Source organism: Symphalangus syndactylus, chromosome 3 (genome assembly GCF_028878055.3).
Source record: "Symphalangus syndactylus isolate Jambi chromosome 3, NHGRI_mSymSyn1-v2.1_pri, whole genome shotgun sequence".
Lineage (NCBI taxonomy): Eukaryota > Metazoa > Chordata > Mammalia > Primates > Hylobatidae > Symphalangus > Symphalangus syndactylus.
Genome location: NC_072425.2, coordinates 37,625,575 through 37,769,753, shown reverse-complemented (window position 1 = coordinate 37,769,753; position 144,179 = coordinate 37,625,575). Strand labels below are relative to the sequence as shown.

At 41.0% G+C, this 144,179-nt stretch overlaps 1 protein-coding gene across 2 annotated transcripts; it reads left to right on the top strand.

Moving 5' to 3' along the window:
* Positions 1 to 52,147: 52,147 nt before the first annotated feature.
* On the top strand, positions 52,148 to 99,922 carry RAD23B (RAD23 homolog B, nucleotide excision repair protein). 2 transcript variants are annotated; one of them, XM_055271579.2, is made up of 11 exons: positions 52,148 to 52,421; positions 52,639 to 52,807; positions 69,389 to 69,470; positions 71,285 to 71,364; positions 75,623 to 75,891; positions 80,937 to 80,992; positions 88,258 to 88,385; positions 91,386 to 91,521; positions 93,265 to 93,392; positions 94,230 to 94,400; positions 98,569 to 99,922. In XM_055271579.2, the coding sequence occupies exons 2-11, from the start codon at positions 52,742 to 52,744 to the stop codon at positions 98,680 to 98,682; spliced, it is 1,230 nt and encodes a 409-aa protein (XP_055127554.1). In that variant the 5' UTR covers positions 52,148 to 52,421; positions 52,639 to 52,741; the 3' UTR covers positions 98,683 to 99,922. The 2 variants fall into 2 exon arrangements, with proteins under 2 accessions (XP_055127554.1, XP_063492228.1); XM_063636158.1 differs by having other exon boundaries at positions 52,166 to 52,807.
* The last annotated feature ends 44,257 nt before the right edge of the window (positions 99,923 to 144,179 follow it).

The following is a 144,179-nucleotide window of genomic DNA, read 5'->3' as shown; positions in this document are numbered from 1 at the left end:
CATCCTATCAGACACACCTCATGTATAGTTTTATTTCTGTGACAAAAATTTCCAAAAGAGGGTTTGCTGTATTTTTACTGTATTTGAGTCTGACAGATTACAATTCAAAAATACTGTAACAATGCATACTTCTATCAGCAATGGTGTATGGGAATGCCTATTTTCCCCATACTTTCACAAGGAAAGGAAAGTATCAACTATATGAATTGTAATTCAGTTTCAAGTAATAGGTAACTAACCCAAAGGGGCTTAAATTTAAAAGGGAGGTTATTTGGCCCATATAACTGAACAGTCCAAGAGTAGATGTGTATTCAGATAGGGCTTGGTTCACAATATATGTGAATCAATCCATGGAACAGAAGAATTAATGCAGGACAAGAAAAAAGAAATATATAAATATATATAAATATATATAATATAAAATGTATATAAATATATAAATATATATATGTGTGCGTGTGACACCACTGTTTTAAATTTTTCCCAATATATGAAAAATATGGCATTTTACTAGCATTTTTCTAACCAAAGTTGGTCGAAGTGAGATTTGAATACAAATCAAATGACTCAGAAAGTCTGTTACCAATACCCTGTATTATATCCTTCACATCAGCTCCATTTGAAATCCTGAACTATAGAAAGCCATGAAAGAAATAAAATACTGTCTAGCAGTTCTATGAAGATGACAAAAGATTTAGAAATTCTGCCCGGGAAAACTTAGTGATATGCTAAATTTTTACAGCCTATAAAATAATGTATCTTCTCAAGAACAATTAAGGGTTTAATTGTTGCCTTTTGTTGAGGAAAAATCATGGAAAGATATTGAGTAGCAGGCAGAGGAAAGGAATCAAATTAGATCCAGAAGGCATCAGTTTAATCACAAAAATCCTATTTCTCAACAGAAAAGGTCCCACACAGGGCTGGGTGTAGTCTGTCTGTGTTGCTTGTCTGCCCTGCACCCTCCTCCGGTTCATATGGTCCTGATGGAATTGTGAATGATTACCTCATCATCCTCAACTCAAGAGCCATCATGTGACCCAGGCCAACCAATCAATATGCCCCATCCCTCTGATCATGGTGAATGGTTCTAAGATGGGCATGTGACGTAAGTGGAGCCCATTAGAATCCTCCTCAGGACTTTTCTGCCAGAGTAATTGGAAGAGAATATCTCTTTTCCATTGGGGTTGATAGCCTGTCATCTTCATGAAGCCAGCTGTAGCCCTGAATTTCCAATTCATGTGGTCAATAAATTTCCTATTTTGCCAGGGCTGCTTTGTTCAGTTTTCTGTTTTCCAACAAAATGTTTTTAAGCAATATAGTGGGTCACTCACAAGTCTGTTGTAGCTCCTTCTTCTGAGGCTATTAATATGAGAGAACTTATGTGCAGAAGGAGGGTGGTCAAATGACACCTCTAGAGGTTGGTTGCATCTCATCAGGGATCTGTCTAGTGGTGGATGTAATGGAAATAAAAGAGAATGCAGGGCTGGTGTGATTCTCACTTCAAATTCTCAGAAACGCATTCATTGACCCCACATTCTTTAAATACGATTTCAGAACCCATAGGTGAGAGATTTTTAAGTGATTTACAATACATAATGAAAAAAGCTATAATCTTTTTTCCTTTGAGAAAAAAAAAGAAAAGAAAAGTTGATTCCTATTTACAGTTATTCACACAAACCAGATTCTGGACCAAGTGTCAACTGCTGTGTGATTAGCCAAAAGAGTACTTCTTAAATAGTCCTTTCTAAAATTCAGTTAGTCAAGCCAATGTATCCATCAGGATGTGAGTTGGAAGCCAGGCTATGATAGTTGGAACCATAGCCAAATTAAAGCCTTTCTGAGAGCCTTTGTATCTTGGGGTTTGAAGGGAACAGAAGGAGCTGAATTGAGTTCTAACCCGAAGGTATTTAGATTCTATGGAGAAGGAGAATAACATCAGACTATGATAAGAATGGCCACCATTTGGGGAGCTGCTTCTACAGGCTAGGTACACTGCACGTTTTATCCCATTTAATCCTCACAAATATTTTGTAAAGGAGGCATATTTAACCCATGAGTATTCACATGGGGAAACTGAGGCTCACAGAAATCAAGGTTTGTCCAGAGTTACGTAACTGGTGCATGAAGGATCTAGGAGTCATGATCAGTTCTAGCTTGTCCAAGGTCTGTGCTTTGGGTCTCTTCCCTAAACTCCATGTTTTTCTTACAGTGTTTTGTGGCCATCTACAGCTGAGTTTATGAAGTTTTGACTTAAGGCATTCCTTCCGGAACTAGACTTCTAGCCAAGACCACCGAAGGAATCAGATTGCCTCCACAGTTACTACAGTATTTCTTGGTCTTCTCTTCCAGAAGGGTGTTCTTCTAGAGGAACTGTGTACTGACTTGAAATGCCCCTATAAAATCTCAGTTCAAAGGTTGTGTATCTCCCAGGAAACAAACGGCTTTTTTATTCTTCACCACTAGCTTAACACTGCATTATAGCTGCTCATAACAAGTCATGGTATGCTAATTTATGAGTCACATGACACACTCAATTCACATTATAGACATTGCCCTGATTATATGTCTCCTTAACTGAAATGTTTACATAGTTGTGATGGAATCAATTTTATTAATTTTGCAGCGTTCACAGATTTCTCCTCTTCCCAAGACTGCCAGAGAGATCCTGTAATTACCTGCCCAGTTTTTCTTCTTAGGAGACATGAGAAAAGAATAGAATTCCTCTAATTATTTTCTGCTTGTTTGTGCCTCTGTAAATTTGACTCTTCTCAGAGATGAAACCAGCTGGGACACAGCTTCTTTAGAGTTGCACAGTGACACCTGCAAATAGTTAGCAGTGCACCAGGTACAGAAGCACACACACCTGGTGGCAGGGCAAGGCGGGGTGATTCCTGGAGCCAGATCGTCCCTGATGTGTTCCTTGCAGTGTTATCAGGGGGATTACAGGAAATAATATGCACAAAAAACTGTTTCTTAACTGCAAAGCATTGTGCAAACGTGAGCTGTTAAGCCAGGTGGTGTGTGCAATGGAGATTACCTTTTGCCGGGGGGTAATCATTTCAGTTTATATAACACTTATCACTCCAGGAGCCCCAAGCCCTTGTGAATATTATCCTGAGAAATATCACTTGAAATAAAATGCACATGCATAAACAGAATCTAGCAAATGGAGGCACCAATTATGATGACAATGGCGAAGGTCTTAAATGAGAACATAAACATTTTGACATGTCAGCTCCCAAGGATGTTGCCACTGTAGTCACAACACCTTCTGAGGGAAAATCAATTCTCAACGTTAATGTTTCCCATGAGTGTTGACTGCTCGGGGGACAGGGGAGGAAGAGGGAAACAAAAGTGGAAAAACATTTGAAAATATGAATTTTATTTTCCATAGCAGTATATTAGAAAACTCAAATATAACTCCACAACTCTTTCAAGAGTTTCTTTTTGTTTTCCAATGGTAACAGGAGGGAAAATAAGCTGTCATTATCGGAATGATCAAACACAGAGAGAAAAGAGGCAGAGGTAAGTAAAACACCAATTACAGCGTTGCCAATCTGTGTGAATTGGGATTCTTCCAAACAACAGTGCAAATGGATTTGAGGACGTGGGGAAGGGGATACGGAGGGGGCAGGGAAGAGAGAGCTGCCAAAATACAAGACAGGGAGGCTTAGAGAAATTGCCCCTTGGCGCTCTGGCAGCAGTTTAATCAGCCAGAGCCCTGTACATTCCCATGCACCAATTCCATTGTGTATGTTCACTTGCAGATTTGGCTTCTGGCTTGCTCTCTTTGTTTGGGTAGCTAGGCATGAAAAACAATCATCTGCAACCAGAGCTCAACTTAATTCCCAGTTCCTCTCTGGAAACTATCTGTTGGCATCATGAAATGTTCTGTGTAAAAGGCCATGCTTTGACTGATCAAAAGTGGGATTTCAGACCCTCCATCAGAGTCTTTGTGGATGAAACTAAGCCAATTCTCGGAAAGCGACAGAAGAGGCCTGAACCTCTGGCATAAATTGCATCTCCCCAGCATCTCACTGTTCCTGCCAATGACAAACAGGAACCCCCGACGATTTTTCCTCTCTCTCCTGGCAGTGCAATGATGGCCCAGCTGTTTTCTCACTATAAAAAGGCAGTCACTTCTCTCTATCACTCCAGCCTATAGCAAAAGGTCTACTTACATTACTGATTGAACAACCAAGTATCATATGAAAAACCACAAAAGAAATTCACAGGAGAGGCTTTAAGATTGCTGATCATTTTATCCACATCCCAGCATCTACATCTGAGCATGGTGCTCAGTAGATATTGCACGGATGAAGGACAAGAAATTTGGAAAAATACTGCATTGTCTACTGTTTTCAGAAATATTTGTGCAGGGTAATTTTAATGTCTGCCATTTTCCCTTGGGTCAGGGAAGCCACTGTATGATATTATAATTGCTTTGATTTGTATCGTGTACCTACTAGGTTCAAGACACATTCAGGAGTGTTCTGAAAAACATAATAGAAACTGACAGAAAAAAATGACTAAATAGACTTCCAGTAAATATGAAAGATTGAATACAGAAGTTTGTTTTCCCTTTTCCAAGCCCCTCTAAAATGACAGGAAAATAAAAATAAAACATGGATCCCCCAAAACAAAGGAAACAGAAAGGGAAATGACCACAGATGATAGACAGCCACAAAATTTTGGACATGGCAACCCAAGAAGAGAGAGGGATGAGGTTACGGGAGGAGGAGTCAACCAGAAGAAGCAAACCAATTTGTAGCTCAGAATCCCCAGAAAGTGTCAGGAATTGAGGATGTCAGCTGCCTCTGAAGGCAGATTGAAAACAAGACAATCGATTAAAAATCTTTGTAAGGAGTAGGCAAATTCTGAGGTCTCTTCATCAACCCTTTGTGGCCTGGTAGCCAACTCTCCCTACTCCAGCAGAACACCAAAGATGTCCTCCCTAGAGATGTGAATGAACAGGTATTCCAGACTTGGGAACACCAGACACAGCTGAGGTACCACAATTAAATGGAGAAACTAAGCAAAAAATCACATCATAAACAAAAAGTCTGACCAACTCCACCCCCTTCTTTATGTCAATTCTCGGAAATACTGCATTGTCATTAAAGCTTAAAACTGTAGACAGGAGAGAGAAAACTAGTCATAAATAACTAGAAATAAGAATAGCATCATCTTCTCAATAGCAACAACGGCAGCTTGATCTCAATTTACTCTGATTCAATCCCACCCTCACATACCTCAAAATACTTGGTTCTGTGGCTTTGACTTCATACAGAGACTCCTATAAAATACTGATGTTTGCCTCTTAAAGCATAGCATATCCATCCAGCCCCTGTGACCAAAGAAATGGTCTTGGCTCTCATCCTAAAGAGATATTAAGAAGCAGCCTTAACAAAGGAAAAGACCAGCATGGATTGTGCCCCTAGACCTTCTATTCTTTGGATAGGACTTTACTCTTAATTCCCTGTTCTCCTCTTTTGATTATAACCTAATTGGCAACTGTAGCAGCCAATCTAAGATATGTTCTTGATTTCTGCAATGTAGCCAGAGGTGGATTTCATCACATTCTCCTTTTTTTTTTTTTTTTTTTTTTTTTTTTTTTTTTTTTTTTTTTGCTGGTGATGGAAGGAGCAATTGGGTCATGAGCTTGGTTTGATGATTAAATAAATGGCTTGGTGACATTTGGAGTGGCAGCTTTCCAGATCTGCAATCACCACAAAACTGCAGACACAGACAATGAACCTGGGGTGGAGTTGCTGGGTTCAGAGACCATAGATTGGATATTACCTTACCATTAGAACATCAGTCTTGATTTCCCTTTCTTGGCTGCATTTAGGGACTAGATGCCCGCTCCTCCACAACTATGTAATGGAGACAAGAAGGTGATACAAAGAAAGTCCACCACAGTTTACGGAGCCTGCAGAAGCCAGTGTGCTTGACACACACTGTCATCCTGTCGTTTCAAGTATTCTTTTTATAGTGGAGGAGGAGGACGAAGAGGAGGAGATCAAATTTTAAAAAGAATGATCTCATCTTTTTAGGTGAGAAGATGGAGAAGATGAATACATTTGCTTTCAGCAAACCAATGGAAGTCAATTTGCATGATCTGAAAAGGAAAATGCGAAGCTAATTGTTCTATACAAGGCAGAATTTAAGAAATACAATTCCTAAGGACTCCAATGGATACAGCTCTGGTTCCTGGACTTCGTGTTTTGGCTTGGTCTTTCTGCTTTTTCAATTTTGTCACTGGTAAGACTGGCCCCATTTCACCCACGAGGAGCACATTTCCAAGGTTAAAATGCTGAGTTAATTAGAGAAAGTGGTGTTATTAACTGAATGGTGATAGAGAAGCAGCAGCAATTGAGGGAAAGGAGATGATAAGTTGTTTAGGGGCATGGTGAATTTGAGATATCTTGCAGAACATTCAGATTAAGGTTCTTATGACCCCTGAAGTTGTCACATGTTAACTAGAAAACAGACCTGCCAGGTGCAGTGGTTCACACCTGTAATCCCAGCATGTTGGGAGGTCGAGACGGGCAGATCACTTGAGGCCAGAAGTTCAAGACCAGCCTGGCCAACATGGCGAAACCTTGTCTCTACTAAAAATGCAAAAAATTAGCCTGGTGTGGTGGCAAGTGCCTGGAGTCATCACATAGCCCCACTCAACCACCAAGGAGGCAGGAAATATCATCCAACCATGAGTCTGGAAAGAGGAGTGCTGCCATCAGTGAGCCATGTTAATAACTACCTTAAGGCCCAGGGCAGAATTCGTATAAACATGCTGCTTCAGAGATGTAAGAACTAAGAGTTAGCATAGAAAGAAGTTAATGAAAGAACCATCAGACATAGGAGGAGGACCAAGAAAGCAAGAGTCGAGGAGGACCAAGAAAGCAAGAGTCACGGATGACCAGGAGGAAGAAGAAACAGTGAAGAAAGATGCAAGTGATCAGTGCAGTAGTTTCTGATAGGAAGGTGCACCATGCACAGTTAAGACAGATAGATTTAAGAAGGCCAACCAGCTGTCTCACAAGGAGAGCTTCAAAATGGCACTCATCTCCTTGATGGATTTCTCAGGATCACAATTTCTTCGCCTCAGCCCAACCCTAACACCACATCTAGCCATAGTTGTTATGATGCACACGTGGGGTTGCCTGTTGCCACTGAACATTCTAAATGTCTAATCCCAACTCTCTTGCTCTGGTGTCATTCTTGTTAAGCAAACTACTGCTTATGGTTTGGCTTCCCTTGGATATCTATCTTTGGTAAGAGAAAATGTTAGTCATACAGACTTAGAGCATTTCAGACCACATGACAACTCCACTATTAATTGGGTAAGTTTAAAACTCAGTATTCTGATACTTCATTGTGATGAACGTGGTATATATGAGTCTCCCGCCAAATGGTTCCACCCCTGATATGCAGGCAAATATAAGGCCCATGAGCCTTATGTGTAATATCTGATTTTTCTATGAGCATTTAGCAGTAAAGAAAAAGCCAATAAAGGCAAATTTCCTATTGAAGAGAGACAGAGGGGAGAATAAAAAGGAGAATTCAAGAAGGGGGAGAGCTGGATAACAAGGAATTAGGCAGTAAATGTAATAGGGAAAACAGAGACCATGAGTGGAGACTGCAATTTCAGACATTTAAAGAGCTTGGTGGCCTTTTTGTTTTTGCTGAATTTAAAATGGGACTGCAGGCCTGGTGCAGTTGCTCACCCCTGTAATCCCAGCACTTTGGGAGGCCAAGGCAGGCAGATCACTTGCGGTCAGAGGTTCGAAACCAGCCTGGCCAACATAGTGAAACCCCGTCTCTACTAAAAATGCAAAAATTAGCTGGGCATGGTGGTCGATGCCTGTAATCCCGGTTACTTGGGAGGCTGAGGCAGGAGAATCACTTGAACCTGGGAGGCAGAGGTTGCAGTGAGCCAAGTTTGCACCACTGCACTCCAGCCTGGGCAACAAAGCGAGACTCCATCTCAAAAAATAAATTAATTAATAAAATAAAATAAAATGGGACTGTAATTGTTTACAGACTATGAAGTGAGTATAATTTGGCAAAATAATTAAGGTTATTGATGGTGGGATGAAAATACCAAACCTGATTACATGCCAGAAGACAAATATGTATCAGATTTTTCTATTTATAAAAATAAGCATGCTGTGAATTGCTACATAAATTATATTAGGGCAAGATTATAAACTACAATACTGTATACAATAATAGGCATTATAATATAAATTATAACACATTATAAAATGATACAATACACTTCAGTCATCAAAACTAGATTGTTAGTGATTATTACACGACACAGGAAAAAAAGATGGCTGCTATATAATGTTCAGGGAGTAAAACAGCAGGATTTTTTCAAAGTACTTGCACTATTTTATCAGCTTTGAAAAGTAGAAAAGACTGGAAGATCTTAAGAATGAGTATGGAAGTGATGGTGTGATTATGACTGATTTTTATTTTATTCTTTATACTTTCCTGTGATATTCACATTTCCTATAATGAACTTAGAGTTCTTTTATGATAATGTAAATTATATAGAGAAGCATGCTTCCATTAGCAATTCTGTTTTTCAATTATTTTTGTTAGCTATACTGGAATTAAAAACTCATTCGATACATTAAATGTAACATTCTTAAATGCTGAGGGTATATATACTCCCAACTGCTTTTAAAATGAAGTTGTAATTAGATGGAATAAGAGAACTGAGACTAGTAAAGCTCTCTGAAGGTAATAGCAAAGGCGTAAAATACCCTATTTCAAATATTGTGAAATACTATATGAATGGCAATCTTTGGGATGTATTTTACAAAATACCACACATATAAATTAAAACTTGACTTTAGATCCCCTCATAGGTTTTAATACAAATAAGCAAACCAATAATGAAAATAAGATTATAGAGGCAACAGTGCACCTGCCAAGGAGAATATACTATTTTCTTTTCTTTTTTCAAGACAGGATCTTGCTCTGACACCCAGGCTGGAGTGCAGTGACACAATCACAGCTCACTGCAGCCTTGACCTCCAGAGCTCAAGTGATCCTCCTACCTCAGCCTCCCAAGTATCTGGGGCTGTAGGCACATGCCACCACACCTGGCTAATTTTTTTATTTTTTAGGGGTGGTGTTTCACTATGTTGCCCAGGCTGGTCTCAAACTCCTGGACTCATGTGATCTTCCCACCTTGGCCTCCTGAAGTGCTGGGATTACAGGCTTGAGCCACTACACTGGGCCTATATTATTTTCAAATAGTGGAGACATCCATTACATACTTGTAACATATATGTTAATTAACAATCAATATTCTAAGTATAGTTCCAAGCTCCATTTGGCAATATAGAATAAATGGAGGGTTTGCTCACATCTGATGGATATGACTTTCTCTGTGAAGACTGAAGTAAGATCATCTGAGTGTAAGGAGGCAGTATAAGTTCAGAAATTAAGGAAGGTAGAGATGCTTAAGGTAGCTTTGCAGAGAATAGGAGCGCAAGTCCACCAGACAAATGTTATAGGATTGCCATGGCTTGAAGCTTGAGACCTAGCCGTGGATGATTGAGTTGATTCGTGTATTTAATGATACTAATAGAATGATCCCCGTGAGCAAGCTGGATTCCAGGATGCAAAAAGAAAATAGCTTTATTCTTCACCTCCAACTGCCCATTTGAATTTTCTTTTGGGCCAGTTCTTTTCCCCTCCCCAACTTCAAATTAAATAATAGAAAGGTCTTTGGACTCTCTGATCATCTCAGATAATAAAATGCCCTCTGGTCACTTCAGTTCCAAACCACAACCTCGGTTTATAAATTAACCTGCCCAGAAACTCCCAAATTCACTGTAGGCTTGGCAATGCTTTAGACTAAGGGGCCTATAGTGGGGAATGAGATACCCATCTCTGTGTTCCCTTTAATGCTCCTTCTCCATGACCCTGACCTTCTTTCTCCAGCACTTAGCTACCAATGGGTCTTCCAGGATAGGAAGCAGAAACAGCAGGAAGGGAAGAGGAAGAAAGGTCTTATTTGACCTACATAGATATAAGCTGGTGTAGCTGCCCTCTGGCTCTGGCTGATGTTTCAAGCTGACTTTCATGCTCTTATTTCAGTATCTGTGGCCTCCTCAGACACTCACCTTCTGGACCTGTCCAGCTGGAATTCCTTCACTCAGGTAGTGCCTCTCCTTTAAGCAGCTGTTTACAATCTCCCTCTACTTCTCTGTCCAGTGAAACCTTCAACCTCTTTTTGTCAAGGACACCTCATCCATTCCAGGAAGCCCTCTGGGTTAGAATTCCTTTTAAAACAACTCAGACTCACATTCCTACTATGGATTTTATTTGGTCCTCAGAAAAATAAAACTTTGGCCTGGCATAAGCCAAAAAGTGCTTACTTCCTAAATGCGGCCCTCTGCTGTGCTGACAGAGTTCACTTCAGCCAGCCTCTCACTCAAAGACTTTCTCTTTTGGCATGAGTCAATGCCTGCCTGTGTCTCCATATTTCAAAAGATACATATCAAGATCTCTTTGAAGTTCTTACATGGTAGAGGGTCTGGAGGCGGGGTGGTAAGGAGTGTCAAATAGGAAGAATTCACAGCTGAAGGTAAAGTACAGATCACAAAACCTGTTTTCATGCACGTTCTTTAGAAGTCATTGATAGATGGGCTAATACTTTGCATTGGAATTTGACAGTATTCGGCATCTTTGGTTTTGGGGCCCAGTGAAAACTAGAACAAAGAGTTCTATTTTAACTCTATCTTTCTTCTATGCAATTTCTCCAGTACTGCTCAGCCTCCTAGTAGAAGAGAAAGATGGTTGGTTCTAAATTGTATCAAATAGAAATGATAAAAAATAGAGCAGCAAGGGGCTTTGGGCTCTGGCAAGAGTGATTGAATTGATGCATCATAGAATAAAACTGGAGAAGGAAGAAAGGAAGAAGATTAGTGGCCTAAAGGGCTCAGGAGGTTGGAGAATGTAGAAGAAATAGTTGAGTAAACATTCTGGAAAGATACTTTAACAGCTGATTGTCTAAAGGAAAGGGAGACAATATACAGTGGAATGGTCTTTGGGATTTGGAGCCTTATGGATGAGACAGATTACGGAATCATTCACAGGATTAGAGTACTGGGGAGGAGAACCGGTTTTCAGGGCATAATGATGAACTTCATTTTGAACAAACTGAACAGGAGAGGATAATGAGACATCTAAGTGGCATGGAGGCCTGGAGTTCAGAAGAACCACAGGATTCAAGATATGCCTTTCAGAGTGAAGACCAGGAACATTATCGGGGGTCAGGATTCAGTGACACCTACAAAGGAGAAAATGTGAAGACTGAAATGCAGGGGTTGAGAACCATTTTGTTAAAGGAAAGGGTATAATGAGAACTTGTTAACACAGAAGAAATGGAGTTCTCTGTCATTCAAGGCAAAGAGCTGCATCAGAGTCAAAGTAATCTGCTCTGAATAGTGCTTCATCCAAAAATATCTCCTCTTTTTTTCGCAATCATCTTTATTGTCTCGTTATGCAAGTAAACCTTCTACCTCTTAAGCCTCAGGTTCCACATCCATAAAATGAATACAATATTACTATCTACCTTCCATGGCTGTGATGAGGATATAGTGAGGCAAGGGGTGATATGCCTGGCACAGAGTACAAACCCAACCAACGTGAGCTACCCTTATCATTGTCATTATTATTATTTGTCACATTTGCCTCTGTTTAATCAATAATCATTCCTTTACAAGATGAGTATCCCAAACTTACTTCCAAATACTTTGCCATTTTTTTCACTCCTCACTTAGCCTTTCTGTCTGATTCAAATGGCACGGGGAAGGAGAGAATGATTCAAACATCACAGATTGCTGTTACCCTGGCACAGTTAAGATAAGTATGTTGCCATCAGGATACTGGTTTGACTCTCAAGTCTGATGTTCAGTGGTTACTATTTTCTCTTAGGGACTGTGCTTAAGGTTTAGAGACATCGCCATCATCTAGATGATCGTTGCTCAATTGAAACATTTATTTGCTGTATTAGTTTTCTATTGCTGTGTAACAAACTTAATGCCTTTAAACAACACCCCGTGTATTAGCTCACAGTTCTGTAGGTCTGAAATCTGGGCACCACATGGCTGAAATCAAAGTGTAAATTGTGCTGTGGTTCCCTGGGATGCAAGGCCCTCCTACAAGCTCATAGTTGCTAGAATTCAGTTCTTCGTGGTTGTAGGACTAAGGTTCTGTTTTCTTAAAAGCTGTTGGCTGGGGACCTGTCTCAGTTCCTAGAGGCTGCTCCTCTCCATCAGCAGTTCACTACATAGCTGTATGCTTTCTTTCAGGCCAGCAATTATGTTTCTCTCTGATTTCTTCATCTGCTACCAGTCAGAGAAAATGCTCTGCTCTTAAAGGACTCACCTGATTGGGGCAGCCCACCCAAGACAACCTCCCAATTGCCATATAACATCATAATTAAGAGACTGATACCTCTTCAGATTCCTATCTTCCACCCTCACTCAAAGAGGAGGGGATTACACAAAGGCAAGTGTGGTTGGAGGCCTTCTTAGAATTCTGTCTACCACATTTACTTATGGAACAGCGTTTACTTCCTAGGCATTGCACAAAGCACTGTAGGGACAAAGAGACATTACAGTTGCCTTTGAGATGTTCCTGCTATAGTCCAGCACTATCAAATACAGAAGCCATTAACCACATGTGGCTACTGAGCATTTGACATGTGATTGATCTGAATTGTGCTGTGCTGTAAGTGTCAAATGCACAGAGGATTTCAAAGAATTAGTAGCAAAACAGACTGTAAAATATCTCATTAATATTTGTGTAATGACTACATATTAAAGTGATAACATTTAGGATATGTTGATTTAAATAAAATATAATATTAAAATTAATTTCATCTGTTCTGTTTACTTTTGTAAACTGTCTACCAGGGAACTTCCAATCACATAAGTGCATAAGTGGCTCGCATTATGTTTCTATTGGACAGTGCTGGTCTAGATTAAGAAAAACAATAATCACTTCAGAGTGTACTAGGTGCCATAACAGGAGAAGCCAGCAGTGTTTTGGGGTCACAAGAGGGAGTGGTCAGTTTAGCTGGGGAAGAGAGTGAAAATAGGAAAGACTTCAACTGCTTGGTTTCCCATTCATAGCAGACAAGGTAGAGCCTGATTTTCTATGCAAAAAATCCTTTCCCAAGAGATAGAAATTCTTTATATAAAACTGCAGAGTAACTACTAGAGACTTTTTATTTTAGAAGGCACAATTCAGAGCAAAATTTTAAAACAAATACAAATGCCCAAATGCACATTAGCATTTTTCTGACAAACCTTTAACTGTTCTGCCTCCGCCTGCACCTTTCTTGTCTTTCTCTTGGACACCGGCAGACACAGCTGATTCCCTCTCTCTGAGCTACTTTGTAGGGTCAAAACTTCCAGTTGCTCATCACCGAGAGCAGCCTATCTTCAAAATTCCTCATAAGCAGTGATTCTCTGGCTTTTTATCTCTCCAATAGGGGGCAGCTATTACCAGCTTAATTGGAGTGTAATTACCTTCTCGGCCCTCCCACTTAGTTCAAAGAGTTCTCTTTGGCTTCCTAGCTTACGGCAAATCAGAAAAAGAAAGAAATATTGAAATGTGATCTATAAAACTTTTTTCTGTGGTGGCTTTTTATCCCATTGGGAGTTTATCAGTTTTTGTTTTTGTTTTGGACTAGGCCATACTTCCCATAAGGACCCACGTGAATATTTTGTACTCATTAGACAAATACTTTTACAGGCAAATAGTTAATACTTGTTAAGTACATGCTATGTATTAGATGCCTTGCTAAGTACATCCTCTCATTTAATCTTTTCAGCTCAAAAAGGTAACAATAATAATATAATACTAAAAGTTAGAGTGCTTGCTATATGCCAGGTACTTTTCTAATCTCCTTTTATTTGTGATGAAGTTAATTTAAGGAGTTAAGGCTCAAGTGAGATAAGAGATGGGAAGTGCTAAGAACAGTGTCTAGCACTAAGTATTCAATAAATGTTAATAAATATTTAATCCTTGCAAAGACCCTGTGTCATAAAAAATATTGCTATCATTCCTATTTTACAGATAAATAAACTGAGGCTTAGAGAGCTTAAGGTCCTTGCCCTAGATCAGTTGTTCTCAATCTTTAAATATCCCAAATATCATCTGGAGGGTTTGTGAAAACACAGATTGCTGGGCCCCACCCTGAAATTCTCATGCAGTAGGTCTCCAGCGGGCCTTGGGGATTTGCATTTCTAACAAGTTCCCCAGTGATGCCCATGATGCTGCCCAGAGGAGCTCACTGCTCTAGATCATTGAGTTAATAAAGATTTCACCCCTGGCTGGGCGTGGTGGCTCATGCCTGTAATCCCAGCACATTGGGAGGGCGAGGTGGGTGGATCACCTGATGTCAGGAGTTTGAGACCAGCCTAGTCAATGTGGTGAAACCCCATCTCTACTAAAAATACAAAAATTAGCCGGGCATGTTGGCAGGTGCCTGTAATCCTAGCTACTTGGGAGGCTGAGGTATGAGAATCTCTTGAACCCTGGAGGCAGAGGTTGCAGTGAGCCGAGATTGCGCCACTGCACTCCAGCCTGGGCAACAAGAGCGAAACTCCTACTCAGAAAAAAAAAAAAAGAAAGATTTCACGCCAGCTCTTCATACTCCGCACGAGTATTCAACACTCTCTCTTTGTCATGTTATATTAATGGAGCTTGAAATGTCTAACATTCAAGCTAATGTCAGAACTTAGACAACTTTAAGTAAACCATAAAAGATTTTAAAGAGACAGTAGAAAATGACTGGCTCACATTAGATATTGGAAAGGTCTGAACCAAACAGAGCATCAGCTCTCTTTCTAAGGAGCATGCCATTCATAGATTCTCACGAATAAGGGTATTTTGCTCATTTCCAGCATCTCTATTTTTTAAAGTTTTCTGTTTTAGCAACTCATAGATGAGTTTTAGCTACCCATGTATGCTGGCAAAGCTGAGTATTATCTTTCCTGGATACGTATGTAGATGGACCTTGCCATGTAACTTATGGCTTGTTTGTGTAGAAGGGTGATACACAACACCTTCGTGAGAAGTGTTTTCTGCAGAGAAGAAAGGAGCGCTGTGGGATTGAGAGGAATTTACAATGCTTTTAATTAAAAACCAATGTTTTTGTTCTTAAAAAAATTTTGAAGCAATTCTAGCAAAATGTTGGGATTTGTTAAAACTGACCAGTAAGTACACAGGCATTTATTATACTCTTCTGGATATATTTCTAAATCTTTGAAACGTTTTATAATTACATATTTTTCAAAGGCCCAATGCCTACTATTTACTACAAAAAAAAAAAAAAGACAAAAACACAGGGAGCACAAGCAGATACAGTCCCATCTCCCACAGGAGTTACTGCCCCCTGAAGCAAGGAGCCCATAATCAAATAATCATAGATAGGCACATAGTTACAAACTGCGATCAGTTTTACAAAGCTAAGGGCTAGAGTGCTATGAAAGCTTCTAACTCTGGTAACTGACTAGTACTCCAAGTCAGGGAATGCTTCTCAGAAGAAGTGGAAATTCAGCTATGAGCCAAAGGCTACATAGGTGTTAACTAGGACACATGAGTTAGGGCACAAAAAGAACTATCAAAAGGCCAGGTGAGGCCAGGTGCAGTGGCTCACACCTGTAATCCAGCACTTTGGGAGGCTGAGACAGGGGTATCACTTGAGGTCAGGAGTTCGAGACTAGCCTGGCCAACATGGTGAAACCCCATCTCTGCTAAAAATATAAAAAAAAACTAGCTGGGCATGGTGGTACACACCTGTAATCCCAGCTACTCAGGAGACTGAGGCAGGAGAATCACTTGAATCCAGGAGGTGGGGAAAGAAAAGAAAAGAAGAGAAAGAGAAAGGAAGGAAGGAAGAGAGAGAGAGAAAGGGAGAGAGAGGGAGGGAGAGGAGGAGAGAGAGAGGGAGGGAGAGAAGGAGAGAGGGAGGGAGAGAAGGAGAGAGGGAGGGAGAGAAGGAGAGAGAGAGGGAGGGAGGGAAGGAGGGAAGGAAGGGAAAGAAAGAAAAGAAGAAAGAAAAGAAAAGAAAGAAAGGAAAGAAAGAGAGAAAGAAAGAAAAAGAAGAAATGGGAGGGAGGGAGGAAGGGATGGAGGGAGGGAGGGAAGAAGGGAGGGAGGAAGGAAGGAAGGAAGGAAGGGAAAGAGAGAGAGAGGGAGAAAGAAGGGAGAAAGGGAGAGAGAGCGAGAAGGAAAGAAAGAAAATAGAGTGGAACTACAAATGTTAAACCTTGAGTATTAAGGATCTGTTCTATAACAAGTATCATAATGGCAAACTAGCTCTCCAAAATAGGGGAGAAACATGTAATAAATCAGAAGAAAACTATGATTTCAATTTAACCTTGAGTTTATAAATCTCGTTCATCCTTTGCTTCCTTATGCGTAGAATGAGGAATCCCTTGAAGGGATAAAATCTTCATTATTTTATGAAATGAGGTCTTTTATGATCAAGATTTAACTTATGCTCATTAGTGATTATAGCTTTCTAGTTTCATTGTCGGGATGTGGGGACACAAAACATCTACCATCTGCTTGCTAGTGGTTGCTGACTCGTAAAATGGCATTTTCCCTCTTCTCTTTACATAATCATCACTGAGACTGGTTAAGTGATTTGACTTTGCCTTTTTAACACCTAGTCCTGAGCCTACTGTGAGGAGTCATCTAATAAGTCAAATATCTGTATAACTACTGTAAGCATTTTTTATATCCAAATTTTTTTTCCTCCAGGACCTAAGATTAATTCTACCATTAAAATTTTAAGTACCTGATTTTCTAGAGCCTCGCTAGGTACTGGCTTACTGTATGCAATTGTCTGAGGTCCTCAGGCATTCCTGGCTTTCTAAAGAAGTTTAAAAGAAAAACATAATAATAATCAGGGCTGATGCTATCTCACTAATCCCAGTTTGGTACACCATAGCTGTTTTCAATAGCTTTTATGCTTCAGGTTATACAGAAAGTAGAATTTTCCAATTACAAATTTTTTTTTTTTTTTTAAGACTGCAATGCAAGAGTGGTCCCTTTGACAAAGGGGTATTAGGCAGAATCTCCCAGCGTCGTTGACAATGGGCCACAATAATTTCTCTCCTAAAATATTCCTATATGATTCGTTTATTGCACTAAATAAAAGTGAATGGTGGCACATGCTCACATGGAATATCATTTGAAATCTCTCCAAGGGCTTCTTATTACTTTAAAAACACCCCATTACAGTAATTTATTGTTACATCTTATTCACTCGTGCTTGCTTCAAGGGCTGTAATTAGAACCTGGAGAGCCATCCAGGGGCATATGGCCATAGGTTGGCCATATTGCTCCAAAAGACTTTCTAAATTTTTATTATGGACATGAATTTTCAAACATACCCCAAATTAGAGAGAACAGCAGAATGAACCACCATGTACCCAACACTTAGCTTTGATAATTATCAATTCATGACTTTTCATGGTCTCACTCCCTTTCCATTCACTCAGTCATGTTTTAGATTCCAGAGAGGCTTTCAAAGGAAGCCATGGAAACTTCTGTGGCAATAACAACCATTCACATTCACTCCTGGAGATGCAGACTTTCTTGTGGCCTTACAGTGTGATCACAGCCATCAAAGGAGAAATGAACACGTTTCCCGAGGCACTCTATTTACATACTCAGGGTTTTTCATCAATCATGTAAAAGAGAGTTACATTTTCAGGTCAAAGTGACTCATCAAGCCAGAGGGGTGAGTCATGGAAGACATATGACGCTTTCCAGTTTAACCTGCTGTGTGACTATGAACACCTGTAATAGTCATCTTGCCATAAATCTCTCCCTGACCTTTTTGTGACAAGAGAAACTGCTTACCAAATCCTGAATCCTACCTGTATAGTAAGACATGATTTCAGTTTTTATTGCAGAAATCCTCTATTTAAAGAATTTAAATTTAAATCAAATTCAGAGGCAAATTCATATCTTACTTTAGAAGTAAAGCAAATCATTGGGAAAAGCACTGGGGGAGAGAGATTGAGATAGAGAAAGAGAGATTCTCTTTCAATCAGCGATTCTGTGTCTATTAGTTTTTCTTGAAGAAATAAGTCTTGAAAGGTGTATGTACTGGGTGTTTATTGCAGTAGATTGAATATTAGGAAAATATTGAAAACAATTATCCAAAAATTTAAGACTATGAAACTTAATTATGGAATATTCATACAATGAAATATTATGAAGTCTTGAAGAACGTTAGGAAAATGTGATATATTATTTTAAAAGTTATATCTTCAATAAATAGTGAAAAGAAGAGGACATCAGAAAAACCTACAGATTAAAAGAGACTTATGAAACTTCTTTTTTTTTGATGGGGGAGACAAGTTCTCACTCTGTTGCCCAGGCTGGAGTGCATAGTGTGATCATCGCTTACTGCAGCCTCAACCTCCTGATCTCAAGTGATCCTCCTGCCTCAGCCTCCCAAGCAGCTGGGACTATAGGTGCACACCACATGTCCAGCCAGGAAACATATTAACCAGTTGCAATGTACTGCATTGCCCTCATAAGTCTAAGCATGCACACATACAGAGTATTAAGGAAATGTAAACACTGACCAGTTATTGAATTATACTATGGAATTTTTATAATTATTTTTAAATGTGATAATGGTATTTTCTTTTTGAGTTCTATATTTTAGAGAAAAAATGCTATGCTGATTGGGGAATGTAAGGATATAGATGAAACAAGATTGATGAAGTTTGAAAGTTTACTATACACTTCTCTCTACTTATGTACATGTTGAAAATGATCCATTTGTTAAAAGGTTTTTTTTAAGTTATAAAACAGTGTGTATACTGTGACCCTATTTGTTAATTTATTTTAATATCTTTTTTCTTATTCTTCTATATAAGACATGACAATATTTTGATGTAAACATACTTTTTACTTATTCACGTATTTATTTTTTGAGATAGGGTCTCACTCTGTCACCCAGGCCTGAATGCAGTGGCATGATCTTGGCTCACTGCAGCTTCTGCCTCCCAGGTTCAAGAGATTCTTCTGCCTCAGCCCCTGAGTAACTGGGATTACAGGCATGAGCCACCATGCCTAGCTAATTTTTGTATTTTTAGTAGAGACAGAGTTTCACCATGTTGCCCAGGCTGGTCTTGAACTCCTGACCTCAAGTGATCCACCCGCCTCGGCCTCCCAAAGTTCTGTGATTACAGATATGAGCCACCGCACCTGGCCCAAACATACTTTTCATAATAAATAAGTAATTTGACAACTTGAACTGATTTACGCTAGCCATTAATCTCACAAAATTTGCTGTTTTCCCATTATATCTAATATACTACTGAGTTTACAGTTTGTAAACTATTAAAAATGACAGCATGAGATGGACTCACATGTTGTCTCAAATTAAGATCTTCTATTATCATAAGGCCCATGCATCAGTTGTGAGGTGACTTTTATCCTGTGGCCAGGGAGCCTGATAATTCATGCCTGGGGCAAGCAAGGAGATCAGGACAACTCACGCAAAACCCCGGACTTTCCAGTTTTCATACAAAGCTGGACTTTCATAAACAAAACAAGGAAAGAAACTGAGCATCTTAACAGGTGAATCTAGGGGAAACAAACATCTTTTTTATATAAATTATTTGAGTAATTTAGAAAAATTTTAAGGGCCATTTTGCCTAAATTAATAAGAAAATGTGGTTGCCCCATGTAGCAATTTTGCTCTTTTAAGATGGCCAGGTTTACCTCAGCTCTCAGAAAAAAAAAAAAAAAAATCATCACACCGTAACATTTTCACACTCCTAAAATAAGCTTTAAATTTTATTTATTTATTCATTCATTTGTTTATTTTTGAGACAAGGTCTCTCTCTTTCACTCAAATTGAGTGTAGTGGCATGATCATGGCTCACTGCAGCCTCTAACTCCCGGGCTCAAGTGATCCTCCCAACTCAGCCTCCCAACTAGCTAGGACTACGGGCACGCAACACCACATCTAGCTATTTTTTTTTATTTTTTGTAGAGATGGGGTCCCATTGTGTTGCCAAGGTTGGTCTCAGACTCCTAGATGCAAATGATCCTCCTGCCTCAGCCTCCCAAAGTGCTGGATTACAGTCATGAGCCACCACACCCGGCCAAGTTTTAAGTGGGCCTTCCTGAAAGTGAAAGTGACTGTGTGCATGTACAATGGAATTGGAATAAATTAAATGCAATGAACTTCTCACATCAGCCTCTGTTGATGGGTGGGCTGTGCTATGTACTTGCTCTTGCTTAAAGACCCAACCACACATCCTGTGTGCAGGAAAGACAGCAGTTTGGAAATTGCAGGACTGTGATTCTGCTCGTGCCCTCCAAGGCTCCAAACTGTTTGACTAGAAAATTCTGCTTTGCTTCTGGTGTTGGTCTCCCCTTTCTAGGTCTCTCAACTTCAGGCCCCGAGTCCTATCTCAGGTAACTAAGTTCTGCCCCACTCAACTTCTCAGTCCAAGTTCATCATCTGTCCAGAGTGAGTCTTTGCCACACCAGAATGGGGTGGAGTGGGCCTTGCCGCCCTGCCCTGTAGCCAGATGGGCGCTAGGTCTGGAGGCTTCTCCCCTGACCCCTTGTCATTCACAATAGCACCTCGGGACTTCTGTTTTGGTTTTCTGAATGTTCCCCTGGCCCATACCCAGGGGGAAGCCCAGAGTCTCAGCGCCCTAGAAGTGGCCCGTTTTCTTCCTGTAGTAACCACAGGCTGAGGTCTGACTCCCTTCATAAGGGACCACCTGAAACCACACTGCCCCCTCCTGGATGCCATTCCTCTTGCTATGACATCCATGCAAGCAACTGGCCACCCCCCTCCACTCATGTGGACACCCCAAAATTTTCTTGGGATGGGATTGAACTCTAATTTGCTATACCTGTAAAACATAATTAGGACCGTAGGGTATGCCTCAGTGGTAATACAGAAGCAGGAGCTGACTGATAAATTTTCAGGATTTTTGCAAGTTGGACTGTTAGACACCCCCAGTATTAAAATTTGAGTGATATAAACTTTTAATTAATCTATACTAAAAATAAAGGTCATACTCAAAACTCATCACTTCTTATCTTACAAGATTTTACTACTGTCTATGGTCTGGGTTATTTACATTGACTGTAGTGTTATTTGTATGACTGTAGTGTTATTTGTATGGTGGAAATTACTCCACTTATCAAATCATGGTTGAATTTCAACCATCGGTTGGCTATGGAGATAAAAGTTCAGTAAAAATCAATGAAAGCATTTTGTGAGGGTCAATTAGCCATATGGGACTTAAAATAAAGGGTATTGCATATTTTATTATTATTTATAAATGGCATCTACTCATCCTTTTTTGTATCGACAAATTTTATAAGTTGATGTATTTTATTTTCCAGAGAGCCCATTGTTAAGCATTTCCCAGCACACCACTGTATCCCATCTACCGGACTGTGAGCCCAGTTCTACAGTCTCATCCACTCCTTCGGTTCTGCTCACCTCCCACATTGACTTTGAGACTGTTGGAGAACAGGAGGCTCATACCCAACCCACTCTTAATTTATCTCATCCATGTGTCAGGACATCCATTAGCATAACACACCTGGCTTCGGCTCCCCCACACTCCTCTAGGCAAACTGACTTACCCGGTTGGTGAATTTGGAAGAAAAACTGTGTCATATATAGCTTAGCTTTTTTCCTTTTCTTAGGAGCTACCCACAGGAGGGGCATCTTTCTCCAGATGCAAAGCCTGCCCTGTTTTGATGTTGCCTGAGGCTGATGGGCAAGTTGGTCAAATCCCAAAGTTGAGTTGATAAGAACTGCACTTGCTTGAAGATAGAAGCTATGCTTTCCCAAGTAGCATTGACCAATAAGGAGCTACCCACAGGTAACAGGTGTGTTGGCCTCCATCTGCTGACTACTTGGCTTTATTTCTCAATTGGCTCAAAAATTGAATGGAGAAAAGGAGTGCTCTTTATTGGCCCCCTTAGAAACTCCACAGTGGTCCTCCCCCATCAGCCTTTGCTCCTGAGGTCCCAGAATGCCTTGTGGCCATGCCCATATTTCTTGGCACACATAAGCTCTTTCTTTCTTTCTTTTTTTTTTCTTGAGACAGAGTTTCACTCTCTCGCCGGGCTGGAGTGCAGTGGCACAATCTCAGCTCACTGCAACCTCTGCCTCCCGGGCTCAAGTGGTTCTCCTGCCTCAGCCTCCCAAGTAGCTGGGACTACAGGCGCGCGCCACCACTCCCAGCTAATTTTGGTATTTTTAGTAGAGACAGGGTTTCACCATGTTGGCCAGGATGGTCTCAATCTCTTGACTTGTGATCCATCCACCTCGGCCTCCCAAAGTGCTGGAATTACAGGCATGAGCCACCGTGCTCAGCCATTAGCCCTTTTTTAAAGAAGAAAAACCGATTGGCAAATTTATTTTATTCTAATCCCTTTATTCTCAATATGTACATGTAATAATCATAACATTTACACAATTGAGCCCCTTTTATATGTTAGATATTGTACATAGAAATAGCAAATAGACCTTGGAAAACAAGTGTTATTATCACTTTACAGATGAGGAAATTATATCCTAACGTGTTTAAGTAACTTGCTCGGGGTCACAAAGTGACTGAGCCAGTTGTTGGATGCCAAGGCCCTTGCTCTTTCCATTACAATTTCTCTCCCTTCCCTTTATCTTTCCTCCATCCCCATTCTGCCAATCTTCCCTCCTCTTCTCTCTCTTGCCCTCTCTTCCACCGAGCCCTCTATGACTACCATTCCTCATTGCCACATTTTGTAGCCCTTTAACATGTCAGAAAATTGAAGAAGCATTTGAAACCTCAGATATTTCAGTATATTTAAAAATATCTACAAAATCTTACCCCAGCAGCTGGGCCCCCAAGAAGCCTGGCAGCAAGCAGTAGGAAAACTGTGGCTGTGTTTTTAATATCCTCCTCAGGTTTCTCAGGAGGAATGTCTAGCATCCCATTCGAGGTCCTGGGGGAGAAGGTCACAAAGAAACCAGGACATACAGAGAGAAAGGCCACAGGACTTCATCAAGCTGGGGTCTGCCCAGGCATGACCTGGGAGCTGCGACCTGTGTAAAAAATGCAGCCTTCCCTCAGATGGAATGTGTGTCCGTTACCTCTGAATCAAGGTTTCTTTCCCTGGGGTCAATAGTTGTGTAAATAGCTCAGGGACTGAGCAAACAGTTTAGCAATTACTTGGGGAATGACTGAGAGAAGAAGAAAATATGTACATATTATGCATTCTCAATCAGGTAGTATTGCCCCCAGTGGGGTGAAAATTGGTTCTTGGGAACTCAAAAAAATACAAAGTATATCTATGATATTAAAATTTCATAGAGGGGTTGATTAAGAAAAATATGTCTTAACAGGCTCCTTAGGAGAGCAATGATTCGTTTAACGGTTGAAAAACATAGATGAATATAAAGAACTTAACATAGCATGTGACACATAGTAGGTATTCAATACATGAGAATTGTAGTTGCTATTATAGTCATTAGTTGTTATTATGATTGTCCTACAACCTAATTAGAGAAATCATCCAGACCCATCATAGTTAGGGCAGAGAAGGTTGCGCTGTGCCAAGTTCACAGATGAAGCTAGCTTTTGGCGGATTTTGCCTGAGCTAGAGGTCAGAACTGCCCAGGGTTCTAGAAAATAGAAAGATTCCTGCACACTGCTGGGATGAGCAGAAACATTTGTGTACACAGTGTTAAAATAAAATTTAAAAAGTGGGGCATGGTATGAACGTTTAGGCTGTGTTCAGACTTTCACAGTGTCTGCTATCATCCTCTGGGGAAAGGACATGATTAAGGCACGAATGTAGGGTTGGGGAAAATGCTGGGCAACTTCTCATACATGCTGCATGTGCTCTGCAGGTTTGTAAAAACCTAAATATCCAATGATTTTTTTTTTTTTTTTTTTTTTTTTAGACAGAGTCTTTCTCTGTCACCAGGCTGGAGTGCAGTGGCACAATCTTCACTCACTGCAACCTCCGCCTCCCAGGTTCAAGCGATTCTCCTGCCTCAGCCTCCTGAGTAGTTGGGACTGCAGGCGCCCACCACCACGTCTGGCTAATTTTTTGTATTTTAGTAGAGATGGGGTTTCAGCATGTTGGCAAGGATGGTCTCCATCTCCTGACCTCATGATCCACCCGCCTTGGCCTCCCAAAGTGCTGAGATTACAGGCGTGAGCCACTGCGCCTGGCCCCCAATGATTATTCTTAAAACCTATGTTTGTATGACTCTCAGTGTACAAATGTACACTTATTTAAGTGTAAATTAATTAAATGTAATTAAATAAATTTAAAATGTAAATTAGTTCAACAATTGTGGAAAGCAGTGTAGTGATTCCTCAAAGAACTAAAAACAGAACTACCATTCGACCCAGCAATCCCACTCCTGGGTATATACCCAAAGGAGTATAAATCGTTTTAACTTAAAGACACATGCATGTGTATGTTCATTGCAGCACAATTCACAAGAGCAAAGAATCAACCTAAATGCCCATCAACAGTACTCTGGATAAAGAAAATGTGGTGCATACACACCATGGAATGCTATGCAGCCATAAAAAAGAACGAGATCATGTTCTTTGCAGGAACATAGATGAAACTGGAGGCCACTAGTCTTAGCAAAATAATGAAGGAACAGAAAACCGAATATCACATGTTTTCACTTATGAGTGGGAGCTGAACAATAGGAACACATGGACATGTAGAGGGGAACAGCAGGTACTGGGGTTTACTTGAGGGTAGAGGAGGGGAGAAGGGAGAGGTTCAGGGAAAAAAAATGTTGGGTACTAGGCTTAGTACCTGATTGACAAAGTAATCTGTACACCAAACCCCCGACTCAGGAGTTTACCTATATAACAAACCTGCACATGTACCCCTAAACCTAAAATAAAAGTTAAAATATTTGTTAAAAAGTGGTTTCATATATAATATCTTATGAAATCATCATAATAACCCTGCAAGGTCAGTATTAGATCCCTACCTGAAGGATGAAGAAGCAGAGGCTCAGAGTCCTCTCAGTTATTTGTTCTTTTTAGCTACCCAGTAGTAAGTATCAGAGCAAGCTTCATTTCTACTGTCCTCCACCACCTCTTTAAAATCCCTTTCCCACAGAGGAGGAGGACATAGGAAATGCTAAAGTTATGGAGCAAAAGCCACATATTGGGACTTGGGGACTCCCTGGTAAGGGATACGATAGTGCCTGTAAGTGGACACAACCAAATCATGTAAGAAGTGGGTATTACGTTCACAGAGTATGAATCTAGCATATGGCAGAACCTACTGAGGCTGGTCAAAGTCATCTACTGCCAAGTTATAGGGAAATGAAAACCCATTGAAATAGAATATGGAAGCATCACAAGATGCTGTGAAGCTCAGGATATAAAAGACTTAGGAGCACATTGAGAATAAAAATATAATATGAAAAATCAATGACTAGGTACACGGTGCTAGATTTTATTTTAAGGCCATAGCTTCAAATGTAGGAATGATGGCTATTTGGCTAAGAGTGGAGAGAATTTTTCGAAGACTGAAAAGAATGTGTTTAGTCAGAGACTAACTCATCTGGCCAGAAGGGCTGTAAATGGAAAACAGATGGGAAGGGAGAAAAAAGCACCTAGATAAAACTGAAATGGGTTTCCATGGGTGATATTAAGGAGGGCCTGGGAAGAATTTCAACAGTGAGGGAGGTGCCGCGTAGTTCAATGAGAAAACAGTTGGGAAGGACATCAGAAACAAAACATAGGCAGCAGATGTCCAGATATCATGCACAGAACATGAGCAACGTGGTAACCTTGAGATTACGCACAGGGTGACAAACAAGACCTCATAGATACCACTGAGAGTTGACGGGCTGGAACAGATCCATGGGAACATAGCGATAGAAGGGTGTGCTGTGTACAAAAGACCTGTTGAGAGGAGGAGAAGCTGCACTGTAGGCTGTGATAACAATAGATTCAGAGGAATCCCTGAACGCTTGGATGAAGATGAAAGGACAGAGGAACAGAAGTGATGTTTTTGTGGAAGCACAGCTGAGCCACATGGAGGAAAGCCACAAAATTGGCACAGTACCCACGATTAATGAGGATAAGATTCAGGATACTTCATTCAAATAAAAGCAGAGGTTTTCACGTGCCTCTCTAATAATTTTATGTCCTAGAAGGTAGAGGAAGGAATAAAAACAACCGTGCTCTGACTGATTCCAGTACATAGGAAGACGCCACCTGGCAAAGTGGACAGGATGAGAATTAGAGAATGTGCCTGTCATCTTCAGGGGAGAGCCTGATGGAGCTAGACAAGGGTGGATACAGGACTTCAGGAAGTTAGACTCCAAAATATTTTAAGAAAATATGGCGGCCGGGCGTGGTGGCTCACGCCTGTAATCCTAGTACTTTGGGAGGCTGAGGCGGGTGGATCACAAGTTCAGGAGATCGAGACCATCCTGACTAACACGGTGAAACCCTGTCTCTACTAAAAAAAAAAAGAAAGAAAAAGAAAATATGGCATAATTCCACAAGTTTCTAGAAAAGAAAACAGTATCAACAAGCACTCAAAAGCATGGCTTTGGATAATTCCAATGAGAAGAAAAGAGAGAAGGGGAGACTCTCAAAGAAACTAGTGATGGCACAGAGCCCTTTAAGCAAGGATGTAGAATGGATGTTCAAAAAGACGGAGGTAGGTGATCACTGCATGAGAGTGGCAAAGAACAATAGAAATAGTAGCAGGGATGTTAATATCCTGGAAGGATCAAAGCATGCAAAAATGGGAAGGACCAGAGAGAGTGTTATGGGGCCAATGGGATTACAATAATGATGGTAGAAAGTATGCGCTATTTCTCAAATGATGTCACATTCTTTTAGGCCCTGTCAAGGACTATGATTGTAGGACTGAAAAGGTTGTACAAAAGTGAATATGAGTATGTTGAAATCCAAGTTTGGGGAAATGTTACTGATCCTTTTTGAAATCTAATCTAGAATCAAAGTTTCTGGTCCACAGTCTGGGAATCAAAGAGTATACATTTGCTGATTTTCAAACTTTCTTATTACTAAGTATTATGAATTGCATTTCAGCAAGTTGATCTTCAAATTCATCTTGCAGAAGCTTGGGAGTGAGCTTGGGAGTGTAATTCATTTGGGTGAGAAGAACTGCTTCCATTTTTGGATCATCTGCATATTCTCTTTTATTATCAGAATTTTTCAATTGGATATGTCCAGCTGAAAGCTTAAAACTAGCTAACTAGCTGCAGAAGGAACGTTTCCAAGGTCCTCAGCAGGATGCTGTGTGTATCTCTAGGTAAAGAAATGTTACTTAATTAAGGTATTCTATCTTTAAGAAAGATATTGCAATGTGTTGGAGTTTCTTAAGAACTTTTAGAGTGGCTCTTCATGAAAGAACTAGTAAAAGTGCCTTTTATAATGGTTATGGAATTTTCCTCTAATTAGTACACCATTTCATAAAGTTCAAGAACAGGCAAAACTAATCTGTGAGGATAGAAACCATAATAGTGATTGCCAGGATAGTTGGCAGGGAGTGATAGAATGAAAAGGAACACTAGTGAACTTCCTAGGATAATGGCACACTCTATTTTTCTATTGGGGTACTGGTTATATGGGTATATGCGTTGGTCAAATCTCATTATTGTATGTTAAACTGCCACTGTATGTCATTACACCTCTGTAAAAATACATACAAGTATATAAATCTGGGCAGTGATATGAAAAGAAAAAGAATGACTTTTCTCTCATAACTTGACAGTAAATAAATGAAGTTAATATAAACAGTTAAGGAATCAGATAAAAAGCAGAATCTCTGAGTTTGAAATCAGCAGTGTTCCCTAAGTAGATTTGGGAAAATGTAAATCTTACCAACACCCTCAAGTTGTTAATTTTCTATTGGCAAGGTCTTCCATATGGAGAAAGTGGTGCATTGCTAATTTCTATACTGGTTCCACTGGCACTAGGTACCAGTGATTTCCAAACTTCCATGCACATAAATATCACCTTGGATACTTGTTAAAAATGCAGACTCTGGGGCCATACCTGGAGATTCCTATACAGTAGGTTTGGCTGAGTGTCTAGGACTCGAATTTTAATGATCATCCTTGATGAGATTGATGTAGGTGGTCCATGGACCTACACTTGGAGAAACATTTCATTAGACAATCAGATCATAAAACTACCACCTACTTGCTCTAATTTTAGGCTCTCCAGACAACCTTCTAATAATAAAGCCTTTCTCCATGGCTTCATGGAGAAAATATGTTGCTTATATCAACCTGTATTCCAGCCCATGTGCTAGCATTCTTTCTCATTCTAAATAATAAATAGGCACTGGCTTTGAATCCCAGTCTGAGGAGCTTGCTAAATATTGGTTTGCCCCAATAGACGGATGTGCTTACTATGTGATACTGAAAAATCATGCCTCTGGGCTTGCAAGAGACAAAAATATGATTTGTGCTAAATTTATAGAGATAAAGAATATTTCCAAAATAGGATCTCTTTTTAAAAACTCTATGCCTAACATCATAATGACTATTATATTCTTTTTAAAGTAATTGGACTTAACAATAAACATGTATATATAAATATAATGTTTTCATTTTAAAGAAATCAAATGAATCTTTTAATAATGTATATTGTGGTTTATTTTCATGATTCAAAATAAATGTTTATTATTGAAATTTGGGGAAAATGGAAATGTATTTTTTAAAAATCACCTGTTCTACTACCCTGAGCTAACCATGGTTAACATTTTAACTTTTTTTCCTTCAAGTCATTTTTCTGTGTCTTTATGTGCATGTATTTATTGTAGTGGTGGTGGCAGCGGTGGCTTATTACTTTACAAACCTGGGATTATGCTTATTAAGTATAATTTCCTAACATGATATAATTGTATCACATCTTAACATGATTTGCTCTCCCCTGATCTAATTTTATTTTTCTTCTTAGGGCACTTATCACAAAAGTGATATATTTGTTTGCTTATTTATTTTTTGTCCTTTCCTGCATGTGTGATCCAGAGAACAGGCCTTTAACTATGAAAACCAGCACCTTCAAGGCTGGGCGCGGTGGCTCATGCCTATAATCCCAGCATTTTGGGAGGCCGAGGTGGGTGGATCACCTGAGGTCAGGAGTTCAAGACCAACCTGACCAACATGGTCCACTAAAAATACAAAAATTAGCCCAGCATGGTGGTGGATGCCTGTAATCCCAGGTACTCGGGAGGCTGAGACATGAGAATAGCTTGAACCAGGGAGGCAGAGGTTGCAGTGAGATGAGATCGCACCATTGCACTCCAGCCTGGGCAACAGAGCAAGACTCCATCTCAAAAATAAACAAACAAACAAAACCACCACACAAAACCAGCACCTTCCACAGTGTCTAGCATATGTTAGTCACCAAAACAGGTTTGCTGAATGAACAAATGAATGAATGGCATTTTATGTGTCAGTAAATATGCTTCAAAATCATGATGTATGATGAGTAAGCAACTCTATCAAATAAATATAACAATTTGCTGTGAACACATAATTTGCTGTGTTCTAGTATTGAACAGTTGGACTATTTCCATATTTTAAGTTTTACTATTATGTTTGAGGATGATATATAAATCTTATTTATAAAAAGAATTCATATTTCTGAATATTTCCTTAGGATTAATTCCTAGAAGTAGATTTATTATGTCAAAAACGATGACAGTTCTAAAGACCTTTTACACATATTGCCAAATAACTTTCCAGGAATAATGCCTATTTATATGTCTATAAGCAGCACAAGAAAATCTCCATCTCTTTGTGTCTTTACTTACATTGAGTATTGCCACGTTGATACAAATCCTGGCCAATTAAATAAGTCAAAAACTGTATCCCTTTGATATTTGAACTGATTAGCAAGATAACAAGAGTATTATCTTACTATGTTATATATGAAAGATTATTGCAATTAAAGTAGTTTTTGCTTTGTTTTTTAATAGGTATATTATAGATATTGATGTTATTAAGTCTTTTTTTTTTTCTGAGACAGAGTCTCCCTCTTCTCTCCTAGGCTGGAGTGCAATGGCTCAATCTCAGCTCACTGAAACCTCTGCCTCCCGAGTTCAAGCGATTCACCGGCTAATTTTTTATATTTTAGTACAGACAGGGTTTCATCACCATGTTGGCCAGGCTGGTCTGGAACTCCTGACCTCAGGTGATCCTCCCGCCTGGCCTCCCAAAGTGCTGAGATTATAGGTGTGAGCCGCTGCACCCAGCTTAAGTCTTTTACTTTATAATTTATTCCTTATTTTTGTGCTCAGAATGCCATTCCCTATCTTGAGATAAGGTAAATATTCACCTCTACTTCTTGCTAGTTGTTTAAAGATTTCACTTTTCACACATAAGTCCCTCATCTGTTTGGAATGATTTTAGTCTATGGTATAGGATATAAATACAACTAATTTTTTTTTCATTTAATTAATGGTCCCAATATAATGTAACCGAGTAATCTTCCTTTTCTTTATTTGGTTGACACTTTCATCACATAATCTTTTTCAATATTCAGATTTGTTCCATTTTGTCCCAGCATCACCTTGTTTGGCATTTTCCAACTTCATATGAAGGTTAAATATTTAATAAGGCATATTGCCTCAAATTATTTCCTTGTAAGTTCCATATGTGATAACCAATACATTGTTATCACTCCTGTGGAGTTTGAATACTGGTGAAGTGGAATGCTTTTTTATTTTTTATTTGTCTGTTTATCTATTTGAGATATGATCTCGCTCTGTCACCTAGGCTGGAGTGCAATCAGACGATCATGGCTCACTGCAGCCTCGACCTCCCCGACTTAAGCGATCTTCCAGTCTCAGCCTTGGAGTGCTTTTTCTTTTCTTTTCTTTTTTTCTTTTTCTTTTTTTTTTTTTTTTTTTTTTTGAGGCGGAGTCTTACTCTGTTGCCCAGGCTGCAGTGCATTGGCACGATCTTGGCTCACTGCAACCTCCCCCTCCTGGATTCAAGCGATTCTCCTGCCTCAGCCTCCTGAGTAGGTGGGACTACACATGTGTGCCACCACTCCTGACTAATTTTTGTGTTTTTAGTAGAGATAGGGTTTCACCATGTTGGCCAGCCTGGTCTTGAACTCCTGACGTTAAGTGATCCACCCGCCTCAGCCTCCCAAAGTGCTGGGATTACAGGCGTGAGCCACCGTACCCAGACGGAGTGCTTTTCCAAATGTGTATTTATTGACCGCTTGTATTTTTCGTCTGTTGTCTGTCCATATAATTTGGCAAGTTTAGGGCACTCAATTTTTTTTACTGATTTGTAATCACACTCTATTAATTGAACATAGCACGTGGTTTATCTTTGTCTTTATTTTAATTTTTCTTTATATTTTTATGTATAAAGGTAGCTGGAACATTTGATCCACCTATAACTGGCCGAATTTCTGCATTAGAAACTTGCTATTATTGGAGCATCCATTCTTTTTTTCACTGATTTGAAATGTCACTTCTATCGCCTTGTGTTTATAACTCTAAGATCATGCTGCTGCCATTCATACACCACAAACCTCTTTACCACAGTTTTCTATAAGGTTGTGAGTGAACTGGAACAGTGGCCTTTAACACATGGTAAATGGCATATAAGTGACAGCTCTTATTATTGCACTGGCTAAAAGATCTCTCCCATTGTGGTTTTGTTTGTTTCCACTTCCTCCTTTATTTGGTGAGAACAACAAGCTCAGTAAGGCTCAACCTTTGCTCTTTGAATCGGTTCAGTTACTCACCTCCCTAGAGGCAGTTTAGAAACTCCCTCGAGTAGAATAAATGAAGCTCTCCTAATTCTTTGTTTTGATGTTTCTGCCCACACCCACACTCCCAACACTGTCAAATATTCCAGCCTCTGCCTTTGGGATCCTAAGAGATGCTGTGGGATGTTACTGTGGAGGTGACACACTCAATATATAATGGCAACCTGAAGGGGCGCTGATTCTTCTGAGCTTGGAATTTTCTTCTTTGAACTCATATAGAAAAATTTACGTGTTTTCTTTTTTTCTGTCAATCTATTTCCAGATGCTTTATAGCTTTCAGAACTACAGCCGAGTACAATCTACCAAAAACGTAGTGGTTTAAAATAACAATTTATTATTATCTCATGAGCCTTTGTGTTGACTGAGTTTAGCCGAGCTGTTCTTCTGGTCTCACTTCTGATCTCTCATGCAGTCATAGATAGCAGCTAGGACGGCAGTCCCCTGGAGGCTCTGCTGCATGGAGACATCCAAGATGACTTCTCTCACATGTCTAGCAACTTGATGCTTCTCCACATGGCCTCTCTCCTCATCCTTAGAGGTATCTCATCCTCCAGGGTTTCTACACATGACCTCTTTCTACAGCATGGTAGCTGGATTCATACATTATGGTCTGCTTTCATGAGTGCAAAAAAGGAAGGTGCCAGGACTTTTAAAGGCTTAAATCCAAAATGCTACAGCATCACTGTCACTGCATTTTATTGATTAAAGTCCACCTGTAATATGGGAGGAGACTACACAGAGGAATAACTACCAACAAGCGTGGTTCATTGGGACCGTTTTTGTATAACTATCACATTACTTTGTTTTAGTTTCCAAAGCTGTTGTGTTTTGGGAGGTTTTTTGAAATTACTTCAAAAAGATTTAGAGGAGAAAAAAATGAACTCAGTATTAATTCACCATCTTAAAGTGGGAATCCAGTATTTGTTTTGAAAATGGCTATAGAAATTACGTTTTGGTATTTGTGTTATTCTCTTTTTACTATGTGCATTGTGTAATACAACATATACAATAATCTCATTTTCTAATCCTGTCAACATCACTTAATTGAAAAAATATGGTTTTCTTTGAAAATAAAATCTCTCAGAATAAGAATATATTCAATTCTTTAATTCAGTAAGCATTAAAAAATATTTCTTATATGCTGGGTCCTATAATCAAGGTGCAGAGTGACTAATATTTTCAATCTGATTCAATGATCAGTAATCATAAAGCATTCTTTTTTTTTTAAAGTATGTTAAGCTCTTATTAAATGTATGGAACTATAGGGGTATAAAGGATTATAAGGCAGTGTTGTCCTCAGGGGGCCTTAAAATAGGAAAAGTTATTTAATGTAATAAAAATGAACCCGTTATGTACACACAAAAGACATTCTTGGGCCCTTAACACCACATAAAAAAATTAATTCAATATGGATCAAAGACCTAAAGAGCTAAAACTAAAAAACTTTTAGACAAAAACATAGCATAAAGATTCATGACATTGGCTTTGACAATGATTTCTCAGATATGAACAAAAACCACAGACAACAAAGAAAAAAAATAAATTGGACTTCAAAATTTTTGAAATTTGGACATCAAAGGACTCTGTCACCACAGTAAAAAAGCAACTCAAAGAATGGAATAAAGTATTTGAAAAATCACATATCTGATAATGGAGTAATATTCAAAATATAGGGAAGTTGTAAAACTCAACAACAAAAAAATAAACAATTTAAAAATAAGCTAAGGACTTGAATAGATATTTCTCCAGAGAAAATGTACAGATAACCAATAAGCACCTGAAAAGATGCTCAAAATCACTCATCATTGGGAAAATGCAACCCAAAGCTACAATAAGATACTAACTTAAACCATCAGGCTGGCTATTATTATTATTATTATTATTTTGAGATAAAGTCTCCCTCCGTTGCCCAAGCTGGAGTGCAATGGCACAATCTCAGCTCACTGCAACCTCCGCCTCCCAGATTCAAGCGATTCTCCTGCGTCAGCCTCCCGAGTAGGTGGGATTATAGGTGCCTGCCACCATGCCCAACTAATTTTTGTATTTTTAGTAGAGATGGGGTTTCACCATGCTGGCCAAGCTGGTCTTGAACTCGTGACATCAGGTGATCCGCCACCTTGGCCTCCCAAAGTGCTGGGATAAAATAGAAAACAAGCGTTAGTAAGAATGTGGGGAAATCAGGACCTTTATGCGTTGACAGTGAGAATGTAAAATGGTATAGCCACTATGGTAAACAGTATGGCAGTTGCTCAAAAAATTAAACATAGTATTATTATTTGATCTAGCAATTCTACTTCTGGGTATATACACAAAAAGATTAAAAGTAAAGATTTAAATAGGTATTTGTAGATCCATGTTTACAGCATTGTTATAATCATCTTATCATCATTATTGCTACTTGTGAAACTAAAGAATCTGGTGATTTCGGGGGTTTTTGTTTTTTGTTTTTTTCTTCTAAATACAGGGTCTCACTATGTTGCCCAGGATGGATTCAAACTCCCAGGCTCGAGCAATCCTCCTGCCTCAGCCATACAAGCAGCTAGGACTACAGGCATGCCCTCACTGCTCCTGGCCACAACAGCATTATTCACAGCCAAAAGGTGGAAATAACTCAAATATTCATGAACAGATAAATAGATAAATAAAATCTGGCATATTCTCACAGTGGAATATTAATCTTAAAAGGAATTAAATTCTGATACATGCTACAACATGGATGAAACTTGAAGACATGCTAAATGAAATAAGCCAGACACAAAAAGACAAATACTATATGATTCCATTTCTATGAGGTACCTAAAGTAGTCAAATTCATAGAAAGTAGTACAGTGTTTACCAGGGCTGGGGAGAGGGAGAAATGGGGAGCTATTGTTTACTGGGTAAGTACATTCACACTTACGTGCAACCACCATCCATGTGAATCTCCAGAACTTTTCCTTCTGGAAAAGTTTGTTCCTTCTTCAGAGAAAATTCTGGAGATTCATATGGGTGTTGGTTGCATGTAAGTGGGAATGTTCTTAATTCCACTGAACTGTACATTTTTTAATGATTGAAATGGTAAATTTAATGTAATTTAGATTTTGCTACAATAAAAATACATAAGTGTATGTATTCACACATAGGAGTCAATGTACTTAATTCCACTGAACTATACATTTTTAATTGATTGAAATGATAAATTTAATGTAATTTATATTTTACTACAATAAAAAATAATTTTTAATGAACACAGAAAATAGAAAGTAATAAATACTATAAAACGAGCACAAATAATCTTTTCCAGAGTTTTCTTCAGACAGCCTGTCTAAAATTTCAATTCTATTCCCACCCTGATACTTCTTATCTTCTATATCAGCTTTATTTGTTCCTTATGGTTTATTACTAATATTCTATAAATGTAACTTTATTTTTAGTTTGCTTTCCTCCTTAGAATGTAAGCTCCAAAAAGGTAGAAACTTTTGCCTGGTTTGTTAATTGCCTTATCTTAAGTGAATAGAACACATGGTAAATGCTCAATAAATATTTTTGATTGAGTGGATAAAATGCCAAAGGAAATGAGAGGAAGGAAAAATGACTTCCTGAGCAATCGAAGGAAATCTTTAATGACAATGTAGATTTAGCATTGCCATTTTGTTCATTGTGTTCTAGTTGTTCGGCAGAATCATTGCTCCTTTCTTCTTCTCTTGCTGGCTTTTTAAAAATAATTTAATAACTTTTTGCACTTTGGGAGGCTGAGGGGGAGATCGAGACCATCCTGGCTATCATGGTGAAACCCCATCTCTACTAAAAATACAAAAAATTAGTCGAGCATGGTGGCACATGCCTGTAGTTCCAGCTATTAGGGAGCCTGAGGCAGGAGAATCACTTGAGCTCAGGAGGCAGAGGTTGAAGTGAGCCAAGATCGCACCACTGCACTCCAGCCTGCACTACGGGGCGAGACTTTGTCTCAAATAAAAATAATTTAATAATTTTTAAAATAATGGTATGCTTTGATTCCTTTCTCTTTATCTTTTGCATATATCTACCATAGGTTTTTGGTTTGTAGTTACCATGAAGCTAGTATAACATTGTATAGATATACTAGTCTATTTTAGGATGATAACAACTTAACTTTGATCACAAACAAAAGTTCTGTACTTAACCCCTCATTTTATGTTTCGATATTTCACTTAATGTCTGTTTATATTGTGTATCTGTTAACAAGTTGGTGGAGTTATAGTTATTTTTAACACTTTTGTGTTTCAACCTTTATCCTAGAGTTGAAAGTGATTTACATACCATCATTACAATAGTTGAGTATTTTGATTTTGACTATTATTTGCCTTTACCAGTGAATTTTACATTTTCATATGATTTTGTTACTAATTAGAGTTCTTTCATTTGAGCTTGAAGAACTCTTTAATGTTTCAGATCTAGCAGTGATAAATTCTTCAGCTTGTTTGTCTTGGAAAGTAGTTCACTCTCATTTTTGAAAGAAAGTTTTTGGAATAAAGTATTCTTGGTTGGCAGCATTTCCTCTCAGCACTTTGAATATAACATCCTACTCTTTCTTGGTCTGTAAAATTTCTGCTGTGAAATTCACTGATAGCTTTATTCACATTGCCATGTATGTCATATGCTTCACATAGTACTTTCAAGGATGCATAGAATTTGAATTATTGAGAGGCAAGAGTTATTTGCTCACCAGAGAGGCAAAAAAGAAAATTATAGAACCTATTAAGTATTGGCCAGGGGGCAGGGGAAACTGCTACTTTCAAATAGTGTTGCCAGAAGTGTATATTAATGCAGCAATTTGGATGAAATTTTAGTAGAATATATTACGTTTGAAATATACATTCTCTATGACCTAGATAGCTCACTTCTTTGTGCCTGTCATAGAGAAAATTTTAGACATATGCAGAGAGGAAGAAAACTGAGGCACAAAAAGATTAACTAACTTGATAAGAGTTATTTCATAATTGACATGAGGGTTAAAAGTTAATCTGTAAGACATTTAGAGTAGGCCTTGGCGCATAGTAAGTACTATATAAACATTTGCTCCCCATTTTTATTTATTAGTTAATTGTACTTTATTGATAAATTTTCTGTGTAGTTTTTCTGCTTAGTTGGCTCTTAACACTTTCATTTTCAAGCTGTAGGAGTCTTGTATATTAAAGATGTTAAATTTGTCCTATGTTGAAAATAGTTTTCAGTTGCATGTTTTTTATTTTATAGCTTTTTTTTTTTTTTTTTGAGACTGAGTTTTGCTCTTGTTACCCAGGCTGGAGTGGAATGGCGCGATCTTGGCTCACTGCAACCTCTGTCTCCCAGGTTCAAGTGATTCTCCTCCCTCAACCTCCTGAGTAGCTGAGATTACAGGCACACGCCACCACGCCTGGCTAATTTTTTGTATCTTTAGTAGAGATGGGGTTTCACCATGTTGGCCAGGCTGGTCTTGAACTCCTGATCTTGTGATCCAACCACCTCGGCCTCCCAAAGTGCTGGGATTACAGGCATAAGCCACCATGCCTAGCCTCTTTATGTTTTATTACATAATGAGATATTAAAACTTTTATGAAGTCAATTCCATTGTGAATATTTTTTAAACTAGAATATTTGCTGCCAATCAGAAATTTTGCAAATATTTGCTTATTTCTTCTGTTTTCATAGTCCGACTTTTTACATTTACTAATTTGTCTGTAATATTTATTTATTTATTTATTTATTTTTAAAGAGAGGGTCTTACTCTGTTGCCCAGGAGAAAGTGGAGTGGTGCAATCTTGACTCACTGCAGCCTTGCCCTCCTGGGCTCAGGTGATCCTCCCACCTTAGCCTTCCGGGTAGCTGGGACTATAGGCACACACAACCACACCTGGCTAATTTTTTGTATTTTTTGTGGAGACGGAGTTTCGCAATATTGCCCAGGCTGGTCATCCATCTGGAATTTATGTAAGTGTACATCAATAGGTTTTTATTAGTTTCCTAAGGATGTCATACCAAATTACCACAAACTGGGTGGATTAAAACAAAAGAAATTTATTGAGTTCCAATTCTGGAGATTAGAAGTCTGAATTCAATTGTCAGCAAGGCCATTGGTCTCTCTGAGGAACGACTTCTGGTAGTTGCTAATAATTCTTAGTGTTCCATGGGTTGTAGCAGTATCACTCCAATCTCTGCCTTCATCATCACATGGCATGCTTCTTTGTGTCTGTTTCCAAATTTCTCTCCTTATAAGGATACCAGTTATTGGATTCAGGCCCACCCTAACCCAGTATGACAGTGTCTTAATTTGATAATATCTTTAAGATCCTATTTCCAAATAAAGTCATATTCACCAGTACCAAGGATTAGAATTTGAACACATATTTTGGGGGGACACAATTCAACCTACAACAGTTTTTAAACACCCAACAAATTATTCCAGCCCTGACACTTTTCCCTATTAAAGATTGTTAAATAATGTTTTATTGTGCCATTAGATCACATATTAAATGAATATATACTAGTGTCTCTTTCAGGCTTTTGTTTTTTACTTTGTGATCTATCTATCCATTCTTGTACCACTATGAGAGGGAGATATATCTTTGAGTGGCTTTTAATAATTTTGACAATTAGTTGAATGTGAAGATTTAAAAATGTCATATGATGCAACAACACAACTCAATTATTTCCCTCTGCCAAAAATCCGTACTCTGAGCAGCAGTCTTCTTTGTTTCTGACTTTCTTAAAACCACTGGTTTTGTCATGAAAGTTATGTAGAAGATTTAGAGACACAATTTTTGCTATGATTAGGAGCATGTCCCATTCACAGAGCCCCTATGTTTTTGGTTTTATTTTTAACTAAGTTACCATGTGGGCTACATTGGAACTCCAGTGAGGAAACAAAGAAAGAATGAGGCAGACTGGAAATACAATGGGAACAAGAAACCATAAAATCAATTTCACACAATATTCATATATGCAAGAAAAGATGTATCCAGGCTAGGCGTAGTGGCTCACGCCTGTAATCCCAGCACTTTGGGAGGCCAAGGCGGGTGGATCACCTGAGGCTGGGAGTTCAAGACCAGCCTGACCAACATGGAGAAACCCCGTCTCTACTAAAAATACAAAATTAGCTGGGTGTGGTGGTACATGCCTGTAATCCCAGCTACTCGGGAGGCTGAGGCAGGAGAATTGCTTGAACCTGGGAGGCGGAAGCTGTGGTGAGCTGAGATCGTGCAATTGCACTCCAGCCTGGGCAACAAGAGCGAAATGCCGTCTCAAAAAAAAAAGAAAAAAAGAAAGAAAAGAGGTATCTGTGGGATAACTGATATCTAAACGTTAAACACTTCAGGTCCTGGGGCTCTCCTTAATTATGGTTGACCCTTGAACAACACGGGTTTGAACTGTGAGGGTCCACTTACACATGAATTATCTTCTACCTCTGCCAGCCTGAGACAGCAATACCAACTCCTCCTCTTTCCCCTCCTCCTTAGCCTACTCAACATGAAGATGATGAGGATGAAGACCTTTATAATGATCCACTTTCGCTTACTGAATAGTAAATATATTTTCTCTTCCTTATGATTTTCTTAACATTTCTTGTCCTCTATTCTTTGTTGTGAGAATACAGTATATAATACATTTAACATATTAAATATGTGTTAACCTTTTGTGTTAGCCATAAGGCTTCCAATCAACAGTAGGCTGTTAGTAGTTAAGTTCTGGGGGATTCAAAAGTTATATGCACATTTTTAACAGTGTGGGAGTCAGCAACCTTAACCCCTGTGTTATTTAATAATACACAGGTGGTTTAATTATAAACCCCTGTGTTTATAATACATAGTGTAACAGCTCTGCAAAACATAGGCAAGCTTGTATTGCAAAATTACAAATAATAAACATGGGTCTATAAGAAGGAACCCATTTAAAGTTTTTTTCAAGTACATTTAAAGTTGTTTTTTTGTTTTTTTTTCTGTTTGGTTTTTTTTTTTTGAGAAAGAGTCTCGCTCTGTCACCCAGACTGGAGTGCAGTGGCAGGATCTCGGCTCACTGCAACCTCTGCCTCCCGGGTTCAAGCAATTCTCCTGCCCCAGCTTCCCAAGTAGCTGGGATTACAGACGCTCACCATCATGCCCAGCTAATTTTTGTATTTTTAGTAGAGACAGGGTTTCACCATGTTGGCCAGGCTGGTCACAAACCCACCTGCCTCGGCCTCCCAAAGTGCTGGGATTACAGGCATAAGCCACCGCTCCCAGTCATAAAGTTTTTTTGTTTGTTTGTTTGTTTGTTTTTAATGTAGTGCTCTACATAAAGTTCTTCCAACAAGAAGCCCACATAATTGTATTAATTTACTCAGAATTTATTTTATGAGAAGATACTATTCTAATGCTAATACAATTTTCAGAACATGTATCCAAAACATTTACTAGATAGCCAACTGTAAAAGTAGGATATAGGGAGAGCTGAAAAGACGATGAGTCCCCTGTCCACGTCTCACCCCAGCCAGAGCCTATCAGATCTCACAAGCTTTCTGGAACATTCCTTAGTTCCGGTACATAACACAGGTTTTTATTTGTTCATCTCTCTTGGTAGGGCTCCTGAGGTCAGAGATTCAAAGACTCACCCAACATAGGGTCTGACATGTCACCACATCCCAAGAAACGTTGGAGAATAAATGATAATAAGTTAATTAACAAATAAACACAATTTCAACAAAAGGCAAGCCATGATTTTTAGCTCAAAAGATAAGCCAGGAATACTTGAAATAAATCATGTATTAAAATCAGTTTTAGCTGAAAATAAAAAACAGAATGAGAAAAAGAATGTTGGGGAGAAAAAAACTGTTTAAACATATTGAACTTTAGCAAAAGATCTATTTCACAATTTATTGTGAACAACTTTTCTACTCTCTCTTGCAAAACTACTGAGAAAATCAGTTCAAATGAGAAAAAGGAATGTTAAGTTGCGTAAACGGTGCTGTTTAAACATAAAAATGTGAATGCCAGACTTTTGCCCCAGTAGCTCGCTAACCAATTTTCCAAATCATAGTTAGGTAGCTAAGCTGAGAATCGCTTAGTTTTAGGGGTATTCATGTACAATTGGCAAGATTTTGGTGTGTACAAGAATTAAAATTCTAGAAGTTAAAAACCACCTGTACGGCTAAGTGGCTTTCCAAATGCTTGTAACAAGTGTAAACTCATCAGAAAACTATGAAAACACCACTTCGATCCACTTTTGATATTACTGCAGGTTATTAAGTCTTGATTGTTTAATTTTTGTATATAACAATATCATCTTGTTTTAATTTGCTTTGTTTTGATGGCTAAGTTTTCCTTTCATTATTAATTGAGCTCATTCTCTGCTTCACTTCTGTACTTCACTAAGTACACTTCTTGGTGCTTAAAGAATGTGACAAAGATCTCTATCTTCTAACAGGAGAGGTGACACTATACAATAAATATAATAAATAAATGATATAGTGTGTTAGAAGATAAGTCTAAAGGGAGGGAAAAGAAAAGCAGGCGAAGGGGCATTGGGGAAAGCTGTACTGGGAAGTGTTGGGCATTCTGTTGTATGAAATAAGGGGTCAGGGTAAGGTTCATTGAGAAGCTGGGATGTGAACAAAGATTAGGGCAAGTTAAGGAGAGGGCAGATAACTGCAGGGGGATTTGCATGGTGCAAGTGGCACCCCCATGACAGCTAGGGAAGTGAACTGCTCAGACTGCACTTCCAAAGAAACAAAAAAGCAAAACTTAGCTGTGAGAAACAATTAACTGGCAGCTCTTTCAGGGCAGCCCCTAGCTACTGAGCATGGTGACAGCACCAGAATCTGGCAGTTTTGTCCACTGACTTCTGGGATGGGCAATGTTGACTCCAGAGCTGCCCATTAGGTTGGTTGAAACTGTCTGATCTACATCACAGTCTGACTCTCTCTCTCTGCCCAATTCTGCTTCCTTTCCACTTTCCTTTCACAGGAAATATTATCACCATTGTGGTCTAAAGGCTTTCCTTACCAAATCCTGCTTCCTCCCTTCTATTTTTCACAATTGATAACCATCAAAAAAAAAAAAAAAGGACTAGTATTCCTAACTGTTTTGGTGTCTGCTTCCCAGGTACCTGAACTTACACAGTGACTGAACAACAAATAAGAGATTTACAAGGATGAGAAACTTGAGCTGTAAGCAGCAGGATGGAGGTTGAAGAAGCCCGAAGTCTAAGATAGAAGACAAAGATTATTATAATTATTATTATTATTTTGAGACAGGGTCTCATTCTGTCACCCAAGCTGGAGTGCAATGGCGCGATCACAGTTCACTGCAGCCTCAACTTCCCAGGTTCAAGTGGTATTTCCACCTCAGCCTCCTGAGTAGCTAGGATCACAGGCATGTGCCACCACACGTAGCTAATTTTTTTTTATTTTTTTGTAGAGGTGGAGTCTCCCTATGTTGCTGATGCTGGTCTCAAACTCCTGCTAGATCACTCAAGTGATCCTCCCACCTCAGTCTCCCAAAGTGTTGGGATTACAGGCGTGAGCCATGATGCACAGTCTGACAAAAGATATTTTTAAAGCTCAATTGTTGCAGGCTGAAACTGTTTTTAAGTGTTTAATTGTGGGATGCTGAAATGCTTTCAATAATGAACATTTTTGTTACAATAAGGCACTGTTGTTATACTTAACAAAATATCACCACTCTACAAGCATCTAGAATTTGAAAAGAGGTTCATGAGCATAAAATTTATGTCATAAATCACCAATCTACTTATTAACAATGGGAAAAGGAACAATAGCTCAATGACTAGGCATGTGCTGTGACTTCTATTGTTATGGTTTCTTTCTAATTGGGTCTGAAGCTCTCTCTCGACAATGGCCACAAGCCAAGATAGCCACTCTCTAGAAGAGCCTTGGCTGGGGCAAAGTTAGCTTTGGTGTGTTGGTCAGGGGAGACACAATGAGGAAGTGAAGCCAAAATGCACGAAACAGAATAAATTTATTACTTACAGATCCCAGAGGCATTAGGGGTGCTGAGAAAGTCTGGAGGTGGCAGAGAGCTCAACCAGTGGGTGAAGAGAGACAGAGACAGAGAGGGAAAAGGGGAGAGTGGGAAAGAAGGAGACAGAAGGAGGGAGAAGGGGTGGAGTGGGAGAAAGAAGAGAGGGGGAGAGGAATGGAGGGAGAGAGAGGAACTGTGAGGCTACGCCTTTATTAAGGTCCATGATCATTATCCCTTAGGCTTTCGTGAAGAGGGCTGGGGATTGGCTAGTTTAAAGAAAAAAATGCAAAGGGGGAAACTACTTACTTGCCCCTGGTGTTGACCATTAGGTTTTATCATGGTCAGCATCTGTGGAACCTGCTGGGTTTTGGGCTAGCAAGATGGGGGGCAGAAAGGCTATATCTCAAACAACCACAAGGGGAAGTTTTTGAGGTTTTGTTTTTGTTTGTTTGTTTGTTTTAGAGACGGGATCTCACTCTGTCACCCATGCTGGAGTGCAGTGACATGATCATAGATCACTGACATGATCATAGCCCTCCTGGGCTCAAGTAACCCTCCTGCCTCAGCCTGAGTAGCTGCCACTACAGGCACACACCACCACACTTGGCTAATTTTTAAATTTTTTGTTGAGATGGGGTCTTGCTCTGTTGTCCAAGATAGTCTCAAACTCGGGGCTTCAAGCAATCCTCCCACCTCAGCCTCCCAAAGTGCTGGGATTACAGCCATAAGCCATAGCACCCAGCCAGGGGGGGGATGTTTTAATTAACCCCAAGGTGATAGGGTACAACTGGGTTTCAAACAACTTATGTCAAGCCTAAAAATGGACGCCAAGACTGCAACTATATTAAATAAATTTATGCAGTGTGTGTTCTGCCTACAGAAGGGGTTAAATGAAACACTTATTTTCCTTAACAGGATCCAGAATCAAACTTTGCCTAATATTGTATTTCCGACACAATGCCTGGTACAGAATAGGTGCTCAGAGAATATTTGCTGGAAAGATTGATGTCTGCAGAACACTGTGAGTCAGCGTAGACAGATGTGAGTGAGGAGGATCAGAAAATGCCTAGGAAGTTTCCTAACATGAATGTGCATTCCGTGAGCCTCTTTCTCTCACATACCACATCAACTCTGTCAGCAAAGCCTGTCAGCTCTAGTTTCAATAAATCCAGAACCCAACTGCTTCTTACCACTTGTACGGCTTCCACCCTGATATGAGTCACCACTCTCTTCTGAATTATTGCAATAACCTCCTAACTGGCTTCTTTCCATCCATCCTTGCCTTCCTCCAGGGAATTCTCCATACAGTAATCAGAGCAATTCTTTCAAAACATGAGTCAGATCTTGTCATTTCTCTGTCTTAAACCCTCCAATGACTTTCTATGTTACTCAGAAATAAAGCCGAAGTCTTTACAATGGCTCTCAGCCCACTGTCCCACCTCGCCTTGTCTCTCTCCTCCTTGCTTCCTTGGCTCCTTCACCTCACCTCCTTGCTATTCCTCCGATACACCAAGGATGCTCCTATATCATGGCCTTGCATCTGCCCGTAATAAGTGGTATATGAATATGAACATTTATGGCTATTATTGCTGTTTCCTTTATTCAGTTCTCACTCTCTTTCCCTAGCATTGGCATGACTGGCTTCCTTGCTTCGCACTACTCCAATATCACTCGATTAAGGAGACTTTTCTTCATTAACTGGCACATCAATCTGGGCCTCAGCAGAAACACAGACATCACATTGCTATTTTATGGGGTGAACTGTATTCTCCCAAAGATATGGTGAGAACTGAAACCCCAGCACCTCAGAATGTGACCTTATTTGGAAATGGGGTCATTACAGATACAACTAGTTAGACAAAGTCATACTGGAGTAGAGAGGGACCCTTAATCCAATATGACTGGTGTCCTCATAAGAAGAGACATAGGGATGTGGACACACAAGGGCAGATTATGATGGAGGCAGAGACCAAAGTGCTGTGGCTGCAAGCCACAGAACGCCAAGGATTGTTGGAAAAGCATCAGAAGCTAGAAAGAGATGAGGAAGAATTCTCCCAAATCTCAGAGGGAATACAGCCCTATCAACACCTTGATTTTGAACTTCAAGCCACCAGAAATGTGAAAATGTGAAACAATAATATTTTTTCTGAGACAAAGTTTCACTCTTGTTGCCCAGCCTGGAGTTCAATGGTGCGATCTTGGCTCACTGCTACCTCCACCTCCTGGGTTCAAGCGATTTTCCTGCCTCAGCCTCCCGAGTAGCTGGGATTACAGGCATGTGCTACCATGCCCGGCTAGTTTTGTAGTAGAGATGGGGTTTCTCCATGTTAGGCTGGTCTCGAACTCCTGACCTCGGGTGATCCGCCCGCCTCAGCCTCCCAATGTGCTGGGATTACAGGCATGAGCCACTGCGCCTGGCCAAATTTTGGTTACTTTAAGCCACCCAATTTGTCGTACTTTGTTATGGCAGCCCTAAGAAACTAATAATGGATACACTGAAAACATTCACAAAACAGATGCTTTGCAATGATGTGGGAGAGAGCACAGGGAAACTTCAGGGAGAGTACATTTCCCTGGAGTGAGAAATAAGGGCCCTCTAGGCTTGAGGGGGCAAAGTGAGAAGCAGTTACCAGAATCACCTGGGGAAGAGCCACCCTTCAGAAGCAGTGACCTTGTATCAAGGGCACTGCCAACCTCAAAGAGGAATAAATTCCCTAACTTCACTCTCCTCCCTCAAACCTATCTCCTGCAGAGATGCCCCAGGAAGCCAACTGCGGTAGTCCTACAGATCAGCCTTCTTGGGGCTAATTTCTGGGTGAAGAAAGAGACAAGAAGAATACTGGGGGTGAGGTGGGAATAAAACATAAACGGAACAATCTGTAAAGCAATATTCCTTTTCCAGAGCACTATTCATCCTCTTCATGCAGTTTCTTAAAAAGATGCTTATCATCTGATGTATAATTTTTTATTGTTAGTGTATTATCAGTTTATTATCATTCAAGAATATAAACTCCATGGGTGCAAGGACTTTGTTCTGTTTCCTACTGAATCCTTAAAAATTATTTGTTGGACAAATGAATTGTCTAGTCTGGCATTTTTACCATGGATTTTTTAAGTCAGCAGCTGCTGTATCTCTTCTTGCTCAGCCTCTTCCCTAAAACCATTGATGGATTTCCAAAAATGCAAGCAATGCTTGTTATGAAGCATTTGGAATTTAATCTTGGCCCAATAGCTCTAGAAGGGAGGCTCAAGGCCTATCCTACAATGGCTTGCTGACAAGAGCTTCATCTTGGTGGTTTTTGTGTTTTGGAGTAGGGGTGGAGGTCTTATTATCTAGCATGTCTAGTGTGCAGTTTTTCTAGAAATTCAAAACAAAATTTCATCTTAACATTGTACTTCAGAAAAATGATATTGTGCAAACATTTTAATTAATTGACATCTAAAATCTACTGTTGCCACAACTACAGTCATGTGCCACATGACATTTTAGTCCATGCTGAACCATATTTATGCATGACATTTTGATGGAGCTGAAAAATTCCTATCACCTAGTGATATCTTGGGTGTCACAACGTCGAAGTGCTATGCATTACTCACGTTTGTGGTGATGCTGGTGTAAACGCATCTACTGCACTGCAAGTCATACAAAAGTCTAGCACATAAAATTATGTATTGTATGTAGTACGTGATGATAAATGATTGTTATTGGTTTATGCATTAACATACTATACTTTTAAAATTTTGAGACAAGATCTCACTCTGTCTCCCAGGCTGGAGTGCAGTGGCATGATCACAGCTTACTGAAGCCTCAACCTCCTGGACTCTAGGGATCCTCCCACCTCAGCCTCCAGAGTAACTGGGACCACAGGCATGCACCACCATGCCTGGCTAATTAAAAAAAATTTTTTTTGTAGAGATGAAGTCTTCCTGTGTTGGCCGGGCTGATCTTGAACTCCTGGGCTCAAGCTATCCTTCCATTTCAGCCTTCCAAAGTGTTGAAATTACAGGCATGAGCCACAGTGCCCAGCTTGTACTATACTTTTTTTTTGAGACAGGATCTTGCTCCGTAGCCCAGGCTGGAGTGCAGTGGTGCAATCTTGGCTCACTGCAACCTCTGCCTCCTGTCCTCAGGTGATCCTCCCACCTCAGCCTCCCAAGCAGCAGAGACTATTGGTGCGTGCCACCACACTTGGCAATTTTTATTTTTTGTAGGGAAAGGGTCTCGCCATGTTACCCAGGCTGGTCTCAAACTCGTGGACTCATGCATTCTGCCTGTCTCGGCCTCCCAAAGTGCTGGGATTACAGGCATGAGCCACTGCGCCTGGCCTTGTAGTATATTTTTTATTGTTCTTTTAGAGTGTACTCTTTCCACCTATATAACAAAAGTTAACTGTAATACAGCCTCAGGCAGGTCCTTCAGGAGATATTCCAGAAGAAGGCATTGTTATCATAGGAAATGACAGCTCCATAGGTGTTACAGCCCTTGAGGCCCTTCAGTTTGACAAGATGTGGAGGTACAAAATGGTGATATTGACGATCCTAACCTGGTGTAGGCTTAGGCTAATGTGTGTTTCTTAGTTCTTAACAACAACAAAAAGTTTAAAAAGTAAAAAAAACAAAAAAAGAAAAGAAAAAGAAAAAAAAATGGCCAGAAGCAATGGCTCGTGCTTGTAATCCTAGCATTTTGGGAGGCTAAAGTGGGAGGATCTCTTGAGGTCAGGAGTTCGAGACTGCAGTGAGCTATGATCATGCCACTGCCCTCCACCCTAGGTGACAGAGCAAGATCCTGTCTCAAAAAAAAAAAAAAAAAAAGCTTATAGAATAAGGACATAAAGAAAATATTTTTTATTTTTTATAGCTGTACAATGTTTGTATTATAAGCTATTATTACCAGTCAAAAAGTTAAAAAAAATTAGAAGTTCATAAAGTTACAGCAAGCTAATTTATTATTGAAAAAAGAAACACTTTAAATTTAGTGTAGCCTAGGTGTGCAGTGTTTATAAAGTCTATAGTAGTGACTATAGATGCGTGCCACCACACTTGGCAATTTTTATTTTTTGTAGAGAAAGGGTCTCGCCATGTTGCCCAAGCTGGTCTCAAACTCCTGGACTCATGCATTCTGCCTGTCTCGGCCTCCCAAAGTGCTGGGATTACAGGCATGAGCCACTGCACCTGGCCTTGTGTGTTTCTTAGACTTTCACATTCACACAGCAGTCACTCATTGATTCACCCAGAGCATTTTCCAGTCCTGAAAGCTCCACTCATGATAAACATCCTATACAGGTGTGCCATTTTTAATCTTTTTATACCACTTTTTTAACCATACCTTTTCTATGTTTAGATACACAAGTACTTACCATTGTGTTACAATTATCTACAGTGCTCAGTACAGTAACATGCTGTGCAGGTTTGTAGCCCAGGAGCAATACACTATATCACATAGCCTAGATGTGTAGTAGGCTACACCACCTAGGCTGTATTTCTACATTCTATGATGTTTGCCCAACAACTGAATCGCCTAATGACACACTTCTCAGAACAAATTTCTTCATTAAGTGATGCATGACTGTATTTGCGGAAACATATTCTTTTTTTTTTTTTTTTTTTTGAGACAGAGTCTCACTCTGTCGCCCAGGCTGGAGTGCAGTGGTGCTATCTCAGCTCACTGCAACATCTGCCTCCCAGGTTCAAGCGATTCTTGTGCCTCAGCCTCCCAAGTAGTTGGGACTACAGGCATGCGCCACCATGCCCGGCTAACTTTTGTATTTTTAGTAGAGATGGTGTTTCACCATATTGCCCAGGCTGGTCTCGAACTCCTGAGCTCATGATACGCCCATCTCGGCCTCCCAAACTGCTGGGATTACAGGTGTGAGCCACCACACCCAGCTGCGGAAATATATTCTTTTACGTATCTAGAAAGTTTCTAAGAACTCAAAGCAATGCTTACTTCTAGGGAGGTGGGAGGACTTTTATTTTCAATCAATCCCTCCCTTTCTACATTGGCTTTTTTTTTTCCTTTTGCCACGAGCAAAAAAAAGCCTTTTTTTTTTTTTTTTTTTTTGCATGCACTAATAAATGGAAAGGCATCTCTCTCCTTTTTTTCCTGCAGATAATAATAGTTGTAGCAGGATGCTTTTAACATTATAATAACTGTACAGCATATTTCAGGTTTTTAAATATTTTCACATTTTCTTACAACTATTGTAAATTATAACTAAAATGACCTTACCATGTTTTCAAATAACATGTATAGAGTATCCACATTGTGCTAGCTTCTTCAGATAACACGATGCACAGCACTGACTCAGCCCGTCTCATGGAGTTTACCACTGATTTAGGAGTCATTCAGCATACACTATTGAGCACCTACTGTGTTCTAGGCACTGTTGTAGGTGAAAATAGTCATGAATACGACAGTCAGTGTCGCTCCCTAAAAAGCAAGTGGCTTGCCTAGAAAAAAGGCTTAGGCCAGGCGTGGATGCTCACGCCTGTAATCCCAGCACTTTGGGAGGCCAAGGCGGGCAGATCACAAGGTCAGTAGTTCCAGACCAGCCTGGCCAATATGGTGAAACCCCATCTCAACTAAAAATACAGAATTAGCCAGGCATGGTGGCAGGCGCCTGTAATCCCAGCTACTCGGGAGGCTGAGGCTGGAGAATAGCTTGAACCTGAGAGGCAGAGGTTGCAGTGAGCCGAGATTGCGCCACTGCACTCCAGCCTGGGTGACAGCAGAGCGAGACTCCATCTCAAAAAAAAAAAAAAAAAAAAAAAAAAGGCTTAACACAGGTTTAATATATACTATTAAATTTGTTGAAGAAGTCCTCTCTAAAAAAGTAAAATTTGAATTGGAACCTGAAGATGAAAAGGAGTTAGCCATTCAAAGATCTGGGAAGATAAGTTTCAAGATGAAGGAACCGCAAGTGCAAAGGCCCTGAGGCTAGAACCAGCTTAGCCTGTTTGAGGGCTGAAAGGGAAATGGATGACAGTGAATGAGTGGGTGAGAGAAGGAAAGAGATGAGGTCAGAGAAATTGGCAGGAGTCAGATCATGTGGGCTCTCCAAGGCCACATAAAGAGTTTGACTTTTATTCTAAAATGCAATTAGATATTAAGCATAGATACGACATGCTCTGATTTATGGGTTTAAAAGGCCACTCTGGCTGCTAGGGAGGCTGTTGGGGGTAAAGGGTGGAAGCGGACAGACCAGGTGGGATGCAGGTGAAGGATAATGATGGATTAGCTCAGGGCTGTAGAAGCAGAAATGGTGAAAAAAGGCTGACTTGGGGATATACTTTGGAGAATAAGGTTGACAGGGCTTGATAATGAATTGCATGTGGTGGCTGGGAGTGGGTGAGGGAGGGAAGAGAGTTATCAAAGATGAAGACCAGATTTTTGGTCTGAGCACCTGGGTAGATTGTCAGGCCATAAACTAAGATGGGGGAAAACTGGGAGAGGAGCAGTTTGCAGGGGCGAAGGAGGTCCAGAGAGAAATCAGTTGTTCTCTTTGGCCACATTAAGTTTTAGATGCTTGTTACATATTCAGGTGAAGATATTGCTTAGGCAATTGGCTAACTCTATAGCTAAGGGGAGAGGTCCAGGCTGGAGGTATTTCAAAACAAGGGCCAAGATGAAACCACCTGGTGACTACGAGTAGATACAGGAAGACAGAGGGCAGAAGATTGCATATTTAATTACTATGAAGGGAGTTATGTGTTGTGAAAGGGGAAATATCAGGTTAGCAGAGGGATTAGCTGGTCAAGGAAAGTTTCTTGGAAACATTAAACCCAAGCTCCTTGAAGCCATGAAAACCAAGCAGTGACATTGTATTAGTGAGGATGCTGTCCCAGAGAAGTAATTTGTCATTGGTCATAGAGCTAGTGGCCTGACTAGAACTGTGTTTTATACTTGAACTAAATCAAATGTGCCACAGGCACAGTATAAAACAAAGAAAAGCTGGGCGCGATGCCTCACATATAATCCCAGCACTTTGGGACTCCGAAGCAGGAGGATTACTTGAACCCAGGAGTTCAAGACCAGCCCTGGCAACATAGGGAGAACATATCTGTACAAAAAAATAAAATATCAGCTGGGAAGCAGTGGTGTGTGTCTGTGGTCCCAGCTACTCAAGAGGCTGAGGTGGAAGGATCTCTTGAGCTCGGGAGGTTGAGGCTGCAGTGAGCCGTGTTTGCGTTACTGCGCTGCAGCCTGGATGACAGAGTCAGACCCTTTAAAAAAATAAGAATAATTTTTAAAACAAAAAAGAGGGGAATAGTGGCACACCCTGGGACACAGACTCTGGAGTCATTCTGTCTGAGGTCACATTGTGGATTTGCCATTTACTACTGGCTGGGTGATTCCAGGTGCATTACTCAACATCTCTGTACTTCAGTTTTCTGTCTGTAAACGGACTTTCTACTAATAGCTAACTGCTTACAGACTGTTTATCGTGATTCTGGTACCAAGATTTTACATACAATATTCAACTTCCCCCTCCAATAATCAATGAGTGACATTATTATTCTCATTCTACTGCTGAGGATGCGGAAGCACATTCACCCATTCCACAAACATTTACTGTGCACCTGCAATGTGCTAGGCATGTTCATGGGTGAACACAGCAAAATCTTTGCCTCTGTGCAGCTTCAGTCTGGGGTTTACAGGAAAAGGAGAAAGATGATAAACAAGAGATACGTACATTACACGGTAATTATAAGGGGATACCCGCTATACAAGAAAACAGCAGGATAACAGACATAGGAAGTTGGGATTTTAAGTAAGGCAGCCAGAGCAGACCTCACCAAGAAGGCAATATCTGAGCAAGGATGTTAAGGGAGCCGGGGGCAACCTAGAATCCACCAGCGGGGAGAGTAAGGCGACTCGGAGAAAGGCGAGGGGCTAATGCATCCGTTCTAATAACTCTGACTTTAACTCGGGGCTAGATGGGGAAACACTGGGCAGTTCTACCCCGAGGTGTGACAGAACTTGACATTCGTTTTAAATCGGTCCATCTGTTTAGGCCCAAGGTCCCAAGGCTAGTGAGAAAAAACAATATTTGAACGCGGGCAGTCCGGCTCAGTAGTCTGTGCTGTCGGGATTAAAGAATCAGTCGACACCCCCAGGGCTGAGCCCCGCAGCAAGCGCCCCGCGGCAGCCTGGCCCCAGACTGTGGTTACCGCCATCCTTTCACTTAAACTCCGCCCCGATTACTCCCCCGCTCCAAGGCTCCGCATCCACTCCGCCGAGTCTCCACGTAGCGCTTCCCCGGCTACATATTGCGTAACTTCGGCAGCCGGGCGGAGTCTGGACAGAGGCGGAGCGGCGGCTGGCGGAGAGAACGCCCCAGCAATAGTCGCTAGGAGGAAGCCCCAAGAGCCCTTGCCGCCCACGGAACGCGCCTGCGTAATCCGGGTCCAGGCCGCCGACATTCCAGAGACGCCTTCCGCCCCGCCCCCAATTCCGGGGCGGAGTCCTCCGCCGCGCCGGCGCAAAGCGTCGCCGCACCCCACGCCTGCGCGCTTCGCCCGCCCGGCCCCATCCCCCCCCAGGTTTTTCTCGTGGGGGAGGGGGCACGTCTCGGCGAGTCACGATGATGGCGGCCACCATCCTGTGGTGAGCTAGCGGATTACCTGCTTGTCTCGCCGAGCCCCTCGCGCCTTCTGCAGATTCGGTGGCTGGCGCTCGGCGCGTGAGGAAGCACGGCGGCCCGAGTTTGCGGGGAAGGCCGCAGTCGCGGAGGCAGCGGCGCGGTCCGGGGCACGGGCTGGGGGAGAGGCCGCTCCGCTGGGCGAATGTGACAAGCCCCCACCCCCACCGCCTTCCTCCCCAGAGCGCGAGGAGCGCGGGCGACCCCGGGGCCCCGCCAGGCCACAGACCCCGCCCAGCGGCCAGCACCCGGCGCAGGCCCGGCAGCCGAGTTGCGCGGCGGCACCATGCAGGTCACCCTGAAGACCCTCCAGCAGCAGACCTTCAAGATAGACATCGACCCCGAGGAGACGGTATGCGCGCGGGCCGGGGCAGCCGCGTGCGGGCCGCGGGGAGCGCCAGGAGCTCGTGGGGCTGGGCGGCGCGCTCCAGCGGGGGAAGTCCCGGAGGGCGCGATGAGGGCCCTGGGTCCTGGTGCCGGCCCTGGCCCTGGCGGCGTACAGCGGAGCCGACCCTCCTGTCTTGGCCGTGGGCTTTGTGGCAGGAGAATGGGGAAGCAGTGGCCGGACGCCGAAGGCCTGGTGGCAGATGGCGTGGAGCGCACGCCCGCGGGCCTGGGCCTAGGAGCTCGTGCTTGCGGGGCCGGAGGGGGATGGGGAGGTCCAGGCCGTCTCGGCCGTGGAGCCTGGCTTTCTGGTGTGGGTGCACAGGTGGGGGAGGGAGACGTAGGCGTCGCCACTACCCCTGCGTGGACCTGGTTAGCAGCTTAGTTCCCAGAGTTAGTAACCCGAGAAGATGAGCCTTAAGAAAAAAAAAAAAAGTATCAGGTTCCGTTTGCCGCCGAGTGAGAGGTGAGTGGTGGTTAAAATGAATTTGCCCCTTTCCCCTCAGAATTGTTAACCCTTTTATTTGCAAATGAATCGTTCTGCTGCCTTCCTCCTGCCACCAAACCCACACCCGTGCGTAGATTGCACTTTGAGGCCTCTTTGGTGATGGTTTTAGCTGTTAGAGCTCTTCAAATCCATCCAGGCTCAAACTAAACTTAAGATTTAACGGGTTTTCTGTGTTAGAAATCTTGGAATTGTAGGAGTTGGAACCCTGCAGCCATTCTCCCCCGATCCCCCAAACAGTAGCGGTTCAAGGGGGAGAAAAGAAAAAAAAAACAATAACTTTGAATCCTTTCTGCATTTAAAGCCTTAAACATTTCAGAAGTCCACATTATACATTTTTCTGTATTTGTGACTGCATAAAGAGACACTGTTGAGGTCAGTACAACTTTATGCCAAGATTCTAAAAACGCTGTGAGTGTAAATTTACTGCTTATGTTCGGAAATACACCGCTAAGATTGTCATAATACTAAGTTTAAACCAGCAGCTTTCTGCCCAACTCTATTTTTAAAAGTAGTTGATTCTATTTTGGGTGGAGATCAGGGGCTTTGTTGTTAAGTAGACCTGAGTTCCATTTGTGGTTTTGTAACTTATTTGCTATGACCTTGGGCAAATTACGCTTAGTTTCATCCTCTGTATAATAGGGATAATACCTGCCTTGCAGATATGTGAAGATTAAATGGTATGTGTTTACTTGGTGGTCAGTAAATGGAATCGATTATTTAAACAATGGATTCCTTTGAGTGGAGATACAGTGTTAGGTTTTACTTATCTCATTTAATCTTAAGTTTTGTACATCTTTAATTTTTTTAAGAAACAGCCTTTTTGGGAGTTGGTACAAAATTATTTGATTTCAGAATATTTGTATGTAGGTATATGCTGTGTGATTAACTTCTTAAAAGTACAGGAGATCTCAGTTATACATGAGAAACTTTTCAGTGTCCTCAGAAGTAATTGACAACACCCTGTGGACTGACAGTACTAATAGAATCTAATTTCTCTTGCATATTTCCTTACTGCTTAATGTGCATTAATAAGTTGAAGGGTGAAAGTTAAAATGGAGTTGTTTGATGATTTCAGACAAACTACGTGAAATGCCTATTTGACTTTGGTTCTTTGTGGTAACAAATGTTGGTGCCACAGTAACTTAATCGGCTTATAATACTCAGTTAATTTCAGAATTATTGAAAGCTAAAGAAATATTGTGGCTTTTTGGTAAATATGTGTGGGTGTACTGAAGTTATGCAGTGACTCTTTCAACAGCTCCACTGAAGTATTTATGTTCTGTAAGATTTGTTTTAAGTGTTTTAGGCACTTTACACATACAGTGTTAACTGTGAGTTAGTGCTGTACCTGTGTTTGTATAAATTCTTAACTATTTTTGCTGTTTTCCAGCTTATTTCCAAGGAAAAGTAATATGTTATATGTCTGGAAGTATATTTTTGAAAAGCCCATTGTTAGGGAGCGGCTTCTATGGCTTTTGCTGCTACTTATATAAATATAATTTTGCTATTAGTATAAAAAAACTAATACTGTTAGTCTGGGGCAAGAAATTAAAGCATTTCCCCTGGGATATATGGAACGTTTGCATTGAATGACTTGTCAGTTTTTATTTTAATGACTTTAGGAAATATTTTTCATGACAACTGTTTCAATTCTGTGTTTGTAGTGGGTTTTAATTAATATTTGTTTTTGATACGACACTTTAGAATTCCAGTAAGAAAATAAACAATGAAAATTATGTTTTCTAGGGCAACACTAAGTGTCCTGTTTCTAAGTTGTTGTGAGAACGAGGTAACCAAGGATATTAGAAATAGATCTAAAATAAAGACAAGATAGGATCTTATTGAGACCTGTTTTTGGTCTGCTTACAGATTTGTCCTTGTTTAATTTTTACCTAGAAGGAACCAAGGAAATTAAGTAACTTATATAGCCAGTATAGCAATTCTTGTGAGCTTGAGATGAGCATGAGCAAAAATGGAAGAAGGGACTGTGCGATAAGTGGAATCATGGGAATGATTCATTTGTTGAACAAGTAAATGTTTAGTGAGCTTTGCTGGCAGGACTGGAGGAGTACAGGGACCTGTAGAACGTGGCTGGGGCTTCTGGAAGCCTTATTGACTTAGTCAAAGCTCAGTGACTATAGAGGAGGGGGATATACAAAGTGGAAAAAGCAAGATAATTTGTTTTAAGATGTTTTTGTTTGCCCTAGTTTTAACAAAACTTTCTTAGACTTACTAGGCATTTTGTACCATTTACTTGACTATTACCGTGATACATTACATGACCACTGCCTTTAGTGTTAATCTTTACAAAGATCTTTTTGTTTTTTACAATTGTAATGCAAGCCTTCTTATAAAATATTCAAACAATACAGAAACAAAATGAGAAGGTGGTATGTGTGGGGTAGGGAGACCATTGCTAGGAGATTTTCTTCATTATGTGCTTTTTTTTTTAACTGTAAAAATTGTGGGAGACTTAAGTAGCCTACATATTCAAGCATTTTGAGGCGTCTGATAGAGCACTGCTTCTCTGAAATTCTTAAAAATTCTGAAGTTTAGGCTGGGTGCGGTGGCTCATGCCTGTAAACCCAGCAGTTTGGGAGGCCGAGGTGGGCAGATCACGAGGTCAGGAGATGAGACCATCCTGGCTAACACGGTGAAACCCCGTCTCTACTAAAAAAATACAAAAAATTAGCCGGGCGTGGTGGCATGCGCCTGTAGTCCCAGCTACTCAGGAGGCTGAGGCAGGAGAATCGCTTGAACCCGGGAGGCAGAGGTTGCAGTGAGCTGAGATCACTCCATTGCACTCCAGCCTGGGCGACAGAGCGAGACTCCGTCTCAAAAAAAAAAAAAAAAAAAAAAAATTCTGAAGTTTAATGGTGTGATGGACATTTAGAGGGAAATGGAGTACAGTTTTTAAGCTCAGTTTTACAGTCAATTAGTGTTTTATATTACTGTTGCGTAAATCCATTAAGAAAGGTAGATTTAAGAATAAACCTTTTGAGATAAAATACAGTGCAGTATTTTATTGCATCACTGAAATGGTGACAAGAAAGAGTATGTGATACACAAATTAATCCTGCATTCTAACTCTTGACACTGTTTGCCTTGAACAACTAAAAACAAAACTCGGTAAATTTGAGATGGACTTTAAATGCAAAAGCTGAAATGTGATTGGATTAGTATATAAGTGACATTAAAATTCTACATATACATTGGATGTTTTTGCTAAGATAATTGTAAAGGTATCAATTTTAATATTCTAACTCTTGACACTGTTTGCCTTGAACAACTAAAAACAAAACTCGGTAAATTTGAGATGGACTTTAAATGCAAAAGCTGAAATGTGATTGGATTAGTATATAAGTGACATTAAAATTCTACATATACATTGGATGTTTTTGCTAAGATAATTGTAAAGGTATCAATTTTAATATCTATAAATAGCATATTAGTGTGCTGCGAAGAATTACCTAATTTCGTGGTTTATCTCTATAATGTGATTGTTATAAAATACTGCTTTACCCAGCACTTTGGGAGGCCGAGGCGGGTGGATCACCTGAGGTCAGGAGTTCGAGACCAGCCTGACCAACATGGTGAAACCTGTCCTCTACTAAAAATAGAAAATTAGGTGGGCATGGTGGTGCATGCCTGTAATCCCAGCCACTTAGGAGGCTGAGGCAGGAGAGTCGCTTGAACCTGGGAGGAGGAGGTTGCAGTGAGCTGAGATGGCACCGTTGCACTCCAGCGTGGGTAACGAGTGAAACTCCATCTCAAAAAAAAAAAAAAAGTGTGTGTGTGTATTGCTTTAGTACTTGTTCTGTATTATACAGTATTTGCTAGCCATCATTTATTAGTGAAGTATTCCTGTGGTGGTTTATTGTATTTTCAATATAGTCATGCTAGATACAATTTCATATTATAGAAGCTTCCTAGATTAAGGCAATGAGTAGTAAATGTATTAAAAATACTATATCACAGAGGTGAAATTAAGAGTTCTTGGCATATTGGTAGAACAAGACACAGAAAGAAACTGAGAAATCTGGTACATTTTTGCCAGACTTTTGCTGTTTTGATGGCGTGCACACAGTAGGCATTTAGTAAAGATCTTTGAATGAACTGAATATATTCTTTTGGTGAACTGGCAAGGCAGTGATCCCCCAATGTAGTGTGTTTGCATGTTGATTTATTTATTTAATAAATACTTGCTGTGTACTTACTAGATGTCAGGTCCTGCTGTGATGGTATGTGCATTCTAGTGGGATAAAACCATCAAAAAATAAATTTTAAAAACCAGATAATGGTAAGTGCTATGCAGAAAGTTGAAATAGGATAAAGTACTTGATAGTACTTCACTGGGTGCTACTTTTTTGTTGTTGTTTTGTTTTGTTTTTGAGATGGAGTCTTACTCTGTAGCCCAAGCTGGAGTGCAGTGGCGCCATCTCGGCTCACTGCAACCTTTGCCTCTGGGGCTCAAGCGATTCTCCTGCCTCAGCCTCCCAAGTAGCTGGGACTAGAGGTGTGCCCCACCACACCTGGTTAATTTTTTTGTATTTTTAGTAGAGACAGGGTTTCATCATGTTGCCCTGGGTGGTCTTGAACTCCTGAGCTCAGGAGATCTGGGTGGCTACTTTTAAATTTACTAGTCACTGAAGGCCTTTCTGAATAAGGTGACATTTAAGCTGAGAGCTGAGTAAAAATGAGCACTCAAGATGAAGAGAATGTTTTCTGTAGGGAACTGCTAGAGCAAAGACCTTTAAGAATGTGTTTTGGGAACTAAAAAAAAGCCTGCATTGCTAAGGTGATGGGTAAGAGATAAGAGAGTGAGTTGGGTAAGAGAGAACAGAGTGAGTTAGGCAAGTGGCCAGAGCATTGTAGGCTAGGGGTTTTCATGGTAAAATTGGAAACGTTTACAAGCAGGACAGAAATCTTTGTTTCTTTGTCTCTCTTTCTCTTTTCTCTTTCTTTTTTCCTCCCTTCCTCCCTCCCTTCCTCATTTCCTCCCTTCCCTCTCCTTCCCTCTCCTTGCCTCCTTTCCTCCCTTCCTTCGCCGCTCCCTCCTTTCCCTCCCTTCCTTTTTCGACAAGGTCTTGCTCTGTCACCCAGGCTAGAGTACAGTGGCATGATCATAGCTCACTGCAGCCCCAAACTCCTGGGCTCAAGTGATCCTCCACTCTAAGCCTCCTCAGTAGCTGGGACTGCCGGGGCATGCCACCACGCCCAGCTAATTTTAGTGTTTTTTTTTTTTTTTTGTAGAGATGTGGTCTTGATGTTTTATCCAGGCTGGTCTCCGACTTCTAGCCTCAGGTGATCCTCCTGCCTCAGCCTCCTAAAGTGCTGGGATGACAGGCATGAGCCAGCACACCTAGCCGAGTAATATTTATTGTAGGTTTTTTAAAGGTTACTTTGGTGCTGTGGGGTGGGCAAAAGTGAAAAGCAGAGACATCAGTTAGGGGGCTTGTGCAGTAGTTTTAAGTAATTACAGCTTGAACCAGGGCAGTAGGAGTGGAGATGTAGAGAAGTAGCTGGAATTAGGATATGTTTTGAGAGGTACAGTTGGCTGTATGACTTGCTGTGTGACCTCAGGCAAGTTACTCAGTATGTGCCTTTTGGTCCTCTGCTGTAAAATTAGAATACTAGTATGAAAGTACTAACTTATTGGTATATGAGTTTTGAAATAATATTAACAGTGCTTGGCAATATGGTCCCACTCTCCCTCCATTGTTCTTGCTTAGAAAGCCTCAAATGTGATTAAATTCAACTCAGTGTTTGTACTTGCACCTGAGTGGCCAGAGATGCACCTGTAGCCACATTGACTTCTCTCTTAAATTTATGAACATTAAGGAACTTAAGTTCTTGAGCCTTAAGGAATATTAAGGCACACTAAGGAACGTTAATTGGGTCCTTAGTGTGCAGCACCTGACAGTCTTACAGTTTACTAGTCCAGTCACTCTTCCACTGCCACAGGATGCTTTCATATCATCTACCCTCCTTATTTTCACTTGATGACCCTAGTCTTTATTTGATTGAGAATTTAGAAATAATCGAGACAGAATGTCTACAGGGTCCTACCGTAGCTACCTACCTGCTAGCCTCCTCTTACTGTAGATCGTTCTGAATTGTGGGCGGTGCTGTCTAAGGCAGGTCCTTCCACTTCTCCACTATACCTCATCCTGTCATGTGTGAAGGACATCACTCCATCAGATCTTCTTTTCTCTTCATCACTGATTTTTCCCATTTCTAGGGTATACAAACATTTTTTCCCCATCTTAATGATACGCTCCCTTGTGTCCACATCCCTCTTTAGCTGCTGCCCTATTTCCCTGCTTCTCAAGAAAATTCAGGAGTATCTCTTAATTCTGTTTACTTTTTTCCACATCTTGCTCTTTGCAGATCCACCATACTGTTCCTAAAAGGGAGTCCTCACAACTTTGTACTTGTGCCTTGTCCTTAAGCACAATACTTTTAAAAAAGTCTCTCCTCATTATTAAAATGGGAGTAATAATGAACTGCTTTCCTAACAGTTGTGAAAATCAGGTGAGATCATGGGCATGGAAATATTTAGTGAATTGTGAAATTAGAAATAAATTTTGCAGTTTTTAAACTAATCCTGCTTTCATCAGTTTTTATTTCGATCATTTCACTATCCTTTCTTTAAAAGGTTTGTATGAATGAGATATTCTCATTTTCTTAGATTGACATAATCAGCAATTTTGAACAGTGTAAAATCAATGAACAAGGTCCTGCCATGATAGATGCCGTATAGGATTCCGGTTAATTTCTGAAAGAAATTTGCTAAATTTAACCCTACTGTGGCACAGTGAATCGTGTGAAGGACACTACACCATCTGTTCCCTATAAGTTTAGATAAATAAATGTTTTTTTATAGTGTCACAAAAGCTAATTTTACAACCGAATGAGCTTTATAAAACTTTTAAACATTATATAAACTTATTTCAGCAGAGGAAGTAGACCAGCTACAAATGACTGACAATACATGAACAGATTCTAGAGGCTTAAAACAGGTAGATAAAATTGTTCTCACCCATTATTCCCCACACACTTCTGGTTGAATTAGGTAGGCACCTTGTTTTTGCTAGTGCACTGGAGACATCCATTCTTTGCCTATATAGAAACTTACAGGTATCTTGGGAATTCTGCTTACTCAGTTTTCAAATTCCTGTGTTTCTTTTGGTCTCGTTGAAATCATACTGTTAGGAATATGTTTTATAATAGATTAAATTGGCATGAATTGGTTGGCTTAATTTCTGTTGGACAAATGGGTTTTGGATTTCAAATCATATATTTAAAATAATAGCCTTTTGGATCATAACCCCAATTTGAGGATTGCCTTTGTTATAGTGCCTGCCTCTTCTCACGTAATTGATGTTATGCTATCAGTTATTGTTTCAATTGTAAAAATCTCCTGTACTAAATTATTTTATTCTTTGGGTCCAATGAGGAGATTTTTCCTGTTTGTACTGAAGTCAGCTGACCTTTTAAAAATCAAATTTCTATTTGTAGAATTATCAGGAACCTACCTTGGGACAGAAATTCCCCAGGAAATACTCTGGTGCCTGTACCAATTTCTCAAGTGGAAGGAGAACAACCAAAGAACCAAAAAAGAAAAAGCATTGCCTGTAGTGTAAACATAAGAAATCCTTTAGTAAACATTTGGCTTTGGGAATCTCCTTTATTTTGCTAATTGTTGATTGCCAAAATTTAATTGCTATTATTATTTTTTAATTAGGCCATGTAGTATTAGAACTGCCTTAGACCTTTTTCTTTTAAATGAAATCTCTTTTTTCTCTTTGAAAGTCCAGTTTTCCCTAAATTACTCAAATAATTCAGGCTCATTATAGTAAATAAAGTACAAGAAAATGTGAACGGCTTTTGCCCTTGGTCTAAGGAACCACTGTAGACTCTGTATATCCCTCTAGTCTTTTTAAAAAATATATTTACACGTAATACATGAACACGACTACACTATTTGTGTAAAAAAATTAATTAGCAGCTAGCTTTTTTCTTCAAAGATAGTTACAAATATTCCATTCTTTATATTGCATAGTGTTCAAATGAATGTATGTACATTAATTTATTTTACCATTTCTCCTTTGTGGATGTTTAGGGTTGTTTTCAGTTTTTAGTACTGCAAAAAGCAATGTAGGGCACACACTTTGTACCTTTGTCTTTGAAGTAGTTACATGAGCACCTCTAGCATTGATTTCTAGATGTGGAATTATTTGGTCAAAGTGTGGCAGATTGCCTTAAAAAATGCCTGGTCAGGCTGAGCATGGTGGCTCACACCTGTAATCCCAGCACTTTGGGAGGCTGAAGTGGGCGGATCACGAGGTCAGGAGTTCGAGACCATCCTGGCCAACTTGGTGAAACCCCGTCTCTACTAAAAATACAAAAAATTAGCTGGGTGTGGCGGCTCGCCCCTGTAGTCGAGCTACTTGGGAGGCTGAGGCAGGAGAATCACTTGAACTCCGGAGGTGGAGGTTGCAGTGAGCCAAGATCGCGCCACTGCACTCCAGCCTGGTGACAGAGCGAGACTCCGTCAAAAAAAAAAAAAAAAAACAAACCTGGTCAGTGCTTACAAACATTAACAATATTTGTTACTTACAAATACCATCTCCCATATGAGTAGCCAGGATTCAAATTTAGGGACTCTGGCTCTAGAGCCTATATGTTTAACCTTTTTATTTCATCTGCCTTAGTGTCCCCATCAGAAAAAGAGGATAATAGTATCTACCTGTGTACTAGTTAACCTATTAACTGCATAACAAAGTACCCCAAAACTTAATTAAAACAGTAAACACTTACTATTTCATAGTTTCTGTGAGTCAGAAGTTCAGGGATATCTTAGCTCTGTGGTTCTTATTCAGAGTCTCAGGAAGTTGCATTTAAGGACTTCATTCTATGCATTAAAGGCTTGACTGGCTGGAGGGTTCCCACTGAAAGTGACTTCCTCACATGGCTAACAACTTGGTGATGGTTATTGACTGGGGCTTCAGATCCTCCCCATATGGGCCTCTCCCCAGGATGCCTGAGTGTCCTTGTGACATTGTGGCTGGCTTCTCCCAGTGTTAGTGATCCTAGAGAGCAAAATAGAAATAATGGCTTTTATATTATATATAAACCAGCCTCAGAAATCACACTTTTACTTCAGCAGTATCTTACTATTCTTGTGGACTAGCCATAATTCAGTATGTGAAGGGTGTGTACAAAGGCTTGAATACCAAGAGATGGGAGTCATTGGGGGCCATCTTGGGTGTTGGCTACTGCAACCTCATAGAGATGTAGTACAGATTAAAAGAGTTAATTATTGTGAGGCTCTTAGTACACTGCCTGGCATATGGCAAGTACATAGCCTACATTAGCTTTTATTCAGATATTATATTTCAGGGCTACCCATTAAAACTTTACACATTTATACTGTATATAGTTACAACAGTAATAAGGGACAACATAGTTACAAAAGTAAGAAGGAAAAATAATAACTAACAATGAGCAAGCTGTTATATGGAATATGCAATTGCTGACCTAATTAACAAGCAATAGCCTAGAAATCTTATGCAAAGTGCTGTGTAAGAAGGTTGACACGACAGCTCATTATACTATCATAGGAATATGATTTACAAGATATTATTTTGATGTCTCATGCATGACCTAAATTTGTCGAATGAAAATGACTAGTTTTTTTAAGAGACAGAGTCTTGCTCTGTTGCTCAGGCTGGAGTACACTGACAGTATTATAGCTCACTCCAACCTTGAACTCCTGGGCTCAGTCAGTCCTTTCACCTCAGCCTCCTGAGGTAACTGGGACTACAGGCGGGCACCACAGCACCTGTCTAATTAAAAAAAAATTTTTTTGAGATGGTGGCTCACTGTGTTGACCAGGCTGACCTCGAACTGTTGGGATAACAGGGGAAATGACTGCTTTTAATGGTTGTTGGCCTGAACTAGAATAGTGCCAGTGCCACAGAGATGCACGGTAGTGCTCACATTAGGGAATAATTAGATGGTAAGTTAAGCTTTGTGGCTTTGTGGTGGCACTTTTAAATACACTATTGTGATTGTCTTCCTTTGGAGGAAAAAAGAAAAACCATGCCCATCATGTTTAATATTATATTGAGTACGTTTTTATTTTTAAATGCACGATTTTGTAAGAGAAAATTAAGTAGCTAGAAAAAAAGTTTGATTTCTTGAATGTTAACCCTGTCTTTGTCTCTAGTGGAATTGATGATAAACCACCATTATTTATACAGCGGGAAATGCAGCACAATGAAAGTTCTAGCCCTGATTATGTACTGGGACTGTGGTGCTCAGGTTTATGTTCACTCTGTTGAGATGGCTTACTGGAATGGGAGCATTGGCGTGGGGCTCAGCGCAGTTAAAGGAGTCATAATTGCATCTATTGTGGGCCATATCCTTTCCAAGAGAAACCTTGTGCTGAGTTCATACCTCTTCCTTTGAAGCATCCAGAAAGAAGGCAGTCTTTCTTGCTAATCTGTTTTAAAGTATGCTCAATTAGGTTGGGTTAGGGATGATTTAAACAAAATAATTTAGACACAGTTCTTCCATAGATACATTATAGTTTAAGTGCCTCTAGGACATCCTGTGAAGGTGTTCAGTAGAGAGTTAAGTGTGGATAAATGAAGGTCAGAGAGAGAGAGCTGGGCTAGAAATACAGATGACATCTGCATGGTTATTAAAACTAGGAGTAGACACGATGGATTATCCTGGAAGTCTAAGTAGCACTTAAAGGGCTGGCCAGGGAGGAGGATTTCGTGAAGCAGTGAATGGAGAGATAGGAAAACCAAAAGTATGGCGCCCTGGAAGCCAAGGGATGGCAGTATGTAAAGGAGGGACAGGTCAGTACTGTCACACGTGACGAGGGAGATAGGAGAGGATTAAGAAGTGTCTTATCATTATGATGTTGCAGAATTCAGTGATGTTGGCAAAGAGCAGTGTTAATGGAATGGCCAGCGGTGGATGGGGGGGGACTGCCAGAGAAAATAAGCAGCAGAATGAGAATAAATTTCGTGTTTTTGTTTATCAGCACAGTATTGCTCTCTTTTGAGTAGTTGGTTTGAGATTATGAATAAGTGAAGACAGTGGTGTGTATTTAAGTTTTTGAAGAATTAGATTGTGGGGGGAGAGAGTCTAGTAGGAGACGTGATTGTTAAGTGTTTGTTTTTAAAATGATAAAGAATTAGGTCTAAGTGTGAATGAAAGTGAACTGAGTGAGAGAGAGGCTGAAAAAGCTGGGAGAAATAGGAAGTATAATGAATTTAGTAAGATACTGAAAAATACTTGGAGGAGAACCAGAGGACAGGTGGAAAGAATTAGGTTTGAAAGAAAGGGATACTTTTTTCATTTAATAGTTGAGAAGGAGATGTAGGTGAGTCTGGATGCAACAAAGTTAGACAAAGTTGAAAATAATTTTCTCTGTCTTCTGTTTTTAATAAGGTAGAAAGTAGTCGCCTGCAGAGAGTACGAGAGGATGCTGTGAATCAGATTTAGAGTAGAATGCAGATTTGAGATTTTCTTCTGGAGGATGGAGAAGAGGGCTAACCAGGGGGAACAGAAAATTTAGTGTATCCATTTCTCCACTAGCATTTAGAAAACAGTATAAATGTAGATAGGCAGTCTCTTAGGTGAAAGTTGAAATTGGTTAGCTAAGCAAGGTTAGGACAATGAGACACCACAGAGTGGCTGGAGTAAATTTTAGAGGTTGAATACTGACAGAAATAAATGATGTTGGTCCAAATACAGAATTTTGTGTGTCAGGAGCAGCAGAAAGACAAGGAAGTTTTTGATATTAGAAGGTGATAGGAGCAATGATAGTGAAAAGTGAAATGAAAGTAGAGACTCTAGGAACCAAGTCTTAAGGAGATTCAAGAGCAAGTATAGTGAACAGTTACTAAGAGCTGGTAGGAACAGGAGATTGGTCACTTATAATTTTAAACATGGAGTGGTTTTTAGATGACAGAATTCAGCCTGTGTTCTGTAAGTATAGATTGGATTGTAAGTAAAGATCATTGTTTAGTTCAAGGTAAGGAACAATGCCAGAATTTTAGACAGGTCAGTGAACCTGGCTCCAAAGTCTGGTTCAGTTATTTTCTTTGAAGTGATACTGTTGGATCAAATCCCCGCGCCTACCCCCACCACCTTAAAAATGTTGAAGCATCTTGGCATGTTGCCCTCAAAAATTTTGATCATTTGGTACTTTAATTCTTATTCTGAGAATGTATTTCTTCACTTTCAATGCCAAGAATTATTCAAAACAATCTTTCCAGTGTGATAGTCTGTTGGATTAATAACATGAGGCATCAAAATTTGTGTTTGGTTACTAATGAGGTTGAGCTTTTCTGTGCTGTGACTGTGTAATTGTGAATTGCCTGCCCTATCATTTGTCCAATTTTTTTATTAGTGCAAAAACAGTTTTGTGCCTTGTCTCTCTCTCTCTCTTTTTTTTTTTTCTTTTTCTTGAGACAGTCTCATTCTGTCACCCAGGCTGGAGTGGAGTGGCGTGATCTCGTCTCACTGCAGCCCCAGCCGCCCGAGTAGCTGGGATTACAGGCGTGTGCCACCATGCCCAGTTAATTTTTGTATTTTTAATAGACATGGAGTTTTGCCATGTTGGCCAGGCTGGTCTCAAGCTCCTGGCCTCAAATGATCTGCCCACTTTGGCCTTCCAGAGTGTTGGGATTACAGGCGTGAGCCATTGCACCCTGCTGCCTTTTCTCTTTTTTAATTGCCTTTTTTTTTTTTTTTGAGATGGAGTCTTGCTGTGTCGCCAGGCTGGAGTGCAGTGGCACAATTTCGGCTCACTGCAACCTCCATCTCCCTGGTTCGATTGATTCCCCTGCCTCAGCCTCCCGAGTAGCTGGGACTACAAGTGTGCGCCACCATGCCCGGCTAATTTTTGTATTTTAGTAGAGACGGGGTTTCACCATGTTGGCCAGGATGATCTTGATCTCTTAACCTTGTGATCTGCCTGCCTTGGCCTCCCAAAGTGCTGGGATTACAGGCATGAGCCACTGTGCCCAGCCTCTTAATTTCTTTTATTTTTTTAATTTTTATTTGTCCTTTTTTTCTGTTTGAGTTGCATGGTTAGCCTGTTAATTTTTCTTCTTTGTTGAATAAACATTTTTAGTGTTTAGTCTACAATTACTTCTTTAGCCAAATCATATAGGTATCTTGTATGGAGCTCCCATTGTTATGTTCTTAATATTCTGTGTTTTGTTTTGTTTTGTTTTTGAGACAGAATCTTGCTCTTGTCGTCCAGGCTAGAATGCAATGGTATGATCTTGGCTCACTGCAACCTCTGCCTCCTGGGATTCAAGCAGTTCTCCTGCCTCAGCCTCCCAAGTAGCTGGGATTACTGGTGCCAGCCACCATACCCGGCTGATTTTTGTATTTTTAGTAGAGATGGGGTTTCACTGTGTTGGCCAGGCTGGTCTCGAATCCAGCCTTAGGCGATCGTCTGCCTTGGCCTCCCAAAATATGGGATTACAGGCGTGAGCCACTGTGCCCAGCCTTAATATTTTTTAATCAATTTTGATTTCTTTGAAGCAAAAGTTATTTAGTAGTAAATTACTAAAGGGCCTTTTTTTTTTTCCTTTGGTCCAGCTTTTCTTAATTTATGGGGCTTTTTTTTCCCTTTTGTCCTCTCCTCCCTCATTTTTGATATAAAGCTAGACGTCCCGTTATTTAAGCGTTTTGAAATATGAAATATTTAAGTCTGTCTTATACTTCATTGTAACCTGTCAAGAATGAGATATTCCTGCATGTTTATTTTCTTTTACTTGTTGCTTCATATGTGTCTTTTTTTCCTTCACATATGTCTATGCTCTGTTCATTTATTCATCCAGCACAGGATAATGGAGCACCCACTCCATGCCAAGCCACTATGTATTGCCCTGAAAACTGGGTTCGTGCATAGACATACACTTGGTCTGTAATTTATTTGTAGTTTTCCTAAATAATCACACTTGGAAATACTGTATCCTTTTATCCCTTTATAAACAAAGTTTGAGAAGAAATTTACCATACACCACTGAGTGCTCTACCCATGCTCTGCCATCAGTTGGTTGACTTGGCAAGTCTCTTAGCATGTAGGATAGCAGTCCTCAAATGACTTGATTTCAAGACTTGTTTACATTTAAATAAGTTATTGAGGGCTCCAGAATAACTTTTGTCGATATGCTTACGTTTTATTTATTTTTTAAGGCAGATTCTCACTCTGTCACCCAGGCTGTAGTGCAGTGGCGTGATCTTGGCCCACTGAAACCTCCACTTCCAGGGTTCAAATGATTCTTGTACCTCGTCCTCCCAAGTAGCTGAGATTACAGGCATCTACCACCACGCTTGGCTAATTTTTTTTTTTTTTTTTTTTTTTTTTTTTTTTTCCATTTTTAGTAGAGACAGGATTTTACTGTGTTAGCCAGGCTGATCTCGAACTCCTGGCCTCAGGTGATCCTCTGGCCTTAGGTGATCCTCCCACCTCAGCCTCCCAAAGTGCTGGGATTACAGGCGTGAGCCACTGCGCCCGACCCAATTTACTTACATTTGTTAATGTTTACCACATTAGAAATTAAAACAAATTTTATTAATGTTCATTTAAAAATAAATATAAATTTATTATAATTTTTTTTGCAAAAATAACTGTATGCCAAAATAACAGTAACAACAAAGCACTGAAAAGACTGACACTGTTTCACTTTTTTTGCAAATCTGATGTTTGCCTTTAAAAAAATTTTACTTGTGTTTTACCTTTGAAATGGGGAACAGTGGAAAATAGTGGATTGAAATTTTTGTGATGGATTTCTACTTTGGGGAACATCAGAATAGCAATGATGCTACTGATCCATTTCAGGAAGATCATTGCAGCAAGGAAGGTTTATATGGTATTTGCAAAATACTCTGCTTGGAGTCATAAGGGATGGTAACCTCTTTATTTCCGTCTCCTCGTCTATAAGATTGAGTGGGTGACATTTCCTTTTGTCCCAGAGTTTTGAGGATTGTGTGAAATTGTATGTTAACATCTGAAGCTAAATAAGCTTTTTTTATCTTTGAAGTACACACTATCACTTTTTAATTGTACAAAAGAAACCTATATTTGTGTCCCTTTCTGTCTAAAACCGAGAGAACTGTCAACTTAGATAATTTTCAAGAAGTATTTTTTTCCTTGGTTCTTGTGCCTTTAAAGTAATGAAAGTAGTTCTGTAAAGGCAAATGGGAAAGCCATCTCTGCCTTTTTTACTCCTGTACCTCCCTACTTAACAAGTTAAGAGGTCCATTAGACTCATTTTTCTGAATACTGTATAATGAGCCTAATTGTCACACAATTTTAGGAAATGAAGAGACTATAAAGGTCATGGATTCCAGCTCCTCTTATAGATGAAACTGATGCTGAGAGAAGCTAAGCTGCTTGTTTAAGAGCACTGAAATTGTCTGGTGGTTTTCAGCCTGGGCTGAACTTTGGGACCACTTGTAAAGCTTTTTAAAAATACTGATGTCAAGGTCCCACTCTCAGAGATTATGTTTTAATTGGTGTTTGTAAAGCCTCCCTGGTGATTGTAATGAAACATAACACTTAAAATGAATCATTTGCCTTTTAACATTCACAACTGAACCTTTAACATTGAAGTATTCTTATTGTTGATGAGACTATTTTATTTCTTAGACTTTTTAGGTGATTGAGCTTTACTGTCTTGCTCCGTGGGAAATAAACCCATAAACACTATATAAACCAAAACTTTGATGTTGAAAACTTTATTTTAAATTATCAGGTCAACTAGTAAATTTTTAAAAATCTGTGTGTATCAGATGGTGTTAAAGTTATGCCTATCATAACTAATAATGAGTTAATGTTGAATCTTTTTTGATATAAATTGGAAAAACATAATATTTGAGGTTTTGGAGGCATTAATAATTATGTATATAATTTTTGTCTTCCATTATTTATTCAGATTCTGGATTGTCATTTTTTATTTAGACTTTTTGCAAAACAAATCTTTATTTTTCCTATAGGTGAAAGCACTGAAAGAGAAGATTGAATCTGAAAAGGGGAAAGATGCCTTTCCGGTAGCAGGTCAAAAATTAATTTATGCAGGTATGAATTAAATATTAAAATTAACATGCCATGTCTTGATATTCTTTTAGTTTTAGAAATGTTATCTTACATATTGTAGTATATTCAAATTGTCAGAAAAATGATTGTACAAATAAAAGCAGTCAAAGAGCAGTCATTTGAATCTAATACTAATATTCAATCTTCTCTTTATTCACATTTGCCCTATGTATTTTTCATCAAATGGTATTAGTTTTGTTTTATCTTTTGTAAGCATCATGTAACTGGATTTTGTGTTTTTAATCAAACTGAGCTTTTTTTAAAATTGAATTGAAACCATTTATACTGATTGTGTTATTATTAGTATGTTTGGAATCATTCCTGTAAAATTATTTTAACCAAAACTGACTGAAGAGTACAGAAAAAACACATCACACAGACACCTACAGGAAGAAAAAAAATTAATATTCAGAATATGTAAAGAATTCTTAGAAATCAATAAGGAAAGGATGACCAGTAAAGCAACAAAGGATAAGAGTAGGAATTATACATTTGACTAGCCTCACTAATAACCAGGAAAATGTATATTAAAAATACACTTGATATCCAAATTCAGTAGAGAAAATGCTTTCATTGTAGATGTTAGTAAGGTGGGTGTTCGATCGCCCATGGATTCTTCTTTTTTTCTGAATAGTGTTTCCTAAAGTGAGACAGCCTGGAGGAAATGCTAACCTGGTGATTCAGTCCCATTATTTTTATAGGTCAGAATTCAGAAGCCTAAAGAAGCAGACATAAAATTCCAATTTCCAGTTTCTTGTTTTGGCCTGTTTTCTCATTCCTATCCATATTCCTTTCTGACTTAATGTTAGCAGCTTTTGATTCAATAGCTTTTTAAAGATGGAAAACTAAATTCATGGAGCAGGAAACACCAGAGAGTCCTGCCTGCCTAATAGTGACCTTCAGCACGACCACAGTCTTGTGTACTTCGTGCACTTCTGAGTTCTATAGCATCTTGCCCTTTCTTGTGTGTCATGTCGTTTTCTGAAGTGCTTTTAGTATCTTGCTTTGATAGTGTTAGAACATTTCTGATTTATCAGATATCAGTATTTTGGGGAGCAGGAAATTTGTTTCTCTCCCCTTATTCATATCATAAAAGAATATAGATTATTTTCCAGAGGACCCCTGTGCAATCAGAGTGTTGAATTTTCTTTATCTTTATGATCTCCTCCTTTTCAGGGCCTCTTTCATATTTACTTGCCCAATAAGTCTTTTATATAATCAATACATTTGTAAAAATTGATTGTCATTCTGTATACACTGTATAAGTTTGACATCTTTTAGTCAAATGGCGATGCGTTTTAGTTTTATTTGTTTGAGAGAGGGTCTTGCTCTGTCACCCAGGCTGGAGTGCAGTGGTGTGATTATAGCTCGCTGTATCCTTGAACTCCTGAGCTCAGGTGATCCTCCTGCCTCGGCCTCCCAAGTAGCTAGGACCATAGGCATGTGCCACAATGCCTGGCTAATTTTGAATTTTTTTTTATTTTTATAAACAGGGTCTTGCTATGTTGGCCATGCTGGTTTCAAACTCTTGGCCTCAAGCTATATTTCCTCCTCAGCCTACCAAAGTGTTGGGATTACAGGCGTGAGCCACCATGCCCTGCCACTTAGGAGTTGTTTTATTTTTATCTTGATTGATTGGTTTTTCTTTGGGAAAAGTACTAACTGATAGAATTTATGTTGGTGATTCATATTTTAATATTTCTGAAATACTCATATTTCGAGTAGAAAGTTGTTTTAACTTAAGTGTAAGAGAAAGATTATGCCTTAAATGATTTTTTTTTCTCTTAATGTATTAGGCAAAATCCTCAATGATGATACTGCTCTCAAAGAATATAAAATTGATGAGAAAAACTTTGTGGTGGTTATGGTGACCAAAGTAAGTTTCAACCTCATTTTGTATATCTTTATGCATGTAAGTCTTTTTAAAAATGATTATCCCAAGTCCACACAATGGACACAGTTTATACACATCCATAGTGGTGTACACTTAACTACTATACTATGAAAGGTTAAGAATTTACCTTAAGTGAAACATAAAGTTATTAATGTTTTACATTAATTACACATTAAACTGTAATAGTTTTAATAACATTTTATGTAAATTAAAACAATTGAAATACAAAATATCATGTTAAAATTATTTTTGCTACAGTAGTGAAATCATTTATTATATAATTCTTTTAAAAGAATTAAAATGTCTTTATAAGTGGAATAAATGTTTATTCTGTAGTTTTTGTAAGCTTGCCTTAAATAGACTTGCTAAATTATGTACTAGTCCTAACAGATTCCTCAAAAGGCATGAAAGCTTATTATTATAGTGATAGTTCTTAGTGAAAGAATATGTTTTTAGAAACTAAAAAAAGGGAAAAGGTAACTAAAGAAATGATGAAATGATTTTTGTAAGAAAGTTTTTGTTTTTGTTTTGAGATGGAGTCTCGCTCTGTTGCCCAGGCTGGAGCACAGTGACACTATTTCGGCCCACTACAAGCTCTGCCTCCCGGGTTCATGCCATTCTCCTGCCTCAGCCTCCCTAGTAGCTGGGACTATAGGCGCCTGCCACCACGCCCGGCTAATTTTTTTGTATTTTTCGTAGAGACAGGATTTCACCATGTTAGCCAAGATGGTCTTGATCTCCTGACCTCGTGATCCGCCCGCCTCGATCTCCCAAAGTGCTGGGATTACGGGCGTGAGCCACTGCGCCTAGCCTGGAAGTTTTAAACAGATACTGTTTTGTGATTTAGTAGGCTGGAATGTATTTGGAACAATTTATAAATTTTTTTTAAAGCAGAGAATGAACATGGATTTTTTTAAGAGACTATATACTTGTTTATTTAAAGATATATAATGCAGTGTAGAATTAAGAGACAAATGGAGAAGTGGTACTCATGACATTCATTTTTAGGATTGGATTGTCATATCTGAGAAAGAACAGTGTTAACTTGTAGCACTGAAAATGAGTTTAAATCACTAATTGAAACCACTTCATCAAAGGCCCAAAGTGTAGGTTTTTTTCTCAAAGTCACAAAATAGTTAATAGTAATAGAAAATAGAGTTGAAGAAATAAATTTTAATTACGACATACTTTTGTACTGGGAAACAAGCAGCTAAATAGTTTACATGTGTTGAACTTGAACATTTTTTAATTCATTAAGAACCATATTGATTTTGCTGTACTTAAGAACTTAACTCATTATATGTTAAGCTTAAAAACAGAGAAGCAGAATCGTGAGGAAACCTTGTATCATCTAGGTTTTTTTATTCAACTGTGGTAAAATACAATAACAAACTTCCAGTTTAATCATTTTAAGTGTACAGTTCAATAACATTATAGTTACCTTGTTTTGCAGCTATCACCATCATGTAAGTGGAATCCTATGGTATTTGTCTTTTTGTGACTGGCTTATTTCACTTAGCATAATGTCATCAAGGTTCATCTATCTATGTATAGCCATGTGCCAGAATTTGCTGAACTTTTAAGACTGAATACTATCCTATTTTCCTATCTAGTTTTAGCGTACATAGTACATAATGGGAAATGTGATAGCCACACATTTAAATATGCTTTGTTACTGGTCTTAGTTTCTTTTAATATTACAGTAATTGTGACTATTTAGAACGCAAGAATTAAGCAGAAAAAGTCTCAATAGGTGCGTGTGTTTGAGGAATAGATACTTGAAGCCTATCGTTATATTACATACAGTTCTTTTGTTTTTCCTTAAAGTCTTTTATTCCTAATATTACATAGGATTCTAGTGATATTTATGATTGTTTTATTTTGAAGTTAGTAATAGAGGACAACCATAAGAAGGGAGGGAATGCTGCTACAGTAAGGCATTATGGAAGCACTGAGAAATGACCTTATTAATACAAAGAAGGGAAAGGAAAAAGCTATTAAGATCAAAAGCAAGAATAAAAACTAAAAAGCAGAGAAGGGCTTGGTACTGTTTAGAATAAAGTATAAATAGCTGTTCTTGGCAGCAGGAACCTTGAAGGCAAGTTATGTTGCAATATTATTTTGATAACAAATAATTAAGGAAAATATTAAATGAGTATACCGCATTTAAAAATACATTTTTATCTAGATTGGTTGTAATAAAGTTTTGGTGCTTAAGACTGAATTTTCACCTTTGTGAAGCTCCAGTTTATCCAGAATAACTGAAGATCCAGAATGACCTCAGGATTTCAGCTCATTTTAGTTTTAGAACATTAATAATCTGCAGAATATTATATTGGCTGTTAAGAAAGTTAAGCTAAATAGGAAAAGAAGGGAATAATGCTACTAGGATTTTTTAAAAACCTATCACATTTCACTAACCTTTTTCCTAGTGTCTTCTTTATTCAAATCAAAAAGACACAAGGCAGCTCATTGGTTTTAGTGTTTGTTTATGCTTGTGGCAAATTATGTTGAATTTAAGCCTTGTCTTCCACTAAAACAGCTACCTTTTGTCCTTGGGAAAGTTATGAACTAAACAGGTAGCGAGCATTGACAGGCCTTAGGAGAAGACTAAAAATCATGTAGTATGATTTTTACATACGTACAGTTGACCCTTGAACACCGCTCAGCTTAGGAGTGCCAGCCTCTCCCCTACAGTCAGAAATCTGCATATACCTTTTGACTTGCCCAAAACTTACCTACTAATAGCCTACTCTTGACCAGAAGCGTTACTGATAACATAAACAGTGGATTAATACATGTTTTATATGTTACATGTATGATATACTGTATTAAAGTAAGCTAGAGAAACTATTAAGAAAATCATGGCCAGGTATGGTGGCTGATGCCTGTGATCCCAGCGCCTTGGGAGGCCAAGGTGGGCGGATCGCTTGAACTCAGGTGTTGGAGACCTGTCTGGGTAACGTGGCGAAAGCTTGTCTCTACAAAAAAAAAAAAAATACAAAAATTTAGCGGGGAGTGGTAGTGTGAGCCCGTAGTCCCAGCTACCTGGTGGTGGGGGCGGGGGCAGTGGCTGAGGCAGGAGCCTTGGGAGGTTGAGACTGCAGTGAGCTGTGATCATACCACTGCACTCCAGTCTGGGTGATAAGAGTGAGACCCTCTCAACGAAACAAAAAAAGAGAATCACAAGAGAGAATATTTTTAGTGTTCATTAAGTGTAAGTGGATCATCATGAAGGTCTTCATCTTTTCACACTGAATAGGCTAAGAAAGAAAGGGTTGGTATGGTGGTCTCAAGGTGGCAGAGATGGAGGAGGTAGAAGGAGAGGCAGGCACACTCAGTGTAACTTATATTGAAAAAAATTATCATATAAGTGGACCCAGTGCAGTTCAAACCCTTGTTGTTCAAGGGTCAACTAATTTGTTTTTTGCCCTGTGGGAAGCTTTATGGCTCTATTTCCAGTTCAGAAAGTGCTGAGTGTGTGGAGGTAACTTAATTTGGCCTTTATTTTTCTGCTTAACTACATGTATGTCTCAAAGTGTTGTGAACCTTTTTGTACTTGGGTCTGTTGATTTGTAGTCAATTTTGGGATTTTCCTCCCTCTTCTAAAATACAGTACAACAGAATATTTGACATGTTTGTAAATAAACATTTATACTGCCATTTCAAGAACATTATTTTGGGCTGGGTGTAGTAGTTTATGCCTGTAATCCTAGCGCTTTGGGAAGCCGTGGTAGGAGGGTTGCTTCAGGCCAGGAGTTCAAGACCAGCCTGGGCAAGGTAGCAAGACCCTGTCTTTAAAATTAAAGAAAATTATTTTGTTAGTGCTTTTAAGTGGTATTAGGTACTTTAAAGTTACAACTCAGGTACATAAAGTTTTTTTGGGAAAATAATACGGTGTGTGTGTGTGGGTGTGTGTATATATATATATATATATATATATACTCTATATTTCAAGTTTTTTACTTTATATTAACTTGATATGAAGACAGAAATTGTTGGGTAAAATTAATTGTGGTTGATAGTTAAGATTAACATATGCTCTCATGAGCTTTGAAAGAGTAACCATAAGTCAGATCGTTAATATTGATCATTTATTGTGTCATTTTACAAAATTATTTTCAAGTTATAGGTTGTTATTAGTGCTATGTTTGTGGCATCCTGTAACGGTACAGTCTAATTAGAGATCAGGCAGTATGTAGTATTTTATCGTAATTATTTTGTCTTTTAATGTGTTTAGCCCAAAGCAGTGTCCACACCAGCACCAGCTACAACTCAGCAGTCAGCTCCCGCCAGCACTACAGCAGTTACTTCCTCCACCGCAACAACTGTGGCTCAGGCTCCAACCCCTGTCCCTGCCTTGGCTCCCACTTCCACACCTGCATCTATCACTCCAGCGTCAGTGACAGCATCTTCTGAACCTGCACCTGCTAGTGCAGCTAAACAAGAGAAACCTGCAGAAAAGCCAGCAGAGACACCAGTGGCTACTAGCCCAACAGCAACTGACAGGTAGGAACTGGATTCTAGGAAATTCTATCTCAAAATCCGTGTTTAACAGGAACTTCATGCATTTATTTTGATTATTGTTTTGATCAAACTGACTATATCTACTATGTTAAGCTTTTTTTTAAACGTTTGACTAAAACATATGCTGCGTCTATTTTGATAGCTTACTAAGGAGAATATAAGTACAAATTTTAATAGTCAGATTTCTGTACTCTGTTGATTTGGGCAGGGTGGGGGGCAGTGGGAAGGAGAGAGCAGGTGAAAGTCTTTTTTTTTGAGTAGAAACGTTAGGAAATACAAATAACCAAAATGAATAAGGATTATATCATGACATTGCCACCCTGATCATCATTTGTACTTGATCTGTATTCTTTGTGGTCATTGTCATATATATCATAAGCATCCTTCCATGTTAGTAAATCTTTCCCATAGATATATAGCATTGTGTTTGGTTCTGACATTTGTTAGCTCTTGTAACCTGAACCTATGGATTATTTCAGTTTTTCACTGTTGTATCTGTATCTTTGTGAACTTGTGAGAAATTCAAGCTTCTGCCTGTGTGGATCTTTAGGGGGAAAAAAGGAAAAGACTGTTGGGATATTTGAGGAGCAAGAAATAATTTCTTGTGGGAAGTTGACAGCAGAGACACCTCAACTAAGTGGCTACTTAGGCAGTTAGGATTATTGAGCAGTTTAAGACAAGACTTTTTTTTTTCTCCCCAGATGATCAGGTAAAATGACCAAAGCAAATGCTTAAGTCAGAGTTCTCTTGGTTGGAAATCATACAGCACAATTCCTTGATCTAAGAGCATGAGTTGTATTATGACCAGCCTTCACTGGCACTACAGCTGTTGTATTTTGTGACTTAGTGCAACTCAGGACCTCAGAGGCAGCAGTTATATGATCCTTGGAGTCAGAATCAGACACAGTGGAAAACTATGCAGTGACTGGAAGGATTTACAGACATGGAAAGGGGTTAAGATATATATGACAATGATCAGAAAGATATAGTTGTGATCCTTCATTTTAGTGTTCTGCCTTTGATTGTGGTTTCTGTGTCTGACTTAGTCAACCGTGTTTGAAGGAGTCTGAGCCACCTGGTTCATTGCTTACTCGGGGGTCTCTTTCTAAATAATTGATTCCCTAAGAAGACAACATGGGTTTAGGCAGTAGAATATTTGCCCTGTTACTTGCCTAGAACACTGCTTTAAGCATTCTATGACACCATTGCCTAACTTGATCCATCTTTCCCATGTACAATTAGAAATGCATTCAACCATCTTATCCTAGTGGATGCCACGTAGAGTCAGGTTAAGCTGTTACATCAAACGGCTGTTGATCAGGTCTGTATAGAGGGAACTTACAAATTTAAAAAATTGTTTCACCAAAGCACTTAAATATTACACACTTAATACGTCTTAAGTCAGTCAGCACAGTACATCTTATTCTCTTAATTGCTTTAAGCTCCTTTAAAAAAAAAAAAGCTTACAGTATGAGAATTTTAGAGTTGATCAATACATTTTAATGTGCTAATGCCATCAATTTAAATTTGTTGCTTCATTAACTCCACTTTTTTTTTTTTTTTTTTTTTTTTTTTTTTTTTTTTTTTTTTGAGACAGAGTCTCGCTCTGCCACCCAGGCTGGAGTGCAGTGGTGTGACCTTGGCTCACTACAACCTCCACCTCCCGGGTTCAAGCGATTCTCCTGTCTCAGCCTCCTGAGTAGCTGGGATTACAGGCGCATGGCACCATGCCCAGCTAATTTTTGTATTTTTAGTAGAGAAGGGGTTTCACCGTGTTAGCCAGGCTGGTCCCGAACTCCCGACCTCAGGTGATCTGCCCACCTCGGCCTCCCAAAGTTCTGGGATTACAGGCATGAGCCACTGCACCCAGCGCATTAACTCTAGTTTTATTTTCTTCCTGGAGTTGCAGTTTTACTTACCTATTGTAAAAAGAGCCAGGATTATCTTTTCAGACCTACAGAAGTTGCATAAGTAACTTGGTGGTCAGTGATCCAGGAAAGCAGACACTAGAGTTTCTTACTTAGTTGGACTTTGTACACCACCTGCTTACTCTTATTTCTCAAAAATTTACCTCAGAAATGTAACACAGGAAGAGAGGAATGAGAGAAACTCAGAAAACAAGCTGCTTAAATGGGTCTTAATTCCTTTATCTTTGCTGGAAAATATCTAGTGTCTTGTGAAGCACAAAACCTAGTGAGTAATTATCAGGAGATAAGCTGATAAGAGTTTGTGGAGTGTCTGTTTACGACCACTGACCTGACTTTTGTTATCAGGGATTTTTTCTTTAGGTCAATTTTGTTCTTTAAAAATTGTCTATTACAGTGCAAATTCCACTTGATATCTACCTGAGAGAAACTGCACTTGTGCACATGACTGTATTGTTTTTAATAAAGGACAAATTGGAATCCTAAATTGACCTGTGGTTTATTTGTAGTAGAGAACAGGACTATTCAAAGTGTAGTAGTCAATAGGCTGCATCAGCATCACTGGGAGTATGTTTGACATGAATTCTTGGGCCACCCTGGACCTGTAAATCAGAATTATCTGGGAGTGGATCCCAGAAATCAACAAGCCCTCCTAGTGCATACTTGGGATTCTTGGACTTTGTAAAATTTGAGAAACCCTGATATCTGATACTACAAGACAGTTAAAGTATGTACTGTATAAGCATGTTAAATGAGTGTGGTTTTGAGGCTTTGTTATTGAGTGAAAAAAGCAGGTTGCAAAAGAGTATAGGCGATAACCATAAACCAGACAACCCATAAACAACATTGTACGTTTTCTGTGGGTATGCATGTTAATGTGTAAAAGAAAAGAAGGCAAGCGTTGACATATAACTAATGAGTGATTTCCTCTGTGGTTGGAGAGGGGAGAAGCAGTGAGACAGAGTCAAGATTAAAGAATAGTGGTTAAAGTATATATACATCCAGTCTTATCTGTGGTGTTTAAAGAGAACTTTTTAAAAACAATGTGTGGGCCAGGCGCGGTGGCTCACGCCTGTAATCCCAGCACTTTGGGAGGCAGAGGCAGGCGGATCACAAGGTCAGGAGATCGAGACTATCCTGGCTAACACAGTGAAACTCCGTCTGTACTAAAATACAAAAAATTAGCCGGGCGTGGTGGCGGGCTCCTGTAGTCCCAGCTACTCAGGAGGCTGAGGCAGGAGAATGGCGTGAACCTGGGAGGCGGAGCTTGCAGTGAGCCGAGATTGCGCCACTGCACTCCAGCCTGGGCGACCGAGCGAGACTCCGTCTCAAAAAAAAAAAAAAAACAACTATGTGTGATAATAGTGTAAGTTATTGTAAGGGAGATGTGTCTTACCGGATTTTAAAATGTATTATACAGTAATGATTAAAACAGTTTGGAATGGCTCATATTAGAAAGATTGGTTAGCGAAATCAACAATAGCTTGGAAATAGACCCAAATAGATACAGGAACTTAATATAAAGGTACAGTTTCAGAACAATGTGGTGAAAATGCTTTTGAGATCTCACCATCTGGAATGAAAAAAGAATGACCCCTCATACACCTGCAAAAATAAATTATAGATAGATATGAATTTAATGTAAAAGCAAAGCCATAAGCTAATGGAGAACAAGGGAGCAAAAGAATAGTCTTCACTTTGAGAAGTTATTCCTAAGCAAGACAACCAAAAAAAAAAATTATAACAGGAAAGATTGATAAATTTGACTATAGAAAGAATTTAAATGCAGGAAACCAAACTACACATTCCTTAATAAGAGCTCGATTTGGTCTTTTAAATGGAGTACTGTGCATCTTTGGGAAGAAATTGAAGTAGATTTGATTGTGCCAACATAGAATGATTAAGTTAAAAAACAAAAAAGCTAAAACAAACAAACAAAAAACGCCAAAGCAAGACACAAGTTGTTATTCTTTTAAATAGAAATTGGTGTCATAGTGCTTGTCTCTGGGTTAGGGGTAGGAAAAATTTAGTTTTTTTATATTGTGCTTTTTGAAATTTTATTTTCTCTATATTAGTTTTACAGTATATTTAATGAAGAACTTAAAAAATTATACCAAAGGATTATACTAATCATAATATTCATATTGGGTGTTAGATGCCAGGCACTTTGCTAAGCACTGTACTAGTGTAGCCCTACCCACAACACTTTGGAGTATATGATACTGTCGTTGACATTGTACTGACGAAGAAACAGGCTTAGAAAGATTAAGTAATTTATGAATCCAAACTTGAGTTTTCTGCTCTTATTATATACTACCAAGGGCTTTCTCAGAACTGAAATATAATGTGTGTGTTGTTTTTAATTGAGACACAGGTCTAAGTGTGTATGTGTGTCTGCTTTAATTTAAACTTCTAACTACTACCTTTACCACTGTTGTAAAATTAAGTTTATTTTTCTTTGGCCTGCTCTTGGTCTTTCATAATTTTCTGTCTTTTATTGCAGACTTCTCTGTAGTTTCCCAACAGAAACTTAATCTTTTTAAACTGATTTTCATTACATTCAAATTTGGATTTAACCCATATCTACCTTTTTTGTATATGCTATATTTCTTTATTTGAATGTCTTCTTTCAGTGTCCTCATTCAGAACTTACCTATAAGACCTTATTATGTAAAGACTTTATAGCCTAATTTGGTTTCTCCATGTGCTATTTTGTATACTGCTTTTGATATTCTGGTGTGACTTGATTTATAAATTATTTAACTTCTCATGTAAATTATTTCAGGTAAATAATTGTGCATTATCTTTTTTGTATTCAATAGATAGCTATCTGTTAGGATATTATTTTATATATTTTGACATTTAAAGTGATGGAGTCTCAGAATAGAAGGAGTACCAAGATTAAAAATTTTTCCCAAACCACAAATGTTTTAGATAAAGCTTTTGGATTTAATCTAGAAGAGACAGTTTAAATACCGTAGTCAGACTTTTATATTTAATTAAAATCAAAGAATCTGTTTACCAATTGGATAGTTACTAAACTAATGTAAATTAAATTTTATATGCTTTTTAAAATGTGGTTTTTCTAAAATCCTTTTACAGTACATCGGGAGATTCTTCTCGGTCAAACCTTTTTGAAGATGCAACGAGTGCACTTGGTAAGTACCTACTTTTCCTTGTAAATAACCTATAAAGAGATAGGAAAGAGGTTTCACTTTTCTAGATCATGATAAAAGTAAGTGTTAATAATTTGCATGGTTATTTATAATCAAGCTGTAAGATGATTGATTTAGGTAATTATTCAATTAATAGTGTTACCAAAGACTTTTAAATTAATATTTATGTATTGAGTTCTTTAAAACTTGCTCTGAGTTGAGCATACTTGGTTAAAGCAAATAAATCTCCATTTTCTAGATGTAAATTTTAAATGTGATCCTAACATGGTTGATCTGTGTATGGATTTATTACAAAGGGTCTTTGAAATGGGTATGAAATTTTTCTAGATCTGCCTCACATTTCATGTGTATTCACCATCAGACTTAATTCCAACTTGATGGCACTATACATTCCCATCTACATCTTGTTGCTTGCATTGGCTTGCAGCAAAAATGCCTTTTTATCCCTACTTTTTATTTTACCTACTGAATAATGCCTTTCCATCTCCCATCACCCCAGTCTGTCAGAATGAAGCAGCTTTTTTTTTCTCCCATTGTAGCATCTCTGATACAGTTCCTGCTAATTACTGGTGTATTGGCTGGCAACTCCATTCCTAATTTGGTACTCTTAAATGGCAGGGAGGGAGAAAGCAAGGAATAGGTAGAAACAGCAGCTTTGGTGCAGTACAGGCTTCTGGATTCCTGCTTAGCTTCTACAGCAGCAGGGTTCCAGCAGCAGTACCACCTCCTAGCATCTGAGTTGGTTCTCTGAGCTGGTTGGGCTGGAACTCCGTGATGCCCTCGTTGCTGTGGAAAATGGCATGTACATTTAGTGGCAAAACAGTAGTTTAAATTATCTAAGATCGCCTGGGTGTGACAACCCCAGATTTTCATCTTTGAGGAACAGTGTCCAGAAACCACTCTATTTCAAAGAGGGAAAGGCTTATTAATCTTAGGAAATTGTTAGGAATTGGAAGGGCTGGAGAATAGGATTACCCAGAGAGGCAGTAAACTGTCTGTGGCCTTGGGGCTGGAGCCAGCTGGCACTTGCCCCTGATGGTGCTGAAGGCTCTGGCTGTGGTCACTGCTGCTGCAGCTGGAATGCATTGATGCTCCTGAGTGGGAGCCTGGGAGGCCATGCTGTAGCTGCTGCTACTCAAGCCTCTTTGACGATGTCTTCCCATTCTCAGCTTTATGGTCTCGGGATCCCTCTGCATTTTCATCTTTAATTTACCCAAGTCTTTATGTTGATTCCCTTCTTTTTTATTTTATTTTATTTTATTTTATTTTATTCTGATTTATCTTGTTGCTGTACAAATTAACCTTGCTTCTTTAAACGTTCCTTCTTTGGCTTCTGTGACACCACTCTTTTCCTGATCCATACCTCAGGCTCTTTCTTCTCAAGCTTTCTAGTTAATTCTTTTCTTTTTTCTTTTCTTTCTTCCTTTGTTTTCTTTTCTCTTTTCTTTCTTCCTTTCCTTTTCCTTTTCCTTTTGTAGTCTCACTCTGTCGCCCAGGCTGGAGTGCAGTGGCGTGATCTTGGCTCACTGCAACCTCCATCTCCCAGGTTTAAGTGATTCTCCTGCCTTAGCCTCCTGAGTAGCTGGGGTTACAGGCACGTGCCACCACGCCCGACTAATTCTGTGTATTTTTAGTAGAGATGGGGTTTCACCCTGTTAGCCAGGATGGTCTCAATCTCCTGACTTTGTGATCTGCCTGCCTCGGCCTCCAAAGTGCTGGGATTACAGGCGTGAGCCACAGTGCCCGGCCAGTTAATTCGTTTTATTTTACCTAACCATTAAATGTACGATTTTTCTATGGTTCTATTCTAGGTCGTAGTTCAAAGTTTAAATTATGGGAATGACCAATTCCATCCATATACTATATAGATTCCCCAAATTATAGCTGCAATACAGATCTCCCTCTGAACTCCCAAACTCGTATCTTGACATTGTCAACTGGAAAACTTTAGAACCTCCATGACTTCAGGTTTCAGACTGACTCCTTTTTTATTCCCCAGTCTGATTCTTTTCTTTTGTTCACTTTTTACTTGTACCATCATTCATTCATCCACCCTCTGCCTCTTTTGGCCCAGTGAGTCTGTTACTTTTCTTTTCCTTTCTCCTCTCTCCTCTGTCCTCTCTCCTCTGTCCTCTGTCCTCTCTCCTTTCTCCTTCCTTCCTCCTTCCCTTTCTTCCCCTCATTCCACAGTTACTAATGACTCCGTTTCTTAAAGTCTCTGGAATATTTGTTTTCACTGTCATTTAGTTGCCTTAGTTCAGGTCCTTATTTCACTTGTACTCTTGCTTTATCCTTATCCACCTGGCCTACCTCTTCCTTACCAGAGTGGAAAGCAACTCTAATGGGGTCTTTGTTAATTCCTTTAATAGTTCCTCATGACCTAGAAAATAAGTCCAAAGCTGCTTATTTTTAATTTTTAAAATTTGTGTATAGGGAGTACAAGTGCATATTTCTTACATGCATGTATTATGTGGTGGTGAAGTTTGGGCTTTTAGTGTAGCCATCACCTGAATAATGAACATTGTACCAAACAGGAGATTTTTGAACCCACACTCCACTCCCCACCTTTTGTAGTTTCCAGTGTCTATTATTCCACTCTATATGATGTGTGCCTATTGTTCAGCTCCCACTTGTGAGGACATGGGTATTTGACTGTTACTGAGTTAATTCATTTAGTATAGTGGCTTCCATAGTTCTATCCATGTTGCTGTAAAAAAGACATGGTTTTATTCTTTTTGATGAGTGAGTATTATTACACACACACAGCACATTTTCTTTATCTCATCCTCCATTGATGATTCCATATCTTTACTATTGTGAATAATGTTGTGATTAACATACAAGTGCAGGTATCTTTTTGATATAATGATTTATTTCCCTTTGGGTATATATACATAGTAGTGGGATTTCTGGATTAAATGATAGTTCTGTTTTTAAGTTCTTTGAGAAATTTCCATACTGTTTTCCATAAAGGATGTACTAATGGACATTCCCGCTAGCAGTGTATAAGCATTCTATTTTCTCCACATCCTTTCCCAACATCTGGTGTAAGATGGGGCATCTCATTGTGGTTTTAATTTGCATTTCTCTGATGATTAGTGATGTTGAGCATTTTTTCATGTTTGTTGGCCACTTGTATGTCTTCTTTTGAAAAATCCATGTGATGTTTTTTGCCCACTTTTTAATGGGGTTGTTTGGTTTTTTCTTGATGTTTAAGTTCTGGATAATAGCACTTTGTTAGATTGCCTAAGCCAATGTCCAGAAGAGTTTTTCTAGGTTTTTTTGTCGTTTCAGGTCTTAATATTTAGGCTTTAATCTGTTTTGAGTTAACCTTTGTGTTTGATGAGAAGTCTGGGTCTAGTTTCATTCTTCTAAATATGGTTATCCAATTTCCCAGCACCATTTGTTGAATAAGGTGTCCTTTCCCCGGTGTATGTTTTTGTTGACTTTATTGAAGATCATTTTGGTTGTAGGTATGCAGCTTTATTTCTGGGTTCTCTATTCTGTTCCACTGATTAATGTGTCTGTTTTTATACCAGTACCACGCTGTTTTGGTTACAGTAGCATGGTAGTATTATTTGAAGTCAGGCAATATGATCAAAGCTTATTCTGAATGACATATATAAGGTTCTTCATCACCACCTCTTTTGCCTCATTACTCTGTTTCTTGTCCAATCTCTCTCTTTTTTTTGTTTTTTTGTTTTGTTTTTGAGACTCTCTCTCTTTGTCACCCAGGCTGGAGTACAGTAGCACAGTCTCAGTTCACTGCAACCTCCACCTCTTGGGTTCAAGAAATTCTCCTGCCTCAGCTTTCCAAGTAGCTGGGATTACAGGCACCTGCCACCATGCCCAGCCAATTTTTGTATTTTTAGTAGATACGGGGTTTCACCACGTTGGCCAGGCTGGTCTCGAACTCCTGATCTTAGGTGATCCGCCCGCCTAGGCCTCCCGGAGTGCTGGGATTACAGGTGTGAGCCACTGTGCCGGCCTCTCTAGTTCTTTTTACAAGTCATTTGCCTTTGGACTTTTAAGATCTAAAAAGTATCACACTGCTTATGAGTATTTTTTGAGATTGTATAATTTAACCAGGAAACATGATTTTAGGAGTCATAGTGTAATGATTAGGTGTGGAGACTCTTGACTGTCAGCCTGTGTTTGTATCTCTGCACCATGACTTAATACTTTTACCAATTTTTTTTTTTTTTTTGGAGACAGTCTTGCTCTGTCGCCAGGCTGGAGTGCAGTGGCGTGATCTTGGCTGACTGCAATCTCCGCCTCCGGGGTTCAAGCAATTGTCCTGCCTCAGCCTCCTGAGTAGGTGGGACTACAGGCGCATGCCACCATGCCCAGCTAAATTTTTTTGTATTTTTAGTAGAGACGGGTTTCACCATGTTGGCCAGGATGGTCTAGATCTCCTGATGTCATGATCTGCCCGCCTCGGCCTCCCAAGTGCTGGGATTACAGGCGTCAGCCACCACACCTAGTCTTTACCAAATTATTAATCTCTCCAAGCTGTACTCTACTCATCTTTTAAAGGAGTTGAAATTAAACCTTTCTTATGAAGTAGGGAGAGAGAACTAAATGAGAAACACCATGTTAAAATAGTGCAGTTCTGATTTTCTGTAGCTCAGAATTTCGTTTATATTGATACTGATTTCTGTATCTGGGAATTAGATTACTGAAAGTGTATTGCTACTTGAGTTGCTTTGTGCTCGAATTTTATCAGTAGATAAGAAAATAAATAATTAAAAATTTTTGTTTTATGGGATGGGAAAAGGAAAGTCATTATTTTAAGCAAGATATCAAATGCTTAATCTGTTTGTGATATTTAGGGGGTTTTTAGCTATGAAACACCTTTATTTTTGAAAGTTCTGCAGAAAAAAATTATTTATTCAACAGATACTTGGTGTCAACTGTGTATCAGGGAAACATGCAAAATGACATGGTTTCCTGCAGCCAAACTTGCAGTCAGTTGGGGCAAGAAAAAAATAATGAAACATTAAAAAAAAAAAGATAAGTGATACTAAGAACACAAAGGGCTTCCCTAAAACAAAAACAGAAGGCTACCTAGGATGGCCTTTTAAATATGGAACTGAAGCATGTTGAAGGAACTGGCCATCTAAGATGGCTGGTGTTGTGTAAAGGCCTTGGGGCAGGAAAAGGTGTGGCCTGCTGAAGTAACACCGGGAAGATGAGTGTGGTGGGTGGAGGATTGTTGAGGGCTGGGAGCCAGATATGAAATGAGGGGTTTTGCGCACGCGTGGGTGTGTGTGTGTGTGTGTGTGTTTAATTGACTTTTGCAACTGGATGAAGAATAGATTGTAGATACAGAGACAAGAGTTGGAAGCGGTGTAATCCCATCTAGAGACTGTTGTGGGCTTGTCTTCAGTGATGACAGTAGAGAATGAAGAGATGGGTTTGGGGTGTAATTTAGGGATAGAACCTACCAGGTATGCTGGTAAGTGAGGTGTGGAAGGAAGAGGAAAAGGAACTGAAATCACCAGGGTTTTTGTTCAAGCACTTAGGTAAATAGAGGTGCCATTTGTTTAAAGAGAGCGGACAGACAATGGTGGGACACATTTGAGAGGGAAATCTGAATTGCAATTAGTTGAGGAATGAGTGGAACGTGAGAAAGTGGACACATGTTCAGTAGCTATGGCTGTGATGAGAAGAGAGCAGATGGTTCCTCAAAGAGGAATTAGGATGAAGTCAAAGATGGGAGGTGTGTTTTTGTTTTAGAGTGAAATATAGGACATAGTTAACTACTGACCCAGGATAATTACACAGAGGGGGAAAGATGTTGGTGGAGAAGAGGGAGGATAACCAAATCCAGTTTGGTTTGAGTGTGAGGCAACAATAAAGGTAATGGTCCCCAGAACACAAGCGGAAGAAAGGATAGTTTTAAGTGAGGTAAGTTTATGAGGAAAATAGCTTTCATTTATTCAGAGTGTTGTCTGTGCTGAGAGGAGGGAGCATAGGAGTCTGTAAGAAGTGATTTGTTGGAATGTTAGCGCTTTGGGCATTTTACCAACTTTGTATAGTGTACAAGATTTTAACTTTCTAGCTCCTAACCTCTTTCCCCCATTTCAGTTATATAAGGTATCAAAGGGAAACTGAACTTGTTGCGTCGGAGTTGATGGTTCGAAATACCATCCCTTCCCCAGCATGTTTTCAGAATTTGGTGTCTCTTCTTACCAGTTGCCTTCTCTGACCTCCTGCTAATTCTCCCTTACCTTCGTACCTCATTTTTCTATTGTACTCTGAAACATATTATATGAGTTTCCTGTTGCTACTGTAGTAAGTTACCACAAACTTAGTGGTGTAGAACAACACAGATTAACTGTCTTCTAGTACTGTAGGTTAGAAGTGTGACACAGGGCTCACTGGACTAAAATCGGGGAGCCGGGATTCCTTTTTGGAGACTCTAGGGAAGAGTTTTTTTCCTGATCCTGTCCAGCTTCTAGAGACTGCTCACATACCTTGGCTGGTAGCCCCTTTCTCCATCTTCAAAGGCAACAGCATAACATCTCTCATCCTGGTTTTGTCGCCTCCTCCTCACACCTGTTTCTCTGACCCTCTCATCTTCCTCCTCCTCCTACTACTATTAAGGATTCATGTCATTACACTGGACCCACCTGGATAATCCGGAATGAAGTCGCTGTCTTAAAGTCAGCTGATTAGCAACCTTAATTTTATCTATTACCGCAATTTCCCCTTGCCATGTAACCTATTTATAGGTTCCAGGGATCAAACCGGAGGGCATCGTTGGGGGACCATTACCTACTACATATATGTTGTAATTTATACTGTTACTCATCTTTGTATTCCTAGCACAGTAGTGCCTGAAATGTTGTATACATGAATCAAGAAATGTATAGAGAGGCCGGGCGCAGTGGCTCACGCCTGTAATCCCAGCACTTTGGGAGGCCGAGTCGGGCGGATCACGAGGTCAGGAGATCGAGACCATCCTGGCTAACAAGGTGAAACCCCGTCTCTACTAAAAATACAAAAAAAAAAAAATAGCCGGGTGCGGTGGCTGGCGCCTGTAGTCCCAGCTACTTGGGAGGCTAAGGCTGGAGAATGGCATGAACCCGGGAGGCGGAGCTTGCAGTGAGCCTACACTGCACCACTGCACCCCAGCCTGGGCGACAGAGCGAGACTCCGTCTAAAAAAAAAAAAAAAAAAAGTATAGCAAATGCTTATTTATTAAATGTTCCTTTTCTTTCCCCTCCACCCTCCCTTTCTAGTGACGGGTCAGTCTTACGAGAATATGGTAACCGAGATCATGTCAATGGGCTATGAACGAGAGCAAGTAATTGCAGCCCTGAGAGCCAGTTTCAACAACCCTGACAGAGCAGTGGAGTATCTTTTAATGGTGAGAAACATGTTTTACTTTACTCCATTCTGTTGTTTAAGATCAAAATCTCAAAGAAACAGATTTTAAAGGACCAGTTCACTTGTTACTGATATATGCTAGATGATATACATAATGCTTTTTTTTTCTAGTATGTTTGTATTTTGTGTTAATAAAATGTAACCTTTTTTAATCGAATGGTCCAACATTGTAGTAGCTTTTTAGGTGCCACTATGCGTGAATTATTCAGAACAAAAATTTCTTTTTTTTTTTTTTGAGATGGAGTCTCGCTCTGTTGCCCAGGCTGGAGTGCAGTGGCACGATCTCTGCTCACCGCAAGCTCCACCTCCCAGGTTCACGCCTTTCTCCTGCCTCAGCCTCCCAAGTAGCTGGGACCACAGGTGCCTGCCACCATGCCCGGCTAATTTTTTTGTATTTTTAGTAGAGACAGGATTTCACCATGTTAGCCAGGATGGTCTTGATCTCCTGACCTTGTGATCCGCCCGCCTCGGCCTCCCAAAGTGCTGGGATTACAGGCGTGAGCCACCACACCTGGCCGCAGAACAAAAATTTCAAGCTTGAGAGTCCGGGCCAAATTATTTTGCTTATACTGTGTATATTTCTGTAATCAGTTGCCAACTTTTTAAAAACTGGGAAATTTCACATAAAAGTACAGATTTCTGGTTTATCTGGACAACTTTGATCCAAGATTTTTGCAAGGGATTAAGGAAAATATTTTAGATCGTGGAATCTAATTCATTATCCTCTGATTCACTCTGTTACCAATGTAACATCATGCATTTAATGAATGATGTTACCTGGTTCCGTTGACATTTGAATTTGTTTTTATAATCAGTAGGAGTTGAGGGACTTTTTGAATAAGGTTTTCTTTTTTTACTGGTAATGGGAGTTTTTGAGAAATAGGTTGTTGTGGACATCAACTGAAACCCTTGGTATTAAGATGAAAGTCTGCAAGTTTTACAGATGTGACACAGGCTAAAGTAATTGAATTAACTTATTAAAAATCTTAGACTTCTATAATTGTCTTTGGTGTTTTGGAGTATTATCAAAGTCTGAATTGCCCTAAATATCATCTTAAAGTTGCATGATTCTAACCCTTTTGGGAATTACATCCACAGTTTAACCCATTCCTTTGTGTCTAGGTTGTACTTCTGTTAAAAACTCCTTTCAGGTAGCTAGCTAGTTTCAGAAGAGTCAGTTATAAGCCTCATAACTGTACTCTGCCTCCACCATTTATTTGCCCATGCATTTGCATGTAAAGTTCACAAAACCTTTTTCTTAGCATATTATTTTCTCTTTTTAAATTCACTTTTTCATTGTCTTCTTGAGTAGTGTCTTTAAATGCTGGCAGTTTATCCAGTTTGTTTGGAATTGTGGAATTAATAATTGTTGTGAATTTGTTTGGTGAGGAGTGCGTACCCTAAACAGATTGTATAAAAGTATTAGCTTTTATGGAGTGGCTTTCATTTACACCTGATTTAGAATTCTGCATAAATTCAACAGTATCAATTATTTTGATCAAATGGATGTGGAGTTTTGAGGTATAAAAAAACAGTCATTGTTACCAAATGCTAAAACTGCTGTAGAGCATCAAATGCAAATAAATAGATGAGACATGAATTCATCAAAAACAATTTATAACTAAAATGTTTTTATATATTTGCTCTTTGTTTCATAGACTGGAGGGGAAAAGTTGCCTTTAACTGTTACTAGTTAAGAGATAAGGTGAATGGATGGAAAGAAGAAACGTTGAGCATTTAATAAGAGGCTATGTAATGTGTGAGAGTAGAGGTCGATCTATAGCAATGAAGATTAACTTTTTAGTTTAATAAAACAGAATTTGATGGATGCTCTGGATCCTAAATTTGTATGTAGTTTGTTAGCACTTAAATAACTGCCCATCTGAGTTAAGGGTTTGAATTGGTGAACTCATTCAAAGATACTGGTTTTAATGCCTGGAGTGACATCTAATGCCTGCAGCCATTTTCCTGCTGTGTTACTCTTCATCCTTTATATGTTGTTGCTTTTGGCTTCGGTTTATTAGGGAATGGAAGCATTTATCATCTTATTCAATTATAATACTTGGTTCTTTTTTCTCTTCTTTTCGAAATCTGTAAGAATTTGATAAAGACTTTTTAAAAATTTTAAATGACAAGCCTATCAATCATGTGCATCAAAATAGGTGTCCCAAAAGATTTTAGTACATGCAGTTTTAAGCTCTTAATAACTTTAAAAGATAAGTACTATAAACTTACAAAAGGCATCACCTAATTTCTTTTATATCGATTTTGTGAATTTTGAAAAATTAAATTTTTTGAGATATTCTAAGTATCTCATTTACGAGATACTTTGACACTTTAAGAAACACTTCACTCAAAAGTATCTCAAATTTATGAGATACTTCCTGAGTGACACTTTCTCAGTACCATGGATCAGTAGGGGAGATCCTCCTGCCTGGCCACTGTGTACCTGGTCTGTATCCATTAGATATTTTTTTCCCCAGGAGTCATTTCAGAACTGTCAAGTGTACATCAAAACCTCTTTTTTTGGATTATCTTAAGCTAGAGTTGCAAACTCAATCCTTTTTATCACTGAGTAACAGCTGATTAAGATTTCTAAGAAGTTAAAAAGTCAACTAATTTGGTTATGTTCAGTTTTAAGAAGGTACATGTATCAATATTTTTCAAATCTGACGCTAATTACGTGTGCCTGGTAGGCGTCTTATTGAACAACACAGAATATTTCCATCATCATGGTAAGTTCTGTTGGACAGTGCTGCTTTGCATTATTATAGCAATGTGGGTTTTTCCATAATGTGCCCAGGTCATTTCTAATCTGAATCCATGCAGCTTAATAATCCTTTACTTTTAATTGAAGCAGACATCTGTTTGATGCTTTTGAAAATCAGACAAGATGTTAAACAGACTATAAATCTTTTACTCTGTATAATATTTAATTTTGCATGATGGGATATCTTAAAGCTTGGAAATTCTATTATAGGGAATCCCTGGAGATAGAGAAAGTCAGGCTGTGGTTGACCCCCCTCAAGCAGCTAGTACTGGGGCTCCTCAGTCTTCAGCAGTGGCTGCAGCTGCAGCAACTACGACAGCAACAACTACAACAACAAGTTCTGGAGGTAAAGTAGAATCTTTTGGATGGGGAGGGAATGGCCCTGAATTTTTAGTGTAAAATAATTTAATCTGAAATACTTCAGAAATCACGTTCATTCCCAGAGCAGTCGAATAATTCGTTCTCTCTTCACTAATGTTTGAGAAAAGCCCAAAAGAAACTTTCCCAAGTGGATGTAAAAGGTATCCTTGCTGATATTAAACATCAGTGTTGCAGTTTTGCTGAAGGGCATATTCTGTTTTATTTGTTCTAAGGAAAAGATGCTTTCCAGTTTGTATTTAGTGTTACTTTCTGATGCCATTCAGAATGGTTTGCTCACTGTGTCTCTTACTCTCTCCATAAATGTTACAAAGTGTATGTAATTTCAAAGCCAGCAGGATTTTAGTAATTATACAACCAAGGAAATGAAACCGTGAGAGGTTTAGAACCTTGTATCTAGAGGAGAAAGCAAAGCTTGAATTGAAGTCTCCTTACTGGGGTGCTGACCATACCCCACACATTGTTATAGGTCTGACTACAGAGCAAAGCCTGGAACCTGCAGTCAGCTTAGAAATTACGCAGTGTTCTCCTTCATTCGTTCTTCCGTATATTAATAAAGTAATTTAAACTGTTGATCTTGAAAAGGCCATTCTTCATGCATTTCGTAGCTCTGATAATGATAGTCACCTCTGGTTGACAAAGGTCACTCAGTGCTGTGTGTACAGTCTCCCAAGGAGAGGCCCTTTGTTTGTTGTGATTCAGCATATGGGAGTGGAAAGAGATGACCACAGCTCTGCTTTGGATTTGGGGTCCTGTTCCTTTCAGCACTTACTAGGTGACATAGTCTCTAAGTCTCGTTGCCTTCACCTATAAAGCTAGTATTATATATGGAAGAACAAAAAATCCATGTGCTGTGGCCATTTCAGTTAGAATGATTGTCTTCCTGAACAGGAAATTACGACATACATCTAAAAATTCAACCTCAAAAACAATTCCTCTATGTACGATTTTTGGTTTCCTATAGCATAACCAGACAAGTACCAGCACCCTGAAAAAGCCGGAAGTTCTGTATTTTATATTTTATTTGGCATTATTAACATTTATTATTGTGAATAGATTTTAGACTGAAGAGTTTAGATATATTAGTACTAGATTGCCATACAGCTTATTTGTCTGAGTTTTTATAGTTCACAAATGTTTGAAATTTAATGGTAATAATCAGAAGTCTTCCTTAATGTAAGTTTGTATTAAAGTTTCTCCTGATTTGCAAAACCTGACCTCAGACTTTAAGTATCTTTTTCTTCTTTGGTTTAGCATTTCCTAGGAATTCAAGCTCAGATTGTGTTCTTTTAGGGGTTTTCGTTGTTTATAAAGTAAGTGAGTTTTTGTTGTTAGTTGTGTGTATTTTTCTTAGGAACTTTTAAACAACAGGAACAACTTTTAGTACGTTTTATTTTGATAGAACACACACAGGAGACAAGTTTCTAGTATTTTATAACGTTGAGTGCCAAGGGCGATTATAGGAAAGTTTGGTTCATATTACAGTCAGCGTTCTGCACTCCTTGCCTTTACTAATAGGAGTAATTTTTGCCATATTAAACTTGCAAGTTGGTACAGTTGGAAGATTTCATCATTATTTACTTCATTTTATTACATCTGAGAACTCAAATCATTTTTTCCTTGATAGTGTTTGCTGTCTAAATGTATTGTTTAACCACTCTTTGTATATGTATTTACTGCTTTTGCTTAAAAATGTTTATGTGTATTTTAGGACATCCCCTTGAATTTTTACGGAATCAGCCTCAGTTTCAACAAATGAGACAAATTATTCAACAGAATCCTTCCCTGCTTCCAGCGTTACTACAGCAGATAGGTCGAGAGAATCCTCAATTACTTCAGGTGACTAATCAGTGTCAGTTTCACAAGTGATGTAGAGTGTGTCACATTTTGAAAAAGTCCATGAACGGTCCTTCCCCGCCTCAAATACAACTCTGTATTTGAGAATGGTGAATGTATTCTTCCAAGCTACACTTAGATATTGCAATCTAGATAGGTGTACTAAAAAAACAGTTGAGATATGGAGGTTGGGTTAAATTAAGTTGACCAAATAGTAATAAGTTTGGGAAACATTTTATATTTCCTTTTTGGAGATTCCCACTACACATTAATATGTTAAAGAATTTGGGAAACTGTTTAACAAAGAAACTGCCTAACTTTCAATCACTTTTCACAAGCTTATTACTCAGTTCCTTTGTTCCTTTTTCTTAGGAACTTTTAAGCAACAGGAACAACTTACTCTTAGAAAAAATAGCTGTGGGGCTTCTTTAATGCTCAGATCACCAAGTATTTGAATTCTGTACAGCATTTTAGTGCCCACTAGTGTGGAAGGTAAAAAATATATGCAAGTATAAAGAATAAGTTCTATTCTTATAGTCCCACAGTAGTTTGTTTTTTTTTGTTTTGTTTTGTTTTTGTTTTGTTTTGTTTTTGAGCACAGGAGGCTCAGAGCAGTTAAGAATTTGAATTTCTTCACTGTTTACTTTGCCCAAAAGAACTGAATTTCTTTACTAATGTACAAGAAATCACATCCTTCCAAAGATTGAATAATCCAGAATCACTAAATTACTACGTTTGCAAAAGTGTAGCCTTTTCTCTTAGTAATATTTAGAATTTCTCTGTTCCTGCAGATACGTAATATCAGTGTATTATTTTTCTCTGTCCTTCATATCACCACAGCAAATTAGCCAACACCAGGAGCATTTTATTCAGATGTTAAATGAACCAGTTCAAGAAGCTGGTGGTCAAGGAGGAGGAGGTGGAGGTGGCAGTGGAGGAATTGCAGAAGCTGGAAGTGGTCATATGAACTACATTCAAGTAACGCCTCAGGAAAAAGAAGCTATAGAAAGGGTGAGTTTAAGTAAAACTTTAAAAAAATGAGTTCTTGGCTGGGCTCATGCCTGTAATTCCAGCACTTTGGGAGGCCAAGGCAGGTGGATCACCTGAGGTCAGGAGTTCAAGACCAGCCTGGCCAACGTGGTGAAACCCCATCTCTACTAAAAATACAAAAATTAGCTGGCGTGGTGGCACATACCTGTAATCTTAGCTACTTGAGAGGCTGAGGCAGGAGAATTGCTTGAACCTGGGAGGTGGAGGTTGCAGTGAGCCGAGATTGTGCCACTGCACTCCAGCCTGGGCAACAGAGTGAGACTCTGTCTCAAAAAAAAAAAAAAAAAAAAAAATTCCTTAGTCACACTAGCCCCATTTCAAATGCTCAGAAGTCACATATTAATAATAAGGTTTTTCTATAATTTCTTTCAATAGTGTCCTGTAGTTTTCAGTGTAGAAGTTGTGTAATACTTTTGTTAAAATTATTCCTAAGTATTTTTATTCTTTTTGATGCTGTTATAAATGGATTTTTCTCTTAATTTCATTTTCAGACTGTTCATTGCTAACTATATAAAAATACAATTGTGTATATTGATCTTTTATCTTAAAACCTTGAACTCTTATTTATTCATTAAGTATTTTGTGCATGTGTTCATTAGGATTTTCCATATACAAGGTTATGTCATCTGCACATAGAGACAGTTTTACTTCTTTTCCAATATGGATACCTTTTATTTCTTTGTCTTATCTAATTTCCCTATGTGGAGCCTCCAGTATATTACTAGACTAGCAGGAGCCAACAACATCCTTGTCTGGTTCTTGATCTTGGGGGAAAGCATTCAGTCTTTCATCACTAAGTATGATGTTATCTATGGGTTTTTTGTGGATGCCCTTTATCAGATTGAAGAAATTCTCTTCTGTTCCTAGTTTGTTCATCACAAAAAGGTGTTGGATTTTGTCAAATTTTTTTTCTTTATTAAGATGATCATGTGATTTTTGTCCTTTAGTATGCTTTATTACATAGATTGATTTTTGTATGTTGGACCAACCTTGCATTTCTGAGATAAATTTTACTGGTTACAGAATATGATCTTTTTTATACATTGCTGGATTTAGCCTCCTTGTATTTTGTTGAGGATTTTTGCATCTGTTCATAAGTCATATTGGTCTGTAGTTTTTTTGTGATGTTTTTGTCTGAATTTGGTGTCTTGGTAATACTGGCCTCTTAGAGTGAGTTGGGAATTATTCTCTGCTCTTCTGTTATCTGGAAGTATTAAGAATTGGTGTTAATTCTTTGAACAGTTGATAGAATTCACCAGTAGTCTGGGCCTGGGCTTTTCTTTTAGGGAAGTTTTGTGATTACTGATTCAGTCTCTTGTTACTTGTCTATTCAACTTTTCTATTTCTTTTTTTTTGAGACGGAGTCTCGCTGTTGCCCAGGCTGGATTGCAGTGGCGTGATCTCCCCGCTCATTGCAAGCTCCGCCTGCCGGATTCACACCATTCTCCTGCCTCAGCCTTCCGAGTAGCTGGGACCACAGGGACCCGCCACCATGCCCGGCTAATTTTTTTTGTGTGTGTTTTTTTAGTAGAAATGGGGTTTCACCATGTTAGCCAGGATGGTCTCGATCTCCTGACCTTGTGATCCACCCGTATTGGCCTCCTAAGTGCTGGGATTACAGGCGTGAGTCACTGCACCCAGCCAACTTTTCTATTTCTTTTAGTCAGTTTTGGTGGTTTTTGACTTGGAATTTGTCTATTTTATCTAAGCTGTCTAATTTATTGGCATGCAGTTGTACATATTTCCTTATAATCATTTTATTTCATCTTTTGATAAAGTAATAATGTTCCTGCATTTATTCCTGATTTCAGTCATTTGAGTCCTAAGATATTTTTGTTTTTTCCCTTCAGTTTAGCTAAAGGTTTTAATTTTGTTCATTTATGTTGTTGTTGTTGTTAATGACAGAAATAACTTTGGGTTTTGTTGATTCTCCCTATTGTTTTTCTAGTCTTTTTTTTTTTTTAAGTCTCTCTAATGTTTGTTTCCCTCTTGCTTACTTCTAGTTTGTTCTTCCTTTTTTAGGTTAGGTTTAGTTTAGTTCTTTGTTTAGTTTTAGTTTAAGATTAAATTATTATCTATCTTTGTTAGCATAGATGTTTATAGCTATAATATTCGTTCTGGGTTTATGCTATAGCAGCATCCCATAAGTTTTCGTATGTTGTATTTTTGCTTTCTTTCATCTCAAAATGTTTTTTAATTTCCCATTTGGTTTCTAATTTAATTCATTCGTTATTTAGGATTGTGTTAATTTCCACAAGTTTATGAATTTCCCGCATTTTCTCCTTTTGATTTCTAAATTCATTCCATTATAATCAGAGAATATAGTTTCAGTACTTTTCAACTTATTGAGGTTCGTTTTGTGGCCTAACATGGTATTTCTGAAGAATGTTCTATGTATACTGAAGAAGAATATAATGTAGTTCTTATTAAGTGGTCTATAAATATCTGATAGATCTAGTTTGTAGTCAAGTCTTCTGCCTTAGCTGTTTTATCTATTATTGAAGGTGGAGCTATAGATGTCTCTATTATTGTTTATTGCTAATTTCTACCTTTAATTCTGTTTTTATTTTATGTATTTTGTGGCTCTGTTATATGTATTTATAATTGTTGTCTTCCTGATCCTTTTTTTAATCATAAAATGCCTTTTGTCTGTAGTAACAATTTTTATCTTAAATCTGTTTCCTCTGATACAGCCATTCTCCTCTTTTTTGGTTACCATTTGCATGGTATATACCTTTTTCTATCATTTTACTTTCAACCTACTTGTGTCTTTGAATCTAAATTGTGTGTTTTGTAGAAGCAGGCAGTTGGATTGTACCCTTTACTTCACCTATCCTAGCTTTAATCTGGATAAAACCTAGATAACAAACCGATTTTTTAGTTTCTTCTGCTTTCGCAGATGAGTAGTTATTCGTGATGAATTGGGATTTTTGCCCAAATTTTAAGGGTTATTTCCGAATATAATCTGACACAGCAGTCTTCAACCTTTTTGGCACCAGGGACCAGTTTCAAAGAAGACCTTTTTTTCTACCAACAGAGGTGGGGTGGGCGCGGTGGTTTTGGGATGAAACTGTTTCACCTCCGATCATCAGGCATTTGTTAGGCTATCATACAGAGCACAGAACCTAGATCACTCTCATGCACAGTTCACAGTAGGGTTCATGCTTATATGAGAATCTAATGCCGCTGCTGATAGGACATGAGACGGAGCTCAGGTGGTAATTCAAGTGATGGGGAGCGGCTGTAAATACAGATGAAGCTTCACTTGCTCGCCCACTGCTCACCTCCTCCTGGGCGGCCCGGTTCCTAACAGGCCAATGGCTGGTACCAGTTCGTGGTCTGGGGGTTTGGGGCCCGTGATCTAACTCAGGGTGATTGAGACAATTGAGGAGGGTGACATTTGGCTGAGTTTTTAAAGGCTTTTAAAAGGAGTGAGTATTGTCACAAGTGATTTTTAATATAATAGACTAGGAAAATGAAATTAAGTAGCTGGTATTACCATTTAAAATGATGTAACTGTTAAGCAGATAAAAATAGAACACTGTCTTCAAAATGTACCATGTATTACTAATAATTGGTCACCTGTTTTTCTAGTATGGAATGTTGAATAAAGCAAGGAGATTGAGAGTGATGTTTGATCCAAATGAAAGACATGAGTTCGCATTAATAAATTAAACATAATTTGCCTTTAATTTACAAATAATTAGGTGAGGTGGTTAAACTATACTGCAGGTACTCTCATCCTTATCTTCACTCTTAATATACTAAAAGCCATTTGATTTATGCATTTCCGTAGAGTCATTTATTTTTAAACCATAGCAGAACGAATTTTTAATTAGGCCAAAGAGTATTTGCATAGTATCTATTAAGCTTTAACTAGAAACAAAGACTTTTTTAGGTGATTAGTAAAGGAAAGGGTCTAGATTCCATCTAATCCCTTGGGTTGGGCAGTAAATCCATAATGATAGAGATGAATTCATGTAAAATTCTCAAGAGCTTTTTTGGTTTGCAGTATGTTTTTGAGTAATGATTTGTCTTTAGTGCTATACTGGAATCTATAATATGTAAATAAAATTAAATGTGCCATTATTGGTGTGTTGGATTTATATTTTTTTCCTTTTTCTTCCAGTTAAAGGCATTAGGATTTCCTGAAGGACTTGTGATACAAGCGTATTTTGCTTGTGAGAAGAATGAGAATTTGGCTGCCAATTTTCTTCTACAGCAGAACTTTGATGAAGATTGAAAGGGACTTTTTTATATCTCACACTTCACACCAGTGCATTACACTAACTTGTTCACTGGATTGTCTGGGATGACTTGGGCTCATATCCACAATACTTGGTATAAGGTAGTAGATTGTTGGGGGTGGGGAGGGAGGGATCTAGGATATAGGGCAGGGATAAATACAGTGCATGTCTGCTTCAATTAGCAGATGCCGCAACTCCACACAGTGTGTAAAATATATACAACCAAAAATCAGCTTTTGCAGGTCTTTATTTCTTCTGTAAAACAGTAGGTAACTTTTCCTAGGTTTCACTCTTTTTAGTGTACTAGATCCAGAAACTTAGTGTAATGATGTCCTGCTTTATATTTCTTTGACTTAACATTGGTTTCAGAAAGAATCTTAGCTACCTAGAATTTACAGTCTCTGTTTCATGGCAACACTGGATAATGGCTTTGTGAAATTTAAAAAATTTTCGTAGCGACTGTAAACAGAAATGCCAAATTGATGGTTAATTGTTGCTGCTTCAAAAATAAGTATAAAATTAATATGTAAGGAAGCCCATTCTTTCATGTTAAATACTTGGGGTGGGAGGGGAGAAAGGGAACCTTTTCTTAAAATGAAAATAATTACTGCTATTTTAAAATTTCTTGATCATTGAATGTGAGACCCTTCTAACATGATTTGAGAAGCTGTACAAGTATAGGCAGAGTTATTTTCCTGTTTACATTTTTTTGTTGTTTTGGGGAAAAAATTGGTAGGTGTCTAATTACTGTTTACTTCATTGTTATATTGCAGTAAAAGTTTTAAAACAACCATTGCATGTTTGCTTTTGATGTATCCCTTTGTGAAATTAGCACTTTTGGGGCCAATGGAGAAATGCAGCATTCACTCTCCCTGTCTTTTCCCCTTCCCTCAGCAGAAACGTGTTTATCAGCAAGTCCTGAGTCAAACTGCTGCCTTTTTAAAAACCTACAAAATGCTGATTCAGTTCAAAATTAATGCAAATGTTTCAAAACTGGGTTTCTGATATTTGTAAATGTGTTTCTTTATTAGATAAGAGTGTATTACCATTAAAGTCATTAGTATAATATTGCTTTCAAAAAGAGATGGTAGACAAAACTATAATCCAGCATCTTTTATTGCATTGGAAAGACTGGCAAAGTCTTTTGGAAGGGTTGGGAGATGTGGCTGGAAAGTACTTTGGAAAATATACAATCAAGATATCTCATGGCATATTAAAAGAAAAATCTTAATAGCAGTGTTGGCTTTTATTTGGATTTTTTCATCTCAGTTTTTTCTTTGGAATCTCCTTCATTGGCATTGTTATTTAATCATAAACGGGGCAGATGTCTACTTGTTCAGTTTTTCAAATCTGTTTTCCTGAGTATAAATAAGAGTATTTAAAGAAATAATTTGGGTTGCTTTTGTTTTTTGTTTCCTTTTTTTTTTTTTTTTAACCATCTGATACTAAGAAGATGAATTTGCACAGATTTCTCTCTGCATAATTTCTCAATATCTTTAGCACAGTATGGTGATGAATTTTAAGCATTTATATCACGTACTCATAACCTATTTCTTATGAAAATAAATGAAACTGGCTGGGTATGGTGGCTCACGCGTGTAATCCCAGCACTTTGGGAGGCCGAGGTGGGCAGATCACTTGAGGCCAGGAGATTGAGACCAGCCTGACCATCATGACGAAACCCCGTCTATACTAAAAATACAAAAATTAGCCAGGCATGGTGGCGCACGCCTGTGGTCCCAGCTGCTTGGGAGGCTGAGGCATGAGAATTGCTTGAACTGGGGAAGTGAAGGTTGTGGTGAGCCAAGATCACACCACTGCCATAAACATGACAGGCTTTTGGACCTTGTATTACCTGTATGTTTTATAATGGATCATGCATAATTTCTCAGGAGAATAAAATGAGAATTCGTATATATGTTCATCTTTCAAGTCAGAGCAATGAGTTGGGAAAAGAGGTAGCATTTCTGATCGGATAATGGAATACTCATTTATGACATTCTCTGTCTACTCAGATCATAGTGAAAACTGGAAACAACAAAAAAAAAAAACAGCAACCTCTTCCTTGGAAAGTGACAGCAGAAGGTGGCATGGAGCTTTTGTCCTTGGACAACAAATCTGGATATACTAGGATTAATAATTATCAGAAGACAGCTCAGGCCAAGTTTTGATCATTCCTTACAGTAACGTGTTTATCATCTGCTTCTTAAAGAATCAGCCGAGACACCATAAAAGAAATAGGCTTTTTGTGCCTTTTGCTGTTACTGTTTAATTTACAAACTGTTTTGGTAAATCTCTTAATGTAAGTAGCTATTTGACTTTGGAATTTTGCATTTGAGGTATACTGTCATTTCTTGAAATCTTTTTCTCGTTTAGTTGCTCTGTGGGAAATGTGAGGAAGCCTAAGTTTGTATTTGTAAATTTCTTATGCCATCCTCTAGTCAAATTTTTTTTCATTGTTTAAAAATACTGAAGTGTTCCAATATAATTTTTCCTGTACTGGATGGCGAGGATTCTAGAGAATTGATTATAAAATATTTTCAATACATCCAACATTGCACTTCTCATTTTTTAAATGATTCTGTCACATAGAATCAGATTGAAAGTTGACAATGCTTCTGTCACTGATACTTCTTTTTACTTAAGTAATTGGTGAGTGTATCATATAGGAGGCCCAGGCACTAGATTGACTTTATTGGGTCTCCTGGTTCTTTTCTCAACACAGAGATGGGATACTTGCTGGGATGTTAAGGTTAGTGAGGTTTTTTAGGGAATGCATAAAATTTCCATTTTTCCGTACTTCTTGTCTGAAGCAGCCAGCCAAGCCTGCTACAAAATGTTCTACCAAAAGTAAGCAATTGGAGGGAATGAGTGTTCCTGACCCAGTCAGTTCTGATTGATGGATTATCCAGCGATGAAGTTCAGTTGGCCTCCACCGTCCATTTTCCCCATTTTTTCCCCCAAGCCAAGGGCTGGCAAACTACAGCTTCATGAGCCAAATCTGGCATATACCTGTTATGTGGTCCATGAACTAAAAGTGATCTTTACATTTTTAAATGGTTTCAATTGTGTATGTTTTTTTTTAATCACCTCAAAAGTTCAATTTACATTTCAGTGTCCTTAAAAGTTTTATTGAAACACAGCCATCCTCATTTGTTTACATATTGTCTGTAGCTACTTCTGTGCTACAGAAGTTTGCTGTTGGATAGCTGCAGCAGACTGTGGCCTGCAGAGCCTAAATTATCACTGTCTGGCCCTTTACAGCAAAAGTTTGGTGCCCCTCTTCAAAACTGACTAGTCTACCCTAAGTTATATGATGCTTTTTATTTCTCTCCTGACATTCTTGGACTCTTGACTTCAGGTCTTAGCTGTAGTCTGGCTTCCATGTGACCGTCACAGATCTTTCCAGAGGAGTGGTATAACCCCTATTATCCACTCACAAAGAAAAGGAACATTGTGAGCCTGATGTGCTGGCCTAGTGGTGTCTAAGTTACTCTTGGATGTTGCCACACTGTTTCTTCTTCTTACAGTAGGATAGTGAAGTCCATCACCACACTGTCAAACGCACCTGGCAAAGTGTGACAAGTCAACCAGAAAAGAAAAGCCTGATGAAAGCATCTGGAAATTCTTATGCCCTGGGATTGGAATTGGGGCAACTGGAGGAAGCATCTTAACTGCAGCTGGAAGAAGAGAGTGGGTGGAACCTTGGAGGGAGAAGTTGTAGCAATTGGACGGACCTGTTTTGGTGGGTGGGTGGGTAGCTCCCAGAACTGTGTACTTTGTGCATGGGAGGATGGAAAGGGGAGAGATGAGGCTGAGTGAAGGCTTGGACTTGCTAGGCAAAAGATACTGCATTGTCAGTAACATTTGGGGAACTGCAAGAACAGTTACAAATTGGTTGTTAAAGAGCCTTCACTGTGATGAAGTTAGATTTAGAAAGCAGTCGTCCCTCATGTAGGGTTTTCACTGTGGAGAGGAGGCTGGGAGGACCAAAGAAACGGATGACAAGTTTGCTTCATGTGTGGTGTGGTGCTGCGGATACCAACACGATCTCTGCCATTGAGCTCGATGTACTGTGACAGTGGCCATTTTAATAGTAATGGATCCTTTACAGATCTAATTTGTCTTCCACAAGCACAAATTAGAAAACAGTCATCCCAGACTTGTGCCTCATGTCTTAGTCATACTTAATTTTCCATTCTTGTTGCCTTTAATTTATGCACTCCTCATCTTCCTATTCCAGAGCTTCCTAACTCGGCTTGCAATAGGTATAGATGTTTAGAGATGGTGATTTTCCTCAGCCCATGAGGTCGTCTTCAAGGCAGCTGGGGAACCTGGGCCCAGCGTGTTATACAAGTACCGTGTTTGCTATGTTGAAAAGATCCGGAAGCTCTGTCCTACGTATCTATTAGCTTTCTAGATGAGCTTTGCATAAGTCAGGGTCCTCCAGAAAAAAACGGAGATTTATTATGGAAATAGACTCATCTGATTATGGAGACCTAGCAGTCCTACAGTATGCTGTCTGCAAGCTGGAGAACCAGGAAAGGAACTGGTGTAGTTCAGTGCAAGATCAGAGGCGTGAGAAGGCCAAGGGTGGGGTCAGGTGCACTGGTGTAAGGCCCATGGTACCCAGAACAGGAGAAAGTGGACGTTCCAGCTCAAGAGCAAATTGGCTGTTCCTCTGCCTTTTTGTTTGGGCCTTCAACAGAATGGATGACACCCACCTGCATTGGTGAGGGTGGGCATCATCCAGTAGATGTACTCTGGTCTACTGATTGAAATGCTAAACTCTTCTGGAAACACCCTCACCTACACACCAGAAATACCATTTTACCAGCTATCTGGGCATCCCTTCACCCAGTCAGGTTGACACAAAACCATCACAGGCTTCTCAGCTGTACATGGCCCTCCACACTTCAGTGTGCTGACCAGGACTGGAACTGCCAATTGGGTTGCCACCTCAGGCTCTTGGGATGTCTGATACGGATAACTGGATTTGGATGTTGACAGCTTCCACCTCTGTAAGTCCAAAGTTGTTTCAAAACTGCTTTTGTTTGGCTGCACAGTTGTATAAGCCATATGGGTTTTGTTTGCACACAATAGCAGATTTGAGCACAATAATATTGCTTCAAAATTCATTGAAATTTTGTTGAGAATATTTAGTGGTGGGACTATGTCTTGGAACAGCTTGGGGGTTCAGTTTTTTGTTTATTGAATGATTTTATGGACCCTGGAGTGATTTTACACAATTTCACACTTGCAGAAAAAGTTGCAGGAACAGCAGAGTTCCCACATAGCCCACCACCACCTTAGAGAACCTTATAAAATTTTACACTTGCACCAACATTGTCCTCCAAGCAAAAGGGCCCGATCCAGGTTAACACGCTGCGTTTAACTGCATTTAATGAATCTCCAGTTCACTTTCTCAGTCCCTCTCCCTCCTTGAGCTTTATGACCTTAACATTTTTTGAAGACTGTGGGACAGTTGTCTTATAAAATGTCCCTCAATGTATGTTTGGTGTTTCCTCATTACTACCCTTGGTATGCGTGTTTGGAGGAAACAGAAGTGCCATTGTGCCCCTCTAGCTGCACCCCATAAGGTGACACGGGGTGTCAATTTGTCCCATCGTTGGTGGTGTTCACTTGGACCCTGAGGCAGGTGGTGTCTGCCAGTCTTCCCTGGAAAGTTACTCTTTGTCCGTTTGTATTGGATAAATATTTTATAGGGAGATATTTTGAGCCTTTGCAGATATCCTATTTCTCATCAAAGTTTGGCCCATTCGTTTTAGTATTGTTGTTTCTTGCCTGCTGTAATGGTTTCCAAGTGGTGATTTTCAAATTCCTTCTACTTTATTAGTTAACATTGTCCTGTATTCTTACTCTTTTTCTCCTCGTTTATTATTTGTATCTGTATGGACTTTGATTCCTATTTTATTCCATAGTATATAATCCTTTACTATCATTACTTTGATGTTGGAATTGTCCCGGGTTCGGTGATTGTGTGTTTTCTATTTTTTTAGTAGAGACAGGGTTTCATCATATTGGCCAGGCTGGTCTCGAACTCCTGAGCTCGAATGATCCGCCTGCCTCGGCCTCCCAAAGTGTTGGGATTACAGGCGTGAGCCACCGCGCCTGGCTGATTGTGTGTGTTCTTAAAGCTGGCTTCTGTGTTTTGACATGCTATTACCCTCTGAGTACTTCCCTACTTTCTGGCAAAGTAATGTATTCCAGGCTCTTGCACTTCCTGTGCCCTGGTCCTGGAATCAGCCATTTATCAAGGAGCTCTAGCTCCCCTTATGTAGATTGTATTTAGAAAGCAAACCCTTGTTCTAGGCGTGCTCACTGCTACTAGAGTCTCACTGCTCCCAAGCCGTCTAAGTGGACACATAGTACATACATACTTATATTTACATTTGATACATAGATACGGAAAAGGGAGTTCACTCTGGTACCTTTAATTCTGATCCAATGCCATAAGGTTCAGGCTGGGCGTGGTGGCTGAAGCCTGTAATCCCCGCACTTTGAGAAGCCAAGGTGGGCGGATCGCTGGAGTCCAGGAGTTCAAGGCCAGCCTGGGCAACATGGTGAAACCTTGTCTCTACGAAAAATACAAAAATTAGCCAGGTATGGTAGCGCGTGCCTGTGGTCCCAACTACTTGGTGGGGCTGAGGTGGGAGGATCGCTTGAGCCCAGGAGGTTGAGGCTCCAGCAAGCCGAGATCACGGCACTGCACTCCAGCCTGGGTGACAAAGGGAGACCCTGTTTCAAAAAAAATTAAAAATGCCATAAGGTTCATTCTATCTTCTCCCTTCCCATATTTCTACCTCCTTCCAGGGCAATGAGAAACTTGGCTCCCATTATCCTCAATATAATTTCACCTTCCCTGAAGGTAACCAGCGCCCTGCAGCGCTCTGCTCTCTTTCTTGTGCTGAGCTGCCACTCAGCTCGGCCACTTTCCTGCACAGCCGAGGCATTTGTATTTGAAGTGGACTTGGAAATGGAAGTGAAGTGTGTTTAAATTTCCTAGTGTAGCACTCCTATGATGGAGCTTCTAGGAAAGCACAGCTCCATGGGAAAGGGCGGGCCTTTTTTGTTCTGCTCTAGTTGCTGTTCCACTGGAGGGTTACCTCCTACTTGGAGTTTAGGACCAGTGTGTTTCAGGTGCTTCTTGTGGTGAGAGACAGGGTTGGGGGTTAGGGGAAAAAGCAGCCCCACAGGCTAGGCTGGTAGTGCACCCCCCACCCTGGCATTGTGCCCTCCTCTCTGTCCTGGCACATGTTGCTGCTCTGATTCATGCATCCCGTGAACAAGGAGCAATCACCATGTGCTTTGGAATTTTTCCCACCTCCTTTATGTTGCTAATTTTTTTTATATACAAAATATGGCCCCTCTTCCAGGAAGCCTTCCCGTGACCCCCTTTTCCCCTCTAATTTGGGCCAGGAACTCCTCTGGGTTCCCTCAGCTGCTTCTAAGTATCTGCCATAAAAGTGAAAACCCTGAACTGGGATTGTCTGCATTTGGTGTATCACTAAAGGTACTGAATGAGAGAGAACTGGTGAGCTCTCTCAAATTCAGGGCTGTGCCTTTCATCTCTGTATCCCCAGAACCTGGTGAAGGGCTGGACCAAAGACCAAAGGAGATGCTGAGGCATCATTAGATGGATAAACAGACAATGAACAATAGTTGAGATGCCTTTTGTCATCTTTCTTGTGGCACTAAGCTCCTCTTTACCTTTTCCGGAACCCTTCAGTTCTGAAAGTGGCCTACGATAGTCAGTGAGCAGTGCCTCAAAGGCAGCTCTGTTTTTCCTTCCTCAGCTCCAAGGACCTTTCCACCAGGTTCTGAAAGACTTGACACATAATGCAGTGAGCTGGCTGGTGGTGGAGACTGCAGGGTTCTACTGACCAGTTCCAGATGGGCATGCATCTGAGACTTAGTTGGAGCGCACACTGACAGCTGCACTCCCAGAAAGCCTGTGCTGAGTCCAGGTCTGAGGGCCTGGGTTTGAACTTGGAGTCTGTCGGGCCCCGATTGTTATCTTCACAGCCACATCAGCTGGGTGACCTCAGCCAAATCAGTCTACCTCTGCTCTTGTTTTCTCATCTGCAAAATAGAGCTGCAGATGCCTGCCCCAGGTTGCTGGTGGAGATCAAGTGAGAGAGTGGATTGAGAACACCTTTACAAAGGCCAGGTTTGTTTTTTGATGTGGGTGCCAACGGCCTACCCTGAAGTCGAAGACTGTCTGTGAAGAGAAGTTCTCTTTGCCTTTCTCCCACGACGAGCATGTTGCCGAGTTATTTCCAGGAGTGTGGGGTGAGCCTCTTTGATCTCAGGGTGCCATTGCCTTCCCTGCTTCACTGTGATCGGCTCAGCGTTCCCAAGTGGCCAGGGCACTTCCCACTCAGCTGGGCAGCACCGCCCAAGCATTTGGGGAACAGAAAGTTTTTATTTTTATGAGCTGTTTCTGAGCAATGCCTTGTTTTCTCCTGTCTGTTTCTAGGCCACAGCATTGGCAGCTACATCCAACCTCCAGGTCAAATTTGGCAGAGAACCAAGCAAACCTGCCAAACAGAATACCCACTGCTGCTCCTTCCCATCTCGAGGAACTGTCTCTTCTCAATGTTTTCTTTTGATTTCCTCTGACAGTCTTGCTGCTCTTCCAGAGGCCCAGGAACTCAAAATTGGGAAGGACTTGAGGGTGACCCCCACGATCAAGTGCAGTGCCTCCCTCACGCGTGACTTCCAGCCTCCACATGCACACTTCAAATAACTGCACACACACCCTCCAACTCAGACCTTTTGGATTTCAGACACTCCAGTGGGTGAAGGGTCGCTATGTTAGGATCTCTGATCTTCCTGTCTAACCAGGCTATCCTCAGGTTCTAGTTCACGCCTGGGGGTCACCCTGAGCCAAGTAACCCCTCTTTCCTGTGTCAATCCTTTAGGTCTTTGAGAAGAGTGGTTGTGTTCTCTCCGACCATGTCCCACCCTCTGGCCAAGCCTTCAGCTGAAAACGAGTGTATTGAATCCTTCATTCAGATGAACCCAGTACTTCAGGAGGGGCTGAGCAATAGGCACTACAGGGGAGCCCTCACCTCCCTTACTCTGTGCATAATACCTCTATTAATACAGCCTAAATTTGGTCTTGCTGGTTTGGCAGCCACATCACACTGTGCCCTTAGACTAAGTGACTGTGCTAATAATACACCAGACTTTTCAAAGTGTCTGTGCCTTTGGGGGTCATGTCTGACACAAGTTATAGAAACAGAAACAGCCTACTAAACAAATACTGCTGTTTTCACAGTTATATTCTGGACCAAGAAAATAGAGCTATCATTTACAAGTCCAGTGTCTCACTCTGTGCTAAGTGCTTGTATGAGGCAGTTTTGCCGTTTTACAAATGAGATAACTGAGGTCAGTCAGGGTAGAGCTACACAGCTACCAAGTGGCAGAGCCAGGTGGCAAACCTAAGTTGATTGGTTCCGAAGTCACCCTAAGTGGCACTGCCTCCCTGTAGCCCCTGCCCCTTCACATTCCCTGAGCCAGTCTCTATCCCGCCTGTGATTTCTTTCTCTGCTGTTTTGACAGTTATTTGTTCCTCTGGTGATTTGCCTGGTTATTGCTAGACCAGCAGTTCTTAACATGCAGTATGAGGAATAGAATCAGGGGGTGGTTCTATGAAATCAAAATTTTTTTTTTTTTTTTTTTTTTGAGTCAGAGTCTTGCTCTGTCACCCAGGCTAGAGTGCAGTGACATGATCTCGGCTCATGGCAACCTCTGCCTCCCGGGTTCAAGTGATTTTCCTCTCTCAATAGCCCAAGTAGCTGCAATTACAGAGGCCTGCCACCACAACAGGCTAATTTTTTTTTTTTTTTTTTTTTTTTTTTTAGTAGAGATGGGGTTCCACCATGTTGATCAGGCTGGTCTTGAACTCCTGACCTCAAGTGATCTGCCTGCCTTGGCCTCCCAAAACTGCTGGGATTACAAACGTCAAAATTATTTTCATAAAAACACTAGGCCAGGCTCACGCCTGTAATCCCAGGACTTTGGGAAGCTGAGGCTGGCGGATCACCTGAGGTCAGGAGTTCAAGACCAGCCTGACCAACATGGAGAAACCCAATCTCTGCTAAAAATACAAAATTAGGTGGGCATGGTGGCACATGCCTTAATCCCAACTACTTGGGAGGCTGAGGCAGGAGAATCACTTGAACCCGGGAAGCAGAGGTTGCAGTTAACTGAGATCGTGCCACTGTGCTCCACCCTGGGCAACAGAGCGAGACACTATCTCAAAAAAAAAAAAAATCTTCTGGGTTTCTAAATAATTTTTAAGAGGGAAAAGGGCATAAGACCAAAAAACTTGAGAACTGCCGTGTTAGGTGATGGTTCTGTGTTATATGACTCAGAAGAGAGTACCTGGGAAGGCCTCTGGGGCACTGGTGAAGTGTCCCCTCTTGTCTGCTGGAGACACGGTTGGAAGCTCAGATAGCTGGTGCTGTGTGACGCTTCTCCGCCATTCTGCTCTCCATTCCTGCTTTCAGGAAAACAAACTCTTAACTCCCTGCTTGGCTTTCAGCGTTCCTTATAAACTTGCTCCAATTTACACCTTCAGCCTGGTCTCCCTCCCTCCCCACCACATTCAACAGGGCTTCGTTACCCTGGCCTTTTCCACCCCTGTATGCATTTACACTCTGGTGTGCTCTGCCTAGAAACTCTCCCCTATTCCTCTCTCCTCAGTAGGCCAACGTTTAAAACCCACTTCAACGTGGCCAGGCGCAGTGGCTCACGCTTGTAATCCCAGCACTTTGGGAGGCCGAGACGGGCGGATCACGAGGTCAGGAGTTCGAGACCAGCCTGGCCAACATGGTGAAACCCCGTCTCTACTATTAGCTGGGCATGGTGGCGGTGCCTGTGGTCCCAGCTACTCGGGAGGCTGAGGCAGGAGAATCGCTTGAAACCAAACGACGTTACATCCTCTGTGAAGGCTTTCTTGCCTCAGAGCCAGCAGAGGATTGTTCCCTTGTTCCACTCCCTGAACATGTGGTACACAAACGGTGCGGATCTGACCATAGCTATTGATTTGCACACTTGTTTCATGGACATTGGTCTCAAAACCAAAAGCAAAACTGGGGTTATCGGTATTAGTGGGAGTTCAGCACCTATAGCTGACAAGGGAACTAAAAGGAAGTTTGCTTGAAGTCTTTGAAGGATAGAGGGTGGGAGAGGAGGGAAAGTCTGTCTCACACTGTAGGGAGGAAGTAAAACAAAAAGTCCAAGTGAGTGATGGAAAAAGCCAGGACCTTACAAGCAACAGGCTGAACACCTGGAGGGCAAGTGCTGCCTGCCATGCGCCGGCACGCCCCCTTGTGGTGAGGGAGAGCCTTGTAGTTTCAGGGGAGGAGCACAAAGTGGGAAAGACCCAGCGTCCATGGGTTGCCCAAAAGCTGTGGGAAATCGGGTCGCTGGAGGAAGTGAAGACGCTGGTCTAGAGACCCACCTCGTACTGGCCTCTATTGCCCAAACTACAGGGGAAGGAGGAAGAGAACTAAACCCCTAAAACTTCAGGTACCAAGAGCTCTATCTGCATTGACTCATGCCCTTCTAAGAAGTGTCGGGCCGGGCGCGGTGGCTCACGGCTGTAATCCCAGCACTTTGAGAGGCCGAGGCGGGCGGATCACCTGAGGTCAGGAGTTTGAGACCAGCCTGACCAACATGGAGAAAACCCGTCTCTACTAAAAATACAAAATTAGCTGGGTGTGGTGGCTCGTGCCTGTAATCCCAGCTACTCAGGAGACCGAGGCAGGAGAATCACTTGAATCCTGGAGGCGGAGGTTGCAGTGAGCCGAGATCGCGCCATTGCACTCCAGCCTGGGCAACAAGAGCGAAACTCTGTCTCACACACACACACACACAATGTCATGCAGAAGAGGAAACTGAGGTTTAGAAAGGGTGAGCTGTGTGCCCAAATGCTCATAACTAGAACACAGCCGAGAGAGGTTGGGGACTCACTTGGCTCCAGGCCTCCTCTGAGCCCATTTAGACCATTTTTTTTTTTTTTTTTTTTTTTGTCTATACAAATATTAGGATTGGGGGGGACAGTGGGCTTTTCTTCAGGTATCTGAGATAGCTTGAACTTTTACCCTTCTAAGCCATGGCTGGAGGAAGAGGCACAGGGAAAACTGATAGGATCTGTAGTCAGATGAGTGGGTTTTTTCTATTTCAAGTTTATTTTGCCGTAAATGCAGCGGACTAGGGATAGGGAAGTCTGTCCCTTTAGAATAATCAATCCTTTCACCTTCAAAAGCCATCCAAACAAAGACAAGTGCTCTGTGAGGCATCCATAGGTCATGGCAGGATCCCCTATCTGGCCTGTGATACCACCTGAAGCTCCCCGTCTCCTCTGTCTAGCCCTGAGCCAGTCCAGGTGCTATCTTCCAGCTGGAGCAATGGCCATTCTTAAGCCAGAGGTCCCTGCAGCCCCTGGGCAGGGGAGGTGTCTGGGGAAAAAGTGAACCAAGAATCTTTCCAAAAGGCTATTCTTTCTCGTGGCCTGGAATGGTTTTCAGCCTCCTGTATCCCTTTCTATGGGACTTTACAAAGCTTGTAATCTCAAGCTACACAATGCAACTTTGAGCAATGATGGATTTGCAATAACCCCAGAAAAGCTGGCTTAGGCCTCATAGATTTCTCAGTTAGCTTGGAACTCACACACATACAAATAGCTATTAGCCTGTTTCAGGGCCCAGGGAAAGAGGGCTGGCCTCCAGACCTTTGCATATATCCCTCTAGGGTCTCTCTGGATACTTCTTCCCCTTCTATTCCCATTCAGCCTTCTAGACTCAGCCCTTATTCCTCATCCCAGATATTCCTTCTTCCCCAGGCTTTGCCACTGGGTGCCACTGGATCAGGGGCCTCCCATGACCCTCTCACTGGACCAAGGGACTCTCATGAACACCTTCACCACCTGACACTGGACCGGGAGTCTCCTGTGACATCCGTCACGCCCCCAATGGACCAGGAGTCTCCCATGGACTCCGCTGTCAATACTTGCCCTCGACGCAAAGCATTGCCTCTGTCTGATTTTTTTTTTTCTTTTTTCCATCATGACAGTGAGAACTCCTGGAGGGCAGGCCTGTATGTTTTTCTTCTGGATGTCCTTACTACCTGGCACCTAGTAGGTGCTCAATACATTTTGGTTGAATAAATCAATCAGTGACAAGGAGTTTCAAGCCTCAGATTAATAATCACCTCTATAAAGCCTTCCCTGATGCTTCCCTACCACAATGAAAAAAAAAAATTACAAGTGAATAGCTTTTATTTTCAAAACGTTTGTTTTTTTCTTTTTTTTTTCAGATGGTGTTTCACTTTTGTTTCCCAGGCTGGAGTGCAATGGCGCGATCTTGGCTCACCGCAGCCTCCGCCTCCCAGGTTCAAGTGATTCTCCTGCCTCTGCCTTCCTGAGTAGTTGGGATTACAGACATGTGCCACCACGCCCTGCTAATTTTGTATTTTTAGTAGAGATGGGGTTTCTCCATGTTGGTCAGGCTGGTCTCAAACTCTCGACCTCAGGTGATCCCACCTGGGCATCCCAAAGTGCTGGGATTACAGGCATGAGCCACTGTGCCCAGCCTTTTTTTTTTTCTTAACCAATGAATTCATGTCATATTTTCAAAGTTTCTGCAGCAGAGTGATATGGGTTCTGGCCATGGCTCTGATATTGTCATTGTATGTCTGTAAGACCAGTTTTCTCATCTAGAAAATGGAGATGTTTATAATCATCCTTCAATAATCTGATGAGCAAGACTTTACCAGGTATGACAGCAACTGGTATCTGGCACATTAGTCACTGCTTAATGCAAGTATGTCCATGTATTTAGCCCACCATGTTGTCATTGCTAATTTACCATGTTTTCCATTATAGTGGGGCTCCTCGTGGCTTCTGTTCCCACCCTGGGCTTGGCTATAGTTTGTTCATGGAATTTAATGACTTTTCTGTCTTACCAAAGATTTTCCAAGTACTTAATATTCACTGAACCCTTAAAGCAAAGACCAACACTTGATACCCCCTTGGGCCAGCAGAGAGAATAATGAATAAGGCAGGACCCCAGTCCTCCAGAAGGATCACCATCTGGGAGGGGGCCCACAAAACAGCCAACTATAAGATTCCCGAGGAAATTCAGAGGTTAGAATGTGGGAGGGGCTCTTCCGAGACCTCCACGGCCTGAGTCTGGGACTGAGGAGTGGGGAAGGTATGGATATTGTTGGAAAAGAGGAGTCCTGAGACAGCCCCCACTTTTGCAAGAACTAGCCCCTGTTTGGCTGCTACTTCTCAGCCAGCTGGAGATGGTAGAAACCCAGCCCCATAGATTCCTGGCCCTCCCAGACTTTGGTGCAGGTACAGCCACCTTCTTTGGGCATGACAAACACTTCCAGGTATCTGCCATTGCTGCTCCATCCAGGAGCTTTGTCCTGGGCTGACTACTCTAGTAACAGACCTCCATTGGGTTGAATATTGTCTCCATATTCATTTGTTGAATTTGTGCTATTGATTCACTTATTCATTCATTCATGTAATATTTGTTGAGCACTAACTGCCAGACCAAGTACTAGACTGAGAACATGGACTAAGAGCTTCAAACCCTGTCCCAAGGAGATCTGTGACAGATAAAGCTTTCCAATGCCATGATAAGTACTATAGCAGATTCATGATCATCATAAAGATGGGACCTACAAGGTAACTGACAAGAAATCAAGGAAAGCTTCATGGAGCAGGGGATATGTGAGCTGGGCTGCAAAGGTTTTGTAAGAGTTCACACAAGAGAAGTGAGAGGAAAGGCACCCCAGGCTGAGGAAACAGCTTTCGCAAAGGCACAGATGCAAAAAAGAACCAAGCAAAGTGGGGAATGAGGAGATTGTTGGTGTGACTCAGACATTGTCTAGAGGGTAGGAGATTAAGTTAGGACAGAGCCAAATTTACAAGGGGCTTAAATGCCATATTGGAGGCTCAGCCTTGAACTCAGGGTCAGTTGATAATCAACTGGGTTCCACAGACAGGCTCCAAAGCCTTCTTTATTAAGCCAACAAATATTTCACATAACACCCACTGCATGCCAGGCACAAGGAGGAGGCTCAACACGAGGGGTTCCAGGCCACTTGTCTCTAAAGCTACATTTTAATATTTTACATTTGGGGCTTCTGCATGTGAATCTATTCTAGAAAAAAGAGGTGTATTAGCTAAAAAGAAACCAAAACAAGCAAAAGTCTGCAGCCAATTGCTTCCTCGGAGAGCCATTGCAGGTTTTGTTTTTTCTTGGAGTGCAGTAGTGTTATATGTTTGTTTTTAGCAGAAGACAGAGGTGTTTAGATCTCTTTTCAAAGGATAAGGATAATTATGAGGCTTCCCAGCCCTTCCCTGCAACCATAGTACAGGAAGCAGGAAGCTCACTGAAGCGGGGGCTGTTTCTCTGAGTCCTGAGCTCAGGACTGGTTCTCTCTACCCTGCTGGGTGCTCCCTAGGGAAGCCAACAATGTGGCTTCATGGGTTCCAAAAGGAAATATCAGTTTCTTCTGGGAAGGAACTTGACCTCTTTTGAGGCTGGGAGCATGAAGCCAGGGCAATCAAAACACCATCCCATTCTTTTTACCTTCATGGGAAAGAAAGCCAGCTCTGAAGATAGCCTGGTGGTGGGGAAAGAGCTCTCAGTCTTTGAAATAACTCAAATCTGAGTTCAAGTCCTCCTTTGGCCCACTTAGCTATGTGATCTTAGACAACTTCCTCAAGTTTTCGCAGCCTGCGTATGTTAATCTGTGATGATAATTATTACTTACACCTACCTTCTTACCAGTTATTAAAACATATTACAAAGCCAGAGCCAAAAAAGCAGCACATGACAAAGAAACAAATGGCACAAAATCGAAAATCCTAAAACAGATCTATGATTATCCTAGAACTTGATAGGTGATAGACATGCTATCAAGAATCAGTGGGCAAGCCAGGCGCGGTGGCTCATGCCTGTAATCCCAGCACTTCCGGAGGCAGAGGCAGGTGGATCACTTGAGGTCAGGGGTTTGAGACCAGCCTGGCCAACATGGTGAAACCCCGATTCTACAGAAAATACAAGAATTAGCTGGGCATGGTGGCACATGCCTGTAATCCCAGCTGCTCAGGAGGCTGAGGCAGGAGAATCACTTGAACCCAGGAGGTGGAGGTTGCAGTGAGCCAAGATCGTGTCACTGTACTGCAGCCTAGGCCACAGAGTGAGACTCCGTCACAAAAAAAAAAAGAGGAAGAAGAAGAATCAGTGGGCAGAGGGTAGATTGTTCAATAAATGGAGTTGGGAAACTGGCTCCTATCTGGAAAAAAAAAATTTTGTGTGTCTGAGTGTATGTATGTGTATGTTTAGTTATCTTTGGTTGACTGAAGATCTGAATGTAAAAGGTAAAACTGTAAAAATTCATAAATAGAAGGTGGAGCCAAGATGGCTGAATAGGAACAGCTCTGGTCTACAGCTCCCAGCCTGAGCGACACAGAAGACGGGTGATTTCTGCATTTCCATTTGAGGTACTGGTTTCATCTCACTAGGGAGTGCCCAACAGTGGGTGCAGGACAGTCGGTGCAACGCACTGTGCGCGAGCCAAAGCAGGGCGAGGCATTGCCTCACCGGGAAGCGCAAGGGGTCAGGGAGTTCCCTTTCCTAGTCAAAGAAAGGGGTAACAGACGGCACCTGGAAAATCGGGTCAGTCCCACCCTAATACTGCGCTTTTCCAACGGGCTTGGAAAACAGCACACTAGGAGATTGTGTCCCGCACCTGGCTCGGAGGGTCCTATGCCCACGGAGTCTCCCTGATTGCTAGCACAGCAGTCTGAGGTCAAACTGCAAGGCCGCAGCGAGGCTGGGGGAGGGGCGCCTGCCATTGCCCAGGCTTGCTTAGGTAAACAAAGCAGCCAGGAAGCTCGAACTGGGTGGTGTCCACCACAGCTCAAGGAGGCCTGCCTGCCTCTGTAGGCTCCACCTCTGGGGGCAGGGCACAGACACATAAAAAGTCAGCAAGATCCTCTGCAGACTTAAATGTCGCTGTATAACAGCTTTGAAGAGAGTAGTGGTTCTCCCAGCATGCAGCTGGAGATCTGAGAACAGGCAGACTGCCTCCTAAAGTGGGTCCCTGACCCCCGAGCAACCTAACTGGGAGGCACCCCCTAGTAGGGACTGACACCTCACTCGGCCAGGTACTCCTCTGAGACAAAACTTCCAGAGGAACGATCACACAGCTGAATTTGCGGTCTCACGAAAATCTGCTGTTCTGCAGCCACCGCTGCTGACACCCAGCCAAACAGGGTCTGGAATGGACCTCTAGCAAACTCCAGCAGACCTGCAGCTGAGGGTCCTGTCTGGTAGAAGGAAAACTAACAAACAGAAAGGACATCCACACCAAAAACCCATCTGTACATCACCATCATCAAAGACCAAAAGTAGATAAAACCACAAAGATGGGGAAAAAACAGAGCAGAAAAACTGGAAACTCTAAAAAGCAGAGCACCTCTCCTCTTCCAAAGGAACGCAGTTCCTCACCAGCAACGGAACAAAGCTGGACAGAGAATGACTTTGACGAGTTGAGAGAAGAAGGCTTCAGACGATCAAACTACTCCAAGCTACAGGAGGAAATTCAAAACAATAGCAAAGAAGTTAAAAACTTTGAAAAAAAGTTAGACGAATGGATAACTAGAATAACCAATGCAGAGAAGGGCTTAAAGGAGCTGATGGAGCTGAAAGCCAAGTTTCGAGAACTACGCGAAGATTGCAGAAGCCTCGGTAGCCGATGTGATAAACTGGAAGAAAGGGTATCAGTGATGGAAGATGAAATGAATGAAATGAAGCAAGAAGGGAAGTTTAGAGAAAAAAGAATAAAAAGAAATGAACAAAGCCTCCAAGAAATATGGGACTATGTGAAAAGACCAAACCTACATCTGATTGGTGTACCTGAAAGTGACAGGGAGAATGGAGCCAAGATGGAAAACACTCTGCAAGATATTATCCAGGAGAACTTCCCCAATCTAGCAAGGCAGGCCAACGTTCAGATTCAGGAAATACAGAGAATGCCACAAAGATACTCCTCAAGAAGAGCAACTCCAAGACACATAATTGTCAGATTCACCAAAGTTGAAATGAAGGAAAAAATGTTAAGGGCAGCCAGAGAGAAAGATCAGGTTACCCACAAAGGGAAGCCCATCAGACTAACAGCTGATCTCTCAGCAGAAACTCTACAAGCCAGAAGAGAGTTGGGGCCGATATTCAACATTCTGAAAGAAAAGAATTTGCAACACAGAATTTCATATCCAGCCAAACTAAGCTTCATAAGTGAAGGAGAAATAAAATACTTTACAGACAAGCAAATGCTGAGTGATTTTGTCACCACCAGGCCTGCCCTAAAAGAGCTCCTGAAGGAAGCACTAAACATGGAAAGGAACAACCGGTACCAGCCACTGCAAAAACATGCCAAATTGTAAAGACTATGGAGGCTAGGAAAAAACTGCATCAACTAATGAGCAAAATAACCAACTAACATTATAATGACAGGATCAAATTCACACATAACAATATTAACTTTAAATGTAAATGGGCTAAATGCTCCAATTAAAAGACACAGACTGGCAAATTGGATAAGGAGTCAAGACCCATCCATGTGCTGTATTCAGGAAACCCATCTCACGTGCAGAGACACACATAGACTCAAAATAAAGGGATGGAGGAAGATCTATCAAGCAAATGGAAAACAAAAAAAGGCAGGGGTTGCAATCCTAGTCTCTGAGAAAATAGACTTCAAACCAACAAAGATCAAAAGAGACAAAGAAGGCCATTACATAATGGTAAAGGGATCAATTCAACAAGAAGAGCTAACTATCCTAAATATATCTGCACCCAACACAGGAGCATCCAGATTCATAAAGCAAGTCCTGAGTGACCTACGAAGGGACTTAAACTCCCACACAATAATAATGGGAGATTTTAACACCCCACTGTCAACATTAGACAGATCAACGAGACAGAAAGTTAACAAGGATACCCAGAAATTGAACTCAGCTCTGCACAAAGTGGACCTAATAGACATCTACAGAACTCTCCACCCCAAATCAACAGAATATACATTTTTTTCAGCACCACACCACACCTATTCCAAAACTGACCACATAGTTGGAAGTAAAGCACTCCTCAGCAAATGTAAAAGAACAGAAATTATAACAAACTGTCCCTCAGACCACAGTGCAATCAAACTAGAACTCAGGATTATTAAGAAACTCACTCAAAACCGCTCAACTACATGGAAACTGAACAACCTGCTCCTGAATGACTACTGGGTACATAACGAAATGAAGGCAGAAATAAAGATATTCTTTGAAACCAACGAGAACAAAGACACAACATACCAGAATCTCTGGGACACATTCAAAGCAGTGTGTAGAGGGAAATTTATAGCACTAAATGCCCACAAGAGAAAGCAGGAAAGATCCAAAATTGACACCCTAACATCACAATTAAAAGAACTAGAAAAGCAAGAGCAAACACATTCAAAAGCTAGCAGAAGGCTAGAAATAACTAAAATCAGAGCAGAACTGAAGGAAATAGAGAAACAAAAAACCCTTCAAAAAAATTAATGAATCCAGGAGCTGGTTTTTTGAAAAGATCAACAAAATCGATAGACCACTAGCAAGACTAATAAAGAAGACAAGAGAGAAGAATCAAATAGATGCAATAAAAAATGAAAAAGGGGATATCACCACTGATCCCACAGAAATACAATCTACCATCAGAGAATACTACAAACACCTCTACGCAAATAAACTAGAAAATCTAGAAGAAATGGATAAATTCCTCGACACATACACCCTCCCAAGACTGAACCAGGAAGAAGTTGAATCTCTGAATAGACCAATAACAGGTTCTGAAATTGTGGCAATAATCAACAGCTTACCAACCAAAAAGAGTCCAGGACCAGATGGATTCACAAACGAATTCTACCAGAGGTACAAGGAGGAACTGGTACCATTCCTTCTGAAACTATTCCAATCAATAGAAAAAGAGGGAATCCTCCCTAACACATTTTATGAGGCCAGCATCATCCTGATACCAAAGCCTGGCAGAGACACAACCAAAAAAGAGAATTTCAGACCAATATCCTTGATGAACATTGATGCAAAAATCCTCAATAAAATACTGGCAAACCGAATCCGGCAGCACATCAAAAATCTTATCCACCATGATCAAGTGGGCTTCATCCCTGGGATGCAAGGCTGGTTAAACATACACAAATCAATAAATGTAATCCAGCATATAAACAGAACCAAAGACAAAAACCACATGATTATCTCAATAGATGCAGAAAAGGCCTTTGACAAAATTCAACAACCCTTCATGCTAAAAACTCTCAATAAATTAGGTATTGATGGGATGTATCTCAAAATAATAAGAGCTATCTATGACAAACCCACAGCCAATATCATACTGAATGGGAAAAAACTGGAAGCATTCCCTTTGAAAACTGGCACAAGACAGGGATGCCCTCTCTCACCACTCCTATTCAACATAGTGCTGGAAGTTCTGGCCAGGGCAATCAGGCAGGAGAAGGAAATAAAGGGTATTCAGTTAGGAAAAGAGGAAGTCAAATTGTCCCTGTTTGCAGATGACATGATTGTATATCTAGAAAACCCCATTGTCTCAGCCCAAAATCTCCTTAAGCTGATTAGCAACTTCAGCAAAGCCTCAGGATACAAAATCAATGTACAAAAATCACAAGCATTCTTGTACACCAATCAAAGACAAACAGAGCCAAATCATGAGTGAACTCCCATTCACAATTGCTTCAAAGAAAATAAAATACCTAGGAATCCAACTTACAAGGGGTGGGAAGGACTTCTTCAAGTAGAACTACAAACCACTGCTCAATGAAATAAAAGAGGATACAAACAAATGGAAGAACATTCCATGCTCATGGGTTAGAAGAATCAATATCGTGAAAATGGCCATACTGCCCAAGGTAATTTATAGATTCAATGCCATCCCCATCAAGCTACCAATGACTTTCTTCACAGAATTGGAAAAAACTACTTTAAAGTTCATATGGAACCAAAAAAGAGCCCGCATTGCCAAGTCAATCCTAAGCCAAAAGAACAAAGCTGGAGGCATCATGCTACCTGACTTCAAACTATACTACAAGGCTACAGTAACCAAAACAGCATGGTACTGGTACCACAACAGAGACATAGATCAATGGAACAGAACAGAGCCCTTAGAAATAATGCCTCATATCTACAACTTTGATCTTTGACAAACCTGACAAAAACAAGAAATGGGGAAATGATTCCCTATTTAATAAATGGTGCTGGGAAAACTGGCTAGCCATATGTAGAAATCTGAAACTGGATCCTTTCCTTACACCTTATACAAAAATTAATTCAAGATGGATTAGAGACTTACATGTTAGACCGAAAACCATAAAAACCCTAGAAGAAAACCTAGGCAATACCATTCAGGACATAGGCATGGGCAAGGACTTCATGTCTAAAACACCAAAAGCAATGGCAACAAAAGCCAGAATTGACAAATGGGATCTAATTAAACTAAAGAGCTTCTGCACAGCAAAAGAAACTACCATCAGAGTGAACAGGCAACCTACAAAATGGGAGAAAATTTTCACAACCTACTCATCTGACAAAGGGCTAATATCCAGAATCTACAATGAACTCAAACAAATTTACAAGAAAAAAACAAACAACCCCATCAAAAAGTGGGCAAAGGACATGTATAGACACTTCTCAAAAGAAGACATTTATGCAGCCCAAAAACACATGAAAAAAAATGCTCATCATCACTGGCCATCAGAGAAATGCAAATCAAAACCACAATGAGATACCATCTCACACCAGTTAGAATGGCCATCATTAAAAAGTCAGGAAACAACAGGTGCTGGAGAGGATGTGGAGAAATAAGAACACTTTTACACTGTTGGTGGGACTGTAAACTAGTTCAACCATTGTGGAAGTCAGTGTGGCGATTCCTCAGGGATCTAGAACTGGAAATACCATTTGACCCAGCCATCCCATTACTGGGTATATACCCAAAGGCCTATAAATCATGCTGCTATAAAGACACATGCACACGTATGTTTACTGCGGCACTATTCACAATAGCAAAGACTTGGAACCAACCCAAATGTCCAACAACGATAGACTGGATTAAGAAAATCTGGCACATATACACCATGGAATACTATGCAGCCATAAAAAATGATGAGTTCATGTCCTTTGTAGGGACATGGATGAAACTGGAAACCATCATTCTCAGTATACTATCGCAAGGACAAAAAACCAAACACCGCATGTTCTCACTCATAGGTGGGAATTGAACAATGAGATTCATGGACACAGGAAGGGGAACATCACACTCTGGGGACTGTTGTGGGGTGGGGGGAGGAGGGAGGGACAGCATTAGGAGATATACCTAATGCTAAATGACGAGTTAATGGGTGCAGCAAACCAACATGGCACATGGATACATATGTAACAAACCTGCACATTGTGCACAAGTACCCTAAAACCTAAATAATATTAAAAAAAGAAAAAAATTCATAAATAGACTATGAAAATTATAGGCTGGTATAGTGGCTCAAGCCTGTAATCCCAGCACTTTGGGAGGCCGAGGTGAGTGGATCACCTGGGGTCAGGAGTTCGAGACCAGCCTGGCCAACATGGTGAAACCTCGTCTCTACTAAAGATGCAAAAATTAGTCAGGTGCAGTGGTGAGTGGTGGTAATCCCAGCTACTAGGGAGGCTGAGGCAGGAGAATCGCTTGAACCTGGGAGGTGGAGGGGTTGCAGTGAGCCGAGATCGTGCTACTGCACTCCAGCCTGGGTGACAGAATAAGACCCTGTCTCAAGCAAGCAAGCAAGCAAGCAAGGAAGGAAGGAAGAAAGGGAGGGAGGGAGGAAGGAAACGACCCTGTCTCTGGAAAGAAGGAAAGTGAGAGAGAGAGGAAGAAGCAAAGAAGAAGGAGAAAGAGAAAGAGAGAAAGAAAGAAAGAAAAGAAAAAAGAAAAGAAAGGAAGGAAAGAAAGAGAGATAGATTATTGGCCAGGCGCGGTGGCTTACGCCTGTAATCCCAGCACTTTGGGAGGCCGAGGCAGGCGGATCACGAGGTCAGGAGATCGAGACCATCCTGGCAAACACGGTGAGACCCCGTCTCTACTAAAAATACAAAAAAATTAGCCAGGCGTGGTGGTGGGCACCTGTAGTCCCAGCTACTCAGGAGGCTGAGGCAGAAGAATGGCATGAACCCGGGAGGTGGAGCTTGCAGTGAGCCAAGATCGTGCCACTGCACTCCAGCCTGGGCTGACAGAGCAAGATTGTCTGAAAAAAAAAAAAAAAAAAAAAAAAAAAGATTATTGAACCTCAGACTAGGTAAGAATTTCTGAAAGGAAATCTCAAAGTGGGGAGGTGAGACGGAGGAGGGCCCTGGGGGAACACATGTTGCCATGCAGAGTGGGGCCTCTATATGAAGCTTGCTCACCTGTCTTTGTTGTTAACCACTGTATTAAGTCTTGCGCTTCTAGTTAGGCTCTTTCCCCACTTCCTTCTGTGTAGAAGATAAAGGCTCTTTGCATGCAATTAAAGAAGCCCTCTGGCTTCCATTTCTGCCTTTCCATTACTTGTTATAGCCTGTTGCTATACACTATCTTCTGTAGGGACATCAGCGGTGTTTAGCAATGGCCATCCAGTGCTGTTAACTTCATAGCTACTATCCCAATTCCCAGGCCCCAAGTTCAAGTGCCTGATAAATTCATTGACTGCCAGCACACTCCAGCCACAGGTACACTAGCCAGTTCACCATGGTGGGAAGCCACTGTGTGCACTGGCTTTCCTGTATTCCACCTGCCATGGGGCTGGGGTCCTCCTTGCCATCTGAGAGGCGAGTAACACAGCCCCCAAGCTCCATCTAGTCACCAGCTTTCTTGGACTATTCCCAGCACCAACTGCTGCAGATAAGGTTCCTGGAAAGAAAATACTCAGATGGGGATGTTTATTACGGATCAACACCTGTGAAGGTATTGGGTGGAGGAAGAAGCCAACTGCCATGAGGACTTGACAAAGCCTCCACCAGGCCATAGGGAGACCTGGAGCAAGCACTGCCTGGCAGAGCTGTCCTACACCTGGCAGAAGTGGCTGGGCCTTCATACCCGACCCGCCAGCCCCCATCACTCGGTCAGCAGGTATGTCTCCCCCAGGAGGCACAAGAGTTCAGGCAGGACTTCTCTCTGCAATTGGGCCACAAGTCCTTCCATGAAGAGGGGACTGAATGGTGGTCTCCATGTCTATCACCACCTCTGACAGCAGTTTGAAGACTGTGTGAATAATAACAATGGCGAACATGTACTGAGCATTTGCTGTGCTGGACAAGGCTAAATGCTGTTCAAACTCCAAGGCAGGGGCCATTACTACTGCCATATTTGTGGCTCCAGATGAAGAAGCTAAGTAATGCACATGAATAGAGTGTAAATGACTCACAGAATGTGTGATGGATTTCCATTTCAGAGAATTTTTAAATTATTGGAATAAAACTTTTTTGGAATAATTTTTGATTTTCAGAAAAAGTTGCAAAGATAATGTAGAGTTCCTGTGTACCCCTCACCCAATTTCCCCTCATGTTAACAGTACACAACCATGGTCCATTCATCACACTAGTACATTACTGTTAGCTAGACTGCAGACTTTATTTGGGTTTCCACTCATGTCCTTTTACTGTTCCAAAATCAAACCCAAGATGTCACCTTTTATTTAGTATCCCAGAGACGTGGACTCTCAGGTGTAAACTTTTGACCTGTCTGCATTACCGCCTGCTGTTCCCACAAAGGCTTTGTAGCCATAAACCATTCAGGTACCTGCTCGCTGCCTCAGGTGTAAGTGGGCAGCCCCAGAATGTGCCCTGCTGGCTGACTAGGTCACTGTTTAATCTGTGAATGTTTCCTTTATGCTGGCATGTGGGAAAAAACTCCCACCAGGCCCAACTCAGCAACATGCTGGTGTTTACTTGGCCCAGCAGGCATTTCCTGGGCCTCTGCTGTGTGCATGGAGATGCGTGCTGTATGAAGGTACCTATGGCTGCTTCAGGTCGACCCTCCTCTCCAGGAGCTGCTAGCCAGCATGCAGCTTCTCTCACCTGCCCATCACCTGTGCTCACTAGCGAGCAGGTTTGGCTTGAGTCAAAGAGGAGTTAAGAAGGTGAATTCCTGCTTTCGCCCCCACACCACTGAGCTACCTTGCAGAACTCAAACATGCCCATTGTGTCTGCTCTGGGTCCTAAGCCCCTGGGGCTCTCTGTGCCTCAGTTCCCTCATCTGCAACATCTACTTTATAGAGTTGTGGTGAAGACGAAGGTAATTAATAGGTGCAAAAACATTTAGAACAGTACAATATGCGGCAGGGATAAACTCTCAATAATTAATAGTTATTATTACCCAGCTCAGGTGGATGTTTAGAGAGAATGAAATGAGATTATTATCATAAAGGTACATTGTAAATGGCAAGGCTTGCTAAAAAATGTTAGCACAAATTTTTTTAAAACCAGTCATGTGTGGCTTAACAGTGGGAATACGTTCTGTGAAATGCATCATTAGGCAATGTTGAACACCATAGAAGGTACTTAGACAAACCTAGATGGTATAGCTTACTACACACCTATGCTAAATGGTATAGCCTGTGGTTCCTGGGCTGCAGACCTGTACAGCATGTTACTGTACTGTAGGCAACTGTAATACAATGACATTTGTATATCTAAACATAGTTAAAGAAAACATCATGCATTGCACTATAATATTATGACAGCTACGACATCACTAGGTGATAGGAATTTCTCAACTCCGTTATAATCTTATGGGACCATTGTATACATGGTCTGTCACTAATTGAAACATCATTATGTGGCACATGACTGTACTTTATAGTGTTAGAAGACACAAGCAGTCCATAGGAAATTATTGTCTGTCTAGGTTTCCTTACCATGGCCAAGTACAACTGAAAAATGGATGAGCTCATAAAGTCTACAGTCCTTTATGGAACCTTTATTAAGTGCTGCCCATCATTTTAGGCATGTGTACTTATATTTTCTCATTTACTAATCACAAGCAAACTGTGGGGTGGCTATTTTTAACCACACTTAATGGCTGTCTAAACTAAGGTTCGAATATATTCCATTCCTCAAGAAGCAGGAATCAGCCTAAATCAGTCAGTACTTCTTGAAAGCCTCCCACGTGCACACATTTCTAGGTGCTGAGGAGTAAACACAATAGACCCTGCCCTAAATGAACCTGCATTCTGGTGGGAGACACACTGAACATGGGAATGAGTGTGCCAGTCATTTGCCCGTCTGTTCTCAGATCTTTCCCTAGCCTTCCCTTTTTCTGGTTGGTATCACAGAGGTGGCCTCTCTTGCACACTAGGCTCCCTTGCCAACTGGCTCTAAGTTTGTCCAATGGATGTACTACAAAGAGTAAAAGGAAGGGAGAAGTCAGAGTATCCCCCCTCCCCCCACCGTCCGCCCACCCACCACCCTGCTTTGCTTTAGATGATGTCTGAGGCAGGGGCTGCAGCTCCTTCGCTGCTCTAACTTCTGCTGGACAGCTCCACACCTCATGGTCCAGCTTCCTTCATCAGACCCAGTGATTCCAGCTTTCCTGGATAGTGTCATTTCCTTGCCTCCTCTTTTGTTCCTCCATTTCTCAGGGTAGGATGCTTTCCTTCACTTGGGGTGCACCTTTTCAGTTTGCTCTTCTAGCACCTTGCTACTAATTGCCTATATTAAGTCCTTCCTGTTGAATTACCTCAAGTGGGCTTTATTTTCCTGCTAGACCCTGACTGAGACCACAAATGAATAAGATAATCTCAGACAATGACAAGTACTTTGAAGATCACAAAATGGGGTGGGTGGGGGGCATCTTTAGTTAGGATGACCAGGAAAGAGGGGTTTTCTGTGAAAAGTGACTTCTGAGTTAAAATCTGGAGGATGAGAAGGTGGCAGCCCTGTGACAATCTGTAGAAAGAGTGTTGGAAATAGGAAGAGCAGTGAACACAGGGGCACTGAGCTTGTGCGTTCAAGAGGCAGAAATGAAAAGGAGGTGAGATTATTGCTAAGTAACTCTAATACCAAAGTGACTTCATACTATAGCAGGAGTATCTAACACCACAGAAGTTTCAGGGGAACAGTGCCAAGGAAGAACGGGTGACAGAGTTCAGACGGAGGGGCTGCTACTTCTTTTTTTTGAGATGGAGTCTCCCTCTGTCACTCAGCATGGACTGCAGCAGCACGATCTCAGATCACTGCAACCTCCACCTCCTGGGCTCAAGCAATTCTCCTGCCTCAGCCTTCCAAGTAGCTGGGACTACAGGCATGCGCCACCATGCCCAGTTAATTTTTGTATTTTTAGTAGAGACAGGGTTTTATCATGTTGGCCAGGCTGGTCTAGAACTTCTGAACCTTAAGTGATCCACCTGCCTCGGCCTCCCAAAGTGCTGGGAATATAGGCATGAGACACCGCGCCCAGCCAGAGAGAATGTTAATTCTAACAAGGGGTGGTGGGGAGAGGCTTGGGCTCCGGCACAGCAGGAACAGGTAGGAAACCTCATGAAATGCTGATGAGCCTTAAAGAAGAGTCTGAGTGAAATACGTGCACATGAGAGTTAAGACAGAAGCCCCACAGTTAGGAGAGAAGCGGAGGCAAGACTGTGGGATGTGTGCTCACAGAGGGAGGGTGGGCTTGTCTGAAGGGGAAGGTGTGAGTCAGCAGGAAGGAGGCAGGTCTTTCCTGATTCAGGGGAGCCAGGAGCACTGGCCTGACCTACTGGGCAAGTTTCTTTTGACGACAGTGCTTCAGCTTTTCCCTTCACTAATCAGGAAGAAAAACACCCACTGTTGGCTCTCCAGCATACTGTCTCCTTTTGTTGACAGCACAACAAAAATCAGCTGAGCAGCTGCAGCTGAGCTAGAGGTGCTGGTGCCCATCCAGGTATTCCCAGGACATGACTACCATTGTCAAGGCAGGGATATCAATATGGAGGGCACTCTCAAATAACTGGAGCCGTCTTCTGAGCAGCTGTTGTCTTGAGCTCCCAAGGGCCCACAGAAATTGTAGAAAAATAGATCCTTCTGTTTTGGACTTTTTCACTGCATGTGCAGTGGGACCAATCTTCAACATTCTTAAAGAATGTTCAGGTTGGGCGCTGTGGCTCACGCTTGTAATCCCAGCACTTTGGGAGGCTCAGGCGGGCGGATCACGAGGTCAGGAGATCGAGACCACGGTGAAACCCCGTCTCTACTAAAAATACAAAAAAATTAGCTGGGCGTGGTGGCGGGCGCCTGTAGTCCCAGCTACTGGGAGAGGCTGAGGCAGGAGAATGGCGTGAACCCGGGAGGTGGAGCTTGCAGTGAGCCGAGATTGTGCCACTGCACTCCAGCCTGGGCGACAGAGTGCGACTCCGTCTCAAAAAAAAAAAAAAAAAAAGAATGTTCAACCCAGAATTTCATATCAAGCCAAACTAAGCTTCATAAGTGAAGAAGAAATAAAATACTTTACAGACAAGCAAATGCTGAGTGATTTTGTCACCACCAGGCCTGCCCTAAAAGAGCTCCTGAAGGAAGCACTAAACATGGAAAGGAACAACCAGTACCAGCCACTGCAAAAACATGCCAAATTGTAAAGACCATCGAGGCTAGGAAGAAACTGCATCAACTAACGAGCAAAATAACCAGCTAACATCATAATGACAGGATCAAATTCACACATAACAATATTAACTTTAAATGTAAATGGGCTAAATGCTCCAATTAAAAGACAGACTGGCAAACTGGATAAAGAGTCAAGACCCATCAGTGTGCAGTATCCAGGAAACCCATCTCACGTGCAGTGACACATATAGGCTCAAAATAAAGGGATGGAGGAAGATCTACCAAGCAAATGGAAAACTAAAAAAGGCAGGGGTTGCAATCCTAGTCTCTGATAAAACAGACTTTAAACCAATAAAGATCAAAAGAGACAAAGAAGGCCATTACATAATGGCCTTCTTTATGTAAAGGGTAAAGGGATCAATTCAACAAGAAGAGCTAACTATCCTAAATATATATGCACCCAATACAAGAGCACTCAGATTCATAAAGCAAGTCCTTAGTGACCTACAAAGAGACTTAGACTCCCACACAATAATAATGGGAGACTTTAACACCCCACTGTCGACATTAGACAGATCAACGAGACAGAAAGTTAACAAGGATACCCAGAAATTGAACTCAGCTCTGCACCAAGCAGACTTAATAGACATCTACAGAACTCTCCACCCCAAATTAACAGAATATACATTTTTTTCAGCACCACACCACACCTATTCCAAAACTGACCACATAGTTGGAAGTAAAGCACTCCTCAGCAAATGTAAAAGAACAGAAATTATAACAAACTGTCTCTCAGACCACACTGCAATCAAACTAGAACTCAGGATTAAGAAACTCACTCAAAACCGCTCAACTACATGGAAACTGAACAACCTGCTCCTGAATGACTACTGGGTACATAACGAAATGAAGGCAGAAATAAAGATGTTCTTTGAAACCAATGAGAACAAAGACACAACATACCAGAATCTCTGGGACACATTCAAAGCAGTGTGTAGAGGGAAATTTATAGCACTAAATGCCCACAAGAGAAAGCAGGAAAGATCCGAAATTGACACCCTAACATCACAATTAAAAGAACTAGAAAAGCAAGAGCAAACACATTCAAAAGCTAGCAGAAGGCAAGAAATAACTAAAATCAGAGCAGAACTGAAGGAAATAGAGACACAAAAAACCCTTCAAAAAATTAATGAATCCAGGAGCTGGTTTTTTGAAAAGATCAACAAAATCGATAGACCACTAGCAAGACTAACAAAGAAGACAAGAGAGAAGAATCAAATAGACGCAATAAAAAATGATAAAGGGGAGATCACCACCGATCCCACAGAAATACAATCTACCATCAGAGAATACTACAAACACCTCTATGCAAATAAACTAGAAAATCTAGAAGAAATGGATAAATTCCTCGACACATACACCCTCCCAAGACTAAACCAGGAAGAAGTTGAATCTCTGAATAGACCAAGAACAGGCTCTGAAATTGTGGCAATAATCAATAGCTTACCAACCAAAAAGATTCCAGGACCAGATGGATTCACAGCCGAATTCTACCAGAGGTACAAGGAGGAGCTGGTACCATTCCTTCTGAAACTATTCCAATCAACAGAAAAAGAGGGAATCCTCCCTAACTCATTTTATGAAGCCAGCATCATCCTGATACCAAAGCCTGGCAGAGACATAACCAAAAAAGAGAATTTCAGACCAATATCCTTGATGAACATTGATGCAAAAATCCTCAATAAAATACCGGCAAACCGAATCCAGCAGCACATCAAAAAGCTTATCCAACATGATCAAGTGGGCTTCATCCCTGGGATGCAAGGCTGGTTCAACATATGCAAATCAATAAACGTAATCCAGCATATAAACAGAACCAAAGACAACAACCACACGATTATCTCAATAGATGTAGAAAAGGCCTTTGACAAAATTCAACAACCCTTCATGTTAAAACTCTCAATAAATTAGGTATTGATGGGACGTATCTCCAAATAATAAGAGCTATCTATGACAAACCCACAGCCAATATCATACTGAATGGGCAAAAACTGAAGCATTCCCTTTGAAAACTGGCACAAGACAGGGATGCCCTCTCTCACCACTCCTATTCAACACAGTGTTGGAAGTTCTGGCCAGGGCAATTAGGCAGGAGAAGGAAATAAAGGGTATTCAATTAGGAAAAGAGGAAGTCAAATTGTCCCTGTTTGCAGATGACATGATTGTATATCTAGAAAACCCCATTGTCTCAGCCCAAAATCTCCAGCAAAGTCTCAGGATACAAAATCAATGTACAAAAATCACAAGCATTCTTATACACCAATAACAGACAAACAAAGAGCCAAATCATGAGTGAACTCCCATTCACAATAGCTTCAAAGAGAATAAAATACCTAGGAATCCAACTTACAAGGGACGTGAAGGACCTCTTCAAGGAGAACTACAAACCACTGCTCAATGAAATAAAAGACGGTACAAACAAATGGAAGAACATTCCATGCTCATGGGTTGGAAGAATCAATATCGTGAAAATGGCCATACTGCCCAAGGTAATTTATAGATTCAATGCCATCCCCATCAAGCTACCAATGACTTTATTCACAGAATTGGAAAAAACTACTTTAAAGTTCATATGGAACCAAAAAAAGAGCCCACATCGTCAGGTCAATCCTAAGCCAAAAGAACAAAGCTGGAGGCATCACGCTACCTGACTTCAAACTATACTACAAGGCTACAGTAACCAAAACAACATGGTATTGGTACCAAAACAGAGATATAGATCAATGGAACAGAACAGAGCCCTCAGAAATAACACCGCATATCTACAACTATCTGATCTTTGACAAACCTGACAAAAACAAGAAATGGGGGAAGGATTCCCTATTTAATAAATGGTGCTGGGAAAACTGGCTAGCCATATGTAGAAAGCTGAAACTGGATCCCTTCCTTACACCTTATACAAAAATTAATTCAAGATGGATTACAGACTTACATGTTAGACCTAAAACCATAAAAACCCTAGAAGAAAACCTAGGCATTAGCATTCAGGACATAGGCATGGGCAAGGACTTCATGTCTAAAACACCAAAAGCAATGGCAACAAAAGCCAAAATTGACAAATGGGATCTAATTAAACTAAAGAGCTTCTGCACAGCAAAAGAAACTACCATCAGAGTGAACAGGCAACCTACAAAATGGGAGAAAATGTTCGCAATCTACTCATCTGACAAAGGGCTAATATCCAGATTCTATAATGAACTCTAACAAATTTACAAGAAAAAAACAACCCCATCAAAAAGTGGGCGAAGGACATGAACAGACACTTCTCAAAAGAAGACATTTATGCAGCCCAAAAACACATGAAAAAATGCTCATCATCACTGGCCATCAGAGAAATGCAAATCAAAACCACAATGAAATACCATCTCACATCAGTTAGAATGGTGATCATTAAAAAGTCAGGAAACAACAGGTGCTGGAGAGGATGTGGAGAAATAAGAACACTTTTACACTGTTGGTGGGACTGTAAACTAGTTCAACCATTGTGGAAGTCGGTGTGGCAATTCCTCAGGGATCTAGAACTAGAAATACCATTTGACCCAGCCATTTCATTACTGGGTATATACCCAAAGGACTATAATTCATGCTGCCATAAAGACACATGCACACGTGTTTATTGCGGCACTATTCACAATAGCAAAGACTTGGAAACAACCCAAATATCCAACAACGATAGACTGGATTAAGAAAATGTGGCACATATACACCATGGAATACTATGCAGCCATAAAAAATGATGAGTTCATGTCCTTTGTAGGGACATGGATGAAATTGGAAACCATCATTCTCAGTAAACTATCTCAAGGACAAAAAACCAAACACCGCATGTTCTCACTCATAGGTGGGAACTGAACAATGAGATCTCATGGACACAGGAAGGGGAACATCACACACCGGGGACTGTTGTGGGGCGGAGGGAGGGGGAATGGGATAGCATTAGGAGATATACCTAATGCTAAATGACAAGTTAATGGGTGCAGCACACCAACATGGCACATGGATACATATGTAACAAACCTGCACATTGTGCACATGTACCCTAAAACTTAAAGTATAATAATAATAAAAAAAATTTTTAAATATGTGAAGAATATCATTGGTAATCTGACAGGAATAGCATTGAGTCTGTAAATAGCTTTGGGCAGTAAGACCATTTTAATGATTTTGATTTCTTCCTATCTGTGAGCACGGAATGTTTTTCCATTTGTTTGTGTCATCTCTGATTTCTTTGAGCAGTATTTTGTAATTCTCGTTGTAGAGATCTTTCACCTTCCCAGGAGGCTTCTGATTCTCACAAGTAAATAGATCCTAGAAGGGTCAAATAGGAGACACTTCCCTTTCCCTCCAAGTCTGAATCCTAGATTAAGCATTCTTCAGCCCCATGCTGGAGTCCCACCACCCAAGTTTTCCAGGAGAAGTGGTAGACTTCTTTCTCTACTCCAAAGCATTTTCTTAACTTCTGTCTGCGGTCAGCAGATAGATAGTTTGCCACCAGCAAGGCTGGAAAACAGAATCTTAGGGCTGCCAGGCCCTTAGACGTCATTTCGTCCAACTTTGCCTCTCAGAAATGGGAAACAGAGGTCCCAAACTGGACAATGACTTCCTCTCTTAGGACGGCATTGGGAAAATGCAGCCTCAATAGTGGGGTAGTGGTGCTGCCTTTGGTTTGAAATAATTGTATCAGGTAAACTCAGGTGCTGCCTACCACGACTGGTGAATAACTCATCCAAACTCCAAGAAAAGGGAATGTGTTTTCCTGACTGCTGTATCCTGTGAGACACCAAGCAAGGAGTCGGTACATTCGGTGAATGATCCTTTGGTCAGAGTGGCACCATGCATGGAGTAGACACCCAACAAATGTGTTAAACAATCCTCCCACCTCAGCCTCTCACAAAGTGCTGTGATTGCAGGCATGAGCCACCACACTTGGCCTGCTTTACTCAAAGTACGTCTTTTAAAACGTTATTCTCATCCAAAAATCACCTTCACAGAAATATCCAAAATAGTGTTTGACCAAATATCTGGGCACCATGGCTCAGCCAAATTGACACATAGGATTAACTATTATTATGGTAATGAATATACATGCCTTAAACGCTTCTCCTGGGGCTTAAATGAGTGAATATATTAATAATCCAGAATAAGCAGCTCCTTTTCCTTCCCAGAGAAACCAATGGAATGAGCCACTTGTCAAAGTCAAAGAGAGCCCAAAGTTGGTGAAGAAAGGCTGGATGAGACTGCCTTCTTGGATGTAGAGACCCAAGCTCCCCAATGGGGACCTGCTTGGACAAAAGAGGGGCTTATTGACTTATGTGTTCAATGCGGAGAGCAGGAGACTCAGGACCGCCGGGCTGGGAACCTGAGTGCCTCCAGAGGTCCTTCCTCTTCTCACTGTTGTTTCCAATGCCTCAGCCTGGATTTCTCCTCAAAGGAAGCTCCTGGCTACTGGTAACTCCCCAGCTAACATTATCCCAGCTTCCTGTTAAGAACAAGCGTTCTCCCTGTAGCTTCTCAATTTGCTGCCCGCGAGAACCTGCCTATAACCCAGCCTACCAGGCAATGTTCTAAAATCTGGATTATTAATATATTCACTCATCTAAGCCCCAGGAGAAGCGTTTAAGGCATGTATATTCATTACCATCATAATAGTTAATCCTATGTGTCAACTTGGCTGAGCCATGGTGCCCAGATATTTGGTCAAACACTATTCTGGATGTTTCTGTGAAGGTGCTTTTTGGATGAGAATAACGTTTTAAAAGACGTACTTTGAGTAAAGCAGGCCAAGTGTGGTGGCTCATGCCTGCAATCACAGCACTTTGTGAGAGGCTGAGGTGGGAGGATTGTTTGAGCCCAGGACCTCAAGACCAGCCTGGGCAATACAGTGAGTCCTTGTCTCTATAAATTTTTTTTTTTTAATTTGCTGGCGTGGTGATGCTGGCCTGTAGCCCCCGCTACTCAGGAGGCTGAGGCAGGAGGATCACTTGAGCCCAGGAGTTTCAAGTCTACAGTGAGCTGTACTCGTGCCACTGCACTCCAGCCTAGACAACTAAGTGAGACTCTAGCTCAAAAAATAAAATTAAAGAATGAAAAATAAATAAAATATTGAGTAAAGCAGATGACTGTCCATAGTATGAGTGGGCCTCATCCAACCAGTTGAAGGCCTGAACAGAACAAAGATTGACCTCCCCTGAGCAAGAAGGAATTCTGTGGCAGACAGCTTTCAGACACACTGCAAATCTTCCCTGGGTCTCCAGCCTCCGCCTCCATTTTACATAGGATGAAACTGAGGCACAGTTGTTCAAGTTCATATAATAGCTAATGAACATCCAACTGTCATTTGAATCCAGGTGGTGTGACTCCAGAATCTTTCCTTAAGGGCCAAGTTATTGATATGGACTGAATGTGTGCATCCTCCCCAGATTTGTATGCTGAAGCCCTAAGCCCCAGTGTGATGGTATTTGGAGGTGGGCATTTGGGAGGTAATTAAGTTTAGATAAAGTCATGAGGATGAAGCCTCCATGATGGGATTAGTATCTTTGTAAGAAGAGGAAGAGGCCGGGTGCAGTGATTCATGCCTGTAATCCCAGCACTTTTGGAGGCTGAGGCAGGTGGATCACCTGAGGTTAAGAGTTTGAGACTAGCCTGACCAACATGGTGAAACCCTGTCTCTACTAAAAATACAAAATTAGCTGGGCGTGGCGGCACATGCCTGTAATCCCAGCTACTCGAGAGGCTGCGGCAGGAGAATCCCTTGAGCCTGGGAGGCAGAGATTGCAGTGAGCCAAGATTGTGCCATTGCACTCCAGCCTGGGCAACAAGAGTGAAACTCCGTCTCACAAAAAAAAAAAAAAAAAGAAGAGGAAGAGTGCTCGCTCTTGCTTTCTCTTTCTCTCTCTCTCTCTACACCCCCCCGCAATGTGAGGACTCAGAAAGAAGGTGACCAGCCATCTGCAAGCCAGAAAGAGCCCTCACCAGGAACCCAATCAGCCAGCACCTTGATCTTGAACTTGGGGCCTGAAGAACTTTGAGAAATAAATGTCTGTTGTTTAAGAATTCCAGTCTATGGTATTTTGTTACAGCAGCCCAAGGTAATTAGGACAGTTATTAACATCCTTCTGAGACTGGTTCTTTTGCACATTAGTATCTAGGCCCGTGCCTGGCACAGAGAGACCATCGTTATGTATTTGTTAAATAAATAAGAAACGGAACCAGAAGGAATATCAATTTCTAAATCAGATCTTTGGGCAGTGCGCTGCATGTTCCTTGATGTGGATGGATGTTCAAGAGTTGCTCTCGGGGGCGGGGCGTGGTGGCTCACGCCTGTAATCCCAGCACTTTGGGAGGCAGAGGTGGGCAGATCATGAGTTCAGGAGATCGAGACTATCCTGGCTAACACGGTGAAACCCCGTCTCTACTAAAAATACAAAAAATTAGCCAGGCGTGGTGGCGGGCGCCTGTGGTTCCCAGCTACTCAGGAGGCTGAGGCAGGAGAATGGCGTGAACCCGGGAGGTGGAGCTAGCAGTAAGCTGAGATCGCGCCACTGCACTCCAGCCTGGGCGACAGAGCGAGACTCCAACTCAAAAAAAAAACAGCATGGAAGAGCATAGAAGAGGAAGGAAATGTGTTTAGGGAAAGATTTTCTGGGATTCTCAGCCCTAGCACGGCTGCCTGGGGATCTCCTGCCATCACTGGAGAGGGGCTCTTACTTCTGTTTCAGGACAGAGGCTGGCCCCTCAAGGGCATCTGGAAAACTTTGCAAGGCAGTGCTCTTGGCCAAGGTATCAATATTCTTGGGAGGGGAGCATTGGCCTCAGCAGAGCAAAGGCTCCCTTGGAAGGCTCCCTACCCCTGGGGAGAGGTGGTGTATGGTGAGTGTCACGCAGTGACTGTGACTGAGGTTGTATGTTGCATGTGAGAGGAACTCCTTTGGAGACTTCCAGAAATCCTTGGGATGGAGGTGATAGCAAACAGAGGTAGCCAGTGGAACTCTTGAGACATCATTTTTTCGAATGCACAGGATGGTGGCTAGCAGCACTAGCCAGGAGTAATCTGGGGAAGATGGAGATTGCCCTAAGGGTTGGCTCTGCTCATTCCAAGCAACCTGAAGTCACTGGGAGGAGAATCCAACCTCAGAGGAAGGGGCAGGAACTGGACCTTGGAGAGCTATTAAAAGGTCCTGGCTCAGAACCAGGATCTCTACTAAGGAGCTGAAAAGTTCAGCAGAGAAAACAAGGAATGGGTCCAGCTCAACATGAGGGCAGGGAAAGGAGAAGAAAGGCCATGACCTGGAATCTACAAGGAATCCTAGAATTCCAGCACCCCAGGGACTGGGTCTGCTGAGGAGCAGCAGAATTCTGTCTAAACCCCCAATTGGGAGCAGTTATATAAATTACATTATTTATTTATTTTTGAAATAATTTGTAGAGACAAGGTCTTGCTATGTTGTTAAGGCCGGTCTTGATCTCCTGAGCTCAAGCGATCCTCTCGCCTCAGCCTCCCAAAGTGCTGGGATTATAGGCATTAGCCGCTACACCTGGCCATAAATTACATTTAAAAAGGACCCAGTAGGCTGGGTGCAATGGCTCACACCTGTAATCCCAGCACTTTGGGAGGCCGAGGTGGGAAGATCACCTGAGGTCAGGAGTTTGAGAGCAGCCTGGCCAACATGGTGAAACCCCATCTCTACTAGAAATACAAATATTAGCTGGGTGTGGTGGCGGAGCTTGTAGTCCCAGCTACCCCAGAGGCTGAGGCAGGAGAATGCTCGAACCCGGGAGGTGGAGGTTGCAGTGAGCCGAGATCGCAGCACTGCACTCCAGCCTTGGCAACAGAGTGAGATTCTGTCTCAAAAAAAAAAAAAAAAAAAAAGGTGGGGAGACCCAGTGCAAAATGAAAGTGCAAGGCCATTTGTTCCAAAATTATTAATTTCAGGACAGCAACAGTAGAGTCCATCCAGCACAGGACGCTGTGCAACTGTCCCTGCTCCACCAACTGGGGGAACCAAGATCGCCTTCCTTCCCGTGTTTTTTATGGGGAGGGGTTAAGCCTAAGAGGATAGATAGGGGTAGTCACAGAGATCTGGGTTTGAGTATCAGCTCCAGCACTTTGTGTCTGGGTGAACTCAGAGCCTCTTGCTCCAGGTCTGTTTTCTCATCAGAATAATGGAGTTAATAAAAGTCCGTACCTGTAAGGCACATTTATTTGCTTCCATTTCATCCAAGAGCAATTCCTGACTTGTATTTGAGGATCCACTCACTCTTCCCTTTCTCTTGGTGTTTAATGTAGGAATAGGAGGGAGGCACATAACCATCGGCTAAGCCAACCATTGTGGACCTGGGCATGATTCCATGACTCAAGCCCATTCAATCTGGGTGAATCTCAGGACGCTGGTGAATGGCCTCAGACTTCCTGCCCTCTAGAACAGCCTGAGTATAAGGCTGGAGTTGCTGCAGTCAGGAGTATATGCTCAGAACTTGGGAAGTCAGCAGTTAGCTGCAGAAAAATTGAGTTTTAATGGTATCATTCACATCCTGAATCTAGCTGTGCCTGAAGGCAATGCTCTGCCTGGGCTATTTTGTCTAAAACAGTTAAATAAAATTAAACAATCGTACCTGATTCACCTCCTCCCGGACTGCTGTGAGGATGAGGGAGAAATTCCACGTAGAATACTCAGCCCGGTGCCTGCGCACAAGCGCCCAACAAAAGGCAGCTATTATTCACTAAATGACAAGTAACCATGATTGTTGCTGTTGCCATTGTTGTGGCTGTGTCTGGGTATAGCCTGGCTTGCAGTTGTGGCCCAGGCCGACTTCCAGCTGCAGAGATCTGGGGCGGCCCAAGGAAGGGGCTCCCCAGGGCTGGGTTTGTTTGGAAGCTGTGTCTCGGTGTGGGCTCCCAGTGGCAACCCTGCGTGGATAATGCTGTAATTGCAGCCTTCCCAGCTGTCGGCCATGGAGACAGCCCAGAAAATGAGGTTGGCTCAGTAAATATTGAACCAAATTATGCAAATGAGCTCAAACAAGAGACTCAGCTGCAGAGACATGGTCTGATTGATGGGCCCTGGCCCAGCTTGCAGAAGACCCCTCCCCTTCCCCCTGACTGCTCTGTCAGCCTAAGGCAGCCACCTGGGCCTGCCAGAGAAGCTGGGTCAGCCCCAGGGCTGGCACAGGTGGCCCTGGGGTCACCCTTGCCTGCTACTGATCTCTATCAGTGATGAGAGGTTGAACAGCTTTGGAGAGTGGTATTCAGTTTCTGCTACATCCTCGTCTCACTCCAAAGGGGCCTGCCTTGGCAAACAAGTCTTTGAGGTCACCGACCTGGCCATGGTGATGACTTCTCTCTGATCACTATGCCGCTGCTGCTGAAGGGTTGGTACTGTGCAGGGACAGAGACATTGGGATGATGGGATGATTTATTTTCCCTGGGAGAATAGCATTTTAGTGGCTCTTCCCTATGGGCAGGTCAAGGCCCTAAAACCCTCTGCAGTGATCGGGTCTGCTTCAGGGGAACTCAAGGTTCCAGAAGCAGGTTAGGAAGCAGGCAGGGTGTGAGAAAGTAAAATTCTGAAGCTCTTTTGTGCTAATGGAAGAATATCCCAGTGGCCTTCTTGGGGACAAAATGTATCTGGGCATATCTGGTGAATGAGTGGGTGTGTCCATGGACCTCATTTACAGGATACTTGGCTGAAGGAGCAGGGCAAGTTGCAGGTAGAGCCTGGAAGAATCGGGGAAGGGGAGGGATGGCTGGGGTGGGGGCCATAGCACAGATCCCAGTCCTTCCCCAGGGACTGTACCCCGCAGGCAGGAGCTGAAGATCTTGTACAGGGACACAAGCAGCAGCACTCCTTTGAGGCCCAGATGCCTGAGAATGACACAAAGTGGGGAGCCTTCCCTACCCCTGCATGGACAATGGTGAGTTCGAAGAGATGAAGATGGCAGGGACAGAGTTCTGCTTTGGAAACTCAAGCATCAGATGCTCTGCGTGTCCTGCAAGATGGTCCCATGGGATAGACGTGGGTGCTCTCAGGGGATACCGACAGCAGTGGCAAAGCATGGCCAATGGCCACGTGGGCACCAGACACTACCTAAGGAACTTAAGTGGGAGAACGTGGGAGAGGGATCTGTGAGTCCTCATGAGTCAGCCCTGGGGGCGTCTGTGCAGAATCAACAGTGAGACTTGCAGGTGGGTGGAAAGGGCCCAGCTCCCAGGGCAGCAAGTAAGGCATTATATTCCTTTCTCATTTCTGCTGCAATAAATGACCACCAGCTCTGTGACCTAAACCAATGCAAATATGTTATATCTTACAGTTCCGGAGGTCAGAAGTCCCACATGGTTCTCCCTGGACTAAAATCAAGGTGCCAGCAGGGCTGTGTTTCCTTCTGGAGACATTAGGGGAGAATTTGTTTCCTTGCCTTCTCCAGCTTCTAGAGACCACCCACATTCCTTGGCTTATGGCTGCAGCACTCAGGTCTCTGTTTCCATCATCACATCTCCTTCTTCAACTCTGACACTCCTGTCTCTCTCTTACAAGGACCCTTGTGAGGGATTACAATGGGCCTACCTAGATAATCCAGAACAATCTCCTTTTAAGGTTGCTGATTAGCAACCTTAATTCCATCTGCCACCTTAATTTCCATTTGCCATGGATTCTAACAGATTCACAGTTTCCAGGGACTAAGACACGAACATCTTTGGGAGGCCATGACTCTGCCTATCACAGGCATAGACTGAGAAATTGAGTTAATACTGTTCAATGTAACCCCAAGACTAACTACAGGTTGGCAAGGCTTGGAGAAAGTAGGTCATGCTTAGAAATATTTTTATTTCCATGAAAATAAGATAATAAAGATGGCATATTGAGCAAAGCAAGTGCTGGTGACTGTTATATGTGTAAAATTAGAAATTATGGGTACCATGTTATTTTCTATGTACCATGTGTTGTTCAATGTAAACTTTAGAAATGTTTTCTTCCCCACAGTGTCCGTAAGAAACTTATAAATTTGTTTTGCTATGCTGCATACAAGCTAAGAGGAAGCTTTTTGTTTTCTTGCTTTTTTCTTATTTTAGTCCGATCTTTATCCCAATAATCAAAACTTTTCTGGTTTTACAGTTGAGTGTTCCTAAGAATTTCTACTTTCTTTTTTTCTTTTTTTGTGACAGAGTCTTACTTTGTCACCCAGGCTGGAGTGCAGTGGTGAGATCTTGGTTCAGTGCAACCTCCACCTCCCAGGTTCAAGTGATTCTCCTGCCTCAGCCTCCCTAGTAGCTGGGACTACAGGCATGCACCACCATACCCGGCTAATTTTTGTATTTTTAGTAGAGATGGGGTTTCACCATGTTGGCCAGGCTGGTCTCAAACAGCTGGCCTCAAGTGATCCGCCCGCCTTGGCCTCCCAAAGTGCTGAGACTGCAGGCATGAGCCCCTGTGACTGGCCACGCATTTCTACTTTCAAATCCATACGAGATCATCTTTATCTAAAATTATCCCAGCAGTGGGAAGGGTAGACTGTCAATCTAGGGAAGCCAGAATTAACCATAAGAAAAACTTGCAACTGGGAAGAGAAACAGATGAGTTCATCCAACAACGAAAATGCTATTCTTGCTGCTAATCAGTTGTGAGGTAGCTACCTCACTGAGGAGATCCTGTATTCTTTCTGTTCGACCTAAAATAGCCTCAGCCTAGTTTGATCCCCATCAGGGAGCCCTCTCCTTCCCTCCCCCTCCCCCGCTCCAAGCCACAAGCCAACCTTGTTATCAATTTAACCCTCGGTAAGGGTCTAGTCTTACCTCTTCACCTCTCTAGGCTTATCTCTCCCCACGCCCCCTCAGGCCACCTGGTAGGTCTAACCACAAGGGACCAGTCATCCTTTGGAAAACCCCAGGTACTCTCACACCTGCAGTTCTTTACTCCTGCTGCTCTTGGCCGCCTCCACCTTATTTGTCTCACTTGTCATCCTTCAAGCTCAGCTAATAGGTCAACCATTCTATGCAAAGCAGTGCCACAAACTCAAAGATCTGAAATTGTAGGCCTCCTACTGCCAGAGGCAAGGGAAGAGAACTGGATCTAATAAGTTTTTAAAATACACAGTAAAATTTTTTTTTTTTGAGATGTGGTCTAGCTCTGTGGCCCAGGCTGGAGTGCAGTGGCACGATCTCAGCTCACTGCAACCTCCGCCTCCCGGGTTCAAGTGATTCTCCTGCCTCAGTCTCCTGAGTAACTGGGATACAGGCGCCCGCCACCACGCCCAGCTAATTTTTGTGTTTTTAGTAGAGACGGGGTTTCACTGTGTTGTCCAGGCTGGTCTCGAACTCCTGACCTCATGATCCGCCTGCCTTGGCCTCCCAAAGTGCTAGGATTACAGGCGTGAGCCACCACGCGCAGCCAGTACACAGTAAAATACCTTAAAAATTCATAATAGATAGCTTTTACTGCTCACTTTCAACCTAGCCCTTGTTGAGTGTGCTGTGCTCATGGTCTCATTTTCTCACTGGATGTTGTGATCTCACAGGGACCTTATGGGTCAAATCTCATCATCAGCTCCACTCTGTAGCTAACCATACTGTAGAGAAATTGAGAACATGCCCAAAATTATAAAGCTGGCAAGTACCAAAGCCAGGCCTTGAAGCCAGCCTGCTGATCCTCCAGTCCATGACTTTAACCTCTGTGTAATCTTCGTCGGATGATGAAGGCATGAAAGCCCAGGTGATCTTTCTCAGTTGAGCACTTGGAGATTCTTAATGAGGGACATCAGGAAATGCTTCCTGGCAGAGGTGGCAAAAGAGATGCAGGCCAGGATGAGCACAATGGCTCGCGACTGTAATCCCAATGCTTTGGGAGGCCAAGGCAGAAGGATCACTTGACCCCAGGAGATTGAGACCAGCCTGGGCTAACATAGCAAGACCCCGTCTTTACAAAATCAAAAAGACAGGCCGAGCACAGTGGCTCACACCTGTAATCCCAGCATTTTTGGGAGGCTGAGGCAGGCGGGTCACTTGAGGTCAGGAGTTTGAGACCAGCCTGGCCAACATGCTAAAACTCTGTCTCTACCACAAATATAAAAATTAGCCAGGCATGGTGGTGGGTGCCTGTAATCCCAGCTACGCAGGAGGCTGAGGCATGAGAATCGCTTGAACCCAAGAGGCAAAGTTTACAGTGAGCTGAGATCATGCCACCGCACTCCAGCCTGGGTGAAGAAGTGAGACTCTGTCTCAAAAAAATAAATAAATAAAAATAAAATAAAATAGCCAGGCACGGAGGCATGCCCCCGTTGTCCTTAGCTACTTGAGAGACTGAGGTGGGAGAATTGCTTGAGCCCAGTAGGTCTGCAGTGAGCCATGATTGCACCACTGCTCTCCAGCCTGAATGACAGAGTGAGATAGTGTCTCAAAAAAAAAAAAAAAAAAAAAAATACAGAGAGAGGAAGAAAGAGATGCAGAAACAGATGGCCTCTGTCTTATAGGGCCTGGGGGCAAGACACTGGGCAGACAGAGGGAAGCCACACAAAGAAGCGCAGCTGCACAGGCTCCAGCAGTGCTCCCGGATGCTGCAAGAATGCAGGCAGCGAGGGGACCGAAAAGTGGGATGGCCCTTGGTTTGGTCACATCCTGCTGCTGAGGGAATCAGGTGTGTCCTGTGGTAAGATTTAAAAAATAAAATGAGCCTAGAGAGAAAAAGCCAGGCTTGCTGAACTAGTAAATCAGTGGGAGAGGTGAGCGCTTGCTCTAGTGAGGCATTTATGATTGGCTGCCTTTCACTGAGCCACATGGCGAGCTCATTCGGTGAGCAGAAAGCCTGGCAGAGTGGGCCTGCGATCTGGCAGACTGGGGGGTCCAGTCCAGGCTGTGCTAATCTCTTCATCTTTCTGAGTCTCGGCTTCCTTATTTGTAATACAGGGGCGCTATATGTTCTACCTACTTTACTGTGGTAGGAAGAGTCACTGAAATAAAGAAAACAAAAATTGCCTATAATTCACAAAGTTCCTACACAAGAAACCAATAATAGTATTCTTTTACAGGGAGGGGAATGGGGTGGCCGGGAGACAGGAATGGGAGGGAGACTTTACGGTGTGTATCTTTTTAGATGTTTTGCTATTTTGAACCACAAGAATAAACTATTCATTGAAAAAAACTTAGAAAAAACCAATAAAGGCAATAATAAGGTGAGAACTAATAATGCAAACAATCGTCATTATCATCATTATCATGGTCAAAATCACCAACATCATCATTGTTTTATTTGTTTATTTTTTGAGACAGAGTTTTGCTCTGTTGCCCAGGCTGGAGCGCAGTGGTGCAATCTCGGCTTAGTGCAACCTCTGCCTCCCAGGTTCAAGTGATTCTCCTGTTTCAACCTCCCGAGTAGCTGGGATTACAGGCAGGCGCCACCACGCCCGGGTAACTTTTTGTATTTTTAGTACATGTCAGCCAGGCTCGTCTCGAACTCCTGACCTCAGGTGATCTGCCTGCCTTGGCCTCCCAAAGTGCTGGGATTACAGGCGTGAGCTGCTGCGTCCGGCCCATTATTTAAAAGGTTATTTCCACATCATCTTCCCAGTTTACTCTCACCAGTTAGTAAGTAAGTAAGTAGTAGTCAGTAAGTAAGAAATTGGTCATTGCCTCCAAAGTTCCTGGTCTAGCACCCTACCATGCTCTCATATTCAGTGCGTATTCGGTGGCCTTCTACCTCTGGAAGGATCAGAGGCCTTGGAGGTAGTGGGGTGGGGAGCTTTCAACCTAGCGTAACCTACCGTGGAATATTAAGCAGTCATTTAAGAAGAGATGGAGCCCTTCTAGGTGACCCGGAGGAATTTCTGGGAGTTATTGCTGATGGAAAAAAGCAAGATGCAAGGAAATGAGTGATCTCATTTTATAAAACAAAGACCAGTATAGCATCCAGCTACAGACAACAAACACTGTGGGTTTGTATGTGTATGGAGAACAGGAAGGACATGTTCAGAATGTGAACAAAGATTGTCTGGGGTGTCTGAATGAGATAGGGAGCTGGTGTCGGGGGATAGCAGTGGATAGTGTTGATGATTTAAAAAGTTGGGCACCTTCTCACTTATGGTCATTTACATATGCTGTGTATGGGTGTGCATGGCTGTGTGAAGAGGTGCAAAGAAATCTGACAGAAGACCATCTTGACCAACATGGTGAAACTCCATCTCTACTAAAAATACAAATATTAGCTGGGCATGGTGGTGCACACCTGTAATCCCAGTTACTCAGGAGGCTGAGGCAGGAGAATCACTTGAACCCAGGAGGTGGAGGTTGCGGTGAGCCGTGATTGCGCCACTGCACTCCAGCCTGGCAACAGAGCAAGACTCTGTCAAAAAAAAAAAAAAAGAAAAGAAAAAGAAATCTGATAGGCAATATTCATAGTAGTTCTCTCAGGGTGGTGAGATTCTAGGTGACTTTTATTTTTTTTTTGGTCCAGATATTTATATAAATAGTTCTGATTATGAGAAGTCAACATGTATTATTTATGTAATCAGAAAAATCTACTTCTAAGGTGAATGATAATTAAAACAAACTAAATGACTGATAGGTGTCACTCTATCAGTCATCAGCTGGAGTTACAAATGAGGTAGGATGTCTTTTAAAATTCAAATGGGGCTGGGCGCAGTGGCTCAGGCCTGTAATCCTAGCACTTTGGGAGGCCGAGGCGGTGGATCACCTGAGGCCAGGAGTTTGAGACCAGCCTGGGCAACATGGTGAAACCCCATCTATAC

Bases quoted from the DNA above. Each gene is read 5' to 3' on its own strand.
- RAD23B (XM_055271579.2), top strand. From the start codon at position 52,742: ATGCAGGTCACCCTGAAGACCCTCCAGCAGCAGACCTTCAAGATAGAC. The intron at 71,365-75,622 runs GTAAGTTTCAAC...TAATGTGTTTAG, and splicing joins TGGTGGTTATGGTGACCAAA to CCCAAAGCAGTGTCCACACC. The intron at 93,393-94,229 runs GTGACTAATCAG...ATATCACCACAG, and splicing joins AGAATCCTCAATTACTTCAG to CAAATTAGCCAACACCAGGA.